The 138,551-nt window shown below is 32.8% G+C and overlaps 8 protein-coding genes and 3 long non-coding RNA genes across 16 annotated transcripts; 4 read left to right on the forward strand and 7 right to left on the reverse strand.

The window, feature by feature from the left end:
* Nucleotides 1-29,317: 29,317 nt before the first annotated feature.
* LOC112418580 (protein FAR1-RELATED SEQUENCE 5-like) lies at nucleotides 29,318-32,318 on the reverse strand. Its single transcript, XM_024774984.2, has 3 exons — nucleotides 32,031-32,318; nucleotides 29,607-31,919; nucleotides 29,318-29,518 (listed from the first exon to the last, which is right to left on the reverse strand). The coding sequence occupies exons 1-3, from the start codon at nucleotides 32,100-32,102 to the stop codon at nucleotides 29,510-29,512; spliced, it is 2,394 nt and encodes a 797-aa protein (XP_024630752.1). The 5' UTR covers nucleotides 32,103-32,318; the 3' UTR covers nucleotides 29,318-29,509.
* Nucleotides 32,319-38,011: 5,693 nt separating this feature from the next.
* On the reverse strand, nucleotides 38,012-38,823 carry LOC25483565 (dirigent protein 22). Its single transcript, XM_013612258.3, has one exon. It carries the CDS (start codon nucleotides 38,762-38,764, stop codon nucleotides 38,186-38,188), a length of 579 nt encoding a protein of 192 aa, XP_013467712.1. The 5' UTR covers nucleotides 38,765-38,823; the 3' UTR covers nucleotides 38,012-38,185.
* A 7,567-nt stretch (nucleotides 38,824-46,390) lies between these two features.
* On the forward strand, nucleotides 46,391-52,862 carry LOC25483567 (carbon catabolite repressor protein 4 homolog 2). 2 transcript variants are annotated; one of them, XM_024777090.2, is made up of 12 exons: nucleotides 46,391-46,899; nucleotides 47,913-48,639; nucleotides 49,130-49,216; nucleotides 49,302-49,379; nucleotides 49,464-49,550; nucleotides 49,640-49,726; nucleotides 50,306-50,359; nucleotides 50,441-50,532; nucleotides 50,624-50,738; nucleotides 50,878-51,022; nucleotides 51,108-51,265; nucleotides 52,283-52,862. In XM_024777090.2, the coding sequence occupies exons 1-11, from the start codon at nucleotides 46,742-46,744 to the stop codon at nucleotides 51,254-51,256; spliced, it is 1,779 nt and encodes a 592-aa protein (XP_024632858.2). In that variant the 5' UTR covers nucleotides 46,391-46,741; the 3' UTR covers nucleotides 51,257-51,265; nucleotides 52,283-52,862. The 2 variants fall into 2 exon arrangements, with proteins under 2 accessions (XP_024632858.2, XP_013467715.2); XM_013612261.3 differs by having other exon boundaries at nucleotides 46,392-46,899; nucleotides 52,278-52,862.
* A 7,515-nt stretch (nucleotides 52,863-60,377) lies between these two features.
* LOC25483568 (uncharacterized) lies at nucleotides 60,378-65,800 on the reverse strand. 3 transcript variants are annotated; one of them, XM_039826849.1, is made up of 10 exons: nucleotides 65,677-65,800; nucleotides 65,502-65,558; nucleotides 63,898-63,935; nucleotides 63,107-63,277; nucleotides 62,879-63,027; nucleotides 62,447-62,765; nucleotides 61,655-61,733; nucleotides 61,061-61,245; nucleotides 60,793-60,937; nucleotides 60,378-60,670 (listed from the first exon to the last, which is right to left on the reverse strand). In XM_039826849.1, exons 2-9 carry the CDS (start codon nucleotides 65,536-65,538, stop codon nucleotides 60,794-60,796), a joined length of 1,122 nt encoding a protein of 373 aa, XP_039682783.1. In that variant the 5' UTR covers nucleotides 65,539-65,558; nucleotides 65,677-65,800; the 3' UTR covers nucleotides 60,378-60,670; nucleotide 60,793. The 3 variants fall into 3 exon arrangements, with proteins under 3 accessions (XP_039682783.1, XP_039682777.1, XP_039682779.1); XM_039826843.1 differs by having other exon boundaries at nucleotides 60,793-60,940; XM_039826845.1 differs by having other exon boundaries at nucleotides 60,378-60,673; nucleotides 60,793-60,940.
* A 12,204-nt stretch (nucleotides 65,801-78,004) lies between these two features.
* LOC25483569 (carbon catabolite repressor protein 4 homolog 2) lies at nucleotides 78,005-84,729 on the forward strand. Its single transcript, XM_024777112.2, has 12 exons — nucleotides 78,005-78,284; nucleotides 79,170-79,574; nucleotides 79,675-80,840; nucleotides 81,316-81,402; nucleotides 81,488-81,565; nucleotides 81,657-81,743; nucleotides 82,233-82,286; nucleotides 82,368-82,459; nucleotides 82,551-82,665; nucleotides 82,805-82,949; nucleotides 83,032-83,189; nucleotides 84,150-84,729. Exons 2-11 carry the CDS (start codon nucleotides 79,172-79,174, stop codon nucleotides 83,178-83,180), a joined length of 2,376 nt encoding a protein of 791 aa, XP_024632880.2. The 5' UTR covers nucleotides 78,005-78,284; nucleotides 79,170-79,171; the 3' UTR covers nucleotides 83,181-83,189; nucleotides 84,150-84,729.
* A 6,601-nt stretch (nucleotides 84,730-91,330) lies between these two features.
* Nucleotides 91,331-91,777, reverse strand: LOC120575949 (uncharacterized). The gene is made up of 2 exons (XR_005642193.1): nucleotides 91,633-91,777; nucleotides 91,331-91,511 (listed from the first exon to the last, which is right to left on the reverse strand). It is a non-coding gene; the product is annotated as an uncharacterized lncRNA (long non-coding RNA).
* A 595-nt stretch (nucleotides 91,778-92,372) lies between these two features.
* Nucleotides 92,373-95,961, reverse strand: LOC25483570 (ankyrin repeat domain-containing protein 2A). Its single transcript, XM_024777133.2, has 6 exons — nucleotides 95,906-95,961; nucleotides 94,741-94,778; nucleotides 93,950-94,120; nucleotides 93,722-93,870; nucleotides 93,290-93,608; nucleotides 92,373-92,576 (listed from the first exon to the last, which is right to left on the reverse strand). Exons 1-6 carry the CDS (start codon nucleotides 95,940-95,942, stop codon nucleotides 92,388-92,390), a joined length of 903 nt encoding a protein of 300 aa, XP_024632901.2. The 5' UTR covers nucleotides 95,943-95,961; the 3' UTR covers nucleotides 92,373-92,387.
* Nucleotides 95,962-98,424: 2,463 nt separating this feature from the next.
* On the reverse strand, nucleotides 98,425-101,177 carry LOC112419456 (uncharacterized). Its single transcript, XR_003009555.2, has 2 exons — nucleotides 100,746-101,177; nucleotides 98,425-99,686 (listed from the first exon to the last, which is right to left on the reverse strand). It is a non-coding gene; the product is annotated as an uncharacterized lncRNA (long non-coding RNA).
* A 14,931-nt stretch (nucleotides 101,178-116,108) lies between these two features.
* Nucleotides 116,109-116,712, forward strand: LOC120575951 (uncharacterized). The gene is made up of 2 exons (XR_005642194.1): nucleotides 116,109-116,161; nucleotides 116,252-116,712. It is a non-coding gene; the product is annotated as an uncharacterized lncRNA (long non-coding RNA).
* A 1,940-nt stretch (nucleotides 116,713-118,652) lies between these two features.
* Nucleotides 118,653-121,749, reverse strand: LOC25483573 (uncharacterized). 3 transcript variants are annotated; one of them, XR_005642198.1, is made up of 5 exons: nucleotides 121,501-121,749; nucleotides 120,624-120,693; nucleotides 119,988-120,514; nucleotides 119,417-119,551; nucleotides 118,653-119,307 (listed from the first exon to the last, which is right to left on the reverse strand). XR_005642198.1 is itself a non-coding variant. In XM_024777148.2 (3 exons), the coding sequence occupies exons 2-3, from the start codon at nucleotides 119,477-119,479 to the stop codon at nucleotides 118,849-118,851; spliced, it is 522 nt and encodes a 173-aa protein (XP_024632916.1). In that variant the 5' UTR covers nucleotides 119,480-119,551; nucleotides 121,501-121,749; the 3' UTR covers nucleotides 118,653-118,848. The 3 variants fall into 3 exon arrangements, 1 of the variants encoding a protein (XP_024632916.1); XR_005642195.1 differs by lacking the exon at nucleotides 120,624-120,693; XM_024777148.2 differs by lacking the exons at nucleotides 119,988-120,514; nucleotides 120,624-120,693.
* A 2,479-nt stretch (nucleotides 121,750-124,228) lies between these two features.
* LOC25483574 (F-box/kelch-repeat protein At3g23880) lies at nucleotides 124,229-127,048 on the forward strand. The gene has a single exon (XM_024777116.2). The coding sequence runs from the start codon at nucleotides 124,283-124,285 to the stop codon at nucleotides 125,483-125,485; it is 1,203 nt and encodes a 400-aa protein (XP_024632884.1). The 5' UTR covers nucleotides 124,229-124,282; the 3' UTR covers nucleotides 125,486-127,048.
* Nucleotides 127,049-138,551: the final 11,503 nt, after the last annotated feature.

Raw genomic sequence — 138,551 nt, forward strand, 5'->3', positions numbered from 1 at the left:
CTCAAACATGGAGATTCGTTGTTCTTCAACATTGATAATCTTCAAAAACAAATTATTTGTATCAGTCATTAGGTGTGATAGTTAGGTTGTACGAATTATTATTATGTTGCCAATTTGGTTTGATATGTGAGCACCAATTTGATTGCAACTAAACCGATAACTACATTGTACCCAGTTTAAAAACCTTATAAAGCCACCAATTAATTGTTAAAGTCGCGACCACCGTAGTGGTGAAGTCAAGGGTACCACCGTAGTGGTGAAGTCAAGGCTGGAATATATCCAAACCGAAAATAAGTTTCAACATCCAAAAACATAATAAGGGCATTAGATGATTACATTTCATAAAACATAATAACTAATATCTAGCTTCTTACTCCTTCCTCATGCTCTTACTGGTGACGGATATGTCGAACATACATTTTTTTAGGCGGGTCCTCCAGTTGGAATAACAATTTGTCATTCACCTTTAAACCACGGTCAACAACAAATTGAAACCATCCACCACATAAACTCTTCTCATGGTTCTTTCTTGGGCTGTCCTAACCCAACATTGATAGGTCTTGCGTGTTTCCACATCCTCCATCAGCATTCTCAAATATCTTTTTTTCAACACCTTTCTTGATACTGAATTTGGAAAATGCTACATGTAAGAAGTAAACAAAAAATTAACTTATATCATCATAGGGTTCAACTACCGATGGTAGACAACAACAAAAGAAGATACTTAGGTATTTGTTTGTTTCACATTATGTAGTAGTTAGTATTCATGAAATGAGTAAACCATAAACCATGATTGGTAAAACAAATGAAGATAGAGAAATAACATGTAATTGAAAAAATATTATGAAGTTGACATACCAACACTTGAAGCTTTTTAATGGAAGCCAATGCTTTTGTGACAGTCTTCCCAAAGTGATAGAAATTAAGGTTTTCAGGTTCTTCTTCCTCATGTTCTGCCTCCTCTTCCTCTTCAGTTTCGTCTTCCTCTTCAGTTTCATCTTCGTCTTCTTCTTCCTCCATTTCGTTGTCAGATACAATCTGAATTGGCTCCTCTTTAACACGTGCCGGGAATACATTTGGAACTAGGATGTTTCCTAGTCGTGTCAATCTAAAGAAGTTCTTTGCACCGTCATAGTCTAGCCTAACTCTTGTTGGAACTTCGCAACCAAATACCTTAGCAACCCTAACTCCCGGAGTCATATACACACCTACGTCATCTTTTCCAAAATGTGTTGTAATGGTTATCTCTTCAGCATTTCTTAACATTCCAGGAGCTTTTAGATTGAATTCTTTCTTATTGTCCTTGTAGTACTGCTTTGGAATACGTATCCTCCCCTAAATAAAACAAATATTGTTAAGTGTAAATCCGTGAAAAATTAATGTATGTAAGGATTGAGGGTTTTTTTACCTGTTCAGGCCATATGATGGTCTCCAGAATGTCACCTCTTATACCTTCCTTCGACATCCATCTACAATACAACATATGCAGAAGAATTTAATTTCAAATTGTCACAAAAATAGTTCGTAATGGATAAAGTCGGAGTACAAATACAACAAATATATATACACTTAGAAAGATGAAATTGTCAGAAACAATGTTCAAAATAAATTAAAATTGAGGCAGTCCAAAAGTGAAAGTATGCAAGGAGACAATTTAAAATATAAAAACGAGAAAAACATCAGAAAAATATGCATTCGACTTAGATTTTTCACTATTTGAAGGGGTGTAAAAAGACAGATTGTAAGTTATGGGCTTGTTTAATAAAAGAAAAGAAACGGGTTGATTGTAGCCCAATAATTCTTCCTCTCTAACCTAGAGAGTGAAATGCACAGTAGAGAAAGAAAAAAACCAGAACTTCAAAAATGACCATTTTTTAAAACAGGCAAAATTGATAAATAACAGAGGGAGAATAATATGTTAGAGAACTGATGATGTGCAGTAATGAAGAAGAAATATGTTTATGTGTAGGAAATTGGTGTATAACTTATGGGTAATTTGGTAAATATAGATGTCACTGAAAAGTTGAAGCTACAACTGGCGTTTGCTTTGACGCAGAAGCTTGAACTTGTGGCTTCAATCAAACCCGCGTTTGGACACTTCATCACGTTCTGCACAATCACGTTTTCTTCTATCCAAACACCACAGAAAAAACAAGACTCACGTTTATAGAAGAAAACGCAGGTTTGGAGGTTGTAAACTCACAACCAAACAGGCACAACAACGTTCAGTTTCAAGCTAAATCGAATCGATCGATCGTTTTTATGTTTGTTTGATAAATCGGTTTTGATATTACAGAACTGGAGCGTTTTTTATGCAAATAAACTCTAATGCCATAATAACCATGATAGTTGTGGAATGGTTTACCTTGATGAGTCGCCTTCCATGATGATGGTGAAGTGGATGAAGTGGTCCCGAAAGGTTTGTCTGCTTCTGAGAAAGGGGTTTGGTGGTATGACAACTGTGAAAGTGATTGTTTGTGAGGATAAATGCAGAGTCCATAACATAACAGCCACATAATTGATTTCCATTTTCCTTTTAATTTTCCTCCAATAATTGACGTTACAACTCTCAATATTTGTGGCATTATTTATTTTTAAAAAAATATTGATTTCCTTCTGAAATTTTGAACTTCCAAACAAGAGAATATTAAAATGATGAAGTTTAAAAAAAAAAATAACTAAATAAATATTGAGTAAGAATTACAAAGTGATTGATTACATTGCAAACCAAAATAACAAACCCAGATAACAATTACAAATCAAATAAAAACAATTACAAACCAAATATTAAACTAATTTAATATTACAATAATATTACATTCCATATCTAAGCAACAAAGTGAATGAATGGTTTCAAACTTTGCAAAGTTGTCCATGCATCAGACGTTTCTTGTCTCATTTTACGGCTAACATCATACCTCTCTATTGCTTTATCCAACTTGCGCTGAAGGTCTAATTTGGTAGCATTCGTTTCGATCTGTTCCTCAGATTGCATCATTGAGTCCTTGAAAACATTAAATTGTTGTTCACAACGATTAAGTTCAAGTAGTGCTTCATCAACCACCAATAAAGTATTGTTATTGTAGAGCATGATAAAAAAAGTGTAGAGCAATATAGTATCCTAATTGAGCATGGTTAAGATAGGGCTGCATAGCACCAACTTGAGTGATCAATTTGTTCAATCGGTCGATGAGGGAAGTATGTGACGTTATGGAATCAAAAGTCATGGACAATAACTTTGTTATTTTGTGAAATAGTTCAATGATTTTAATGAAACTGGTGTCATTGTTGATAGAATTGACTGAATTTGTGGAGATGTTGAATTGATCCGCTTGATTCACTTCACCGCTCATGTTTATGGGTGTTATTGAAAATGAGATGATAGAATATGTTGAAACTGTGTAAGTTTTTATAGGTGTTTGGTGGGTGGTTGCAACCTAATTATGAAGGGACATGTTGATTCGTATTTTGAAATATAGATTTAAAAAATCTTTTTATAGACGATGCAACAGATAATATTTTGGTTTTTGAAATATCTATTGTTAAAAACCTGTTGATAAAACATTTAAATTTTTGTATGGAATTTAATAAAATTTTATTTATAAATTTCGAAAATAGTTGTTATAAAAATAAAAAAAAATTAGTGTTTGTCTTCGACGGTGTTGCTAAAAGTGGACAAATATGGTACTATTTCCCAAATATGGTTAACTTTGTGGGACAAAAAATAAAAAGCAAAAAGGATATTATCAGTTGTAATTGTCTGCAAGTACAGAAAGGGACAAAAACACCAACAGGGTACAAGTTAAGGACATTGGAAGCAAACCCTTTTGTAGTAAAACATGCATTGGAGTGAAAAATAATATTAAAACAGCATGCAGGTCCTACATCACATAAGAAAATATTAAAACATCAAAGTTTCATCACCAGTAAAAATAAATACAGTACACCCCAGATAACCAGAATAGTCCCCAAAAATAGGTAGACATCGAAACCAAGTTCCATCAGCATTAAAAGTACATCACAAATAGTTGGAGAAAGAGGTGGCCAACCAAACATTCAAAGTCCCCGACGCTTGTGACGGAGCACCATTACAATGACATGGTCCACGGGGTTCTCAACGCCTAGTGCAATCCGGTCAAGTTTAGTCAGATTCTTTGATCTGACAAACTCATACCAACCCATTGTGAGGTACTTCTCAACATATCCTGATGTTCTGGTTAAAGTCTTTAAGGTGCGGTTGGTTGTCTCGCCGGTTTCAGCATCCAAGACATCAATCTCAGTAATTTCATCATTACAATGCCATCCGAATTTGTCTACAACAAAAGTAGGAAAATGTTGTGTAAAACACATAACAAAAGGAGTTAGAGTGAGAACTGGTAAATTGAATACAAGTTAATTCAAATAACATTTGCAGACATTCATTTAAACTTACCATAACACTTTTTCCCTCAGCAACAGATTTAGTAACCTTAATGGTCCATATGTACTCTTCAGGTTTTCCATTACCAGCAGCAACATGTATTGGTTCATTACCAATTTCAAAAAACCCAGCAACAGCCTGATCTTCTTGAGCCTGCCTTATACGATCATTAAACAGGTCATAAGGAAGTGGCATAGAAGTCTCCCCCTCATTTTTACCAGGTTCCACAAGTGATTTAAATCCTATAGGGACAACAAAACTTGGATCAGCAAGCTTCATTGCATGATAGTTTGTTGGGTGATGGGCTCCAAACCAAGGAATGTCTTGACCTTCATCATCAACTATCCGCATATAGAATAGATTGTCCACAACCTGGTAGCATAGGATGACTTTATGAGGAGCATTGAATCCACAATGTAACGCTATGGCTTTCCCTCCTGGAATGACGTTTTCGTTCATAATCCGGGTTGTATCAACCCTTAGATAAGTATCTGCAGGGTCTTTGAACCAACCATATTTCTGATCATCCAGATTTAACTTCCATGTTTCAACAAATTGTGGTGGGATTTGAATGTTGTCCTGACCAAACATATAAAGGATTGAGTGCAACTTAATTTTTTTACCATTCCATAAGTTTATAAATTAGACATAAAAATTGTAGTGTGCCTTACGTTTTCAGGAGTAATGAATGTTTGGAAAGTCCTTTTACCTTCATCGCTTGTTCCAGCAACGTTGTTCCTAGCATTGAACATTTCCCACAGTTATTTAATGACATGCATGTATTGGTTTTGGATTTCAACATTGGAAACAAAACCAAAAACTAACAACACTATAAATAATGCAAAAAAAAAAAAAAAATGAAGCAAAGTGATAGCATCAAATAATTCAGATCGAAAAATCTAGAAAAGGAAAAATCTATTTTCAACTTACAAGTTAGGAGCTGCCATGAAGTGTGTTGGGGTAGCCGTGCAACGGTGAGCAGAAGAGAGAAACGCAAATACCGTCTAATGGAGTCGATAACGTCTTGGAGATGGAGAAGAAAAGTCTGGAGTACTATTTAATTTTTAATTAGTAAGGTGGGCCCCTTTGGAAAAAATCAATGTTTTAAATAACATTAGTTGGAACATTTTGTTTCAAAACATTCAGTATTCCAAAAATTAGTAAAGTTTATTATTTACGCAGCAGATTTAAAGAATTTTTTTTGTAATTATATACAAAAAAAAATAAAAGTACTTTTTATTTTTGTAACAATGAAAAAATTGATGATATCTGATATTTGATTAAGTTTCGAATATTATTGATTTGTTTGTAATAAGACCTTTATGAACTACCTTCCAGTTTTAAAAACTATGTTGAAGAACTTGATTAAGATTTCGTAGACGTGTTAAGCAAAAGATAGTAAAATATTAATTATTACATGAAATATAAAATTGATAATTAATATTTTCAAAACATAGTAATTGATTAAGATTAATTATATGGTAAGCAAAACATAGTAATTTATTAAGATTTGATAGAAATTGTGTGAAGCAAACAATTATAAAATTAATAATTAATATTTATAAAAAATGCGAAAATAGAAGCACAATACTCATTTGAAAAAAATATTAATCATTTAAGCACACATGGTATTAAAATAAAAAATAAAAAATTTGAGGGATTTATAATAAAATATAATAACCAAACTTAAATTAACATAATAAGAAGGTTGGGACTTCGGGGGAGGGTGGGGGTGGGGGGAGAGGTAATATGTGACATTGGGTAGTAAAAAAAACAATTCCATGCAAACAGCATTAGGGATAGAACAACAAAGTCTAAGAGCAACAACCCTAAGTTATAACAAAATGAGTAATTCCTTCATAGTTTGACCAACACCTCAAGTCAAGGAAGGTCTTCTGCTGGGACAACTTCAACATGCAATCTTGAAGGTGGTTCATCAAAATTAAACACCAACTTATCACCTTTTTTAAGACCACGATCTCTGACAAAATCAAACCATTCATGTCCAAGATACTTCTCATGCTTGCATCTTCTTGCAGTGCTGAGTTTACATGTATATGCCCGTAACTCTTGTATGTCAATGAGAGTGATTGTTGTAAGGGGTTCACTCAAAAATTTCTTCGACACCCGCGCAGGGAAATACTAAAACAGATTATATTAAATCATATTAGTTAACGTAGCTTATGTCTTATAATGTTAATTAAAAACATGTATGTATAATACAAAATTGAAATGGTAAAAAAAAAACATGTTTAATTAGTACCAGCAATTGCAGATTTTCCAAGTTACACATTGCTTCTGTAACAGTTATTTCAAAGTCATCCCCTATTTGCACTTCCTGCAGTGGCTGCACTTCATTGACGTCCTGCTCCTGCTGCACTTCTCCAATTCCAACTTGCGGCACTTCTTCTACTTGGTGGACTTCTTGTTGGAGTTGTTCAACTTGCTGCACTTCTTCAAGTTGCTGCACTTCATTCACTGGCTGTACTTGCTGAAGTTGTTTACCTTCTTGTCCAACCTTTGGGTCACCATATCCAAAGTTACCTTCACCCAAAAATGTGATCCTAAAAATATTTTCAGCTTTCTCATCAGCAAGAAGTTCAATCTTTGCCTTAGTTGGAACTTTCAAGCCAAATACATGTGCAACCTCCCTACCACTCAACATGTAAATCCCTTCTGCATCACGTCGCAAGCGAACAACACTGCCTCTACCATTTACATTACCAACAAATCCTAGTCTACCAAATCCAAGCACCTTTTCATTCCTTTTGAAAAAATCAAAAGAAATGTAGATATGTTCCTACAATGCAAAGTATAGACCAATTTATCTTTGACCAGGGACGACATGATTATATATCAAAATGGTAACTGACAATTAAAGTAGGTTATACAAACCTTACTAGGATGAACCTCAGTTTCAAAAAAATCGTATGGTTGGGTTGAACTTGAACCTGCATTGTTTCTACATTGCAGCCCGTGACATAGTTAGATCTATATTACCGGTTATGGGGAAAATATATATCTCCAACTGCCATGTACAACTAACATCTAAAAATTTGTTTGTATCTGTAAATTATCTACAATGTATAGTGCGTTATTATGAAAAAGGTCCACCAGAATGACAGTGTAAAATCTAAATACGTGTTTTCATCAAAATTTCAATTTAAACTGTGTTTTTAAATTTTTTTAACTAAACAATTCGGATATTGTACACGAACATTAATAGAAGCTAAGAATACCTGGATTGTTGGGTTTCCATGTTTGTGTTGTGGTCCCAAATCGGAAAACGCAAGGGTTCTGAGATAACCAGCAACCTGAAATGGTGGATGGATGAAAGAGGAAACATGTGGTTGTGAGACTTCCAGATAAACATAAATATGTGGGCTTGGGTATTGGGCCGGGTCTAAAACAAATTAAATCGAAGTTATTTTTTTACTGTACCACTATTAAAAAAATAATTATCTCTTAAAATACCATCCTTTTTGAATTATGTACACTATTACCACTCTTTTGTTGTGTTTTGTTTTATTTGATCATATTACCACTAGAATTTGGACACTTGGCACACCTTTTATATTTTTATATGCAGTACTAAATTTATTTATTTATTTTTTTTTTAGGAATGCACTACTATTTTTATGTATTGTTATATGCACACCTTTTGAAATATCATTAATTGAATAATTATTTGTTTAATTAAATTTGGAGCTTAATGATTTTGTTAATATTTAGTTTAATTAATTAATCATTAAATTAGAATTACATTTTTTAAAATAAGAGCTTTATTTCTATTTTTGAAGATGAAATAAATTAATAAAAAGAAACTTTGTTTTATTAATATTTTTTTTTCAGAAGCTAAATTTGCCCACCTAAACTGCCACCAGAGAGAATAGAACCTGAAACCTTTAGGAGGAGCACACTCCCAAGTCTCAAAATATAAATTACTTTATAGATTTGCTTATAAGTAGAAAATGGAATAAAGTAAAATTTGAATAATCATGACTTGAAGTGTTGAACATCCGAATATTAATAATGCATTAATGTTGTTTAAAAAACTTACGTAACATAATATTCAACATCGTAATCACATAATTAGATATACGCATATTATTACATGGTGGAGTACATTTAAAGCATAAAAACGTTACATGTATAACAATTATGTAATAAAAATTTAAATCTAATATAACGACCTGGAATAAAACGGTTTCTTTTACAAAATAATTTCCATCGATATCCTAATTGTATGATTTTTGTGTCAGCGTTGGTTGTAATTATATCAAACATTTGGTTATGTCTGTAATCTCCACATAAAATTATTTCATTGCACACATTGTAGCTGAGATAGTTTCCAAAATCTTCAGATAATTCCTGCATGAAAAAGGTAACAGAATAATTAATCATTAAGTTAAACTAAAAAAAAAAAAAAATTTAATCATTTAGTTAGTTGTTACGCGAAAAATTATAAAATTAATCTTAAGGAATAGCTAACCATATTTGATTTCTCTAAGTCAGATCCCATGAGTTGGATATCAAAATATTTGGTTTCGTTAGGTATTAAACTTCTACTATGAAACAAAGGTATTTTAGTAACACAACTGATGGAATTGTAACCTGCATATTTAAAAAAATTGAAACCAAAATATGCAAACACAACTTCAACATTATCTGGTATATTGTAGGTTCTCTGAAAATATTGCCAACCGTCAGTTATCATAGGATTGAAAATATTATTTTGTATGTTCAATCTCATATAAGATTGATCTCCTGTTAAAATATCCCAACAATGTTCAAACTGATTTCCAAATTTTTCCACAAATGCAGGATCTACTTCAACATTTTTCTGTAAATAAATAACATGATTTGTATCAGTTTAATGTTAGTTTTTAAAAAATAATGAAAATAAATAAAGTTTTTGAGCTTAAAAATATCAACTTATGCATAAATAAACCTGGTGAAATAAATTCACTGTAGAAACGTAAGCAATTGGACCACTTTGAGGCATATCTTCTGTGGATGTCATTGAAGTTTAATAGTAGCAAGCAGTACACAATTGATGTATTAGTAAATTGAAACTTATGTATCCAGTTTTGTTTTATTAGCGCACATATTACTCTTATATATAGGTAGCTCAATTTAATTAAATGATATGGTTGAGCAAGGAATTTTTTTTCCATTTATTTGAACGAATGACCAAATCAAGCTTCCAAACCAAGCTTCCATGCGTTTGATTGATTTGAGGTATGATAAGAGGTAACAGGCAATTGGCAGTGTGTATATCTAAAAGCAGATCCATGACATATGCTTCCAAAGCAAGCTTCCATGCGTTTAATTGATTTGAAGGGACAAGGACTTTGTATTTTATGTCTACGATGACTGCAAAACTAAAAGCAGATTCCTGACATATGCTGCTGAGACTTGACAATAATAATTTAATAAAAAAATATGAATTGCTTAATAAATTAAGTCTTTTAATGTTATATTAAATTGTGTTGTATAATATTTTGAGTTTTTGTTAATAGTAACAATTATTTCTTTAGTCTGTAGAGTGATAGCAAAAATTATTTTTGAGTCCCTTTAAGGATTGTGAAATACTAAAACTGTCGTAATTAATTGATACTGATTAAAAATGATTATGATAATATTTTACAATTTATTATATTTTCGTAGCATATATGTTTTGAACTAAAAAAAAGAAATTAGAATATGTGAACAGAATTGACCATTTTAATTAATGTAGAAGATATAAATTAGAAAGATTAGACAAATTTAATTGGATCATTGTTACAAACATAGATAATGATACTATTTAAGGAGGTACAGTTAAAAATAAAAATTAAAAACAAGATACAGTGATCCTATTGCACGAATTGAGATAGCAACAGCAGGTGAATTGAAATTACAAATGAGGCTGGTATCATCAGATTGATGGAGTTGAAGATGTAGCCGAAGGATTGATTTTGTAGACATGACATTTTGCGTTGTTTGAGAGTATCAATTTGAAGCGTATTGTTTGGCCAATCCTGAAATTGTTTGCAATGCAAAACTTATCTCATGTTGTACCAAAGTGTGTAGTTAATTTTTCATCATTGAGGAAGTAAACTTGAAATTTTCCTTCGTAGCCATTATCAGCACAAAGTTTGACTCCCTGGTATCCATACTGCTTGAGATATTGCGCAAATTCGCAGTCGACTTGCTGCATCAATTACACATAAAATTGGAAATCAAGTAAATTAAAAAAACAAATAAGAAATATAAATATAGGTAAAAAAAGTTAAAAACGAATAAAGGATTTAAAACCTTCATTGGATTGTGAAAGTCCTCTTCAGTAAGAAGAGAATCAAAAAAGGCGGTTTCATTGGCAATAATACACCGACTGTGCCATGCAGGAAGGTCGGTATGTTTATATATAGTTTTGAACATATAAACTGAAAACATGTTATATCCGTAGTAACCAAAGACTATCTCAACATTGTCAGGAAGATCATTAAAATCTTTGAATTCAGACCAACCGTGAGTCAAAAGAGGATTAACTAAACTTTTGTTGAATGTTAGAATATGGCCCCTGTTTTCGTTATTAAGAAGATGCCACGAACATGCAAGGTTAGCTAAATTATCGTTCACAAAAGATGGTTCCACCTCAGGATGCATCTAAACAAGGAAGAAACATAAAGTATAAAAATAATTAATTTATTAATTTACATGTTAACCAAGAATGAAAATATAATTAAGATGAGTATTACAAAAATAATGCATTGATTAAAACCTGCTCTGCAATCTTCACCACCGAGAAATAATGAGTGGGGTCTTTTTGAAGCAAAGTTTTGAAACCTTCCATGGTGATATTTTGGGAATAAATTACAATGTATTGGAAGTAGTTGAAGTATGTGTTGCAACAGAATAAATAGATGATAAATACTAATAGGTGATGTTTAAAAATTGTGTAATGTATTTTTGTCGTATAGAATGTTATCATATCCAGACTTTTTTTATTAATTATTGTTTGTTATCAATTAAAAGTAAAGCCTAACATTAAATAAAACGAAATAGGATCATTGAAATTTATATAACTTTGACTCAACATTTTTCATCATCTTAATTTAATATGAGTTACTAATATATTTTAATTGTTTACTTATCAAAAAATTAATTTTGTTAACTAATATTTTTTTTATAAACAACGAAGTGACTAAATTAAAAATTATATTTTCATATTACTTAATACTCCCTCCGTCCCTAAATAAATGACCTGTTTGACAATATATATTATTGACTTGACGTACTTTGACCATATTTTTCTACTAATTCACAAAGATAAATAATATCATGTAAGATGTTGTTGGATTCGTCTTGATGAATATTTTTAAAATATTAAATTTTCATAATTTTTTTTGGTAGAGAATTGAAGATATCAAAGATAAAACATATGCATTGGTACGTGTGTCGAAGTCAACTAGATCATTTATTGAGGGACGGAGGGAGTATTAAGTTTATAATATTAATATTATATAACGAAAAGTCGCTTTTGAAAAACAATAACCGAAATTATAACAGTTAATTAACATTAGTGGCAGCATTGTTTTCCGATTCATCCAACAATACACTTACAAATATAATACATATAAGACATTATATAAAACCTAAAGACACGATAACAACCTATGTCACATTACGAAAAACATAAGACATTATTCCTAAAACCTAGACACACTAACAAGCACCAGTGCAGTAACAAACAACCACCGTTATGGACCGAAATTTGTGACTTTGATCAAATTGTTCTCATAGAAGTTGGACATAAAGTACCCCATCTGGTAATGACCGTTTGCCATCTCGAATAGGAATTAACTTGTTTCAAAATTGAAGGGAAAATATGGAACTTGTGTGTGTGCCAAAGTGCTGGATGGGAATTAATTAATTGGAGATAAAGTGTCGTTTTGCATGGTCAAGTATTGCTGACCTTGAACAGAAAGTGGTCCCATTTGTTCCCAAATCCGACCCCACACGTGGCACCATCTAAATAAGGAAAGGTGATGGGGGTTGGTTTCATCAGAACGAAGACCATGTGGCAACACCCGCCAACACAAAACTGCAATGAAGGAATTCAGAAGTGACTTGGGTTGACGTTGGTCAGTTCAAATCAAATCATACTGACCAGATTCCTTGCATTGTGTTGTCTAATCAACAATGGAAGTTGTGCCGTTGTTAAATTGTATATGGACCTAATCGGTTCGTTTGTAAGGATGTACTAAGTTTTGGTTAGAGAATTAACAATAAATTGTGTTTCATTTAGAGCACCATTATCGGTTGTTTTGAGCAAGTCTCTTTACAATAACCAAGGCTAATGTGTCAGGTTCCATGGATAATTGACATAAAAGTTGGGTAGTATTGTTTGGCATAGTAGCAATGCATTACCACGGTGGCTTTAGTTGAGTTGCAATAAAATAATACTATATAGAATCAAAATATGATAAAGCAATACAATGTAATTAATTTATGGACCCGTTTAAAGTACATATTGTAAGATAAGTGGGACTCATTTTAGAGTTTTGGAGGAGTGGTATGGATATTTAAAAAATATAGTTGAGTTGTTTAAATAATGGAAAAATGTGAAGTAATATAATGTATTATGTGGGACCCATTTATACCACCCATATGGGTGGTATGGATGCGGGTGCTCTTAGGATCATCCATGCAGAGACACCCGACACGACATGGACATTGATTCGGCGCGGTTTTATATTTGAAAAAACAACATACTTTATTGAAACTATAAGTATGAGTGTATGGGTTTTGGACACAAATTAAAACACGGTCAATCCATGGACACGCATAAGACGAAGAAAGTTGTTTGGATAATTGAAATGGAAATGAGTAAATAAGATTAATTGGAGGTGAAGTTGTTGAATGTATGTAATACTAAATTTATAAAAATAATTTAATTTAATGTATATAATTTTTTTAACAAACAAATTAGTTTAGTATCAAATTTGGAGTACGAATATTCCAATAAACGATGAAGAACAAAAAACACTAGATGAAGTAGTACGGAGAAAAACAAATACGACATAAAAAGTGAGACAAACAAACCAAAACATAAAATACCAGATCTCCCTTCAAAAAAAGATTAAATGACCAGATCTATAAACGTGATAAAAAAAAAAAAAAATCTATGGATCTCACGTGTTGTTTGAAAAAGAAAAGTGTTGGAAACAGACGTAACACCACCAACCAAATCATAGTAACCTTTATTTTGTCTTGTCTATCTCCAATTTGCAAAGGCAAATGAGGGGCTTGTTGTATAAGGCATGAATAAATTATGTAAATAAAGATTATTGAACATAATGCTATATTATATAAATTTCTTGAATGACGTAAATGAAATGTTGTACATTTAAACCACACAAAATGAGCATAATGCTATATTATAAAACTTAACGATTTATAAATGATTTCATGATCATATATGAATAAAAGTTTGCAAGTCTGTCCATGCTTCAATCAAATTAGTCTTGATGTTGATAGCTTCTTCGTATTTAAGTTCGGCCTCATGATATTCGGATTGAATTTTTGATCTGTTGTTGTGACCGTCAGTGATCTTTTTCATAATGTGATTATAACATACATTTAATTCTTCAATCTCCCTTTGAAAACCTTCCTTTTTATTAAAAGCAATATGAAGATTATGCTGAAGATCTTCATTGTTGATAACATTGTTGAATCCAATTATGATCTTATGTTGTAGATTGTTGATTTGTGCATCTTGGAAAGTTTCATCAATTTTCAATTGACAAATTGAATCACTAATTTGTCTATGTTCCTCGTCAAGAACATTGAATTCATTTTCTGATAACTGAAACTGCTGATGAGTGGCATGAATTGCAATAATATCCCTGTTCATTATGTGCATTAAATATGGAAAAGACTTAACAAAAAATTGCATGGCTAGATAGAAACCAAATTCCACATGATTTAGGGAATTTTTGAAGATACGAACTTCGTTTAAAACTTCACTCAAGTTCATAATGATTGATCTATTAGTATAAATATGTTGAAAATCATGATTAAGGCAACGTCTGATATTTTTGAACAAATTTGTCAAAGCAATTCTATGTTCGCCATGATAGTTAGATGTATTCGAATTTTGGGACGATACTTCATGACGATTTGGGTGATGATTCATTTTGCATTGAACAACGAATAATCGATGTTGTGCTATGAAGCAATTCAATGATTATTATTTATATATGTATACTTGCGTGATGGAAGTAGTGCCCAAAAGGTGTTTATATATCAATATTTACGAAGGTTAAAAGTAATATGGAAGAGATGCAAATGTTTGTAATGATGTATGTAATGTATCATGGTACAAAGTCACAATGGTTTAAAATAATATGGAAAAAATACAATTTTTGAAATTGGGATACAATGCATGATATATATGCAAACTTTTGAAGAGATACAATGTATCATGGTCCAAAAAACGACGACGTTGCAGACAGAGACACATGTGGTGTACGGTGACTTGCCAAAATGAGGGTTACGTGTGAAAAGGGTTGGGTATTGGGTAGATTGAGGGACCCAAAAAAAAATCGAAAAAAGTGCAACGGGATGAAAAAGAAAACTTGTAAATATCAAATTTAAAATTTATTAGCTCATCTTATTCATCCTTCACTTTATTTCTTCTGCATCTCTCACCAACCACCCTTATAATTTTCTTGCGGAATTTTTCATATCACCCAATGTCTACTCATTCCATGACCAATTCATCTTCAACTGAAATGCCTATTTGTGGTTGCAACAAAACAATGAAGATGTTTATCTCAAATTCAACTGAGAATCCTAAAAGGAGATACTGGAAATGCCCAACATTTATGGTGAGTTATTTTGTATAATACTTTGATTGTTGGGTAATTTCGCACCCTTTAATGTAAAATAAAAATGTGGATGGTTTATTTTGTTTTTTAGGGTTCTAATAGTTGCAAGTTGTTCATATGGGATGATGAAATTGATGGACATCCTGCATATGTTCGTCCAGGAGGAGTAAGAAGAGCTGAAGCATCATCATCGGATGTAACAAAACTTCGATGTGATTGCAATTGTGAAGAGCTGCTGAAAGACATTACTGGAATAATCAACGAATTCGGAATCAACAAAAATGACAAGTTAAAGAAGAAACTCCAATACTCAAGAAAGAAGGCAAATTTGTTTATGTTTACATTGGTTGTATCTTGGGCAATGTTCATTACATATCTGACGATGTAGTGTGATCTCGGTTCAAATGTTAAATCAATGTTATGAATTTATTAACAATGGATTTCGATACTCAACGCGTTTGTTGTTTAACCCTTAAAATGCTCCACAAAGCCTCTGACGCGCCAACACCTTATAGATATATTTATAATTTTGATTATTTTTATTCAAGCATTACATAATTGTTGTTTAATTTTTCTTATATATATTTGGTCCAGCTTAATCCCATGAATGTTGTTTTCTGTTTAAATATTATTTAATTACTCTTTTTTAACAAATATAATTACATTATCCTATAAGATACATAATATTGACCAAAACATTTTAATAATTAAAAAAGTACCAAATCCTTATTGAAACATAAATAAATATTTAGTTGATATATTTAAAAGTAGGGAGAACAAACATGAAGCACGTACAGATGATAACTATAATTATACAATCGAACCTTCACTAAACAAAGGTCTTAAAACATGAATTTAATAAAACACAAAATACAAAATACATAGGATAGGTCACATAATTGTACGAATAATTGCATAAACACTAATTTGCAGAGCTTGTTGCACTAGTACAGATCTGGTAAACGTGGCAAACAGAACGTGAGTAGTCCTTGCTGAATTTGAATCGAAAAATTCCTGGCTGAAACTCATTATCTTGGCAGAAACTGTTCCAATCCAGTCCCAATTGAACAGTTAAATCTTTATCGTTCTTCAGAAGGACATCGAATATGTGGTAGGTACCTAGATCAGTGCAGCATGAAAGGAGGTGATAACGACATTGTTTCAGGAAGTCGCCAAATTTTTTGGGAAGCATCTAATAATCAAAAAGTTTGGACTTAGATTATGCATAAAATATAAAATAGATTAAAGAAATATGCAGATAGTAAGAATATTAGTTAAAAATAAACAATGCATATAGAGTTTGAGTGTGATAAATTTGCAAACCATTGTTGATTGATTCAAGTTGAAGTTGAGGACGGCCACATCAAAGTAGAAAGTTGAATTTGGATCAAGACATCTACTATGATATTTTGGAAAAGTCTTTACATCATCTAGTACCGTAAATGCGTCAATTGCAAAAATACTATACCCATAATATGATAAAATCACTTCAGAATTTGGTGGGATATCATTCTTCTTTAGTAGCTCATCCCAACCATCTGTTATTGTTGGGAAGATTAGGCTATTAGCGAACTTTAGATCATCTGCTTCATCGTCCTCGCCCAAAACATTCCACACCTCCGTAAGCTTGTCATGGTGTTTCTCAACAAATTCAGGATCAACTTGAGGGAGTCGCTGATTGTATAAAAAATTGAATTAACAAAATATTGAAAAATTATAGCGAAGAATATAAATTTTGGTCAGTAAATTCATTAATATATGGTTTTCAAATTATAAAATCTACGTAGTGAATGGTAAAAAAAATATCATTGACTTTACCTGAGTAGCTATTTTGGAAACCGAAATTAGAGCAATTGGTTCAGATTTCATGAGGGTGTTGTACAAAGACATTTTTGCAAACTAAAGCAAAATACAATAACTATAGCGGTTGACTCCAGTACATATTTATATTAGGGGGAATGCAAAATAGCTTTGTTATTAAGTACACCCTCCGGTCACTAATATAAGCAAAAAAACTACATTTTAGGTTCATTCATTTAATGATGTATGTGGTCTATAATAAAGATCATATGCATCATTAAATGAATGAACCTAAAATGTAATTTTTTACTTATATTAGTGACCGGAGGATGTACCTGTTATTACTCGCAGAGAAGTTGGTTGCACCAACTTCATATTATAATAATCAAATGTACATAACCTTGTAACAAGATGAATGGGTGTACTTAATTGCATTTCGAAGTGTGAGAATACATGTAGGTCGGATACCAAATACGATACAGATACAATACAACATTGATACAGAATTTTTTTTAAAATCAACATACGATACGCTGGGATACATAAATTAATTAAAAAATTTATATATAAATTTTTTTTAACGAATTAAAAATCGATGACTACTGAACTACATACACAATATATCGTACGATATAATTTGCAATATAAAAGAAAATGAATGCCTAAAAGAATTCAATTCACGGAAAAAAATTAGTTATGTTTATAATTTTTTTTTGTGTTACAGGACAAAAGGCAATAAGGCATGCATCATTAACGAAAATAATCTGAACAAGATAAATAAATAAAATATGTAGATTAAAAAGCTCAAGGTAATTTACAATCATTGCATTGAGATCAAATAGATTGTCAAATATTACAAGCAACAACTTCAAAATGGGATAACGAAAACATACTTTAACACTACAACCAAAATATAAACAAAAAAAAGAGTCGATGACATGAAATTGTAGTATCATAGGCGGAGCACTTGAACAAGTAGACCAATCACAGGGTTACCGACACCCAACACAAGTCGATCACCAACAGCCAAATTCCTAGATTGAATGAACTGGTACCAACCCGTAGTGAGATACTTATCAACATCTTCTGATACTCTGGTAACAGTCTCAAGCTTGCAAACAGCTACTTCCTCAGTCTCATGGTCGTAAACTTCAATTTCATTTGAAGTGGCGAATTCAAACTTGTCGATAACATATCTAGGAAAATGCTAAGTATAAAAAAAAAAATTAAAAAAAAAAATCATAAGAGTCAGTATACGATTTAGAATGGGTAAATTAAACAAGGGTTTTTCTATCATGTGCAAATTTGCACATGTTAAGAAATTTAAAATAGTAACTTTGCATTGAAACTTGAACATTTTGTATTAAATATATAACTTTTTGTTAAATAATTGTTGGTTTCAATAAAAACTTGTTACTTTTAGTTACCTTAACATGTGCAATATTGCAGATGTTAGACAAACCCAACAAACAATTAATCTAAGCGACCATGTTAATTTAAATAAGTTAGTAACCTTATAAACGAAAGTAATAACATTAAAATATTATATTGATGACCAGAAAAAATACCATTACATTTCCACCATCAACAATATCTTGGGTAACAATGATCGACCAGATATATTCTTCAGGTTCCACAAGAGATAAGAATTCAATTGGAGGGACATAGTTTGGATCAGCAACCTTCATTGAGTGATGGTTGGTTGGTTGGTTGGATCAACAATCCTCATGTTGAATTGATTTTCATCAACTTCATAAGAAAGGATAACTCTTTGGGGAACATTGAATCCGCAACGTATAAATAGCATTTTCCCTCCAGATATGATATTGTTTGACAAAATCATTTTAGCATCAATCCTTACATAACAACCAGCCGGATCTTTTATCCATCCATAATTATGTAGCTTCAAGTCAGTCATCCACCTTGAAACAAACTCAACAGGAATTTGAATATCATCCTGTTAATAAATTACGAAACGTAAGAAACCCAAGTACAACGGTACATAAAGATATAGATGGACAAAAAAAAAGGTATAAACTAGTGCATTACATTGTCCGGATTAATGATGGTCTGAAATGTTCTTTCCCAATTGCTGCTGTTTCCACAACCGTTCTTCCTATTAAAATAACAACATTTTAAGAATATGTAAAATTAATATGGAAATGGTATTCACTACAATATGAAATTCAATGTAATAGTATGATTGTAGTAAAAATAACTAAGTCGCCACACAAACAAAGCATAAAAGTAGTTTACGGAATTTATCAGATCTACTAACTTAAAAATTGTGGAAAAACCAAATATATGGAACTCACGTGTTGTTATTGGGAGCTACAGCCATTGTTAAACCGATGAAAAGGGGAAGGTTTGGAGTATGGCACGAAACAGACACAAAGCGAAAGTACAGTAAAGGTTTATCTCTTTGTTCTCTATTGCAATAATAATTAAATGGATAAGGGGAAAAAATTGTTAATACTAAATGTCTCATGGAGTAATATTTGACTAAGACTAATACATCAAATTCATCCTTCAATCCTGAAAAATCGGGCAATTTCGACCTTCAATTTTGCGAAATATCAAATTAGTCAATGAATTTGCAAAATGTCAACCAAATCAGTCCGTCCGTTAAATTGGCCTGTTAACGGAGGTGACGTGTCACGTTAACCTCTGACAAAGCTTACCACGTCAAGTCAGATCCCACGCAACCAGGGAAAAAGCTTATTGATTTGCACAAATTTTCGAAGGACGAAATTTATGGATTTACACAAAATTTTCAAGGACCAAATTGATGGATTTTCAGAAAATTGGCAACGCCTATTTCCCTTCTTTGTCAGTAACGGCTATTTCTCCACTTCCTCATTATGGGCTATTTAACCAAGTATTAAAATAATATGAAAAGTCAACATTCGGAGAACAATTGAATATGAAAATGTATACAATTCGTTTATATACAATACCATTTAATTATTATTTTTTGGTTTAGTAAAAGATTACATTTAAATACGTCATCTCATCTCAAATATGATCAACCTTGCACTTTTAATATTCATCATATACATGAAAATATTTAATGAAATAAATTAATGTGATCTTTATATAGACAACATTCATCATTTAATGAATGAATTTAAAAGGTGTATAGTTGTTTTATATCTGAGATCGGATGAAGTATTTAAATAACAATTTTAAACTTATATTAATATTAATACCATATTAATTTTATGATATACACATATAATAGTTACATACATATACGATTGTTTTCATTAATTTATTTATGAAAACAAAATTAAACAAGCAAAGTTTATCAAAGACATGATAAGAGGGTGCCGCAAAGTTCAGCCAGGCATTTGTAAAATAAAAATAAACAATAGGAGGTACCGGTAACTAGGCAGTGCTAATTCAATTTATTAATAAAATAGAAAACTACAAATATTTTTATGTTCCCTAAATTAATGGAGTGACAGTCTTCTGCAACATTGTCTTTCGCTTTGGGGAAAGGACTGTGAAGTCAAAAGTGGGCAGCGTGTGTTTTGGGCGACGGGTCTTGGTATTAACTGGATAAAACGGTGTAGAGTGGGGCAGCGGGTCATCCTAATAACTGGATAAAACAATGTAAACTGCAGTGTGCAGTTTGTGGTCTGCAGCAAACAATCAATCGAACAAGACATGGAAGATTGCAGAATCTCTATGGTAACTGGTAGTCTGCACCGTCTGCACCATGTTCTGCCAAATATTTACCTTTCTTCTTCTCAATCATACGAATATTCTTATTCTTTGTTGTATAGTTACAAGAGTTAAGGGCTAATCACACGATTCGGTTTACACTTTAAGTTTGATAATATATATTTTATTACAATTTTTGCTAATTATTTTGATTTTTGTTTCCGACAAAAAAAATATATTGTTTTACTTCAAATCCTTAATAACGTGACATTTGTGCATTTTATTTTATTTTTATTAGGTTATTTAAAAAAATAAAGCTACTGCTCCATAAAAATATTCCCTGTTTTGTTTTTTTAGTCTCTGCATAATAAAAACACACATTTTAATGTACGTCACATTTTAGTTACTAAATTTACGGTCCAAAAAAATTGATTGGAATTATTTCGTAGGACTAAAAATGTTGCTTAACAGTATAGATCGACTAAAAAGTGTCATTTTATTTGGTAAGGACTTAAACAAAATTATAAATATTTACTGCGACCTTTTATTTAATTACCATACTCTATTATAAAATTTATATTTTTAATTGTACTAATTTTGAATCAATCATGTCAGATGTTATTAAGTAATAAATTTGTTAATAAAATACTTCTTATAGAACAGTGCTGAATCAATTAGGTCAAATGTGAATTGATGAAGTTTAAGAACGACATACTATTTTTCATTTATGCATCAAGATGTGCCAAATTTTAGTTCATCCAGTATAACAACAACATAGTCTTGTTGATTGCTAATTCAATTAAGGCAAACGTGCCTTCATGAAGTTTAAGAACGGCTGATTGTTGGTCATTCCTGAAAATATTACGTAAAATGTCACTTTATGAATTTTAATAACGGCTTATTCTAGTACTTTGTTGAATCAATTAGGTCAAATGTCAATTTATGAGGTTTAACAACCACAAGGTGCTCTAATTGATGCATGAATAGGGCCAAATGTTAGTTGATATAGTATTAGGACGACTTAGTCAAGTACATTTGCGAATTAATTAGGTCAAATGTCAGTCGATGAAGTTCAAGAACGAATGAGTCTTGTTCATTGATGCATCAATAAGGGTAGATGTTAGTTGACAATGTATAAGAACGACTTCGTTTGTTGGAACAAAATGTGTTTCACAATGAACCTTTTTGAGTTTTGATGATAACAAGGTATTAAAAATTGTCAATTGGTTATTACTAATAATTGTTCAAGTGTACAGGACCAAAGGCTACTCAAGTTATTTCAATAGGTCTTGGAAGAACAATGGGAAGAAAAAGAAATTCTGAGCATCTGAAGAAAACTGCTTCTGAAGTGATGACGTCATCAGAAGCAGAAGGTCATCAGAAGCAAAGGTTTTCATCAGAAGCAATATCTTCACCAGAAGCTACGTTTGATCCTTTAATCAAACTGAAGATTCAAAGTAGCTGATTCTCAATTCAGTCTTATCCAAGAAGAACGAAGAATTGAAAGGGAGGTATCAACGGATATATGGATAGCACTGAGCACTTGTCTCTCGTTAATAGAGTTGACAAAGTACAAGTGTACAACCACTACCTCCACTACTCTGTTTTCTGTCTACGCTACAAGACAAGACAACAGCCATGCCTGCAGAATTTGTACCTTCAAGATGGGAATGAATTTGAAGCTTATTCTTCAAAGGACTACACCCAAATCAGGCAAAGGATTACTGGTGGATGATCAAAGGATTTCAAACGACTCTTTAGACGTGCTGATTATCTCAACGTCTCTTTCACGCCTCTATATAAAGGAGTGAAGACTTGAAGATAAGAGATAGAGATATACAAGTTCAAAAGCGCCAAAACTCTGTCAAATTGATTCTACAAAGCACACTGAATTTCTGCACTGATTTGATACATCTTAGAAATTCAAAGTCTAGAGTCTTTATTGTATTGTATTGTGAACACCACTGATTGTATATCAAGTGTTCAAGTCAAACTCAATTCTCTGTATTTTTGTTTGATCAGAAGTCTCTTGCTTAGTGCTTGAGCATTGGAAGACTCTTGCGTGTGTGCTTAAGCATTTTTGTGAAGTCTCATACTTAGAAAGTATTGAGCATTTGTAATCTTTGTGATTATAGTGAAATCTCCTTGGAAGTGCAAGGGGGACTGGACTACTTCCGTGTTGTGGAAGGAACCAGGATAACTGCTTGTGTCTTTGTCTTTCTTTTCTCTGCTCTGTTCTTTTCCGCTGCAATCTGATTCTGATCATTTCATCGGAAGCAATCAAACTGCTTCTGAAGTTTTATCAGAAGAAGTATTTTTTGAGAGAAAAAGAAAACACAATTCAACCCCCCCTTCTTGTGTTTTTCACCTTCATCGTTTTGTTCATTGTTGAATCAATTAGGTCAAATGACAAATGATGAAGTTTATGAATGACATAGTTTTGTTGATTGATGCATCTGTAAGGGCAAATATTAGTACATAAAGTACAAGAACAAATTATTCGAATACACCGGTTAAAGAATTAGGTCAAATGTCACTTGAAGTTTAATAACTACTGAGCCTTGTTCAATGATCCATCAATAAGGCCGAATCTCTGGATGACAAAGTATAAGAAATACTTGGTCTTATTCATTGCTACTTCTTGATCAATGAACTTTTGCTACTTCTTCATTGATGCATCAATTAGGTAAAATGTAACTTCATTAACTTTAAGACCGACTAAGTCTTGTTCATTGATGTCGGTTGATAAGGTTATATGTGAGTTTATAATGTATAATTGGAACTTCATGTTGTTCAATTATGCATCAATTAAGAAAAAAATGTCATTTGATAAAGTATAAGAACGACTTAGTCATGTTCATTTGAAGAATCAATTAGGTCAAATGTCACTTGATGAAGTTTAACAACGACTGAGTCTTGTTCATTGATGCATTAGTTACGCAAACTATCAGTTGATAAAGTATAAGAACAACTGATAAATGTCATTTGGTCAATCAATTACGTCATATGTGACTGTCTTAAGCAAAAGATGAGTTGAGTTATGTCAATTGGTGATTCACTTCGACCAAATGTAATTGGATCAAGTATCAGACTGACTGAGATATGTTAACTAGATTAGGTCTAACATTGGTTGAGTATTGTCAAATAATGAATCAATGATGTAAACTGAAACTACATTAAGTAAATAAATGCCTAAGTAGTGTTACTTGATGATTCAATTTGTGTCCAATGTGATTTTATTTCAGGTTCTAACATTGATTGACCAATGGTTTTTTTTGGAAAAAAATGGTTGACCAATGTTATTTCACTTTAATATCCTCACATTTTATAATGGGGGCTTCTACGGTACACCTCACAAATTGAGGTGTACCGATACTCTGCTTCCTAAATTTATAAATTAAAGACAATTTTATAAATTATGTTGTTATTTTTCATTATTTATATTTTATAAAACACGATCTCAAGAGAAAACAAATTCATTTCTTTGTTTATATGAATTATATTAAATTTTTAACATTTTATCATAAAAAATAATCAATACTCTTCATTATGACCAATAAAAATGCAACAAAAGTATATTTTATTTCATCAACTATTTTGCTAAATAAGATTAAATTATTATAGTTGTCAATGATATAAAATTATTATTTAATTTTTCAAAAAACAATCAACTTAATTATTAATTTAATATTTGGTGTATCGGTACACTCAAAAAACAATCAACTTAATTATTAATTTAATGTTTGGTAACATAGAATTTACCTTTTATAATATTAAAAAAATGCTATGTTATGTTTTCAATTAAAATCAACACATTTTAATTCCTTTTAATATATATATATATATATATATATTAACTCATAGTAGTGCAGTCCATTACAACGCTACAACTAATTCCAAAACATTGATACTTCTGAGAATATTTTCTTAATCTCATCCAACAATGTCCTCAAGCAATAGCAATCCACGAATACATTCACATGCTCGTTGGATCAGGTACTCTAACAAACGATGTTTTTGTAGACCAAAAGCAGCGATCGCCGTCTCAATGTCTGAAGAAAATCCAAATCGTTTATATTACACCTGTAGACGTGACGACATGAATCGATGCAATTTCTTCGAATGGTGCGAGCCGGATGAACCTATAATGTTTGTAAGAGTAGTTGAAAGGAGGTTAAACAAGTTGGAAGAAGAAGTCAACAGCATGGTCACCATTCATGCAGCTGAGATTGAAGGAGGTCGATTGGAAGTACAGATAGAACTAGCAAAAATAGAAAAAGAACTACGAGATCAGATTTCTAGCTTCAAAACGATTGTTGAAAACATCAACAAAGAGATTGAGGAAAATACAAGTAGGTTCAAGGCAGAACAGGATTTGATGGTTTCCAAAATGGACACAGAGATGAAGCAAACTGAAAAATCATTGGTCAATTTGAAGTATATGATAACATTCCTCATTCTGGTTGTGATTTTAACAATGTGGAAAAAGTGGTGAAGCTGCTGGGTTATGGGTGAACAAGAAGAAGGTTTGGTGGTTCGAAGGAAGAAGATGAAGGTTTGGTGAAAGATGTGTTTTCCTAATTAATTATTTAAATTACTATTGTAATTGTATTTCCTATTCCTATGTTTAAAAAAAAAAAAGTGTCATGTATCCTGGAAATTTTAATTATTAATTATGTTTTTCACATATTTAATTCGTGGATGGTTGTATTTATGTTTGAATTTTATTTTTATAACTTAATATCCAAATATAAATAAATATGTACTTGAACTTTGTTACAAATACCAAACAAATTGGTTTCCACTATTTTCTCCCCAAAAATGGTGAATCTCCTGTCTAATCAGTCTTCCAAGCGCCGAACTTTAAATTGGGAGAGGATAAAAATTCATCATTGCCAAACCCTACTCTACTAATATATTTGTATTTTTATTATAAAATTTATCTAAACATGTAATTTATTTGTTCATGCTGACATATTATGTAACTTTTTTTTTTTTGTAAACTATTTAATGTAATAATAATTTTTTGTACATTACGGTATTTTTTTTACCTCGGACGAAATAGAGTAAACAAAGTTTTTAAAACCATATCAGACAAGGATGAAGAAGTTGCAACATTCGAGGTGTGGTAACAATGAATCTTGTTGAACTATATTTTATTTTTTAATATTTATGTATAACGTATTAATATTATGGAATAATCTATTCATATATTAATCAATAATGAACAAATATATATTAATATATTGAAGCATCTTTTTAAATGTATTTGCGTCTTAAGTTAGAGGATTATGGAAAAATAAATGGATGTCATATAATTTAGTTATTATTTTATAATTACAAATTTTAATTATAAATTCTCATTTATTTTTTTAATTTCGGTGGATGTAATTATATAAAATAAATTACAAAGTATATGGTGCGTGTTTATTTAAATTATTCAATATTAATTTTGATTTTAAAAGTAAAAATGGGTAACCAAATGGGATTGGTTTCAATTAAAACATATTTAACAAGTTTGGAAAAAAATTAAGTTATAGTCAAATCACACAACTCTTGTCTATAACAATGATGAATTCTCAAAAACTCATTTTCCTTGTGTACTTCTTATTGCAAAAGAAAATTAAATTCTTGTTATCTATTTAGAATATAACCAAATGAGTTTCAGGATCGGTTTCAATTGAAACATATTACGTAATGTGATGGGATGGGATTGCCTGATTGACTCAAACTAGACTCAATAATTCATCAAGTACTTGTTGATTAATAAAGCCTATTCGTCATTTTTTTATTCATCATCTACTTGTTCTTGCAAAAATAAATTCATACATAATGTAATGTACTGAAAAACTTGTTACTGGAGCTAACCAAACCACATGTCAATTATCTTTTCCTGTTTACAATTAAACAACACTTTACCAATGTATTGTACCTCACAAAACTCTCTTAACCTTTAATGACCAACCATGAACTGAACTCACTCCAAACCATCAATGGACAAGAAATCACAACAAATGAAAATGAATGTTGATTCAGACACTAGCAACATGACAAACAGAGACATCTCTTCAAAACCAGTTGACGCTGATGAATCAAGTGCATCAACAACTGTTGTATTCACGATGCTGAGACAACTCATGGTTGCCGTCAACCAAAACAATATTTCTTTGATGGAGATGAAGGCTCATCAACAATCACTCAATGAAACTATAGCTGAAATGCGCAGCTCTCTGAAGTTACTTGAAGTGGCCGTGTGCACACAGGAACGAGAACTACCATCAAGAAATCATAAAACTTCAACACAGGTTGATATGGATGTGGGTGTTCATTCTGACAAAGGAAAGGGTGTAGCTGTTGACTGGGATGATGATGATACTAACGCCGAAATCATTTTTGATTTACCTGATGACCATAACGATGGTAATGCCATGAAAACCTATCATTACATACCAACCGCTGATATTGAAACAACTTTGGATACGGTCAACCCTGTAATGCCAGACATTTGGACAAAACCATACACTACAGACCGAAAGAACTCAACAAATGCTGACCATCAGATAGTCAAGAAGCTGTTTGGAAGTCCACCACCTACAGGGACCAATATCATGAACTATGGTGAAGGAAGTGCCAATGAAAGCGCGGAGACGCCAGGTCAACTACTACCGTTACAAAATATCAAAAAGAGATCAAGGACGCCCGACATTCCAAAGGCTGCCAGAACTCCTTCATCTTATTTGCCAAAGTTCTTTTCAACGAAACTGTTATTTAAGTGCACAGCTGAGATGTTCCTTGAACCAGCTGAGATACAAGCGTGTTCATATTTATTCTACAAATTTGGGAAAAAGGAGTAAGTTTTTGTATTCAACAACTATCTAAATAGTATATAAACCATTAACTTGTTGGTTACTAAAATGTCATATTTTTTTATTTCTAGTGATAAGTTTGTCAAGGCTAGACATTTCGAGGCAAACCGGGAGACTCTTCAATGTCTTGTACCAGGGAAACTTGTTAAACCTCAGGTAAAATTAGACAACCAATTAGTTAAATAATTATATATATATATATATTTTTTTTTTTTTTTGCAACTATGTAACAAAATATTTAAACGCTTTGAAGGTTATCACCCTTGTATGTGAAAGTGTTCGTTGGAAGCATGCAAATACCCCATTAAAAGCAGTTTGGTGTCTTCCACCTTCGTTTGCGGTAATAAACCAAATTCATTTCAAGTAATAACAATGTGTAATCTTCTTATAACATATTAATGTTAACTTATATGGAATGTTAGGTTGATGTGTTCAATGGTGAAACATGCCATGACTTGCTGCTTAAATACGCAACCCAATGGATGGAACCATTCAAAAGACTCAAATATGTAAGATAATAATAGACCAATATAGCTAAAGATCAACCAAATAAATTACCATTAATATGTTTATCATATTTTCCATGTTAGGTGTATGTTCCAATTCAAACAATGTATGACAGTGTCTACCCTCATTGGTTTTTGATGGTAATTGGCATACATGAGAAGATGGTTTACCAGCTAGATTCATATTTGTGTACAAGCAACATGGTGGAAAGGCGTAGAATGATTTATGCCGTCGTAAGTAGCATTATCTACATTTAATGTTCGATTAGATCACCTATTATTTCAAAATTCTAATATGATCATGGTTTCTGTTTGCAAGGCTACCACTTTGACAAACATTGTCAATTCCCCTGAATATGGAGCAGGATATGCAACTTGTGGATTCAATTTCAATGATTGGAAAGTAAAAAAAGTGGGAGGTATTCCTAACTGTGGATCTAGTGAAAATTCTGCTGTGTGGGTTTTGGATTGGCTGGAGCGTCACCAAAATTTCGCTTATGAGGTGGTTGGGAAGGTATAATCCAAAAATAAATCCATGATGTTACCAAATCATAAAACATTTTAGTGTCGACACTAAACTAATGCAATATTCATTTTACATGTAGCTTGAAGAGAACAGCATCTGTATGCGAACCGCTGCGACTTTGATACTTGGATCCCATAATGAGTTGAAAGAGGATGTCCAGATGAGGACTGCTGCATTTTTGGGGTCCTTTGCTAATTGATATCCCCTTTTTCTTGGAACTTTCGTTTGAGTTTACTAGGTTTGGGTTTGTAAACCCAATATTTTGTAATTTTGGTTATGCCTTGGGCCTAGTTAAACCTTGTGATTTGGCCCAAACGATTTTTTGTACTACTAATATGTAACTTGTAACCTACCTGTTTTTCTTGCATCAACGGTTAAGTCAAGGTGATGAATGAAAAAAAGCTAAACATATTTTATCCTATTATCTGCCTTTTTTCCCCTAATACTCTATGGCTTAATTCAATTCACACTGAATGAACATGTAGTTCACATATATATGTGTGTGTCAACTACTTGATATATCTGCGAAAAACACAATGCATTCCTTTAACTTCTCTTGAGTTTTTTCCCCATATTATTAAAAAACAATTACAGCTCATTAATTGCACAATTTATGTATTTTGCAAGACCTAAATCTGGAAAAAACAATTCGAATATTCAATTAATTGCACAATTCATGTATAATTAAATTATTTAACACAACACACCAACACGCCATTAAAAATTCCACCAAAATAAATTATGTTACTACAAGATTATCACATCACATAAATACTAAAAAATAAAAATACATAGACATCAATAATATCCAAGCCTTTTTCTCTCCATAACAACCTTCATGGTTCAACTCAGACATCCTGCAATATGACAAAACAAAAAAAAAATTAAATATGAGATTCAATTAATTTATCATCGACCACAAGAGTTAACATTAATATATATTACCGTATCTATGACATTAAGATCCTCGTCCATACTCATGTCTTCATACTCATCTTCAACTACCTGACTTGAACTTCGAATGTTACATGACTTTCTATTGTGCCCCTTTCTCCCACATGCACCGCAAACATACACTTTCCTTGGTGTTTTTAATTTGGTTTGGGAACACGATGGACCAGCACAACCTTTGCTTCTTGCTCTAACTGGATTCTTCACTGCACCCTCCATATAAGGATTCTTGTATGTCAACTCAGTTTCAGTCCCATTACATATAGACTCCAGCGAGGCAGTGTGTCTTGCAACCATGTCTACGGTTGTCCTTATATGTTCTTTTTTTCCACTTCGAACTGCAGCATTAGCCATCCTCTTACACGACTCGACAATCCACAAGAAAGCACTAACTGAAGCAGGATCACTACAACAATTATCATTTCCTTCAAAAGCAGGAATTGAATCCTTTGCGGATTTGGTCCATCTAGGCATGATGACACACCCTGGCATGTTAACAATTTCAAGTGACACAAACACACAAATCAAATGTTCACAAGGAATACCATATGACTCCATTCTTAGACATGAACACTTGAACTCGAGCTTTGCTTGACATAATGTAACATTCCAATTCACACCTTTCTTACCATACCTAACAACACAAAAGGTAAACAACGAACCACTCTGTTTTCTGGCGCTCACCCTACATGTACACGACCTATTAAATATTGGGACAAGCATATTTAATATCTCACGCGTGTACACTTTTGCAGCAGACTCTTCCAACTTAACCAATGGTGATTGCAACACATGATCCCCAAATGATGACGTAAAATCTGCCTCAACTTCTCTAAACCGCATGTAATTGATCCAACGCATAAATTGTTTCATAAAATCCAACAAATTAACCTTTAAATTTACATACTTACCGAATTCTGAGTGTAGTCCCTCGCATCGAGATGTTGTCCTAAATCCAGCAAAAAAATTACCCCTAATGTGGGCTGTTGCCCACATTTCCCGCTTTGAATACAATTCAGAAATCCATATGTTGTTTTCAAGTCCAAACTCCGCAACCATCTTATCCCACCTAAGCTCAAACTCAGTAACATCAAAGTCTCCTAGCATGCATTGCTTAAACTTTGTTACAAATTGCAGATTTTTCACATTAGCGTTAGCATTGCGTAACAAATGCCAGGCGCAAAGACGATGACGAGCACTTGGAAATACCTTTTTAACAGCATTGCGCATAGCATTATCACCATCCGTAATCACCGAAATTGGACTCTTGCCACCCATAGCCTCAAGAAAGCTTTCAAGCAACCAGGCATATGTTTCATTAGTCTCCTTTATAACAACAGCAGCAGCAAACACAATACTCTTATTATGGTGATTAACCCCAGAGAATACCACAACGGGACACAAATATTTATTTTTTTTATATGTGGCATCAAAGGCCAGCACATCCCCAAAAACAGACCAATCCTTCCGAGCAGTACCATCACACCAGAACAAGTGCTCTAGACCACCGTCTTTGTCTACAGTGTGCCTCCAATAAAAACCATCATCTTTCATTGAACACTCTTTTAGAAAATCCAGCGTCTTTTTTGCATCACATCCACTGTTCTGTCTTTGCCTTTGTTGCTCATTATACATGTCCACTTTACGATAACCTACTCTGTCGTAACCTCCTGCCTGATGAGCAAACAAACCAAATATATGTCTTGTCTTCACCCCCACATTTCTCATAATGCTCATTTGATACTTGTCATACTCACTCATTTTCCTATGTGCTGGAAGCATACCACTAAAAACTTTGTCAACAAATGAATGGTTGTGCACATCACATATAAAATTAATGTACCACCGTCCACAGTTGGAATCCACATGAACCTGACATCTCGCATCACAACCACACCTAGATTTAGGCTTTGCTTTCCTTTTACGAATATAATTCCTATCATTTTCCATTCTGTGACCTTGTCTATGGCACACAAAAGTCTGTTGTGTAATTTCTCCCCTACAATTTTTCACTACCCTATCCCTCCTACCAGCAAATCCTTTGGTGCTTGCATACCAGTTATAAAACATGAAAGCCACAGAAACATCCGGAAAGTGGAACAACATTAAATCTTCCACACTTACTTGCGTAAAATTAACTTTGGCAATATCTTCTGGACCATCAACTGCTGTTTCTTGACCAAATGTGCAGCCACCAGAACCGATATCATGTTCATCTTCATCACTATCACTATCAGTATCAGAATGTCCATTATTGCAGCTGCCTTCAGCCTCGGCCCCAGATTGTAGATCAACTTCATTACCCTGCTGCTCATAAAAAACGAATTCACACAATTAAGATTCATATAATCAAACAAACTTCGATCTTTGCGACAAAAATGCTTTATTTCGAAAGACAAATTAATAAACTAAATATACCTCTTCATTTACAAAATTTACGGAATGCACTTCTTCTTCTTCGCCGATAACTTCATTTTCGTTATTTTCCATTCCACCTTTTCTCAGATCTACGAACAAGATTGGAGGTTGGAGATAACTAATAATATTTGAGGTTAGAGAAGAAAAACAAAACAAGGATGTATGTGGTGTTTGATGAACTTGGTAGGTAGATCTTTGGATCCGAAACAAGATGAACTTTTTTTTTTTTGACGAATAAACAAGATGAACTTGGTAATTGTTTCTTCAGATCCAAATTATTTTGTAATATAATCGGCTTTCCTTCATTTATTATGCACACCTTTTTAATAAAAACCAATACAAAAACATTTATTATTTCGGGGGCCAAATGTGTAATTGTCGAAAATATTGTGGAGTGTCTGAAATAACATTTAACACAAAAATGGGGGTCAATGTCAAAAAGTATATAAAATCTGCAAAACCGGTTATCATATGTATTTCCAATTATTTTCATTTTTGTGCACCATACCAAAAAATATGCCCTTGGGCATGCTAGATGCCACCCGGAATACAAGGTAGGTAGTTGCTATAAATTAGGAAAAATTATTCAGTAAACCCTACTTGTGAAACCTTTGTTGGATGATTGTTCACTATAAACAACATTTCCGTTTACCTAAATATCAAAGGATTAACACTAATCATTTACCATTTGTTACTCTTTCAATTATTAACTCTATCCATATAAATAAATAAAGTAAATTCACTTAACTCGTCCAATATCATCGAGCTATAGCAAAAGGTGTAAGAGATCAAATTTGATTTTGAAGGAGTAAGTGACCAAAACATTAAAATAACTTAATGTAAGTATTACACACCATCACATAAATCCAAGAATAAACTTAAAAAATAACTTCATTTACTAACTAAAAGTGTTTAATCTGTCAAAAAAAAAAAAACTCAAGTGTTTAATTCATGTTTAACTTCAACAAAAACATAGACAGAGATGCACCAAGATTCTTAGAACATCTTTAATGGGGTTATTCTTATTTAACAAAGACCACTCCCTCTTAAAGATTCTTTATTGGATGTGGAAAAAAAGAGTACCTATTAAGTAACATACAATTATATAAAGATTCTTTCTCTCTTGAGCAACTAATGGGCCACACGTTTAATAGAAATAATAAAATATGTACAAATTGGTCTTATTTTCAAAAGAAGTAATATTTTATAAGGTAATTTATAATTTAATAAATAAAATACTTTTGGTCTCACGCTTAAGCATTTTTCATTAAAGTCCTTGTTAGTGTATTGTCATTAGAGCCATTAAATTTTTATCGAAACTTTTACTAAAAAATTATAAACAATTGAGGTTTACTGGGTTCCATTAAAGGAGTCTATAATATACTACTATTGTGGATGCTCTTATTACCCATCACACAGATTTTTTATTTTTTATAATAAGAGAGATATATTACGAGTTCAAATAAAAGAGATAGATTTACTACAACCGAAATAAACACATCTTTATTTACAGCAGTGTCTGTTGCTACTCCTTTCACTCAAATTTATAAACAACTTTTACTTTTTTATATTCATTAAATAACTGATGCATCTAAAAGATAATATAGTTCAAATACATCACTTATTTAATAAGGGTTTGTCTAACATGTGCAACATTGCACATGTTAAAGCAACTAAAATTAGTAAGTTTTTATTGAAAATCAATAATTATTTATTAAAAAGTTATATATTTAATACAAAATGTACAAGTTCCAATGCAAAGTTGTTATTTAAAATTTCTTAACATGTGCAAATTTGCACATGATAGAAAAACTCATTTAATAAATCTAAAAAGCAAAATTACTTATAAATACGACCAAAGAAAGTACTTCTCACCAAAATGAGCTTCGGTTGTCTTGCAATAGAGGGAGCGAGTGAGTGAGCATGCTGAAAATCCAATATTGTTTTATGTCATTGAACGAAGGTTCAAATCTAATTCATCAACTTGTTAAAAATTTACGATGTCCGTTTACAAAAAGAGCATTATTAAATTTACACATGTTAAACAAGAAGTTTTTATCCATAAGAGCTTAGTTCAGTTGGTAAAGACAATGTATAATATATATATAAGGTCCGAGGTTCGAACCCCGAACACCAAAAAAAATAAAACAAGAAGCCTTTAACATTGATAGAAAAAGTAACTTATATGAGACAAGTGTAAAACAATGGCTTGTTTTGTTTGAAAAGCAAAAGAAAGACATACCTAAAACCAAAATACAAAAAAGCGAAAGGTCCATTTATCAACTTGAACTTGTGGCTTTCGCCATTAATCAAAAGTTACCTACTCCGTCATTACCGTGTTATTTTATTATTAAATAAAAATTTAAAAACCTACAAGAATCGTCTTTTTTAATGATTTATAGGTACCAATTAGCATTAATATTCATTTTTCTTTTGGATCGGCATAAAACTCAATGCAAATATGTTCAACAAAAGAGATTCAATAAAGTCAAGACCCACATTTTTCTTAAGAAACACCATAAAGGTGTACGTGCGCGTCACCATACAGTGTAACGCCCTCTTTGAATTATTTGTTTTATTCGATTATTTTTAATGAGTTTAGAATATATTTAAATGATTATGTGATTTATTAAGTGGCTTATTTTAGTATTTAATAGAATAAGATTTGAAAATAAAATAAATATTGAGATGTGGAGCTGTTTTGGAATTTAGAGGAGTTTAGTGAAAATAGAGGAAATAAGAAAAATAAAATGAGGAGAGATATGAGAAGAAAACTATGTTTAGAAACTTTTTTTTACGTGAAACTGCTTTTTGGAGAAAACGGGAGAAAACAAGAGAAGAGGAGAACCAAGAGAGAGAGAAGCCGCCGATCATTCATTCTAAGGTAAGGGTGGGACTAACATTCAATAATCTTAAGTCATCGATTCTGGAAATTGGATTTAACATGTTGTAGGTTTTAGTTTTTGAGAATTTGGGAATTAGGGTTAAAAGTGGTTAATTGATGATTTTTTAAAATAATGTTTTTGGGTCAAGTTTTATATGGTTTTGAGTCTCTTTTGATGTATATAAATGTTTAGACAAACTTTGGGATCAAATTTGGGCATATGGAAGTCAAAATTGGGATTTTTGGGTGAAAAATTGGTTTTTCCCGAGAGCTGCACAGTGACAGCATCTTCTGTTCCATGTTCTCCGGTCTTTTTCACACGTTTCCGTTTTGAACTGGGTTTTGGTGTAAAAATGAAAGTCGTAGATAATTTAGTTAGCGTTCCAATGACTTTGGTTTGGAGTAAAAATGATTTTTGGTTTAGGAGTTATGATGAAATTACTCCAAGGAGGTCTTAGTGAATTTTCACGAATTTCAGCACAACTTTGTCCGAGTTTGAAATGAAAACTGGTATTGATTGGTACATAATTAGTCTTAGGTGTAAACAAGAAAGTTGTAGGTATGTATGTTAGCTTTCTAATGCCGTTGGTCTGACGTCAAAATAATTTATAAAACTTGCGTTATAGTTAAATTACTGAACGTAGGTCACAGTGAATAATTGATTATGATTGATGAATTAGTATATGTTTGTGAATACGATATTGTCCATGATTAATGAAGTGTTATATGTATATATGATGTTTTAAGATGTTGATTACCATTTGATGTTGTTTATATTGTGATATAATTATATATGCATTACTTGAATTATATGTGAATAATTGAGACGTTGTTGACTTGCATTTGATATTATTATGTCATGCTGTTTTTGTATACTGTTGTGTCGCTGTTGTTATTTAACTAAGCTGCATGAGTCGGTCCGAGTTGATTAAGATGATGAAGTCCAAATTATTGGATTATATAAGATTAAGAAGTCGAGTCCATGCATTAGCATTTCAGCGATAGGGGCTTGATGCTCCGGAAGTATAATAATACTCAAATAGCGATTGGGGCTTGATGCTCCGGAAGTATAATAATACTCAAATAGCGATTGGGGCTTGATGCTCTGGAAGTATAATAATACTCAAATAGCGATAGGGGCTTGATGCTCCGTATTGGTACCACATGCATATAAGAGGTCTAAGTTGCATAATCGAGTTGGAGTCACATTTGTCGAGTCAAGGATGTTTAAGTTGATAAGTTGTGAAGTTGTAATTGTTTATACAAACTATGATTGAAGTGCTAAATGATATAGTACTATCTATAATGAATATTAAGATGATTTGATGTTGATTAAATATAATTGTTGAATTATATGCTTAATATTATTGTTTTGTGAAATCTCACCCCTTCTGCTTGGAAATGTTGCTCTTCGTATGAGTAACTTGCAGGTGATCGAGTTTAAGTTGCTGTTGTGAGTGGATTAGCTCTCATGTGTGTCTTTAGGTGCTCTGATACGTAACGGGATGGGAACTTTGTTATTACTTTTATATTCCTTACGTATTGTTTTTGAAGATTCATGACTATGTTTTTAGATTGGATTTTTATGAGACATTTATAAAGAGACCTTAGTGGCAAAGATTGTTTTTAGTTATTGAAGAAATTCCGCTGCAAAGTATTTAAGATTTTGTTATTGAATTTTAAAGGATAAATAGTTATTTATTCAGTTTATGATTTTAAGAAAAGAATGTGATATCCCGTTTATGTTGTTTACTCTGATAAATGTTTAGAAATTTTCATATTGGGAAAACGGGGTGTTACATACAGGAGCGCACCAGGATCAATCCTAGCCGTCTAAACCATCTCTAACAACCTTTAAGATTCACGTCACAAAACTTGGAAACGGTTATCGTTCTCCTCAGCTATATAAATGTGATTCCGTGTCACACTCCATATACACTTTCATTTACCCTAATTTTCACATATAATACATTTTTTTCATATACTGACTTGAATGTCGAAGTGTTAACGTGTTTGATGACACCATTCTTCTCCGGCAACAAAATTGGCTATCCTCCACACCGAAGCATCGCAAACTATCGTTACAACAACCACAATTCATAGAGGACCGCCACTTCATATTTTTTATCTTCACCGAACTGATCAATTTTTTTTGTCATGCACAAAAGGTTCTTCAACACCACCCAATCAAAACTTTTTCCTTATCATTTGTCACGCTTAAATTGTTTGGCCCTTTATTACTCAAAGCAACCACACAATTGTCTACAAAAAGTGTCATGTGCTTAGGAGAAACACTTGCTTAGATACATATCTAAATTTAAAATTTTTGGACACATTCATACAAATGCTTTTGTTTTTAAAAAGAAATCATCCATACAAATGCTTTTGTTTTTAAAAAGAAATAGTTTGATAATGTTGAATGATGTATCTAATTTATTTATCTTTTATTTTTCTTCATTGTTATGTATGTACCTAAATAATTTTATTTGTATTTGTATCTACGCAACACTATCTACGTATTTAGACTTTGGAGAGAGGTAAGATGAGTCACTCTTTTCTAGGGATGTCTCACGACAAGGTTGATAATTAGTTTTGAAAAAGGTCTAAGGGACATGCATCATGAGAGTGAAATATATATAGATGATATGATGCTTACTAATAGTAAAAAACACATAATTATGGTGGATTATATAAAGAAAAAAATTTAGATAAAAGAAATTGGTAATCATGTTTTTTATTTTAAGGTTGGTAATCATTTTATTTTATTTTTGACACAAGGTTGGTAATCATGTTATTCATGATTAGTTTTTTCTTCAATATTTTATAATAGCATGTAATTTAAAATTTAATTAATTTCTAAAATATTTTCTTTATTTCATTTTTTCATAAATACTAAACATATAATATTTTATTAGTTAAGGAACTCCAGCAATCTTAACTCAAGTCTCCAACAATTTTTCAGAGTGAAGGTAACTTGGAGATCTTATCATAATCACAGCGGTTCATCAAGATTTTGATAAATTTACAGTGATACCATGTACTTAAATATAACATATTCTTACGTAGAAAAAAACATAGAACATATTCTTCTGCACGGTAGGGTCAAGGACTCATTAATTTCTTATGATTTCTTGCCAATAACTTTCTTGTCGACCCATTGTTACAAGGCTTACCATAACAATGAATAAAAAAAATAAAAAAAAACACGTGAATGATACAAAACTACATAAAAAATTAACAACTAAAATTGATTATGAATCTCATCTTAATCTTAATAATGAAAGACATAAACATTATACTCCACAATAGCTTCTAATGCATTTATAGAATGAGTAGAAGCCTGAGCATACCCCCTTGCAAATCTGAACAGCCCACTACCACCCACAACCGGCATCTCTCTCACGGCGGATTCGATCGTATTCCTTCCCAAAATACTGAGATTACTTCCATTATACTTCCCTTGTGTGAAAGCAAAGTTAAGCACCATGAGAAACCCAACTTCACTTTGTGAAGCTGAAGCATAGATTCCTTGTGCTCTTCCCACAACTTCGGAATTTGACTCCGGACGGGCTGTTAACGGGTCGTCCATCATAACCACTGAACCAAAACCCGTGGGGGATTTTTCAGTGGTTGGAGATGAGGCGACCCGGACAGCGGTTTGGTTTTTTCCGCCGATGATGTCGTGGAAGTAGAAGCGGATGTGGCTTAGTTTTTGAGGTTTGTGGAGTCCTAGGGTTGTTGGGGAGATGGTTTTTATGAAAGAATGGGGTTTTGCTGTGGTAATGGTGGTGATGAAGAGGAAGGAGATGAGGGATAAGAGAAAGGAGTTTGAGAAGAAAAGTTTGGCCATTGTGATTGAGGTGTGTGGCTTGAGGAGAGTCACATAGGTCCACTATATATTATGGACATTGACAGAATAGGGTTCGAAAATTGAAATATACTTTGCCAAATTGGTGTAGTCACTGCTCACTACTTTATTCCATTATTCATATTTAATATTACTTTTGTTCCATTTACTTTAGAAAAATGTTACATAGACATTTTTTATTCTCATACATCCTTGGACACCTCATGAACTAGGAATAGAGAATAGGAGAGAAAAGATAAAGTGTGTTTGTGCAAGGTCAACGTGGCCACGTGTCAGATTTTTATGTGGGTATCAAAGAGTGTATTGCCACCTAATGATGTCTATGTATCATTACTCTTTACTTTATAGGTGTCCCTTTAAATTATTTAACACTGGGTTTGATAATTTACAAAATTATTATTAATCGGTGGATATTAATCATTGTCACACAGCAAGACTTTTTGTTGACCTAAATTTTTTTTATAAATAGATATAATAAAGTTGTCTCAACCTTAGATCAGAATAATTCTTAGATAGATACAAGAATTTATACATTCTATTTAGTTACACACATAAAAAAAAAAAAAAAAAAGTATAAACACCGTAGCCATTTAAAAATTAATGATTATTTAATTAGTATTATTTTTTTTACTTTTTTCTTTTATGTTTATATAACCAAATGGATTGTCCAAATCCTTGTGTCCACTCAAAAATTGTTCTTTAGATTATATAGTTGAGGTTGGCAGCTATGTGAGGCCCTTATTATAGGAATTTTGTTCTTCTCCAAATAGTGTCATAGTTAAATATATTGAAAACAGAGAAATTTGTGGGCATTAGAGAATAGAGCGACTAAAGAAAATGGGTAAAATGTATGCCTTGAATTGTGTATTCATATGGTGTCACAACTCAATTGGAAAACAATGTGAAGATCTAAACCATTAATCTCTCCATTATCAAGGATTAACATCTACTATTATGCACTTTAGAGTGATCCAACAAATCTAATGCTCTAATATCAAAAGAACTAAAACTTTTACCCGTGCCACCGTCCGGCTCATAAACAATGGAGAAACTAATATATTGCAATATGAATCATTACATAGATAATAAAACATTTAGAAGCTAATATTTTTTAACGATTAGTCTTTTTCGTTTTATTTGTTTGGTTTTATTTATAAGAGGTAAATAATTACTTTTTTGTCAATTTATGAATCTTGTTATTAATACGTTTAATTTAGGCTAAATTATCTTTTTGGTCCTCTAACTATTTAATTGGTATCGAATTGGTCCTCTAACTAAAAATTGATTTATTTCAGTCCTCTAAATTTCTCACCGTTACTACATTTAGTCATTTTTGTTAGTTTTATATTCAAATAAACCCAAGGTGTTTTAAGGCTAGGTGTATATTTTGTGTTGGTTCAGGGAATAGCTTATTCAGTCGAAAGGGTTTATATGGTTCATTCAGTCTAAAGGGTTCAGATCCTGCTGGAGATGAGAAAACCCTTGACAACAATCAACCTCTTTTATTGTGAATACTATGTCTACTTTTGGTCAATATAATCAGGTTCCATGTTTTGGGTTTGGAGAGGGTAAATTTGTATTTTAAAACATGATGTTTTTTTTTATCATTATAACTTGATTATGTGTTTTTTAAAACCCTCTATATAACCCTTTTCAAGTGGAGTTTTGTTTTTTCTAGTTTGTTAAATTGATTGTTTATTCTGATGTCCATATTTGGCAGCATCTGCACATGATCAGGGTGTGTTTGCCTTATATTCGAAAGATATGTTCTGCAATGATTTTTTAAGAATTGGTGAAGATGTATTTTTGCCTTTGCTTATTGGTTCTATGTTGATTATAGCTGTTGGACTTATGGTTTTCCTGGCCCTTCATGAAATGCTGCAATTGGCTTTTGATCATGTCGGTTAGAATATTTCTTTGTGATATGTTAGCGTTAGTTATATATATAACGAATACATAAAAATTGTAAACTATTTGTCAGACACAATATCACTAATGAATTCAAATTTCCATATACTTGTTGTTGCTATTGACCCAACCACTGAAAGATCATACAAGTTACGGAGACCAGAAGGCTTGGATGTTCAGAAGGGAAGTGTTTTATCTAAGGTGCCTCTATTGCATCTACGCTCCAGAGACTTGGCACTCCCGAATATTGCGAATTTTCTTCATGTTTTTAGGAAGGAATTCAGAAGAACTTAACCCTTTAATTAGCCCGCAACATGATATTCTTCGTTTTGTCACAACAATGCTTAATCATATGAGAATTAGTTGGAATCTTATGTCATCATATTTAGTTTGATAAAAAAACTATTAACTTGTGGAGAAAGACATATATGTCAACTAATAGTGTTAGTTTTTAATTACATACTTTCATATGTCTAAATATTTATATAATATATGTACTTAATTTGAGACTAATATCATGCTCATTTGGATGCCTGAATATTGCCTCTTGCCTAGCGACTTTGTTCTTTGCCCTATGTACAAGATGGATTGAGTTCAATATGAATAATCAAAAGCCTTATACCATGTTACAGATTATTGGTGTAGGTAAGTCATAGGTTATGGATTGAGTTCAATATGAATAATCAAAAACCTTGGACCACGAAAGAAAAAGTTCAATGTTAAGAAAGTATTTGAAGATGGAGAAATTGTTAGTGGAAGAGGTTTGAATCAAGAAAGAAATATGAAAGGTGTTGCTCATACTCGTTGGAGTTCTCACTTTGGAGCTTTGGTGAATTTGATATTGATGTATAGTTCTGTAATTGATGTTCTTAATATGTTGAAAGATGATGTTACAGTCAAAGATGGAAGAGGTGAAGAAAATGGTCTTTTACTTTTAATGAATAATTTTGATTTTGCAATCACATTGCATTTGATGAAAAAAGTCTTGGGTATTTCAAATAATTTGTCACAAACATTGCAGATAAAAAATCAAGACATCGTCAATGCTATGAATTTGGTTAACATTACAAAAGAGTTGTTACAAACTCTAAGAGATGATGAATGAGAACCTTTATTGGATGAGGTAAATTTATTTTGCAATAAGCATGGCATTGGCATTCCAAACATGGGTGATATATACTTTCGTGGACAATCAAAACATGGAGGTAATGTTGAATCTATCACAATAGAGAATCATTACGGCATTGAATTATTTTATATTGTTATGGATATCCAGCTTCAAGAACTTAATAATCGTTTTAATGAGACAAATAGTTGATTGCTTATTTGCATGGAGTATTTGTGTCCAACCAACTTGTTCTTTAATTTTGACAAGGCAAAGTTGATTGAATTTGCCAAGTTTTATCCAAGTGAATTTTGTCCAACCTCATTGGTATTCCTTGATAGTCAATTGAGACTTACATCTCTGATATGTGTACGAGTGTAGAATTTGCATCTTTGAAAGGAATAAGTGATCTATTAAAAAAGTTGATTGCAACTAAAAAGCATATTGCTTATTCGTTAGTCTACCGACATTTGAAGTTAGCAATGATTTTGCTTGCCACGATCACTAGGATTCTGATTAAGAGGAAGTGAGAGGGGGGATCTCATATATAGGAAGAGTCTTAGATAGAAATTGCACAAATAGTGATTAAGTGAGAAGCTAGTGGACTAGAGATAGCTTTTATGCATGCTTCGAATTGATACTACTATAGTGAATTTTCTTCTTGCCTTGGTAGCCTCCAGATGTAGGTGAAGTTGCACCGAACTAGGTTAACAAACAACTTGTGTCGTTTTACGTCCCACTTTTTTTTATTTATGTTTGTTGTTTGTTATCTAGGTTATCACGATGTCTTGACATCTTTCTTAACATCTCGCTTGTCTTGACATCGTGTATAACATCTTTACTACGTGCCAAAATTTCAATTGGCATCCGAGCAGGCACCCTTGTAACTTTCTTATGGCTTTTTTTTAAGCTTGATTAAGCGAATTGGTGTAAATTGTAACACCCTAAACTCTAAAAGCGACAACACACATAAATGATACAATCATATAAAGAATTTAGATGTTACTTCTTCAATAAATCCTAAACATGCATACTAAATTTTTAAGAACATCGTAGCAGAATAATCATTTCAACAATTCATCAATAATAAAATAAGTCTCCAAGTAGTCATGTCATCATACTACATATATCATCATTAGTACATAGTCTAAAAAAATCCTTAGCATTCATTATAAATAGCTAGACACCGACAACTGACTCCTAATCATAGTCCTACAAACTACGACTCCAAAAGCAATAGACGAGGTAGCATCCATGATATCCTCAGGCAAACTCACCAAAGCAAAGCAACTGCTCCTGCACATCGTCTACCCATAAGAATAAGGCAGGCGGTCAACCAAACGACCACTATGAGTTAGATTCCACAAATAAAAGCATAATCAAATGAAAGTAAAACAACATGATTAATTTCACATGATATAACATTGCAACAAGTACACATTCATATAATCACATATTCGTCAAATTTCACTAAGTTCACCAAATGCACACAATTCACCGAACAGATAGCCAAACAAGACACATACATCAATCATCAATGTATGTTATGTTCCTAGACACGACTCTATATGCAAGTGGTACCAATCACCTTCGCTTGATACAACCATATCATAATCGTCGTCATTTGAATACAAATTATTCTAATCATCGTCGTTGGATATAAATATCCTAATCACCTTCGTTAGATACAAAATATCCTACTTATGAATGCATGAACATATGACTGAATAGTTCACACCATAATTCACCATCATTAACACCTTCATTTTTCATACATGCGATCATAATAAATATCATCGTCATTTTGCATGTAAGAATTCACCATATATATATATATATATATATATATATATATATATATATATATATTAGGATCAAATGACACCATGGTGTCAAAATTAGTTTGACACCAAATCTTATCCATTCATTTCATTTAATCTAAAGGCTTAAAACTATCACCAAATTAATTAACATACACCAAATACTCTCTATCACCTAATTAAGAAACATATCTATCATCATTAATTCATAATCAAACAATCCCTTCTTATTTTTGGTAGATTCAAACCCTTTTTATTTACCCCTAATTTTTTTTCTTTTGGCCATAAGCACAAACTCAAACTTTATAATTTTTATAAAATCATGATAAATCTTAATTCAATTAAATATGAGACACGATGAGTCCTCTAAAAAAATTAAACCTATGAGTGACAAAATAATCTAATTAGCATGAACAATTCAAGAATCATTAGTCGAGCTTGTTGGTTTTTTTTAATACAATTTAATTAATTATTAAAAAAATATGAGTATATATGAGATAAAGACAAAGAAATATCATTGATGGTGATGATACTCAAACAACCATAGGTATATGAGTTCTACCATTCATTTTATAAAAAAGTTTAGAAAAGAAGTTTGAGTATGATTATAGAAATATGGGAAAATTTATAAATTTGGGGAAATAAAAATGGAATGTTTGATTATAAATTAATGATAATAGAGAATATTTGGTGTATATTAATTAATTTGGTGATAGTTTTAAACCTTTGAATTAAATGAAATGAATGGATAAGATTTGGTGTCAAAAATTAGTTTGACACCATGGTGTCATTTGATCCTAACCCTATATATATATATATATATATATATATATATATATATATATATCATCAACACAAGAAAACCTAGCTTCCTGTGGTAAAACTAAAAGAAATCCACAAGAAAACCAACCTTCATGGGGTAAAACTAAATCTGCTTCGTTTTACCCCAAGAAGGCTGCTCACCAATCATTTTTTTACCCCAAGATTGACCTCTTTTTACACCTAAATAAAGACTAAAAAAAGAAGAAAAATACACCAAATTAAAGACTAAAAAAAGAAAGAAAAGAAAGAGATTCATAAGGTTGATAGTGAGGAGGAGAGTGAGAATATGAAATGGTGTGAGGAAATGGGGAAGTTTAGAGGGATATTTATAGGTGAGAATGGTAACATAGGTTATAACTACCATAAATCTAGTAAAAAAAAAAGTGTAAAAGTTGTAAAAAAACGTGTAGATTGAAAGTTGAAAAGATGACCAAATACCAAAAAACGTGTGTTCTTGAGCTCTGACTAACTGGCCAACCTGCGCGAGTTAACTCGCGCACAAGCTAGTTGTGCGTGACTTAAGTCACGCTGAGATATATTAGATGCACGAGTTAAGTCACGCAACGTGACTTAACTCACGCATGGGTATATCTAGAAATTCAACTGGGTGCGAGTATTTTGTTTGGGAGAAGAGCAAAATTCCAAATTTTTTAGTATTTTTGTCTGCAACATGTTCCCCCAGGAGAAGCCCAATACCATAAAATTAGACAAATTAGAATGATGTTTGCTTTTTTGACATTCAATAGTTCCTATAAACACATGTAAAAGACTAAAAAACCCAGCGGTAATTAACTGCTTCCGGTTTTTTAGTTATAAGCCAGTGGTAGTTAACTACCGCATGAGGTATTTTATCATTTTACTTGTGTTTTTAGGAAGATTTTCATGTTAAAACAACAATTGTCAATTAGAATAGGAAAATTGCTGTGTACACATGCTGTTTGGCTGAGAAACACATATAAAAGACGAAAATACCCCTCAGTAGTTAACTGCCGGGGAAAAATAAAACAGACTGCAGTTAACTATCGAGGAAAACCTTGGCAGTTAACTACTGAGGAAAACCTCGGCAGTTAACTACCAAGGAAAAGCAATTTAAAAAAAAATCTCCTTCGGCACTTAAGTACCGATGAGTTGTTTCTGCCCTTTTAATTACCGTTTGTCTCTCTCCTTGGTCTCCCTCTTTTTTTGTCTCCTCCCATTTATTCCAGATAATGAGAGGTTTATTCAATCTGATCATATTAAATATTGAGTTGAATCAGTGGTTGTAATAATTCACTTTATGTGTGACATGGATTGCTTTTTCTCACAAACAATATTTCCTTCATACTCCACCCACTTTGCATTTTGGAAAAATATCTTTCGCAAATATTTACATTAATTTATTTTGGGTTTCAATTCTCGTACTGTCAATAAGTTCTACATTTGCCATATTTGTGTGATATTTAGATTGCATATGTCCATGTAAATTTAATTAGCATTTAAAATTCTTAAACTTTAAGAATTCACCAAAAAATAGTTTAAACTTTAATGGAATAATTATTATGATTTTAATCTTTGTGCGCCTCACATGTTGCCTATGGAGATTAATAGTTGCTAACTTACCTATAACATGATAATAATAAATAAAAAAAACTGTAAGAAACAATAGTTGCTAACTTGCCCATCAGACTTGATTTTAAAAAGTCAGACACAACTCCTCAATACTTAAGTGCCGAATGAGTTTTTTTTTTTTAAAATTGCTTTTCCTCGGTAGTTAACTGCAACCGGTTTTATTTTTCCTCGGCAGTTAACTATTGAGGAGTATTTTCGTCTTTTACATGTGTTTTTGAGCCAAACAACATGTGTATAAAGCAATTTTCTTAGAATAGCCCACTCTCTAACCAAGGTCCACAAAAAAAAAAAAAAAAAAAAAGAGATTTTGATTTCCAATAATTGAGAAATATAAATATCTAAATCCAATCTTCAAAAGGGTCGAAGAAAGGGGGAAGAAAAAGAAGAGTGAAAACGAAAATCAAAACCAAAACCCAAATACTCAAAACCAGATTAGAGCGTATTCGTATCTCACACACAAACGAAAAAACAAAAAAAAAAAACGATTACTCCCTCTTCTTTTTTCTTCTTCTTCGTTTCAACTCAAGTGTTAAACAAAACCCTAATAATCTCATTCATCTCTTTCTAGAATCTTCGATCGATTCATTTTTAGATCCATCAACTCTGGCGGGTTATCGGGTGAAGTTAATGTCGGATCCGCCACAAGGGTTACAGTGCCGCCACCGTGAATCGCCGTCGCGAAATAATTACTGAAGCATGCTTACCGTGGTGCGTGTGCACCTTCCTTCTGATATTCCCATTGTTGGCTGTGAACTCACGCCGTATGTTCTTCTTCGTCGTTTTGATTCAACTCTTTCCACCGATGATGTTCTTGAATCTTCTCCTTTAGATGGCCATTTCTTGCGTTACAAATGGTGACTTCTTTTTTTTCTTTGCTTCAATTTTCTGTTTTTTTTTTTATTGTTATTGAAGTTCGTGTTTCTAGTGTTGCTATTAGGTTTTAAATTGTTATGTTCACTGTTACACTTCTGATGGAAGACGTGTCTGTTGTCTGACGCGACACTGATGGATGTGATTACATTCAATTTTGTTATTTTCTCAAATTACTATCGGTCTGGTGTCTGGGTCGGTGCTTCATAAGTGCTAGTATACTTGTTATTGGATTGATTTCGAATGTGATTGAAGTTAATTGCGAATTGGGCGAAGGATTTTAGAGTTAATAAAATGGGTCTGTGGTGTTTTATTGCTAGGAAGATTTTTTTTATTTCTGATTGTATTGTGTTATCGATTGTGATTTTAGGGATTAGGGCTTAATTAAATGTGGATGGATAATTAGGGATTTGGACTCCTTAAGCAATTGGTTAGGGTTTGATCCATAAGGGATTTGGACTCCTTAAGTAAGTGGTTAGGGTTTGATCCCTGACTCTTGAAAGCAAGTGGTTAGGGTTTGATCCCTGCCTCTCGAAAGCAAGTATAGAGGAAATTTATTCGGGAGGGGAGAATCCAACTTGTGTGCCCAATTCACAGACGGAAATTAGTTACCATTAAACGGCGGTGGAAACTTCGTAACTCAAAAAATATAATGATGATTAATACATGTGGTTTGTATAATTTGTTTCCTTTTATTATGTTTTTCTATTTTATTAATTATTTGATGATTGGTTTTAGGGATTGCGACACATAACTATAAATGTTAGCAATGTTTTGTTGGATCTGTATGTAATGAATGAATTTTAGTGATGTTTTGTCGTATCTGTTTGTTTGCTTGCTCGGAAATGGGATATGTTTTATGTGTGTCAGCTCATGGTTATAGTGAGTTAGTAAATTGATCTTAAATGTTCTGCAACTTTGTAATTTCTATTGATCTTATTTAAAAGCTGGACTTTTCTATTTTGACACTACATCCTTTGATCTTCATTTGTGGCAGGTATCGTGTACAAAGTGATAAAAATGTTGCTGTATGTAGCATACATCCATCTGAGCCGGCCACAATGCAGTGTGTAGGTTGTCTCAAGGCCAAAATACCTATTTCTAAAAGTTATCACTGCACCGCAAAGTGTTTTTCAGATGCATGGCAGCATCACCGTGCCTTACATGATCGTGCTGCAAATGCAGTTAATGAAAATGGAAATGAGGAGGACGAGGTATTTGGACGATATAATAGTTCGAATTCCAACTTATCTGGCTCTGCATCAAGTGCTAGTTTGACGAATGGGTATGCAGCTCCTATGTATCCAGCTGGTATCAGAAATGGCAATGAAACTTGGTTCGAAGTTGGACGATCCAAGACTTATACCCCAACTGCTGATGACATTGGTCATGTCCTTAAGTTTGAATGTTCTGTAGTTGATGCAGTGACAAAATCACCTGTGGGACAAGCTAGCACTTTACAAACTAATAGGGTCATTCCTGCTCCTTCACCAATTCCGCGCCGAATTATACGTGTTGATGGGATGGGGCATTTAGATCTAGATAGGCGTATGACATCTTCAGGAACTTTTACTGCTCTGTCATACAATGTCTTGTCTGAGACATGTGCCTCAAATGATCTCTATAGTTACTGCCCTCCGTGGGCACTTTCTTGGCCATATCGCAGGCAAAATTTGTTACGGGAAATTGTTGGTTATGCTGCAGACATAATTTGCCTTCAGGAGGTACATTAACGTGTTCTTGGTTATGGTTTTGGTGGTTGAAAAACTTGATTTAATATATTGTTTCTTCAAGTTTTTATGAGTTTGGTGTTGTATTAATATTTGAATTTATTTCACAATTCTTTACGCATTTTTAAAGTTCAAATCTTTTTCGTTTTTGACGAACGCTTGATTATGCAATTGGTTGCATCAAAATATCTGCTACGTGCAGCTTATTCTATTGTATTAAAACTTGGATTGCCACAGTTATAAATGATTAGGATACTCTTATGAATTTCATAAATAACAACAAACCATTTCTATAATTTCCAAGCATGTGAATCAGTGTTGTATTTTTTTTTGATGGGTTGGATGGGGTGTGGGAGTTTAATTTAGAATTTTTATTTTCTTTTGACTTATAAGTTCACAATACAATTCCTTGCAAACATATGAAAACATTAAGTAGAAAATAATTGCTTATGTAGAAGATAACACTTCACCTTTTTTCCTCCAGGTTCAAAATGACCATTATGACGAATTTTTTGCTCCTGAGTTGGACAAACATGGTTATCACAGTCTTTTCAAGAGAAAAACAACCGAGGTTATTGCAATACTCCGGTCCCTTGTGGTCCTAAATCTTCATATATTTTGTTTATAATGTTAACCTGATTATTGTGGGTTTACAGGTATCCAGTGGCAACACAATTGATGGTTGTGCGACATTTTTTCGCAGAGACAAATTTTCCCATGTGAAGAAATATGAGGTTGGGAATTGACTTTTTTTTTTGTTTACAGTCACTTGAGTTCTATTTCTACAGACATTAGAATCATGTGTGGCTTGCATGCAGGTTGAGTTCAATAAGGCTGCACAGTCTTTAACAGAAGCCATGATTCCAACCGCTCAGAAGAAAACTGCCTTGAATCGGCTGGTCAAGGTGGCTTATTTCCCTAAAGATTACATTTTAGTTCTGCTTTACTGGATAGTCCTCTGATTGTTGCTTACAAAATTTCATTGTATTCTTAGGATAATGTTGCACTAATAGTGGTTCTAGAAACGAAAGTTAACAATCAACTAGTTGACAATCTTGGGAAAAGACAACTTCTTTGTGTGGTAAGCTCTTTTATGTTACTTTAATTTACAGTCGTTTTTTTTTTCATGTCTTAATTGTCCATGACGTTTGTTACATAGAAGGCATTTTATTTTCATTGCTTTTATTTGTTGTTCCCCAGTACCAGATTGTAATTGCAATATTTGTTGAGTATTTGTCCCATAAGGATAATCTAGTGCCACACTTCATGGATATTGACTATTTATTAATCATCCATTTGTCAGTATGAGTCGTCATTGTCAAATATCTGATAAAGATGTATATGCTGAAAGATAGAGAGACCATCTTAGGTTGTAGTGGTGGTTTGGTGTCTTATTTTACTGATGGTTGTTAGTCATGTATAAAATCTTTATATAGTACTGGTCTTAAGTTGCTTTTCTTTCCCTTTTATTTGCTCTAAAATCTCATAAAAGGAACCATGTTAGATATCTGGTTTCAGAGACTCATTTTTTAACCACATTTTAATATTCCTTTAAGTAAGATATGTCATTTATCCCATCTTTCTGCCCTCCTTTACAGATTTAGGTTATTTTTTTCAAGTAATTCTACTACTAACTTGTATATTGCTTTTGTGAACTTAGGCAAATACACATGTTCATGTTCAGCAAGATTTGAAAGATGTCAAACTCTGGCAGGTAAGCTATTTTTTTGGTTTGTTTCATGCTTCACGGTTAGTTTTGAAAGTAGCAATTACTAATTTTCTCCTCTTTCTTTAGGTGCATACTCTATTAAAGGGGTTGGAAAAAATAGCTACAAGTGCGGACATTCCAATGTTGGTTTGTGGAGACTTTAATTCTGTTCCAGGAAGGTATGGTGAATTCTTTCTCAATTTTATTTTATTTAATTGTGCAAGGGTTATTTATTTGTTTATATAAAGGTTATTCTGAACTTTGTTGCAGTGCTCCTCATGCACTTCTTGCAATGGGGAAGGTAGACCCGTCGCATCCTGATTTAACAGTTGACCCACTTAATATTTTACGCCCTCATAGCAAGTTGGTTCACCAATTGCCACTGGTAATATATTCATCAAAGTGCATCTCTTAAAGATATGATTTATTTAAGATGCATTTTTACCCGTTTTAGTTCTATATACTCTTTCCAATCTTTTGCCTTATTTAATTTACTATTGGTCGTATGTGGCTTCAAATTTTAGGTCAGTGCATACTCGTCTTTTGCAAGAACAGCAGGTCTTGCATTCGAGCAGCATAAAAGGAGACTGGATGGCGGCACAAATGAACCTTTGTTCACAAGCGTTACTAGAGATTTTGTTGGCACTCTAGACTACATATTTTACACAGGTGAATGTCTTGCCATGTTGCATTTTTGTTATAAATTTGACTTGTTGGTCATATTTTTATGAAGTTATACGGGTTTTGGTTTCAGCTGATTCATTAGTTGTGGAGTCATTATTGGAGTTATTGGATGAAGAGAGTTTGAGGAAGGACACTGCACTTCCTTCACCTGGATGGTCCTCAGATCATATAGCACTCCTAGCCGAGTTCCGCTGCTGCAAAAATAAGTCTAGGCATTGATACTTTAAGGTAGGTACAATTCTTACCCTTCCCTTCCATATTTGTTTTTTTGCTCGATTTGTATTGATGTTGTTAAGGTCACTTGTTTAAGAATATTCTTTTGTTATACACATATTGATGGCTTAATGCTTAGATGCTGCTGGAATTTGTAGTTGGATATTCTCTCATGTTGAAGTTATCAGTTTCATATTCTTTGAACATTTTGTTTTGTAGTTGCTCGTATAATCTCTAAAAGGCTGGGTAACTAAGTGTTTATTATATGACAAAGGGTGAGCTTGATTAGGTTGTCACTTAGAGTGTGAGACTAGGATGTAATGGATGAAAATAATGACATGGTGGAATTGGAAGTACTTAAAGCCTGCCTTATAATTTTGATATACTACTAGCTTTGTATACGACATAAAAACTCAGTTCCAGCTATCTACATTGTGTAAGGCTGTAAGCTTCATAAAATTTTATATAACACGAAACTTTATAAACTAGTGTTAAACTTTATAATAATGACACAAACTTTATAAATTTTTTAAAATTGCGGCCCTTCTACCTGCTATCTCGCTAGTGTTTTCGGAGTCTAACACAGATTTATGGTAATAATTTTAAAGCAGTACTTAAAACAAAGTAAAACTGAAGTCCTGTAAATTTCTGACAATACTCGTGCCATTATAGTAAAATTACATGGATGCATCTGTTTCACCTGTGTAGAATAGTGGTGTATGTGATTTGTTGGAATACTGGACTTGCTGTTGTATTGATCTGCCTTTAAAAATTTCCCTTCCTTTTTTATGAATCTAATGAAATGAAGTAGGGCATACTATTTGGTATATCCCGTCTTTTCTGACATTATTCACTCGTGTGCTGGTTAAAACTTAACTATGTGAATCTTAATATGTTTATAAAAGAACGTTCAAGTTTATATTTCACCGACCTATAACTCCAATCCCACATCAGTTTCTTGTTCTGTGCCAGGATAGTTTAATTCGTTATTGTTATTGATAATAGTTGGTCAATCTTTGTTTTGCAGTTCAGATCCAGAGACACATAAAGAAAAAGGCTGAAAGAAGCATTTGGCCGGAAGTTATTGTAAGAATGGTGGATCGTGCATGTATTTTCCAGGTATCTCCATGCGGGATCCTTGCAGTGATCTGCTTTGTATCATGTTACCTTACTCATAGAAAAATTATGGTGATCATGCCTTATTACTTTCTTCTTTGTCCCTTTTCCCTCCCAACCTTCGCTTCAAATCTTTTTCCCTTTGTAAAGGCAAAAATTTCTTCAAAGATGCCTTACTGGCTCTAATACATCCTAGTGAACAAACCATGTTTTTCCAATTTAGTGGCGGCTGAGCCTATAGTTTTAATTCATAACAAAGTAGTAGAATTTGAGGGAAGTTGCTTAACATGGACATGAATTTTGAACTGTTGCTTCATTCGTAGCAACATAGGAAGAGATGTTTACTGTTAACAATTGAAAACAAGTTAGACACATTTTTCCGGCTCCCCCTAAACACAATGGTAGCAAATGATCACTCTCTATCCTTGTGTTGCAAGAAAAATTGGCATTTCCCTTGTGTATAATATGATAGAAGGCATATATTATGTTCCGTTAATCGTCATCTATGCTGATTACGCATTTTAATGTTCCTGTCGCCGTTTCTACCTAGAATAATTTTTTCCCTGCTATCGTTTTAGTTTTATTCAGGTTCTGTACTACTCACATTGATATTTTGATAGTAGTACTTTTAAATATGCTGGCTTTTACGATGTTTATATAGGTTAGGTAGAGTAATTTGATGTTATCTGACCTGCCGTAAATGTAATGTGTTTCTGGTTTCAAGATTTTCGGTGTAAACATAAGCCTTCAATCATGCCCATCATTAGCTTTCATTCCGTAGTAACATTTTTGCACAAGTTGCTTCCAAGTATTTTAGTCGGAACTTTCTCATGCTAGTTTTTCTTTTTCTAAAAGATGCTCGTCACTGAGAATGTGAAGTTTTTTTTTTTTTTTTGACAAAAGTAAGAATGTGAAGAATATATAATTGTTTTCGCTGATAAAAGTTGTAGGAAGCACATTATCTATTTTATTGAATTGGGCATTTGTTTTAGAAAAAAAATTCAAAAATTTGACAATAAATAAATAAATTGTTGTATTTGTGTGTGTGGAAGAAATAGTGAAACGAAAATTCTCAATCTAAACAAACAAAGGCAGAAAATCTGGGTTGGGATTGAGTTTGATACAAGATTTGGAAAACAATAATATGATATGCAGCTTAGTTTGTTTCTGAATGAAGCGCGAACATAAATCTAATAAATTTGCCATTAAAAGGAGATTCATTCTAAGGCATACAAAGTTGCCAACAGAAAAAAATCTTAAACCATCTTTTTGGAAAAACACAATTCTTCCTTTGTCTTACGATTTTCATATCCTTTTGATTTTCAAATTATTCTTCAACTTCGAATCAATTTCCTTCATATTTCGATCCTTTTCATCATTACCAACAATTTCATCTTCTTCAAACCAATCAAAGTTGTTACATCTTACACAATCACGACGCAGTACAAAACATTGACAAAAACTTCTTTAGTAACAGCAATAAGACAAATTGTAAAAAGAACTTGAAGAACACATAACTACATGAAAGTTCCTGCATACCATTTAGTAACTTAAAAATTTTCTCTTATAATTTGCAAGAGTCTTTATAGTTCAAAGAATACAATAATCAATATAGTGACAAGAAGAAATTTTCGAACACGGTCCATTTCTGCAGCCTAGACGGTGCTAATGGTTGTGAGTGACAAAATCATACAGTCACACTACTCATGGAAAACACCTTCATTGGTGACATTGATGCTTTAAAATCTGAAGTTTTAGAACCCTAAAGTTGAGAAATTCGGGGGAACACAATTTTGGCTGTTGACATTGATGCTTCACACGAGGTTAAGTCAGCACTTCACAAAAGTGGCCTATTAATCGTAACATCACTAACGCAAAAAACCGAATTTGCAACTTTTAAAGGTAGTTGAGCAAATTTAAACCTTAAAATCAACGTAAGAGACAATGTTAACTCAATATTTATTTAACAAAAGAGACCAACTAATTCCTAATCATACTGCTTGTGCGTTTATGGTGTTGTTAATACATTATGTTGTTTCAAAAACGTTCAACATAACAATCTCGACATTGTCAGTTTAGTTAGACCTAACGGATTTATGTTTGCTATATTTTACTATTAAAGGTTAATCTTACACCACCTTTGAGATGTCGGGTTTCTTTTGCAAAAACCTGTTTAATGTTTGAACCTGTTGTCATGTTTCTGATTTTCTAAGCATCAAGTGTCTGTATATTCTTCACAGCGCGAGTCCCACATGGTTCATATTACATGTGCAAGGGTCCTTGTAATCTTATAAATATAAGAGGTAGTTGTTACAATTCTCAAACAATCCAACGTTCCGAAATCTATGAGGTCGGATTGGGTAAGACCAATAACAACTCTTTTTGTCCATTGGTCCATTCCTAATTGATAAGGAGTTTAACTTTTTATATGTAAACTAATAAATTATGATTATGAATAATTATGATTTGTGCTAGTTTAATAGTAAATTGTTAGGCTTTATTTAATAATGATTTTAAATTTAGATTTAAATTGAACATATCTTGGATTTTGTTGGATGAAATAGGTTTTATATTGAAGCTTTTTCATAAAAAAAACTTTATAGTAGTAATAAATAAAGTTGGAAAAAAAATTAGATGATTTTTTTTTATATATATATATTTTTTTTATATATATATGATGTTATCCATGTAGTACCGACACATTTGATCAAAGGCGTGGTTTTGGCACTGGCAAGACACCAACACATGTGATTACATTGAATTATTTTATTTAAAAAAAATTGATGTTAGACTTGTTCGTGTCTTCTGTGTTGTGTGTCTTGTATCTGTGTCCGTGTTTTTGCTTCATAGCATGATATTAATTTAAAAAGTTCCATTTTACACAATTGAGAGGAGGAGTCGTCTGTTTATTATTGAGAGAGATAATTCTCTACAATAGTTATTGGATCTCTTGCGCGTCTTTTAAGGAGTTGCAACACTGCGCATTTGCTATAACACATCGCACTTACACACATATCACATACAATTAGATACAACTTTATTACTTTCACAAAATGAGATTAGAAAATATTCAAGTTGATCGTGGATTTACAAAATCAGATTAAGGGATACAAGATCCTTGCACTTCAACATACACTGAAGTCCTTGATTTGTAAGATTTTGCAAGGCAAACTTACTTCTCTTTCAGTTTTTAGTAGATAAAATTGTGTATACAATTCTTCATAAATCCAAGAGTTTACCTTGTCATCACAAATATAAAAAAAACATGAGATATATCAGAAGGTATACTTTCCTGTAAGCTTCATCTATAAAAGTAAACAAGATTGATATTGTGAATTAATCCCATCTAAGGGCTAAACAACTTTGAAATAAATATTTGAGTTGTAGTGTCTACCTAGACATTTCATAGAGATTCAAACTCTAAAGTGATTTCAACTCCACGTCAGTTAACTTGACGAACCTAGATGTGAAATTACAAAATATTTATATGTTAGGAATCCAAAATTGATAAAAAAGCACAACGTTATTGAAAGAATGAGAATATGATAGAAGAGTTTTGTCCAAGGGTTCCCTTCTACCCTACGACTCTATTCATTCAGTGTTTACATATCTAAACTTTAAGTGGTAAGAGCTTGATCTTGTAATCTCGAGCGATGAAGTTCAAATTCCCATGAAGATGATTGTAAAATGATTGATAGTGTCATTTTAATTAATAAAAGTACTATCTTAGAGAAAAAAAATAACTAGATGTTAATGTCTTGTAATTAATAACTCTATTCATTCAATGTTTACATATCTAAACTTTGTTAGTGTCTGTCCATCTCTAATTGTGTCCTATAAAATAAAGAGAGAGAAAAAAAACTAAGTAATGATATCTACAACCTCAGTTTGGTTATGAAAAGCTAAGGATTGATTTTCAACTTTAACTCAAACCAGGGGCGTAGCCCTTCATATGGGAGGGGTAGCCTTGGCTACCCCAAAAAAAGTATTATTCTTGAATTAATCGGTATATATTTATATCCGGCTACCCTAAATAATAAACATTGAGCTACCTCAAATAAGTTTAGTTGCAAAAATTAGCATAAATAATAAAGTAAAAAACTACTACAAGATTGATAGATTTATTTGTATTGGTTTGATATTTTCGGTCTCAATAACAACAATAAAGAAACCTTTTTCAACAACAAAAATTACCAAGACAATAGTCGTAGACAAATTAAACAGACAATGAGTTTCTTGCAAATAACATATTTATTTACATTTAAAAAGTCATTATTAATCTATTATTAAACAGACAATTATTGATGAAATTGGGTTCTTCAAATGCATTTTGCCCAATGTTTTAAAATAGCGAATTTTATGTTAAGTTTTTAAGATTTGTTAATTTTAGTCCTTAATTTTTTGTTAGAGATTAAATTCAAGACTAAAAACACTTTTTTTTTGTAAAATTTTAAAAAACTAAGACAAAAATTGAATAATTTTTTTAAGACTAAACCTAAAAAATTATAATTTATGGGACTAAAAATATATTTTATCCTTAAATTTAATATGTTTGTTTTCAAAAAAAAATTCTTCTTTATAGTTAGCCCCTGCATAAATTTTTTGCGAGCTTCGCCGCTGACTCAAACATTGCACATTACGAAAATGGCTTCAATTTCTGTATCCAATATTTGTTGACAGATGTTCTCCAAACTTTGAAGAGAATCAAAACGCTAAAAATGAATGTTTAAGGGAAAAGTACAAAATGCATGTCCCTTATAAACTGATACTTCTCACTTCAAACTGATACATAGTGGAATCGAACATTGCATCCCTTTTTCATATAAATTTTATTTATATTTGATATTTGATTTGTTTGAATCAACTTTGTGGTTCAAATTTACGAAAGGTAGTTTTGATTTTTTTTATCAAATTGTTGAACATTCTTCCATGTTTGATATTTTTTAATCATCAGAAATTGTGGAGAAATACTTGATTGGAGACAACCTCAAATAAAAAATATTTAGATACATTCACGTGAATGATAAAATTTAAAAGAAAATAATTTAGTCACTCACTTAATATCATTTATCTTTTAAATTTTATCAATCATGTGTGTCCAAATAAATTTTATTTGGGTTTGTGCCTATGGAAGACTTGCTCGATGTTGTGTTGTCTATTGTAACCTTCAACTTAAATTATACGTATTAGCGTAACAAAAAAATAGACAGACATAAAGTATTACTCTAAACGCTAATGTGTGTGTGTGCATATTTGTGAGGTTGAAGAAACGGAATAAATGGACTGGTTCAAAAAAAAAATGGAAGAAAAAAACAAATTGAAATATAATATTAAAAAATTAAAAAAAGGTTGTCAACATGAGTTGAAGAGAGATGCTTGTGAAATAAATTGCCGAGAAGTAATTTTTTGAAGTAGCATTCAACAACTTTTGGTCAAAGCTCATTCCATGCAATTTTATGCATTTTATTGATATTGTGTTTGGCCTAGATTCTTCTTAAAAATGTAGAGAAGCTGGAAAAAAGTCGGGTCAAACGGTACCCTAATATTTTATGTAACATAAATAACACAAATTCCTAAAAGTTAATTTTATTATATATGTGTTAATATTTTTACTAAATCCAATTAATTTTATCTGTATGTGCATCTATAAATTTACGAGTATTTATAATATGGTATATTTTATTATATTTGTGTGTATTTATTAAGATATTCATCCTATTCCAATCCGTGATAAATTTTATTTGCGGATATCATACATGTAATTTTTTTATCTTCTTGAATATGTCTAATCCAGGAAACGCCGGGTAAATACACTAGTATATATATATATAGTAAGGTTTTTTATGTTACGTGTCGTTTTATGTTTATTCTCAATATTTTATTTTTTAATTTTTAATTTTTTAAATCAGTTTTTAAATCTTGCATAAATATCTCAACAAACATTTTATCTTAGTTTTCAATCCTATCCATTAAATATTTCATTTAATTTTTTTATTTAATTTTTGGTTGAATTAATTGATGTCTAATTTAATTTTAACATAATGTATTTCAATAAATATAATAATTTTTTGTAAGCTTTTGAACTCTCAAATTTGTTAATATTTTTAAAATGATTTTATTATCTTTTAATTTTCAATTTTTTTTTATCAACATTCAATTTTTTTTTTGAATTTTAAATTTCATATTTATTGGTTTTAAAATATTATACCGTTTGATTCACATACTTTGAGAACAAACGAAAACATGATTTGGATCTTTTTAGTTCTCCATCTTTAGTAAAGACCATTTCAATTAAAGTCAGGATCCGTTGACATCAGGTGTGTAAGTCAAAAGATTTACACCAAATCTCATCAATTCAATTTGACGGATCTTATGGTTAAAACATTTCACAAATAAACAACACCTGATCTATTTTTAATGAATTCCACACGAGTGTTACCATTCTTTCATGAAAGTGTTGCCGCTATCACGCAATCAACAACACTCCCCCTTTCTCATATGAAGCACGACACTTTGGGAGAAGGATGAGAAATTGTCCATATTCCAAATTTACAAACTTATTGATAACTATATCACATGATTCTTTTCCGCTATAAAGGTTTTGATGAAGCAGCAGCGCCATCATCTCATGTCATTATTAGGTGCAATGTATCAATGATTACAATTGGGTTTACTGAGTGGTCAATTCTCCATGAGTGAGTTGCGATAATGATTTCAATGTGTTGCGATCATGATTCACAAAATTGCACCATGGTTTTTAATTAATTCTTGAAACATTTGAGGTTTAACCATAAATTGTTATAATTCACAAAAACATGAACCAATAATTACATGGTGGCATTGTAACAGAGACAGCTAGTTTGCCGAAGAATTGGATGCAATTACATATGTCAACGTCAGACACTTGACACATTTTTTATCAGATGTGTTGGTCTAGATAGGTTATTACACATTTTTTATCAGATGTGTTGGTCTTGATAGGTTATTACATTACATAAGTATCCTCCTTAAATATTTCAATCCTATCCTATCCATTAAATAGTTTCAATCCTATCCATTAAATATTTCATTTAATTTTTTAATTAATTTTTGGTTGAATTAATTAATGTCTAATTTAATTTTAACATAATGTATTTAAATAAATATAATAATTTTTTATAAGCTTTTGAACTCTCAAATTTGTTAATATTTTTAAAATGATTTTATTATCTTTTAATTTTCAATTTTTTTTTTATCAACATTCAATTTTTTTTTGAATTTTAAATTTCATATTTATTGATTTTACCGTTTGATTCACATACTTTGAGAACAAACGAAAACATGATTTGGATCTTTTTAATTCTCCATCTTTAGTAAAGACCATTTCAATTAGAGTCAGGATCCGTTGACACCAGGTGTGTAAGTCAAAAGATTTACACCAAATCTCATCAATTCAATTTGACGGATCTTATGGTTAAAACATTTCACAAATAAACAACACCTGATCTATTTTTAATAAATTCCACACGAGTGTTACCGTTCTTTCCTGAAAGTGCTGCCGCTATCACGCAATCAACAACACACTCCTCCTTTCTCATATGAAGCACAACACTTTGGGAGTAGGATGAGAAATTGTGCATATTCCAAATTTACAAACTTATTGATAACTATGTCACATGATTCTTTTCCACTATATAGGTTTTGATGAAGCAGCACCGCCATCATCTCATGTCATTATTAGGTGCAACGTATTAATGATTACAATTTGGTTTACTGAGTGGTCAATTCTCCATGAGTGAGTTGCAATAATGATTTCAATGTGTTGCGATCAAGATTCACAAAATTGCACCATGGTTTTAAATTAATTCTTGAAACATTTGAGGTTTAACCATAAATTGTTATAATTCACAATAACATGAACCAATAATTATTTTAAATTGAGACTAGTGACAGGAGAATGAACCAGGTCGAAATCGAAAAAAGAGAAAATAAAAAATAGCATGCTTTCTCTTATTGTTGACCACATGATCTATTTTTGCTGGGATATTTTCAGCCTTTGGATTAAATAGTTAGAACGGTTTAGATTTGGTGTAAGTCTGACTTACACCTGGTGTACTCATAAAGTATTTGTTGCAAATCAAAATTAACCAAGTCAGTCTTAAAATTAAGAAGTGCAATCATACATAAAAACATTATCAGTCAAAACTTGGCTAAAAAAAAAAAAAAACATTATCCATAGGCAAAAGGACCCATCGCTTGACTATTATGACATCCTTGCGTCTTCAAAATATTGATCACACAATTCCATTTCCATAGCTTTGCACCCTGCTGATATTAAAGAATTCAAATATGCATATAGAAACTAAAATTGAGAAACTTGAATCAAAAGCAATGTAAAGGCAACATAAACTTTGTTTAAGATTTTCAGAAGAAAAAAAAAAACTCACTCTATACTATCTTCAAACAATGCACGTTGCAAAGACAATGATACACATAGAGAGCTAGAATGAATTCCTGTGCGAATCGAACTGAAGGAGTCTCCTCCTCCATAACTCTAGTCAGGATAGTAAGCAACCCCTCTCTCCCAGCCCGCTGCTGTTTAGAAATTGATATTGAAGATTTAAAATATGCACAGAAACTATAATTGCGAAACTTGAATCAAAAGCATTGCTAAAGGCCTCATAAACTTTGGTAACATTTGCAAAAAAAACTTGCCTGAGTTTCTTGGTAAGGTAGGTTGTGGGTAGAAGTTAAAGATGGTCTAACCCTTGAAGTTTGAGCCCTCACATAGCCGTACCGATAATAAGGACCAGGCCCACGGGGATAACGTCTAAAGAGCAGGTCCAGTAGATTGAGTTTGAGCATGAATTCAACCAAAGAATGCTCTTCGTGTATGCTCTCTAGCAAACAAAAATAAGAAAGAATGAAATCATAAATCACTATAGGACGACATCAAGATGCTAAAATAATAATGAACAAAATGGGCTCTCCCAAGTCTAGAAACTATCCCAAACAAAAACATAATATCCTATGTGCATCAACACTATAGAGCTTGCATCTTAATAAAAACAATAAAGAAAACAAAATTGCATCTTCACATGGTTCTAAAGTCAAAATCTAAATCCTGAAAGATAGATGTAGTACATGGTTAACTTAAATTAATTCAACCAAGTGCAGAAAATACAGTGTATTAATAATTCAACATGGACAACGTTGAACAAACTTAGACAAAGACAACAAAGTAAGACAATCTAGAATAAAAAACATCCATACAATTGGTTGATATTAAAAAGTGATGATTCGAGTTACCTATTTGCATTTGAGATTTGATGAAGATTGGGGAGACACTCGGTTCCTGGCATCGTTCCTCCAATTTCCAACAGCACAACTAGTATGAAAGAACAAAAATATTTACAAATTAAAATTGATGATGCTGATCAGAATAATAACAACAAAAATAACCGGTTGTTTAATGATGTTAGAGAATCAACTAAAATCTCTCAAATACATGAACTATGAGGAAAGCTCACTGCATCCTCCAAAATAAAAAGAAAATCTGCAAGTTATTATCTACTCGGCAAGGAAATGGAATTAACAGAGATAAAGTGCTAATGTATCACATGGAATGAAGGGACAAGAGATACATTCTTAGATTTGTGCTATAGTGTCTAACAGTCAACACAAAGTCACCACATTGTATCTAGATCAAAAATCACACAGGAATTTAAATGATTACAAACGGATGAAGTTGGAGTTTACAAGATAAATCACCCTCAAGAGGGATGATTCGTTCTCAGCCTTTGAAAACAAAAGAAGCATGCACAAACACAACGACTATTCGAAACTTCAATCCCAACTTAACAATAGACGACAGACAATTAGTGTCTCGGGTTTAACTCCATCACAACACACTTAATGCCAATTCATTACACTCGAAGTCTGTTTTAATTTCTTCAAATTCAGCGCGAACTTAACCTTAACTTATGTGTTCTACATCTGTACCCTCTACAAGTTTCATGCTTGAGGACAACTACAAATTTTATCTTTTACTATTTTATTTGAATGGATTCAATGACAGAGTGAATAGCCATTATGACATACCTCAACACCGTCAACAACAGCAATATGATGAACAGTTGATTCAGTATGATGAACAGTTGATTCATCTTCATTTTCCATATCTTCTTCTGTCACATACCCTTCATCTTCACTTTCCATATCTTCTTCTGTCACATACCCTTCATCTTCACTTTCCATATCTTCTGTCAAATCTGACCCAGAATTTTTAGAATCTTCATTTCCCATATCTCCTGTCTCATCTGGCACATAATTTTCAAAAGAAGCAACTGCATCTCCAAAGTATGGACGAATGCCCATGACTAGTCCAAACATCTTCAAAACCTTCTCATCATTCCAGTATCTGCATGGAATGAATCGCTTCAGAAATTATTTACCAATTTACACCACAACAATTTATGGTGGAAATAGGAAATGCCAAAACAATAAAATAGAATTAAAAAATTGTGTTTGAACCTCATCATTACTTCAGGACCACCATTCTCTATCTCATCTAAAATAAGTTTCAAACATTGATCTTTGTTCAAGTGTGCCGTTCTACGTTTACGCTGGCCTTCAAGTGACGGATCGGTATAAATTTCCACCATGGAAGACATTGATGGGTCCTGTGATAGACAGCACATGCATTTTAATCTAACAACCAGCAGAAGTGTTACAAACATAACGAAGAAATTTTAAAAATACCTGCATCAAAGCCCAAATCAGGCGCCTGACCATGGTTTTAAAATCAAGATTCTTTCCGATCTGTAGCATGGTTGAAGCATACTTCGGATCACGAGAATTTGAGAGATCATCCTGTGGTGCTTCATGCAAAGTTTCCTGAAGCTGTTCAGCCAGTTTCCTGATATTTGGATCCTATGACACATTGACATTTTAAGACGCCGTGATGAAATACTAATATTATATACATTAGTAATTTAGAGTGTACATCCAATAAATGACATTCCCTAGTGAGTGAAAAATGAAAAGAGGAAGACTTGGGTCAACCATATGATGGTTCAAAAGTCATCAAATGCTTGCTTCACTTAACTTAAACTATCAATAAATCTCAGTTGTATACATGCCTTAAAAGATAGCAGCCATAAGCCCATAAGAACAATACTATCTGCAAAATCTTATCCAAGTTGGCAGGAACTACAAAAGGCTTACTCCACTATCATGGTATGTAAAGCTTTGAAGAAAACAGTATACAATCTTAATGAACACTTTTTGCCAACAGTGAAGACATTAGACATCTGAAAAACATTCAGAATTTGTCTTCATAAAACCTATTCCTAGAAGTATTGTCTGATCATTGGCTGCAAAATTGCAAATGAATCAAATCTGATGCCTGACCAGGACAAAAACAAAAGCACATACTCATGTAGTCCAAGCAAACAGGCTCAACAAAATTAACAATTCACACAGTTTGATTATCAATAAATACAGCACACACCACACATGCAAATAACACAAGAACGGAGAGAAGAGCTTACATTGAGCAGGGCTGAGAAATCAAAATGTCCAGGAGTAGCTGTCCAGGAGTATTATCCATGTAAGTAAAAATCACATAATGAGGATACTTATGTAATGTAAAAACCTATCTATACCAACACATCTGATGAAAGTTGTGTCAAGTGTCCGGCGTTGACTCATGTGATTACATTCAATTATGTCATTTTGTTTTTTTTTATGTTTAAATAATTATTGGTGTTGCTAAAAAAAAGGGTTAATATATGATTACCCCCTAGATTATTATTCGTGGTTTCTGGTTTACTTGCAAAAAAAAAAAAAAAATTAGATTCCAACATAGAAGATTTTGAGTTTGGACTTTCATGACATCAAATTTAAAGTACTTTCGCCCCTCGCCCCTCGGTAATTTGAGCGAATTTCGGTTTACCCCTAGCATACAATCGAATTGTACAGAGCCTAGACCAGAAACCGCTGGTATTATATTTTAACAAGTGTTATTTGAACAACCATTTGATTGACAACTTATGGTACAACCATAAGTTGAAAAATAATGTGAGTATGAGAGAAAGTTGTCACAAAATGGATGTTCAAACAATTTTGTCACCATGTAGCCTTTCCTCGTGGTGTGGTGCGACGAGATCTTTCTCTACACCACCGTAATATATGTTCAAACTTATTGGTGTTGCTCCAAAAAAAAAAGGTTAATATATGTTTATCCCCCTAGATTATCCGGGGTTTCTGGTTTACCCTTCCAAAAAAAAAAATATATATATATAGAGGTAGGATCCGTTGACACCAGGTGTAAGTATGAAGACTTACAACAAATCTAACGACTCATACTATTTCAATAATAAATGAAAAGAAAACACATTAAGAAGTTATGAGATATCCTTGATTTGTTATTAATTATTGTCTATCAAAATTTAAAGTACTTTCGCCCCTCGTGATTTGAGCGAATTTCGGTTTACCCCTAGCATAGGGCTAAACCAGAAACCGCTGATATTACAGGTAAACATGTATTAACCAAGAAAAAATCCAAACAATTTTGTCACCATGTAGCCTTCTATGAAGCACGGAAGAACACACCGACACAGCTAATAATTTGAAAAAATTATATACTTCAGTGTAACACGAAGAGTGTCCGTGCTTCATAGGTAGCCTTTCCTGGTGACGAGATCTTTCTCCACACCACCGTAACCGGATCTCCCGAGTTACCGTCTTCTAAACCCCTTTTGGGTCAAGTTACTGTCTTCCACCTTGTGTTGGGTGATTGTTGTGGTGATGGTTTGTTAAGCCTTACCCCTTTTCAGGCTCAATCTGGTAATTGTTCTGGTTGTTTAGATCAGACTACGAGTTTTTGAAGCATAGGTAATAAAAGCAAAACATCAAACTAGTCTAGTATGGATACAAACACAGACACGACACTAACACGCCGACACCACTAATAGTTTAAAAAAATCACATAACTCAGTGTAATTAAATGTGTCAGTATCCTGTCGGACGCTCTAACACGCCTAATCCGAGAAGTGTCGGTGCTTCATTAGATCAAACAGCGAACGCTGAAGCAATAGTAAAAAATTGATAACAAAAACAAAATAACGATATCATCGATTATAGAGATGCATACCAGCAGGAAGAAAATCGTTTTGCAAATTGGGAGCCATGATGGAAGAAATCTAGATAGCTGGGAAGAAAACACGAATAAAGAAATTCTAGGTTATACGATAAATTTACAGATTCAAATTAGATTGTAACGAAATTAAACGAAAGAGGAATTAAAACAAGAGTTAAGAAGTTGAAACCTGAATCTCAACAGAGCGATAATGAACAATTTTGTTGTGATTTTGGTTTATAGAGACGGTGAAAACAAAAACTTGTGAGGGTTGGAAAAAAAAGTCCCCACAGTCTTTTATAATGAAAATCAAAATATTAATACGTGGCCCCACTAATTCCCATCCCATCCACGTCTTCCTCGCTCTTTAGTTTTAAAACTCTAAGGCTCTGTTTGGTAAGGCCACACAGTTAGCTTATAGCTTATAAGCTTGTTCGACAAAAAAACTCTGTTTGGTAATGGTTTTTCACCACGAGCTTATAGCTTATTTTACGAGTTTATAAGCTATTTTTTAGATGCTATTCCAAGTAGCGTTTGAGCTTATAGCTTATAGCTTATTGTTTTTTCTTCCACTTTTGCCCTTACTGTTTTATCTAAAATCCCCTTTTACCCTTTATAATTTATTATAATATAACTAATAGACATAATTACCTTATAAACATCCATAGCCTTACCTTATAATTACTCGTTTTGATCTATTGCATTCTCTTATATTCTCGGTGCAACTGCAATATAGCTCCAGTGCAATATATATATTTTTTTTCATACATAAAATGACCATTGCCTTCGGTTTAAATAAATATTTTTTTATGAATTAAGTTTTTTTTTTTTTCATAAAAAGGACACATTTAATTTTTTTTGGTTACGTTTAACTTCTTTTTGTTAGGCTTAAATTGTTTTTATGAAGGGTGTTAGGCTTAAGCTATTTTTCATATATCATTTCACGTCTACATTTTTTTACGTCTAAATCATTTAAAACCCTAGTTAAAATAATCATATTTTAATACTTTTTCAAGGCTTAAATTCACTAAACTATTTATACTTTATTGACATGCTTATTTTATTTTTTAAAGAGATATACTTTTTTTTGTTTTGTCCAAATCTTTTACTCTTTATATTTTTTTTCTGAGTAGATACTTTTTATATTTTTCCAATGATAATGCATAAAAAATATATTAAATTAATAAATTATAAACACTTAAATATTAATTAATATAAATATTACTATGAAATAAGAATGTCCTTTTATGTCATTTTACATTTATAAGTTAGTTGAACCATTAATTTTACCAAACACTTCAACTAGCTTATCAGCTATAAGTCATCAGCTAGCTTATAAGCTATCCGCTATTTTTACCAAAAAGATTCTAAGGCTATGTTTGGTTTGGAGAAGAAAGTTAAAGGAAAGAAAGTGTAAGGATAGATAGTAGAAGGAAAGAAAGGTAGAAGAAAGTGAGATGATTTGTTTAGTTGTTTGGTATGAAAGACTTTGAATAGACTGTGAGAGGAAAGAAAGATATGTATATTTGCAAAATTACATTTATAACCTTAAAAGGTTTTAGCTGAATGTGTTAATTTCAAATTAATTATGCTATCTACACATTTAAATATATTTTATTAATATTTTTTAATTTACATAACATTTGTTAAAAATTTTGTTAATGACCTTTTTGTTCAAAACATCATGCCAAGAGAGAAAAAAAATTGGAGCATGATCCTAAAGCATAGCTTATCAGACCATTGCCTTGGTTCAACATAGTAGTAATATTTATAATACAGCAAGGGTATTTTTGACATTTTTCCAAAAAGTGAATGCTTCTTCAATGTTTCTGTCCAAAATAGGGAGGAAAGATTTTGAGCATGGGTCCCACCTCAAACTTTCTTTCCTCTACTTTTTGAAGTGCTTCCAAACTATGGAAAGCCAACCTTTCCACAAACTTTCTTTCCTTCTTCAATCTTTCCTTTATATTTCTCTGGATCCAAACGCAACCTAAAGACATTGGGTCACTCATAGACAGCATCCACAATGGGAGAGTCTTAAACATTTAAGACCTGATACCTAATAGGTACCTCCACCCCCATTGTGGGAAAAAATTGAGGGTTTGAAAAGATGGAAGGTCTAAATTATGACCTCATTCTTAAATTGGCCCACATCACTTTTTTATTAAAATAATAATTAAAAGTGTATTAAAATAGATACTCCCTCCGTCCCAAATTGTATGTCACTTTAAAAAAAAAAAAAATTGTTCCAAATTGTATGTCACTTTAGAATATCAATGAAACATTAATGTTACTTTTTCTATTATATCCTTAACTATTTATTACTCTTTTTTTTTTTCAATTCTTTCATTTATCTTTCCCATATCATTTATTAAGGATAATTTTGTAAAACAACTCATAATATATCTTTTCCACACAATATTAATTACATTTCTTAATATGTGTGAAATGCCCAAAACGTCATACAATTTGGGACGGAGGGAGTAGTTTATTAAATAAATAATATTGGTGGGATCCAATTAGACCTTTTGTTAGAGGGTCTCTATTGGAGTGGTTGAGTACCTGTTAAGTACTATTATTAAAATATTATTAAAAAAGTTATGTGTCAATGTGGGACCCATTTAAGACCTCAAAGATGAGAGTCTCCATTGTGGATGCTCTAAGGCGGTCGACCAACGAATCACCCACATCAGCATAACTGAATTGGACCATATTGGATGAATTGATTAGATAACTCGTTGTTTAGATTAAATTTGTATAGATATGTGATTATATTAAATCAGCGGCGATTCGATCACTCTAAAAACTAGAATAATGACACATATAGAATAAAAATGGATATCCAACAAATATAATTTCATAGACTAATTATTATGAAGTTTGAATAAAATATTTGTACTTTACATTAATACTATGTTAGAGACCCAGCATACGCCGGGTTAGATATATTAAATAAGGTTGTGTACACATTCAAATGATCTTAATCTTGAAATGAGGTCAAATTTTATAGCCATGATTTTTAAGGGAAAAAGACATGATCATGAAATTTGTGATTTGATTAGTAAAAATCAAAAGTGAATGAAGGTATTCTAAGTGTGTATTGATATGTGTTATATAAAAACAAAAACAATTAAAGTATCATTATACTTTGGTTGATACATGTTGTATAAAAATTAAAGTATATGTTAAAGAATAATTCAAAGAGTTAGGATCCGTTGACACCAGATGTATGTCAAAAGATTTACACTAAATCTAAACCGTTATAACTATTTAATCCAAAGGCTGAAAATATCCCAACAAAAATAGATCATGTGGTCAACAATAAGAGAAAGCAGACTATTTTTTATTTTCTCTTCTTTTTTCGATTTCTACCTGGTTCATTCTCTTGTTACTAGTCTCGTCTCTCAATTTGTCTTCCATTTAAAATAAGAGTTAGGATCCGTTGACACCAGGTGTAAGTCAAAACATTTACACCAAATCTCATCCATTCAATTTGACGGATCTTATTGTTAAAACATTTCATAAATAAATAACACCTGGTCTATTTTTAATGAATTCCACACCAGTGTTACCATTCTTTCCTGAAAGTGCTGCCGCTATCACGGAGAAATTAAGTGCGTTATGACGGAGTTAAACCCTAGACACTAATTGTTTGTCCTTTATTGTTAAGCTGGGTTTGAATTTTCCAATAGTTGTGTGTTTGTGCATGCTTCTTTTGTTTTCAAAGGCTGAGAGTCAATCATCCCTCTTGAAGATGATTTCTCTTGTAAACTGCAACTTTATTCGTTTGTAATCATTTAAATTCCTCTGTGTGAATTTTGATCTAAAATTCTAGATACAATGTGGCAACTTTGTGTTGACTGTTAGACATTATAGCATGAACCTAAGAATGTAACTCTTGTCCCTTCATTCCATGTGATACATTAGTACTTCCAGCTGACTGTGTATTTGAGAGATTTTAGTTGATTCTCTAACATCATTAAACAACCGGTTGTTGTTGTTGTTGTTGTTGTTGTTTTGATCATCATCATCATCGATTTTAATTTGTATAAACATTTTGTTCTTTCATACTAGTTGTGCTGTTGGAAATTGGAGGAACGGTGCCAGCAACCGAGTGTCTCCCCAATCATCATCAAATCTCAAATGCAAATAGGTAAATCAAATAATCTCATTTTAATATCAACCAATTATTAATACAATGTATTTTCTGCACTTGGTTGAATTAATTAAGTTAACCATGTACTACATCTATCTTTCACGATTTAGATTTTGACTTTAGAACCATGTGAAGATGCAATTTTGTTTTTTCTTTATTGTTTTTATTAACATGCAAGCTCTTGAGTAATGATGCACATAGGCTATTTTGTTTTGGTTGGGATTGTTTCTAGACTTGGGGCCCATTTTGTTCATTATTATTTTAGTATCTTGATGACATCCTATAGTGATTTGTGATTTCATTCTGTCTTTTTTTTTGTTTGCTAGAGAGCATACTCGAAGAGCATTCTTTGGTTGAATTCATGCTCAAACTCAATCAACTGGATCTTCTCTTTAGACGTTATTCTCGTGGGCCTGTTCCTTATTATTGGTACGACTATGTGAGGGCTCAAACTCCGAGGGTTAGATCATCTTTAACTTCTACCCACAACCTACCTTACCAAGAAACCCAGGCAAGTTTTTTCTGCAAATGTTACCAAAGTTTATGGGACCTTTAGCAATGCTTTTGATTCAAGCTTCACAATTATTGTTTCTTTCTGCATATTTTAAATCTTCGATATCAATTTCTAAACAGCAGCGGGGGCTGGGAGAGAGGGGTTGCTTACTATCCTGACTAGAGTTATGGAGGAGACTCCTTCAGTTCCATTCACACAGGAGTTCATTCTAGTTCTCTTTATGTATCATAGTCTTTGCAACGTGCATTATTCAAGGCCTATTTGAATTCTTTAATATCAGCAGTGTACGAAGCTACAGAAATGGAATTTTGGGATCAATATTTTGAAGAGACGCAATGTTTGGAGGCTGAGTGAGATCAAATGGTATGTGCTTTAGAGACTCTTCCAGACTGTTTATGCTTGGCAAATCAGATTAATTTTACTCGTCCACCACTGTTCTAGAAGTTGAAATCATAGGTTTACTAGAAGCTCTCAAAATTCAAAATGGCCATATCAAACGGATTGCAAAACTATATTTGATGCTCTTGCCGTCACCGACATTCCTCTCAATGAATTTGGTGATATTATATCTCATAGTATCGCAAGAGCTTCCCCAAATTTTTAACATTGTACCAGCTACTTTATACCCATTGATTTTGAATGAAATAGCTTAACTTTGCCTTTGTCCAAAAAAAAAAATATATATATATATATATAGTTATCAAAATGAGTTTTAATATGTGTGCTAAACTATATTTCTTTTGCATTCTAGATGATTATTTAAATTCTATTAAGTTAATAAATTTAATATAATCGTACAGTGTTTTTTATCTTTAGGCAAAAAAACAAGGATTCTAAGTTAACAAGAAAACTTGGTGTGTGGTTCTAAAGCGTGAATACAAGGATTTCAACTTTTTTTTTTTTTTTTAGTAAAAATAAAAGGCACGCATTTTGTAAAATGTATTCTACGGATCAGAAAATACCAACCACGTCATAGAAGTAATTCTCATTAACGCAAAAGCTACTCTTAGCGTGTGTTTGATTCCGCGGTGGTGATAATTGAGTTTGAGATAATTGATTTTGACTAAAAGTGAGTTGAATGTAATTGATTTATGTTTGGATACAATAACCTAAAATTGATTCTTATCAATTTATGTTGTTTGGGTGGTTTGAATCAAAATTACTTTTGAAAGTATAATTATCAAAATGGGTTTTAATTGTATTTAAAACTACATTGATATTTTATTTTAAACAATTATTTTATAAATATCATTTTTTCTTGTTCAAAAAAAAATTATAAAATTATTTAAATTTATTTTTTTTAGCAAATTATTATTTAAATTTATGTTATGTTATCAATTAAAATTCTGTATAGATTATATGAACTTGTAAAATAAAATACAAAACTTTTTTTGCCAGTTAAAATAAAATACATAGCATGATTGAACGAGTAAAAAAATTATAGAAGAATGATTGCATATAAAAAATAATTGGCCATAATACCAGGGACAAAAAATGCTTGCGTGTAAGAAGGAAAAGAAAATTAGGAGCATGATTTACATATAAGAAACAAGGGCATAACGGACAAACAGGGATATTATATCAAATCATTGTTTAGCAAAAGAGTAGAATTGAGTTGGTTCAACGCAGAAGCTTTAAATCCGAGCTTCAAACCAACTCACGTTTGGGCTCCATAATCAATTTACCTTTTTGAAAGCCAAACATAAATTTTATTATGAAATAGCTTTTCATTGCCGTAAACGTGAGTTTTGGTGCACTCACCGTGCAACCAAACAAGCACTTACTATCCTTAAGTTTAAAGTTATACGTGAGTTTGGAGCAAAATCGCATCAAAAAATAGTTAACCAAACATGTGAGTTTTGTTGTAAAACTGAACCAAACAAGAACTAATTCACAACACCACTCGTGTTCAACTTCATAAAAAATAATAAAAATAATATTAAAAACTTAAAACTGTCGTCTTCGGAACCAAAATGAAATACTTTAAAGTAACCTCTCTGCCGAAATTTCGTAAAATCAGTTTAAAAGACGAGTAAAAAGAGAAAAAATTGGATCAAAAATGGGATATGATGTCATATTGACTAACGGAAAAACTGACGAAAGGGACAAATTGTCTACGTTTAAAAATTTTAGGCGGAGGTTTTAACTTTTTTTCGAATTTGGAGGAATTTGCACAATTTTATAATTTCAAGAAATACAAGTGTGTCCTTAAGAAGCTTAACTATTAACTAAATTATTCCCTTAAAAAAACTAAATTATTATTTTTGGACAAAAACTAAATTTAGTTTACTTTACTAACATACTTTATCATCATTACCTAAAAATTAAAAATAAAATAATTTTGCAAGTAGTTTAGTTTATTTTACTAGAATATGTAAATTAATTTAAATATTAAAAGCAAAAATGCTAATACTAATAATTAAAAATAAAATAAATTAAATTCTCTATAAATTCACATGAATTTCTTTTTGTCTATTGATAAAAATTAATAAAAAATTATTCCCTAATTAAATTACTTTTATTTTTGGATTTCTAAATAATATATTAAATGAATCAATTTTCAAATATATCATTTTAGTGGCCTCGAGTTCATATTTCCCATTCAACAAGTAAAAATTTGGCTATTCGTGGCATTATCCATTTGGAAGCGTGTTTGTGTGTGGCTGGTTGTGTAACACCCCGATATCCCAAAGCAATTAAATAATAAATATAACAACAGAGTTTAACATCAAATCGGGCATGTCACACTACTTTTCAAAATTTCTTAAATAGAATATAAAACTATTTAATAAACATCTTTCGTAAAACATCAATAATTTGCAGCGGAATATTCTTCAAGCATTAAACATCAACATCCAACAATAAATCCTGGCACAAATGCCCCAACATAAATATTCATCATTAATTGTTTCAAATAACAATAAAAGGCTCCACAACAGGTTTCCAAAATTTGATACATAAGGAATGAAAATAAATAAGTAATCTCATCCCGTACGTATCAGAGCCCTAGACACTTGAGCCACCACCTACTACTCAGGATCACCTGCAAGTTACCCATAGGAAGGGCAACATTTCCAAGCAGAAGGGGTGAGATTCACAACAATAATAATAGATATAAAATTCATCAATTGAATCTAACACCCTAACATAATAATAATTATTCAATATACATATATATTTCATAATTAACAACATCAACAATAATGGTAATTACAACCAACAACAACGACTCATGCAACTACTCGACAACACCGCTGAGACTCTTCGACAATGCGACAATGCACATGCATGTGGTACCAATTTACAGGCAGAAGCCCTCACCAGATATTGAATGGTTAAAGCATTCATCAGGGCATAAGCCCTCACTGCTTTGAACAACAAGGTGTTCCAGGGCATGAGCCCTCCCGCTTTGAACAACAAGGTGTTCTAGGGCATGAGCCCTCATCGCTTTTATGTTTATGCAATGGACTCCACTTGTGTATATCTACATACAACTTAACAATGCATATATATAATATGACTTACAACTCCACAACTTAACAACATGTATGATTTAATTAAATAAAAGCATACATCACAGTCAACAATAAATCATCATAATCAATCCAACAATTCAGAAAAATGCACAATTAATCATAATCAAGCTCATACATCAAGTTCATCCATTTTCTATTCAATCAAAGAACAAACAACTCAGATACTGGGCAACTCACCTCGCGAGTGCATCTGCTCGCCATGGCGAGCTCAGGCAAAAGGTTACTCGTTGTGGCGAGTACAAAGCGAACAAGAAAATGGGTGCTCTCGGGAGTTTTGACATTTTTCTCACTAAATCTTCATTTTAAAGCTCCCTATTCATCTTTTTAATCTAAAAATTGTCTCAGTCCTCTCTAAAATCATTTAGGCACTCAAAACTAAACAATTAACACCTTATAACAACAATCTGAAAATCAAGGTTCTCACTCACTAACTCGCCATGGCGAGTGGTGTAACACCCCGATTTTTAATATTAGTTCATTAATATTATTTTTAGATAATATTAGTATTAATGTTATTATGAGTATTGGTTATTAGGTAGTATTAATTTAATATTCATATTTATTGGAAAATTATGCAAGGAGAAAGTAAATGGGTTGGTTAGCCAGTTAAAGAGTGAGAGAAAATAATGTTTAGGAAGAAAATAGAGTTTTCAGAGAGAATAAGAAAATAGATCGTGAACGGAGGTGAATTAGTAAAATTGGATAGAAAAGAGGTGTAGTTAATGAGATTAGCAGTGCTTTAATGATTTAAGTAGATGAGGAGTGTGAATAGCAAGACGGTGTAGTTACAGAAAGAATAGTAACAAATTCGGAAGGTGCATATTTTAAACTGAAAGATTAGTAACAAACTTAGCATTATAAATAGACGAGAACATTAGAAAACTAGGGTTACAACAAAGAGAAAAGATTAGAGAACAAAAGAAAACTAGGGTTGTTGAGAGAAGAGGCAAGAAGGCATACTAAGAGAAACGTAGAGAGAGATTTCACCGTAGGAACTCATCAAATTCGAAAAACTAGAGGTAAGGGGGGAGTTTCTATTTAGCATATGGGTTGCATGAACACGTGGGTGTGAAGGATCTTTGCTTGCTTTCATGATCTTTTGATGAATTTATTTGTGATGTCCATTAATTCTGAAAATTAAAACTATTATGATGTGTATTTTGAATATTGAGAAAACAAATTATTTTTGCATTTGGTTTTTTGGTTTGAATTTACTTTCCAACAATTCACTTCGGTTTCGTTTTTCTGATTTTAGTTTTAATATGAAATTCTGTCATTATGTGTGCATCATGTGTATGTATATATGCTGCGATTCATGAATTTGTTGTATGTGTTTCGATCCCAATTTTGTGATCATAATAAATTGCAATGGTTTTCAATGATATGGTTTTTGGTATAATTTCATATTATATTATGTTATGCATTCAACACCGTATTTTATAGCCTTCTGGTTTTTCGGTTCATAGATGCAAAGCTAATTTGTTTATGACTCTATGGGCACTTCTATATTCACTAGTTTTGGATTATTATTATTATTATAAATTTAATTTTGAGACAGTATAAGATGTTGCCTTCTAAATCTAAATTCAATTAGTCTTGTTTCAAAATGTTTACATATTAATTAGCATCTTTATCTTCCTCTTGTTAATTGACTCACGAATATCATACTATTATTTTGTGAAAGATTTCTAGTCCTAATTTTACCATATATTTTTCATAATCTTTTTTGATTGTTTATATAATTTATATGATTTATTTGACTAAGTGTAATTTGTGAATTATTTGATGATGTGAAAATGATGTGTTATATAAAAATGTGTATGTTATTTGAAGTTGTGTGATTTAAAGATGTGTTATACAAAGATGTGCTATTTGAAGATGTGTGATTTAAAGATGTGTTATATAAAGATGTAATATTTGATGACGATGCTATTTAAAGATGTGTTATATAAAGATTTGCTATTTAAAGATATGTTATATAAAGATGTGTTATTCGAAGATGTGTTATATAAAGATGTGTAGATGTCGAGTCATATAAAGATGTGCATTGTTGAGTCATTATTTGATGTTCATGAATTCATGGTCAGTCCGATTTAAAGATGTGATTTAAAGATGGGGGATAAATCAGTAACATAACTCTGATATCCAAAACCGGTACCACATGCATATAGAGTCGAGTTAGTGACATTGCATTCATTGTCAAGCATATTAAAAGATGTGGTGAATTTTATTATATATTTAAAGAAGTGTAATTTGTGTATTATTTGATGATGTGTAATTGATGTGCTATTTGAAGATGTGAAATTAATAGACATGTTATTTGAAAAAGTGTAACTATTTTAAGATGTGATATTTAATGATATGCTTCTATATGATTATGTGTGAATGATTTGTATTTTACTAAGTGGTTACTTGATATTCTTAAATGTTCTCGATGCTTATATGTTATTATAAGATGTTGGTTGATGCTTATTTGACTTTTATTAAATGAAACTTTATATTTAAATGTGAATGTTATCTGACTATGATGCATATATGTCTAAATGTAATTGTTGTGTTCTTTTATCTGAATCTATACATGTGTTTATGCATCTCTTATGTTGAATATATTATCACCCTCTAGTGGCGGGTTGGGCGCCTGCACCCTTGTGGCGTAGATTTGCAGGAAGAAGATCTTAGTAGCAGTGAGTCTTGGAGGATGGCGTTGGAGCCTTCTCCTTTTTGTGTATCGCTTTTGGGAGTCTTTATTGAATCGATGCTCTGATTTGTGACACCAGAGATTGGAGATTTATTTTATTTTAGACTAGGCTTTAAAAATCTTTTGAACTCAGTTTTGATTTGGAACTGTAAATGTGAAAAATCACTTTGATGTTAAGAGAACTTTTCCGCTGCGATGTTTCTAATTCAAATGAAATATTTTTATTGAAGAAGATGTGTGACACCCTTGCATGTTTAATTTTTTTTTAATGTATTTTTATTATAAAATAATATGTGGGTTTTTAGGGTGTTACAAGTGGTTCTGCTCGCGAGGCGAGCCATGAAGTTGCTCACTCGCGAGGCGAGACAGGGCTACTCGCGGGGCGAGCGATGAACATCAGTACGGGCAGAATGTAGGTTTTTCCCAAAAATCCCATTTTCCTCAATTTCAGTCCCCAAATTAGTTTACAGATGTAAAACTAAATGCACCTATTTCTAACATCAAACCAGTGATTCCTACACTCAATTCACCCAAAAACCAAAGGATTCAACATAAACCCAAAATCCCCAATTTCTACCATAAACCTGTTAAACCAAAATCAGAATTAAAAATCTATACTACCAAAGCAAACCTCACCCTTACCTTAATTTAGATGAACAAATGCACAAAAATCTGGTTCACTTGGCTCTACTTGGCTTTTGTCCCTTTTTCTCCCAAAACTTGTCTGTTGTACGTGAAACTGCTTTCTGACTATTTCTTTTCCTACTCCCAATACTTAACTCCCCTTTATTTCATTTAACTCTCCCTTAATTCTATTAATTTCTAATTAAATCCCCAACCTCCAAAATAATAATAATTCTCACATATTCTAATTAATATTAAAATAAACCATATAATAAAATATAATATACCACATAATCAACAATAATTATTTAAAATCATATAAAAGACTATAATAAATCATAAATAAATAAAATAACGACTAGGGCGTTACAGTTTGTGGGTATGTCGAGGACACTACCCATATGTTTATGTCATGTCCAACTTTCAATGCTATTTGGCCGTTGGTGTGGGCGTGGTTTGGATTTGATGGAGTAGACTCAAGTTATTTCAGATCATTTCTTGCAATTTATTAATTATGCAGGTAGTTTGAAATCGCGACGATCCCTTTTCATCTGATATGGCTCTTGTGCGTATGAGTCTTGTGGAATGAACGAAATAATGGGTTATTCAAGAACCAACAAACCACCATTCCACGTATGTTAGATAAAGTAAAATCATATTCTCTGTGGTGGTTGAAAGCGAGTAACACTACCTTTATTTTCAATACTCATTTGTGGTGGTCGAACCCACTTATGTGTTTGGGTATCATCTAGTTTTTATCTATTTTTGACAAACTTGTTGTACTTTTCGTAATTATTTTGGCACACTTTGTGCTTAAGCGATTGCATTTGTTAGTGTTAATATAATTTATTTTGGCTTATAAAAAATATATATAAAAAATTTTGGGGTAGGATTTTTACGGTCTATGTAATTAATTTGACAGTAAAAATATTTTTACATAGACCGTAAAAATATTTGATTATTTTATACGCAAAAATATTTTCCCGCTTTCTCAAGGCTTCAATCTCTGAAAATCTCAAACTTCAAAACCCCCAATTTCAACGCTCTCAATCTAAAACCTAATCGTCCAATTCACGAACGACAATCTCGCTCCTACTTCTCCGCCGTCCGCGCCGCCATGCCTCGACGGTGGGAACGGAAGAAACGCTTCATCTCAACCTGCTTCTCTCACGCTGTTCAAAAATTTCACGCCGTTCAAAAATTTCACGCCGTTCAAACATCTCACGCTTGCGTCAAAACTGCTTCGTCGTCACTTTGCAATTTTCTCTAGGTTTGTCGTGATTATATTCTGTTTCATTATCTAAATTTGGTTAATTCTAAATGTTGTTGTGCTTACACTCTTAGCGAATTATCACATTTGTCGTGATAGCACGAATCTTGCGCGCATATTTCCTATTTACTAAGCATGAACTCCGACACGAACACGACACTGACACGGTCACGTCCACAAATGTAAAAAGATAGACACCAATTTATTTAATTAAAAAGTACGGATACTCCTCGGATTAGGGTTGTTGTGTCTGACACCGACACATACAATTACACTGAATTATGTAATTTTCTCAAATTTTTGGCGGTTTCGGCGTGTCAATGTCCGTGTCGTGTGCGTATCTGTGCTTCATAACGGTGTGTAGAAGCATATGAAAAAAAAAATTAAGACATCTGTCTTAGTTGTCCGACACGCCTCTCTGTGTTACGTAAGTGTTGGACACCGGTTAAGGAGTGTCGAAGTAAAGTTTTTATTTTATTTTATTTTTTATTTAGCACACTTGTTTGAGTTGTCCGACACGTGTCTTACGAGTGTCATAGGAGTGTCGGACATGTCGGCAAGCCTAGTTCTAGAGGTGTCGCCTCATATTAATGCAAATCAAATATTTATTTAAATTTTTTGTTTTTCTTTATTGCTAGGATAAGTGATACTGTTGCGTGTTTTTAATGCTTCTCAGTTCTCACACTGATATAAGTGCCTCATGTGTAAATGCAATACAAATCTGAAAATTTAACTGTATTTAGGGAAATTCTAACATTTGTTTTCATTATATTTATTTATGTGTATGATTGAATGATGATATGTTTACTGTAACTATGTTCATGGGCTTAATATCTAACCGATTCTAGCATTGTTTTCGTTGTTTTTTTTTTTTGCGATTTCTAGGTATGCCGAAGAAATTTGCGTTGGTTATTGCGGTAGACTGTTGTAATAAAAGGGCGTTGCTTATCGCGCTAGAGTATAAAGATCATGAGATTGAGAACTCCCTTCCACATGCCATACACCAAATGTATAAAGTCAGGAAAATTTTAACCACCAGATATGGCTTTCATAAAAAGGATGTGGTGGTCATGACAGACAAGAAAGGTGAAAAGAATAATTCTCATTATCCACCGACAGCTGACAATATAAAAAAAAATCTTAAGAAGATGGGCTACGAGTCAAGACCTGGGGACAAGCTCTTTCTTTACTTCATCGGTCATGGGGGCCGGGAGGAGGCCCCCCAAGGTAGCCCTAATGATACAGGGTTTGTCGAGTTTATTTCAACGGCAAATTCTACTAGGATATGTGGTAAATTTGTTAATTACCTTAATCCATTTTATTTTAAAAAAATTACTTTTTTGATGATGAAAGATTGTTATTTAACTTTCATTCCTTTTTTTTCTTTCAGATTTTGAAATTAGGGAAATAGAAAAATCAATCCAAAAAGGGGTAAATTTTACATTTGTTTCTGAAAGTTGTTGTAGTTCAGGATTGATGGAGGGATCTCATGAGTGTATAGGAAGAAGTGTAATTACAGACGACAAAAAAAAAAGCAGCAAGAACGATAAAGGCAAGTGCACAAAAGAAAAAGGCAATAAAGAGAAACAAACCCCTTCTAGCATTTTCTTAGCATCTTGCCAAAGTGATGAAGATTGCTATTATGGTCACGTCAATGGTCACGATGTTTCGTATTTTACTCATACGTTGTTGGAGCTGCTATACCTATCGGAGGGTCAGATGTCTCTGATGGAGTTAGTGACTGAAATCAACAGAAAGTTATCCAGAATAACTGATGCAGTTGGTAACGTAATACAACAGCGAGCAGGATTGTACTGCAGTCCGGCTCAATCCGAGGAAAAGTTTTTAGGAGGTATGATAGGTAAACAAAAAGGGGGGAGAGTGGAAACTTATGGGGACCACGGTAAGGCTTCTACTTCTTCGACTCAGACGTTGTCTTCGATGGTGCTAAACAGCGATACACAAGAAGATGCGAAAAGTGGGGTGGAAAAGTTTCAGGTCAAGATATTGGGAGATAGTAGTGCTCAGATCACGGAGGATGTCCTATCTAGTTCAAATGTTGGGATAACCTATTCCAAGTTATCTGGCTCTGCATCAAGTGCTAGTTTGACGAATGGGCATGCAGCTCCTATGTATCCAGCTGGTATCAGAAATGGCAATGAAACTTGGTTCGAAGTTGGACGATCCAAGACTTATACCCCAACTGCTGATGACATTGGTCATGTCCTTAAGTTTGAATGTTCTGTAGTTGATGCAGTGACAAAATCACCTGTGGGACAAGCTAGCACTTTACAAACGAATAGGGTCATTCCTGCTCCTTCACCAATTCCTCGCCGAATTATACGTGTTGATGGGATGGGGCATTTAGATCTAGATAGGCGCATGACATCTTCAGGAACTTTTACTGCTCTGTCATACAATGTCTTGTCTGAGACATGTGCCTCAAATGATCTCTATAGCTACTGCCCTCCGTGGGCACTTTCTTGGCCATATCGCAGGCAAAATTTGTTACGGGAAATTATTGATTATGCTGCAGACATAATTTGCCTTCAGGAGGTACATTAACATGTTCTTCGTTATGGTTTTGGTGGTTGAAAAACTTGATTAATATATTGTTTCTTCAACTTTTTATGAGTTTGATGTTATATTAATATTTGAAAATTTATTTCACAATTGGTTATCCGTCTTTAAAGTGTTCAAATCTTGTTTGTTTTGATGCATGCTTGATTATGGAATTGGTTGTGTCAAAATACGTGCTACATGCAGCTTATTCTATTGTATTAAAACTTGGATTGCCACAGTTATAAATGATTAGGATACTCTTATGAATTTCATAAATAACAACGAACCATTTTTATAATTTCCATGTATGTAAATCTGTGTTGTCCGTTTTTTTTTATCGGTTTGGATGGGGTGTGGGAGTTTAATTTAGAATTTTTATTTTCTGATGACCTATAAGTTCACAATACAATCCCTTGGGAACATATGAAAATATTAAGTAGAAGATAACAGTTCACCTTTTTTCCTCCAGGTTCAAAATGACCATTATGACGAATTTTTTGCTCCTGAATTGGACAAACATGGCTATCACAGTCTTTTCAAGAGAAAAACAACTGAGGTTATTGCAATACTCTGGTCCCTTGTGGTCCTAAATCTTCATATGTTTTTTTTTTTATGTTAACCTGATAATTGTGGGTTTACAGGTATCCAGTGGCAACACAATTGATGGTTGTGCGACATTTTTTCGCAGAGACAAATTTTCCCATGTGAAGAAATATGAGGTTGGGAATTTTCCCCAAAGATTACATTTCAGTTCTGCTTTACTGGATAGTCCTCTGACTTTTGCTTACCAAAATTTCATTGTATTCTTAGGATAATGTTGCACTAATAGTGGTTCTAGAAACAAAAGTTAACAATCAACTAGTTGATAATCTTGGGAAAAGACAACTTCTTTGTGTGGTAAGCTCTTTTTTGTTGCTTTAATTTACAGTCGTTTTTGTTCGTCTTAATTGTCCATGATGTGTGTTACATAGATGGCATTTTATTTTCATTGTTTTTGTTTGTTGTTCCCCAGTACCAGATTGTAGTTGCAATATTTGTTGACTATTTGTCCCAAAAGGATAATCTAGTGCCACACTTCATGGATATTGACTATTTATTAATTATCCATTTGTCAGTAAGAGTCGTCATTGTCAAATATCTGATAAAGATGTATATATAGGGAGAGATAGAGAGACCATCTTTGGTTGTCGTGGTGGTCTGGTACTCTGGTGTCTTATTTTGCTAATGGTTGTTAGTCATGTATAAATTTTTTTAATTGTAGTGGCCTTAAGTTGCTTTTCTTTCCCATTTATTGGCTGTAAAGTCTCATAAAAGGGGCCATGTTAGATATTTGGTTTCAGAGATTCATTATAAAACCACATGTCAATATTGCTTTTGTGGACTTAGGCAAATACACATGTTCATGTTCAGCAAGATTTAAAAGATGTCAAACTCTGGCAGGTAAGCTATTTTTTTGGTTTGTTTCATGCTTTACGGTTAGTTTTGAAAGTAGCAGTTACTAATTTTCTCCGCTCTCTTTAGGTGCATACTCTCTTAAAGGGGTTGGAAAAAATAGCCACAAGTGCGGACATTCCAATGTTGGTTTGTGGAGACTTCAATTCTGTTCCAGGAAGGTATGGTGAATTCTTTCTCAATTTAATTTAATTTTATTGTGCAAGGGTATTTATTTGTTTACATAAAAGGTTATTCTGAACTTTGTTGCAGTGCTCCTCATGCACTTCTTGCAATGGGGAAGGTAGACCCGTCACATCCTGATTTAACAGTTGATCCGCTTAATATTTTACGCCCTCATAGCAAGTTGGTTCACCAATTGCCACTGGTAATATATTCATCAAAGTGCATCTCTTAAAGATATGGTTTATTGAAGATGCATTTTTACCCATTTTAGTTCTATATACTCTTTCCAATCTTTTGCCTTATTTAATTTATTATTGGTTGTATGTGACTTCAAATTTTAGGTCAGTGCATATTCGTCTTTTGCAAGAACAGCAGGTCTTGCATTCGAGCAGCATAAAAGGAGACTGGATGGCGGAACAAACGAACCTTTGTTCACAAGCGTTACTAGAGATTTTGTTGGCACTCTAGACTACATATTTTACACAGGTGAATGTCTTGCCATGTTGCATTTTTGTTATAAATTTGATTTTGTCATATTTTTATGAAGTTATACGGGTTTTGGTTTCAGCGGATTCATTAGTTGTGGAGTCATTATTGGAGTTATTGGATGAAGAGAGTTTGAGGAAGGACACTGCACTTCCTTCACCTGGATGGTCCTCGGATCATATAGCACTCCTAGCCGAGTTCCGCTGCTGCAAAAATAAGTCTAGGCATTGATACTTTAAGGTAGGTACAATTCTTACCCTTCCCTTCCATATTTGTATTTTTGCTTGATTTGTATTGATCTTGTTAAGATTTTTTGTTTAAGAATATTGTATTAATATTTAGAAAAATTATTGGCTGAAGCCATTTTATTTCTTTTGTTATGGACATATTGATGGCTTAATGCTTAGATGCTGCTGGAATTTGTAGTTGGAAATTCTCTCATGTTGAAGTTATCAGTTTCATATTCTTTGAACATTTTGTTTTGTAGTTGCTCGTATAAACTCTAAAAGGCTGGGTAACTAAGTGTTTATTATCTGACAAAGGGTGAGCTTGATTAGGTTGTCACTTAGAGTGTGAGATTAGGATGTAATGGATGAAAATAATGACATGGTGGAATTGGAAGTGCTCAAAGCCTGCCTTATAATTTTGATATACGTCTAGCTTTGTATAGACATAAAAACTCAGTACCAGCTATCTCCACTGTGTTAAGATTTTATAAAATTTTATTATAACACATGCCTGGTAATAATTTTAAACCAGTACCTAAACAATCTAAAAGTAAAACTGAAGTCCTGTAAATTTCTTACAATACTTGTACATTATAGTAAAATTACATGGTCCTAATTATATTTCAACCAATGCATCTGTTTCACCCATATAGAACTGTGGTTTATGTGATTTGTTGGAATACTGGATTTGCTGTTGTATTCGTCTGCCTTTGAAAAATTTCCCTTCCTTCTTTATGAATCTAATGAAATGAAGTAGGGCCTACTATTTGGTATATCCCGTCATTTCTGACATTATTCACTCGTGTGCTGGTTAAAACTTAACTATGTGAATCTTAATATGTTTATAAAAGAACGTTCAAGTTTATATTTCACCGACCTATAACTCCAATCCCACATCAGTTTCTTGTTCTGTGCCAGGATAGTTTAATTCGTTATTGTTATTGATAATAGTTGGTCAATCTTTGTTTTGCAGTTCAGATCCAGAGACACATAAAGAAAAAGGCTGAAAGAAGCATTTGGCCGGAAGTTATTGTAAGAATGGTGGATCGTGCATGTATTTTCCAGGTATCTCCATGCGGGATCCTTGCAGTGATCTGCTTTGTATCATGTTACCTTACTCATAGAAAAATTATGGTGATCATGCCTTATTACTTTCTTCTTTGTCCCTTTTCCCTCCCAACCTTTGCTTCAAATCTTTTTCCCTTTGTAAAAGCAAAAATTTCTTCAAAGATGCCTTACTGGCTCTAATACATCCTAGTGAACAAACCATGTTTTTCCAATTTAGTGGCGGGCGGAGCCTATAGTTTTAATTCATAACAAAGTAGTAGAATTTTAGGGAAGTTGCTTAACATGGACATGGATTTTGAACTGTTTCTTCATTCGTAGCAACATAGGAAGAGATGTTTACTGTTAACAATTGAAAACAAGTTAGACACATTTTTCCGGCTCCCCTTAAACACAATGGTAGCTAATGATCACTCTATCTCCTTGTGTTGCAAGAAAAACTGGCATTTCCCTTGAGTATAATATGATAGAATGCATATATTATGTTCCGTTAATCGTCATCTATGCTGATTATGCCTTTTAATTTTCCTGTTGCCGTTTCTAGCTAGAATAATTTTTTTCCCTGCCAACGTTTTATTTTTATTCAGGTTGTGTACTACTAACATTGATATTTTGATAGTAGTACTTTTAAATACGCTGGCTTTTACGATGTTTACATAGGTTAGGCAGTGTAATTTGATGTTATCTGACCTGCCGTAAATGTAATGTGTTTCTGGTTTCATGATTTTCGGTGTAAACGAAACATTAGCTTACATTCAGTAGTAACATTTTTGCACAAGTTGCTTCCAAGTATTTTTAGTCAGAAATTTTTCATGCTAGTTTTTCTTTTTCTAAAAGATGCTCGTCACGGAGAATGTGAAGTTTTTTTTTTTCTTTCTTTTTGACAAAAGTAAGAATGTGAAGAATATATATGGTTTTCGCCGATAAAAGTTGTAGGAAGCACAATTTTGCTTTTTATTGAATTGGGCATTTGTTTTAGAAGAAAATTAATAAATCTGATAATAAATAAATAAATTGTTGTATTTGTGTGTGTGTGAACACTATGGGATAAGACTTGGTTTTTGTTGTTGTATTTGTGTGTGTGGAAGAAATAGTTAAACAAAAATTCTCAATCTAAACAAACAAAACCAGAAAATCATTAAAAACAAAGTAGCATCCTATTTTAGGTTTCAACTTGGTTTCGTATGTTGTTTTAATTTGGTCCTTTGCAATAATAGCAAGGTCACAATTACTGGCCTTATCCGTTAAGTGTTGAATAAAACACGTGACATATGACATTAGCATAATAGCATTGCCGTAAAAACCTAATTTAATATTTGGTTGATTGTGTTTATTTAAGGTTTCAGTGTAGTTATTAATGTTAGTAAGTTGTTCTCTTCTGTGGAGTGTTGACTTAATGCCTCGTGAAATATGACATTAGCATAATAGCATTGCCGTAAAAATCATTAACCATAAAATTGCCATTAAAAAGAGATTCAATATAAAACATACAAAGTTGCCAACAGAAAAATCTTAAACCATCTTTTTAGAAAAACACAATTCTTCCTTTGTCTTGCAATTTTCATATCCTTTTCCTAGATTTTCAAATTATTCTTCAATTTCTTTAACCTTCGAATCAATTTCCTTCATATTTCGATCCTTTTCATCATCGCCAACAATTTCATTTCTTCAAACCAATCAAAGTTGTTACATCTTACACAATCACGATCTAGTACAAAATACTTTAGAAACCGCAATAAGACAAATTGTAAAAAATTGAAGAACACATTACTACATGAAAGTTCCTGCATACCATTTAGCATCTTAAAAATTTTCTCTTATAATTTGCATGAGTCTTTATAGTTCAAAGAATACAATAATCAATATAGTGACAAGAAAATTTCGAACACGGTCCATTTCTGCAGCCTAAACAGTGCTGATGTTGTGAGTGACAAAAGCATACAGTTACACTACTCTTGGAAAACACCTTCATTGGTGACATTGATGCTTCAAAATCTGAAGTTTTAGAACCCTTAAGTTGAGCAAATTAATCGTAACATCACTAACGCAAAGAACCGAATTGCAACTTTTAAAGGTAGTTGAGCAAATTTAAACCTTAAATCAACGTAAGCGACAATATGAAAATAATCCTTTATATTAAAAGGCACATTGAATTCCTCTTAGACACGTAATATGTTTTACACAATGTTAACTCGATATTTATTTAACAAAAGACCTACTAATTCCTAATCGTAGGGCTTGTGCGTTATGGTGTTTTTTTTTTTTTTGGTGGTCGATGTTTGAACCACAAACCTTCCATATATAATATATTATCTCGATATGTATTGTTTCGGCCAACTGAGCTAAACTCACGAGGACCGTGCGTTTATGGTGTTGTTAATACATTATGATGTTTCAAAAAGATAATAATTACTAACAACGAAGGAACTAGATTGAGTCTTTAAAATATAGGGACCAACTTAAAATCTAAGTTAAGATCTAAATAAACGTAAGAGACCAAATATAAAATAAAACCATTTTAATATAAAAGATTTGTATAAAACATTTTCTTCATTCTCTTGCCTAGGAGTCTCATTAATCTATTTATGGCATAGATAGATATCATCCCTTTGAAAGCAATTGTGCTTTCCCTAAGTTTGCTGTAAGGCTTGATTTTTTCAAATCCTCTTTCTCAATTCTCACATTCTAAAACTTAGTATCTAATTTGGTTTTAGGGCTTGCGATCCTTTTTACAATAATAAATATATATTTAATCTCTCATTTGTTATTTTATCTTTTGATAATATTCATTTTTTCTCTATAGACATAGTGACGTACATGATTTTGGGTTCGAACTTGAGTAACCACGAAAAACGTTCAACATAACAACCTCAACATTGTCGGTTTAGTTAGACCTTACATTTTTATTAGTAAGGCAATCACCTTACAAGGTAATTTCGTTAACGGATTTGTGTTTGCTATAGTTTACTATTGAAGGTTAATCTTACACCACCTTTAAGATGTCGGGTTTCTTTTGCAAAAACCTGTTTAATGTTTCTGATTTTCACAGCGCGAGTCCCACATCGTTCACATTACATGTGCAAGGGTCCTTGAAATCTTATAAATAAAAGAGGTAGTAGTTTCAATTCTCAAACAATCCAGCGTTCCGAAATCATCTCTGAGGTCGGATTGGGTAAGACCAATAATAACTCTTTTGGTCCATTGGTTCATTTCAAATCAAATAATTGATAAGGAGTTTAACTTTTTATTTGTAAACTAATAAAATTATGATTATGAATAATTATGATTTGTACTAGTTTACAAAAAATTGTTATACTTTATAATTATTTTAAATTTAGATTTAGATTTAAATTGAACATATATTGGTATTTGTTGTGTGAAATTGGTTTTTTTCATAACAAAAAACACTATATAATGAAGTTGGAACTATATTATGATTTCCATGTAGCACCACCACACATTTAATTGAAGGTGTGGTTTTGGTACCGACATGACATCAATGTGATTACATTGAATTATTTTATTTTAAAAAAAATAGTGTCAGACCTCTTCGTGTCTTCGGTGTTTGTGTTTTTACTTCATAATAGGATATTGACTTGAAAAATTCCATTTTACGCGAAGTTAAACTTTTTATAACAATTTTGCATTTTCAAAATGAGAAATGATATTTGGACAACCATTTTTTACAACTTTTTTGACAACTTTATCTCTCATACTCACATTATCTTTTTACTTTCTCTCTCTATTGTTTTGGTTTTTGTGCCACTACCTCATTTCCTTTGTAAAATTTTGGTTGTCACAAAAGTTGTTACATATATGTATGTTCAAATAACATAACTCTTTCAAAATTAAGAGGAAAATCCTCTACAATAGTTATTGGGTCTCTTGGGCGGCTTTTAAGGAGTTGCAACTCTGTGCATTTACTATAACACATCACACTTACACACCTATCACATACAATTAGATACAATTTTATTACTTTCACAAAATGAGATTGGCAAATATTCATGTCAGATTAAGGGATACAAGATCCTTGCACTTCAACATACACTGAAGTCCTTGATTTGTAAGATTTTGCAAGCCAAATTTACTTCTCTTATCAGTCTTTAGTAGATAAAATTGTGTATACAATTTTTCATAAATCCAAGAGTTTACCTTGTCATCACAAATATAAAAAAACATGAGACATTCAGAAGGTATACTTTCCTGTAAGCTTCATCTATGAAAGTAAACAAGAGTGATGCTGTGAATTAATCCGATCCAAGGGCCAAACAACTTTGAAATAAGTATTTATATGAAATTACAAACCTAGATGTGAAATTACAAAATATTTATATGTTAGGAATCCGAAATTGATAAAAAAGCACAACGTTATTGAAAGAATGAGAATATGATAGAAGAGTTTTGTCCAAGGGTTCCCTTCTACTACACGACTCTATTCATTCAGTGTTTACATATCTAAACTTTAAATGGTAAGAGCTTGATCTTGTAATCTCGACCGATGAAGTTCAAATTCCCATAAAGATGATTGTAAAATGATTGCTAGTGTCATTTTAATTAATAAAAGTACTATCTTAGAGAAAAAATAACTAGAAAAATAACTACATGTTAATGTTTTGTAATTAATAACTCTATTCATTCAGTGTTTACATATCTAAACTTTGTTAGTGTCTTTAAAAAATAGTACTGTCCATTTCTACTTGTGTCCTATATGAAACAATATGTCTGATCTACTCCTTTACGGTACGTATCAAAGGTAGAATGTCAATCAAAAAATAAAGAAAGTAATGATATCTACAACCTCAGTTTGGTTATGAAAAGCTAAGGATTGATTTTCAACTTTAACTCAAACATTGCACATTACGAATTTTTGTTTAAGCACCTGACATTCAAGTAGACGGAAATGGCTTCAATTTCTGTATCCAATATTTGTTGACAGATTGTGGAGAAATACTTGGTTGGACACAACTCCAAATCAAAAATATTTAGATACATTCATGTGAATGATAAAATTTAAATGAAAAATAATTTAGTCACTCACTTAATATCATTTATCTTTTAAATTTTATCAATCATGTGTGTGTCCAAATAAATTTTATTTGGGTTTGTGCCTATGGAAGACTTGCTCGATTTTGTGTTGTCTATTGTAACCTTCAACTTAAATTATACGCATTAGCGTAACAAAAAAATAGACAGACATAGAGTATTACTCTAAACGCTAATGTGTGTGTGCATATTTGTGAGGTTGAAGAAACGGAACAAATGGACTAGTTCAAAAAAAATAAAAATTAAATGGAAGAAAAAAACAAATTGAAATATAATATTAAAAAATAAAAAAAGGTTGTCAACATGAGTTGAAGAGAGATGCTTGTGAAATAAATTGCCGAGAAGTAATTTTTTGAAGTAGCATTCAACAACTTTTGGTCAAAGCTCATTTCATACAATTTTATGCATTCTAAAAAAGTACTTTTTTTAGAAAGTACTTTATTGATATTGTGTTTGGCCTAGATTCTTCTTAAAAATGTAGAGAAGCTGGAAAAAAGTCGGGCCAAACGGTACCCTAATATTTTATGTAACATAAATAACACAAATTCCTAAAAGTTAATTTTATTATATATGTGTTAATATTTTTACTAAATCCAATTAATTTTATCTGTATGTGCATCTATAAATTTACGAGTATTTATAATATGGTATATTTTATTATATTTTTGTGTATTTATTAAGATATTCATCCTATTCCATTCCGTGATAAATTTTATTTGCGGATATCATACATATAATTTGTTTATCTTCTTGAATATGTCTAATGCAGGAAACGCCGGGTAAATACACTAGTATATATATATAGTAAGGTTTTTTATGTTACGTCGTTTTATGTTTATTCTCAATATTTTATTTTATTTTATTTTATTTTTTATTTTTTAATTTTTTAAATCAGTTTTCAAATCTTGCATAAATATCTCAACAAACATTTTATCTTAGTTTTCAATCCTATCCATTAAATATTTCATTTAATTTTTTTAATTAATTTTTGGTTGAATTAATTGATGTCTAATTTAATTTTAACATAATGTATTTCAATAAATATAATAATTTTTTATAAGGTTTTGAACTCTCAAATTTGTTAATATTTTTAAAATGATTTTATTATCTTTTAATTTTCAATTTTTTTATCGACATTCAATTTTTTTTTTTTGAATTTTAAATTTCATATTTATTGATTTTAAATATTATACCGTTTGATTCACATACTTTAAGAACAAACGAAAACATGATTTGAATCTTTTTAGTTCTCCATCTTTAGTAAAGACCATTTCAATTAGAGTCAGGATCCGTTGACACCAGGTGTGTAAGTCAAAAGATTTACACCAAATCTCATCAATTCAATTTGACGGATCTTATGGTTAAAACATTTCACAAATAAACAACACCTGATCTATTTTTAATGAATTCCACAGGAGTGTTACCATTCTTTCCTGAAAGTGCTGCCGCTATCACGCAATCAACAACACACTCCTCCTTTCTCATATGAAGCACGACACTTTGGGAGAAGGATGATAAATGGTCCATATTCCAAATTTACAAACTTATTGATAACTATATCACATGTTTCTTTTCCGCTATATAAGTTTTGATGAAGCGGCACCGCCATCATCTCATGTCATTATTAGGTGCAACGTATCAATGATTACAATTGGGTTTACTGAGTGGTCAATTCTCCATGAGTGAGTTGCGATAATGATTTCAATGTGTTGCGATCAAGATTCACAAAATTGCACCATGGTTTTTAATTAATTCTTGAAACATTTGAGGTTTAACCATAAATTGTTATAATTCACAATAACATGAACCAATAATTATTTTAAATTGAGACTAGTGACAGGAGAATGAACCAGGTCGAAATCGAAAAAAGAGAAAATAAAAAATAGCATGCTTTCTCTTATTGTTGACCACATGATCTATTTTTGCTGGGATATTTTCAGCCTTTGGATTAAATAGTTATAACGGTTTAGATTTGGTATAAGTATTTTGACTTGTATTTTGACTTACACCTGGTGTACTCAAAGTATTTGTTGCAAATCAAAATTAACCAAGTCAGGCTTAAAATTAAGAAGTGCAATCATACATAAAAACATTATCAGTCAAAACTTAGCCCAAAAAAAAAAAAACATTATCCATTGGCAAAAGGACCCATCGATTGACTATTATGACATCCTTGCGTCTTTAAAATATTGATCACAGAATTCCATTTCCATAGCTTTGCACCCTGCTGATATTAAAGAATTCAAATATGCATATAGAAACTAAAATTGAGAAACTTGAATCAAAAGCAATGTAAAGGCAACATAAACTTTGTTTAAGATTTTCAGAAGAAAAAAAAAACTCACTCTATACTATCTTCAAACAATGCACGTTGCAAAGACAATGATACACATAGAGAGCTAGAATGAATTCCTGTGCGAATCGAACTGAAGGAGTCTCCTCCTCCATAACTCTAGTCAGGATAGTAAGCAACCCCTCTCTCCCAGCCCGCTGCTGTTTAGAAATTGATATTGAAGATTTAAAATATGCACAGAAACTATAATTGTGAAACTTGAATCAAAAGCATTGCTAAAGGCCTCATAAACTTTGGTAACATTTGCAAAAAAAACTTGCCTGAGTTTCTTGGTAAGGTAGGTTGTGGGTAGAAGTTAAAGATGATCTAACCCTCGAAGTTTGAGCCCTCACATAGCCGTACCGATAATAAGGACCAGGCCCACGGGGATAACGTCTAAAGAGAAGGTCCAGTAGATTGAATTTGAGCATGAATTCAACCAAAGAATTCTCTTCGTGTATGCTCTCTAGCAAACAAAAATAAGAAAGAATGAAATCATAAATCACTATAGGACGACATCAAGATGCTAAAATAATAATGAACAAAATGGGTTCGATATCCCAAGTCTAGAAACAATCCCAAACAAAAACATAATATCCTATGTGCATCAACACTATAGAGCTTGCATCTTAATAAAAACAATAAAGAAAACAAAATTGCATCTTCACATGGTTCTAAAGTCAAAATCTAAATCCTGAAAGATAGATGTAGTACATGGTTAACTTAAATTAATTCAACCAAGTGCAGAAAATACAGTGTAATAATAATTCAACTTGGACAACATTGAACAAACTTAGACAAAGACAACAAAGTAAGACAATCTAGAATAAAAACATCCATACAATTGGTTGATATTAAAAAGTAATGATTCGAGTTACCTATTTGCATTCGAGATTTGATGACGATTGAGGAGACACTCGGTTCCTGGCACCTTTCCTCCAATTTCCAACAGCACAACTAGTATGAAAGAACAAAAAAATTTACAAATTAAAATTGATGATGATGATCAGAATAATAAAAACAAAAACAACCGGTTGTTTAATGATGTTAGAGAATCAACTAAAATCTCTCAAATACATGAACTATGAGGAAAGCTCACTGCATCCTCCAAAATAAAAAGAAAATCTGCAAGTTATTATCTACTCGGCAAGGAAATGGAATTAACAGAGATAAAGTGCTAATGTATCACATGGAATGAAGGGACAAGAGATACATTCTTAGATTTGTGCTATAGTGTCTAACAGTCAACACAAAGTCACCACATTGTATCTAGATCAAAAATCACACAGGAATTTAAATGATTACAAACGGATGAAGTTGGAGTTTACAAGATAAATCACCCTCAAGAGGGATGATTCGTTCTCAGCCTTTGAAAACAAAAGAAGCATGCACAAACACAACGACTATTCGAAACTTCAATCCCAACTTAACAATAGACGACAGACAATTAGTGTCTCGGGTTTAACTCCATCACAACACACTTAATGCCAATTCATTACACTCGAAGTCTGTTTTAATTTCTTCAAATTCAGCGCGAACTTAACCTTAACTTATGTGTTCTACATCTGTACCCTCTACAAGTTTCATGCTTGAGGACAACTACAAATTTTATCTTTTACTATTTTATTTGAATGGATTCAATGACAGAGTGAATAGCCATTATGACATACCTCAACACCGTCAACAACAGCAATATGATGAACAGTTGATTCAGTATGATGAACAGTTGATTCATCTTCATTTTCCATATCTTCTTCTGTCACATACCCTTCATCTTCACTTTCCATATCTTCTTCTGTCACATACCCTTCATCTTCACTTTCCATATCTTCGGTCAAATCTGACCCAGAATTTTTAGAATCTTCATTTCCCATATCTCCTGTCTCATCTGGCACATAATTTTCAAAAGAAGCAACTGCATCTCCAAAGTATGGACGAATGCCCATGACTAGTCCAAACATCTTCAAAACCTTCTCATCATTCCAGTATCTGCATGGAATGAATCGCTTCAGAAATTATTTACCAATTTACACCACAACAATTTATGGTGGAAATAGGAAATGCCAAAACAATAAAATAGAATTAAAAAATTGTGTTTCAACCTCATCATTACTTCAGGACCACCATTCTCTATCTCATCTAAAATAAGTTTCAAACATTGATCTTTGTTCAAGTGTGCCGTTCTACGTTTACGCTGGCCTTCAAGTGACGGATCGGTATAAATTTCCACCATGGAAGACATTGATGGGTCCTGTGATAGACAGCACATGCATTTTAATCTAACAACCAGCAGAAGTGTTACAAACATAACGAAGAAATTTTAAAAATACCTGCATCAAAGCCCAAATCAGGCGCCTGACCATGGTTTTAAAATCAAGATTCTTTCCGATCTGTAGCATGGTTGAAGCATACTTCGGATCACGAGAATTTGAGAGATCATCCTGTGGTGCTTCATGCAAAGTTTCCTGAAGCTGTTCAGCCAGTTTCCTGATATTTGGATCCTATGACACATTGACATTTTAAGACGCCGTGATGAAATACTAATATTATATACATTAGTAATTTAGAGTGTACATCCAATAAATGACATTCCCTAGTGAGTGAAAAATGAAAAGAGGAAGACTTGGGTCAACCATATGATGGTTCAAAAGTCATCAAATGCTTGCTTCACTTAACTTAAACTATCAATAAATCTCAGTTGTATACATGCCTTAAAAGATAGCAGCCATAAGCCCATAAGAACAATACTATCTGCAAAATCTTATCCAAGTTGGCAGGAACTACAAAAGGCTTACTCCACTATCATGGTATGTAAAGCTTTGAAGAAAACAATATACAATCTTAATGAACACTTTTTGCCAACAGTGAAGACATTAGACATCTGAAAAACATTCAGAATTTGTCTTCATAAAACCTATTCCTAGAAGTATTGTCTGATCATTGGCTGCAAAATTGCAAATGAATCAAATCTGATGCCTGACCAGGACAAAAACAAAAGCACATACTCATGTAGTCCAAGCAAACAGGCTCAACAAAATTAACAATTCACACAGTTTGATTATCAATAAATACAGCACACACCACACATGCAAATAACACAAGAACGGAGAGAAGAGCTTACATTGAGCAGGGCTGAGAAATCAAAACGTCCAGGAGTAGCTGTCCAGGAGTATTATCCATGTAAGTAAAAATCACATAATGAGGATACTTATGTAATGTAAAAACCTATCTATACCAACACATCTGATGAAAGTTGTGTCAAGTGTCCGGCGTTGACTCATGTGATTACATTCAATTATGTCATTTTTTTTTTGTTTAAATAATTATTGGTGTTGCTAAAAAAAAGGGTTAATATATGATTACCCCCCTAGATTATTATTCGTGGTTTCTGGTTTACTTGCAAAAAAAAAAAATTAGATTCCAACATAGAAGATTCTTTGAGTTTGGACTTTCATGACATCAAATTTCAAAATTTAAAGTACTTTCGCCGTAATTTGAGCGAATTTCGATTTAGCCCTAGCATACAATCTAAGTGTTATTTGAACAACCATCTGATTGACAACTTATGGTACAACCATAAGTTGAAAAATAATGTGAGTATGAGAGAAAGTTGTCACAAAATGGATGTTAAAACGATTTTGTCACCATGTAGCCTTTCCTGGTGGTGTGGCGCAACGAGATCTTTCTCCACACCAACGTAATATATGTTCAAACCTATTGGTGTTGCTCCAAAAAAAACAAAGGTTAATATATGTTTATCCCCCTAGATTATCAGGGGTTTCTGGTAAACATGTATTAACCAAGAAAAAATCCAAACGATTTTGTCACCATGTAGCCTTCTATGAATCACGGAACGAACACACCGACAAAGCTAATAATTTGAAAAAATCACATACTTCAGTGTAACACGAAGAGTGCCCGTGCTTCATAGGTAGCCTTTCGTGGTGACGAGATCTTTCTCCACACCACCGTAACTGAATCTCCCGAGTTACCGTCTTCTAAACCCCTTTTGGGTCAAGTTACTGTCTTCCACCGTGTGTTGGGTGATTGTTGTGGTGATGGTTTGTTAAGCCTTACCCCTTTTCAGGCTCAATCAGGTAATTGTTCTGGTAGTTTATATCAGACTACGAATTTTAAAGCATAGGTAATAACTCAAGTAAAACATCAAACTCGTCTAGTAATTTATGAAGCACGGATACAGACACGGACACGACATGATGACACCGCAAATAATTTGAGAAAATCACATAATAATCATAGGTAATAACTCAAGTTTGGATACATACCAGCAGGAAGAAAATCGTTTTGCAAATTGGAAGCCATGAGCGAAGAAAGTTTAGATTTTAAACCCTTGATTTTAAAGAGCGATAATAATAAGAGTTTTGGTTTTAGAGAGAAAGCGAAAAGAAAAGGTGGCATCTAGCATGCCCAAGTGGATAAAGTTTGGTATTGTGGACAAATAGCAAAATCACCATTGATTTAATATTAAAAAATTAAACGGCCAAGATTGAAGAAGGGCCACTTGTATAGTCGGTTTTTTAATATAGTTTTGGTATTTTCAAAACAAGTCACACTTATAATGCAATTGCAAATTGTATTTATTTATTTTAATGGGAATTCAATTGTATTTATTATGTTATCAAAAACTTAAAAAAGTAATTTTAGATTTCTTTCCAACTATATCACGAGAGATACAAATATGAGAATATCTTCATCACCGTGAACCCTTTTTTTTTTTTCATCTTCTACAATGGTATCAGACAGAAGAAAGCCATAAATTCCTACATAAACTTCTCTGAATTCTTATTTTTTGATTTTGTCCACCTTACTGTCCAGATCGATGTTTTCGTCTTTGATTCCAACTTCATTCTTCAATTTTATTCTTCAGCCGAGATACCAATTTGTGTGTGTTCTTGTGATTGTTTTTATTGATGTGGATTTATTTGGACTTGGAAGATGAATTTTTTTCCAGATCTACTTTTTTCCTTTCTCAAACCCAGATATGCTTTAGTTGATCAAATTGAAAAGTTAACTCTGTCAATTGTGGAAACATCTATATATGGTGGTTCCAAATCCAAATAAATACTTTATTGTTGTTGCTGCTAATGTTGTGAAATGATGATGTGTTTACCTTCCAATCTCCGCCGCACCACCGCAGTCAGTAGGTTTCCGCCATAAAAAAACGTTGAGTTTTAAACCGGATTTCCAGAGTCTGAACCGGGTCAACTCGACCCGGCTGGAGGTTGAAGATGATGAATGATAGTTATTTTTTATTTTTAATCGTATTCGATCTTATAAATACAAATAAAAGATAATATTAACAATAGTTTCCTTGCGTCACAGTGGTTTAATTTGTTTTGATCTACTTTAAGGTCACGAGTTCGATCCCCCATATTTTTGTTATGCTTTTTATAAACAGCAATGATTAAAAAAACTAAAACATATACACAATCAACCTAACCATGGATCGAACACGAGTTCCTTGAGGAGACTGCAACGCCTTTTTACCATAACACCACAGTGAATTTCTATTTGTATATTTCTTAAGGCAATTATATATAATATAATTATGTTGAATGAAAATTTTATACACGTGCAAGCCTGCTTGCTTAGACACTCAATTTTGTTAATGTAAGGATTATTTTTCTTCATAATATAATTGTTTATTTACTTAAGTAAAAAATATATGCTTACACCACACCACACCATTAGTCAAAACGTGGCACATCTATCACTAAAAAATATTAGCCTATAGTACTGCAAGGTGTGTTGGCAAATGGATAAGAGGGTACTATATCAAATCACCTGCAGAAAAGCTACTTTATCTGCCAATTAGCTGCATAATAATGACTATAGGAGGACTTTGGAAGTTGGGTATGTGTAATGTGTACACATTAAAGACTAAAACAATACACCATTATTCATTCAAGCAAAATTACACTCTTCAACATCTGCAATAGAGACTCTATTTTTAGATATTTAAATAAAGGGAAATGTTAACTTGTGCCTTCAAAGCACAAATTATAAACATCATTTATTTATAATTTTTTAATAATAGTACTTAATAAACATTTATTGCGCTTACATGTCCATTTTTCCGCTCTTTTAATTGCGTTAACGTTTAAAAATTATAAACGGTATTTTTTTTATAAAATATATACACACAATGCGTATATTTTCTGCTCTTTTTATAAAGTTTAAAATTATAAACGGTATTTAAAAATACAATTTATAATTTCATTAAAAAAAATATCATTTAAAGTAATATTTTATATCTGACTGTCTGATTTTTTGTTACGCTAATACGTATAATTTTTTTTTTTAATGTTGCATAATGCGTATAATTTTTTTTATAAAATTTGGAGTATAATACCTAAAGAAGTTATACTTATATATATTTTGCAACTTTAATTTTTTTATGGTGGTCGTAATTCGAACCCCGAATCTTACATATTTATACATTGACCATAAACTCACAAGGACTTTCACCTTTAATTGGACCATAGACCAAATTTATTAAGAAAATCAAAATTTAATTTTTTATTTCATGATTAAATAAATATTCTAGACTTGCTTTTGACTGCAAAAGGGTTCAAACCAAAGTCTACAGCTGTATAGTCACCTCACTTCTTTTCCACTGCAACACAGCTTTTTTTCTGCATTGATTGACAATTTATTTTTAATTTTTTTAATTTTTTGTTCATTACCGCCAAACAAAGTGTTGGTCATGTTTTTTTTACAAATCATATTTTTTGTCACGTGTCCACCAACAAAGAGGCAAGATTGTCTCAATGAAAAATTGCAATTTTTAAAAAAAAAAATGGCATTTCTAAGGATTCGAACAAATGACAGTCAATGAATATGGATATACATAACCAACCGACTAACAGTATCAATAAATATAAAGGACATTCGTCATCTTCGCCCATCTCGTCATTACTATTATCACTCTCATCTAGGGGTGGACAACGGTCGGACTCGGACGGTTTCGGGCCAGAAATCGCGGTTTCAATCGGTTTCGCGGATGGAAAAACTAAGCCCATTCCCGTCCGCAAGTGTTTACGGTTACGTCGGTTTACGGTTAGATCGGATATCGGTTTTGATGGGTGGGTTTTTTCGGTTACTAAATCAATCAAAAATTAAAACTTTTGAAAGGAAGTAAAATTCAAATGGAAAGCTGAAATTTCAACAATTTCAGAAAACTACAACAACAACCTTCAACAGAACAACAACAACTACAACCTTTAAAACAGAATGGAAGAACAATTAAATGATGATGAATTTGTTGCAATTGAAATGTTGCTTTCTTCTTTCTTTATTTTGGAAAATGAATTTCTTTTTTCCATTGAAATACAAAGAGTTGGTGTTTTGTTTATGTGGTGAAGAAGAAGCCAGAAGAATTATGTGAGAGAGAAAAGAGAGATGAGGAAGGGGAAGTGTGTTGAAAACGTGAAAGTGGAGTGGGACCTGTCAATGGAAGAAGTAAATAAGTAATAATAATAAGTAATAATAAGAAAAGAAAGAGTATTAGCATGTGATGTGTCAGCATCGTGGGTCTCAAGGAAATGATGTGTCCAATTTTAATGGGTTAATGGAATGTGAGATTAGACATATTATTTTGAAAAATGAATTTCTTTACTATATATGTCATATATATAGTAGATTGTTGTAGAGTATTCAGTATATTTCGGACGGTATTGGGTTACCGTGGTTGGATTTCTGTCATCCGAGACCGACCGTACGTATCCATACAAGACCGAATCTGCAAGCCCGTTGAGACCGCCTGACCCGTTTAGACCGACCCGCACGTCAACGGGCCATTCGGACCGGACGGTTTGGACCGGATGGCTGGTTTTTGTCCAGCCCTACATCTATACTTTCATGTGAACCAAATAGAATCTCCTTAGCATCACCTGAAACTTGAAAGACACTATCATCATAACAAATGTGAAACCCCTCGTTCATTAAAAAGCATAACATCAAGGAAGAGATAACTCCATGCAAACCATAATCAACCATCAACGCTACTATTTTGGAGGTCCGGGAACAGTGCCATCAAAAGTTGTCCTGAAATAACCGACAAAAATTACCAAATCATAACATGTTAGTAAAAAAGAATTGAACTATTATGGTAGAGAGGGAGGACGCAAATATATCAAACATTCATGTCTCAAAATTGCTCTCAGTACCGTAAATGTGCCTATAAGCAATGTCACCATCCTCAATATTTATAAGTTACTATCATTTTCATTACACAATGAACAATTGAAAACAATACTCACAGTAATGCTTGAACATAGGCAAAAAGTACAACATGTGTATTGATAGAGATTTTAAAATTAAGATAAAGTACATCACTGCAAATAGCTAATGAACATTTACATTCGCGCAAAACATAAACAAAAGAGTTTTTTTTTTTTTGACCAAAACGTAAACAAAGAGTTAAAAAAGAAGATCATTTAACAAAATCAATTTCTTGAAAGGAGCAGCAGAACATGAATTAGAATGAAATGCTTCAAGTGAATCAAATATGCATACATTAATTATGAATTAATTTAGAAAACGCTATTTAAAATATGCAATTTAGAAAACGTCATTCATCCATATATTATGGTTTTCTTTAACAAAAGTCTCCACACATCTGAAATCAGAAATGTGATTCAAGAAACAACAAATTAGCTTCTTTCTAATGTTACACCTCACTGAGTAATATTCAACCACAAACGTATTAGACAGGTACAAACTAAAAATATGAATATAGATTTCAATAGTAATTAGTAAGCACAAACATATAATACAATACTGTAAGATTCAACTTTCTAACTAATTCATTTTTACTCTGCCTTTAGATATTGTGCTAACCTTTAACCTTTACATATTGTGATAAGTATGATTTGCTCTCTTCTTTGAACTGCATACTAGAGATAAAAATATATATATATATATAAAAAAAAAAAACACCAAAAGCAGAAGCAATTCAGAGATACAAAAACTCAACTTCAACAATAAAACACAATCTAAAAGCAACAGGGTTGCAACTGAACAAACACCATTAAACAGATAAAGACATAAGTTTTGAGCATAAAACCTGTTAGACACTAACCCAACACAGTAAAATTAAGTCACCTGTCAAAGGAACACATCAGCTCCCATAGTGAAATGTTATAAGAGAATAAGAGGGAGGATGGAGACGATGCGGTTTGAGAGATGGTGAGAGGCTGTCTTCAGTCTAAGCTTTCAGATCTGGAAACAGTAGGAAGTGTCTGGGGTGCTGGTGGTGATGCGGTTTGAGATTGGGAAGAGAAGTGGATAAGGCTTGAATTTGAGTCATGTCAACGAGTGGTGAGGGGGTTTGGTTTGAATTATGTGTAATAGTAAATTTCAAGGAAAAAAAGGGAAAACAAAATCAGGGGATCTGAGAGGGAAATGAAAAATGAAAATTGAAAAGTTAGCGCTCAAACACACCCTACCTTTCTCAGGTATAAATAAAGAGGGAGATGAAATTTGGTTATCTTGGAAGAAGGGGGAAAATGAAATTGAGTGAAAGTGATTCATGAAATTTGGTTATTTTGAAAGAAGAGGGAAAATGAAATTGAATGAAAATGATTCCGCCATAAAAAGTGGATAACGAAAATTAATTTTTTTTTTATTTTGTTTTAATGAAAACTAATACTTGTTTGCTATAGCTTTTTTTTAATAAAAAAATCATTTTTAAGAATATTGTATTCGTTTGTTACACTGTTTGAAGAAGAAAAAAAATTAGACACTCAAGAAAATCCAAAAACAGCTTCAAATGAGAAACTATTAAAAGTCAGTTTGTTGCAGATTTAAATAAAAGTGATTTTTACATTAAATAATCAGGAACTAGTTTACTCCATGGACCTAAATGTGGCTAGAATTTGAACGACAACAAGGAAAATCAATCAAATTGTTCAAAATGATATTCTTTGACCTAAAAGGATATAGAAATCATAATTTCTCAGATCGGGTTCCCGGAGGTAAGTGGATCGGACGAACTATCCCATCATAAACTAGTCAACTTATGAACTAGTTTACTCCGAGGACCTAAATATTGCTACAATCTGAACGACAACATCTACAACTAATCTGATCGTTCAAAATGACATTCTTATACCTAAAAGGATATAAAAATCGGAATTTTTCAGATCGGATTCCCGGAGGTAAATGGATCGGACGAACTATCCCCTCATAAACTAGTCAACTTAGGAAATAGTTTACTCCGGGGACCTAAAGGTGGCTACAATCTGAACGGCAACATCTACAACTAATCTGACCGTTCAAAATGACATTCTTATACATAAAAGGATATAGAAATCAGAATTTTTCAGATCGGGTTCCCGGAGGTAAATGGATCGGACGAACTATCCCCTCATAAACTGGTCAACTTAGGAACTAGTTTACTCTAGGGACCTAAACGTGGCTAAAATCTGAATGGCAACAAGTACAATCAATCCAACCGTTCAAAATGACATTCTTATACCTAAAAGGATATAGAAATCAGAATTTTTCAGAACGGGTTCCCGGAGGTAAATGGATCGGAGGAACTATTCCCTCATAAACTAGTCAACTTAGGAACTAGTTTACTCCGGGGACCTAAACGTAGCTAAAATTTGAATGGCAAAAAATACAACCAATTCAACCGTTCAAAATGACATTCTTATACCTAAAAGGATATAGAAATCGGAATTTTTCAGATCAAGTTCCCGGAGGTAAATGGATCGGACGAACTATCCCCTCATAAACTAGTCAACTTAGGAACTAGTTTACTCCAGGGACCTAAACGTTGCTAAAATCTGAATGGCAACAAGTACAATCAATCCAACCGTTCAAAATGACATTCTTATACTTAAAAGGATATAGAAATTGGAATTTTTCAGATCGGGTTCCTGGAGGTTAATGGATCGGACGAACTATCCCTTCATAAACTAGTCAACTTAGGAACTAGTTAACTCAGGGGACCTAAACGTGGCTAAAATCTGAATGGCAACAAGTACAACCAATCCGACCGTTCAAAATGACATTCTTAGACCTAAAAGGATATAGAAATCGGAATTTCTCATATTGGATTCTCAGAGGTAAGTGGATCGGACGAACTATCCCCTCAAGTTATAATAAAACAAACTAACCATGATTATCTATTTTAATGACATCAACAATGTAACAAACAAATATAATATAATTTTTTTAATGACACCAACAACAATTTTAATTATAAAAAAAGTTATTTAAAGGTATAATAGCACTAGAAGAAAATGGTCATTTTGGGACACTCTGAAAGTGTAAAAACTACTAATTTTTTTTGCACTAATTTTACGATGGGTTGCTTTAAGAAATTAATTAGTATATCAAGCACTTAATGGATCAATTAATTAAACCATTATAATCAATATTATAAAATGATTGTAATTATATATGTGATGTTAAGAATTTAATCGTGCAATTGTTTAAATTAAAATTAACTGTCTATTGTTTTGTACAATTATTTATTTTTTATAAGATATAATTGTACATATAACGAATCACAGAAAGACATCACTCCTACAACTAAAATAGACTTAACCGTCTAATGGTATCAAATATAATCAACCGGATCGTTGAATATGACCTTATTGGAATAAGAACGAAGTAGTAACTGGAATTTATGAATTCAAAATATTATGTGTAAGTTGATATGACGAACTCTCCCGTTAGAAACCTAGTCAATACGGAAAGACATTACTCCGACGATCAAAACGGATCCAACCGACTAACAATATCAAATATAACCAATCAGGCCATTGGAATATAATATGACCTTATCAGAATAAGAACGAAGCACAAAATGAAATTTTGAAAATCAAAATCTTCATTGTATCATTGTAAGTCGATATAACGAAGTATCCCATTAAAAACATAGTCAACATGAAAGGACATTACTCCGACAATCAAAAGAGACCCAACTGTCTAAATATATCTATACACAAAGGACAGTTTGGTAATATAAACATGTTTTTGACAATTTTATTATTTCATCAACTTTTGTTAAGAGTTGAAAAACAAAAGTGTAATCAAAGTATTCTTTGTAGTGTGTTGGTAAAAAGTTGTGTTGATTGCCTGAAAGGACCTGGTTCGATCCCTGATTTGCCGTCTTTATTTTAAATTAGTTCCTTTTTTTTTTAAGGTGGTAAAAAACAAAAACTACCTTGGAATCGAACTCACGACCCTCAATCAATTGAAAGAAAGACATACCGCTGCGAAGAGTCCGACCCAATTGTTACGATATTCCGCGATTAATATTTATAAGAACAATAATGATTAGAAATAAAAACAAGTCGTCACTCATCATCTTCAACCTCCAGCCGGGTCATGTTCACCCGGTTCAGACCCTCGAAACCCGCACAATCCCAACAGATTTAGACCATATCGACGTCAAAATTGATGATTTTAATCAAAAACTTTATACAAATCGTATCCAAACTCTTCATTCCCTTCTGCCAGATCTGATTGCCAAACTCTTTTTTTAATTTTAATTTGAGTTGAAGCCTCCAGGTATTTTAGGACAACCACCATGAAAGAGATGAAGAGCATAGTACAATTTTTTGAGATTGATTATTTAAAGTTAAAAAATTGTACAGTAGAAGAGATTAATTATGCATGGGGTAAATATGTAATAATCAAAATTATTGTGGTGTGTCTATAATAACATTAAACACAACATTAGGGGTCAATGTTAAAAACTATAAAAAACCGGAAAAACTGGTTATCATATGTATTTTGATTTATTTTCATTTTTGTGCACCATACCAAAGAATATGTCCTTTGGCAGGCTAGATGCCACCAAAAGAAAAACCTTCTTGATAATAAATAAAGAATGGGTTTTGGAAGGGTTTTACTTTTTTTTTTTTTTTTAAAACTCATAATTTATTTTTTCTCACGCCATTTTTTTTTTTGTTATTTTTTTTTTTTGAAGGGTTTATTTTTACTAAAAGAGTTGTGAAATCGTTGAAGAGTAAACAAGGAGGGAGGTTAGTTTCTCTAACCATTTCCTGCTTGTCTATTTCAAACCATAGATGACCAAAAAACCTATTTAACTTAAGTAACACAATTTTATTGAAAGAATGAGAAAATGAGAGAAGAGTTTTGTCTAATGGTTTCCCTTCGGCTCGCTGCTCTAATTCAATGTTTTCATATCTAAACTTTGAGTGGTAAGATCCTAGTCTTGTAACATCGAGAGACCTAGTATAAATATTTTTAAAGACAATTGTAAAATGATTGTTTCTGATGTCTACGTGTCAGTGTGGTGTTCATATCTATGTCACTGTTTTGTAGGCTATGCTTACTTCACTAACTAATATATTCTAATGTTGTATTGTAATAATGTACGGTTATAATTCACCCCAATGTTCTTTTTATCATCTTAATAATGTCTTTGGAATCTCGATATGAAATACATTATACATTTCATGAAAACAATTGCATCGATGCATAAAACTAGAAACAAAAGAAACTAGTTATCATATCAAAGCACTTAGTTCATAAGACAAGTTCCAAATCTTTTAAAATGTTATTATTTTCAAACAAGATGAGAGGATCCTTACTCCTCAACATACTTCACGGTCATGAACTTGATTTACAAAATTGATTAAAAGAATGTGCATATGTATGCAAGTGTATGCGTATAACAATGTATTATTTCATCATATCGTTTAAACCCTTTGTGCTGGAAAAGTCACACGTAAACATAATCCTTTCCAAGAAATCATTATGCAAACGTGGCCGCAATGACCTCTACTCACTTACGGGACGCGATGCTCTGTGTGGGTGTGGCCACCGCCACCCACAACGATGCAACGCTCTGCAGTAATAGCAGCGTTATTTCCTAGTCCTGCTACTGACAACATTATTTAAAACCAACTTTGGTAAGGTCTTTTGCATGGCCCTCCTGCTACATAAAAAATAGAAATACTCTGAGATTGATAGACATGTGATAGATAGCACTTGTGTAAACTTTTAAATGCTCTTTCTTGAAACAAAAAAATGAATCTTCAAGTTCCAACTTATTTCAAGTTCTAACTCATCACACGTACACACCTATCACGTAAAATTAGATGCAACTCCATTACTAACTCATCACATCGATTTACCATGTAGTGTCTGCATAAATATTGTCGTGCAGAAAATCTTCAAAACCCGAAGATTTTACCTGGGAGACGCAGTGATCCAAAAACATGAGACCAGTCAGAATGCAAATTTTCCGGTATGCTTCATCTGTGAAATTGAACAAGAGTAATGTTGTGTTTCAATGCTTACCCAGAGATTCAAACTCTGAAATGGTATGCATTTGTGCAAGAACTACTTCAGCCCCTTGTCGGTCAACTTGACGTTCCTAGGCGTCAAATTTATACGTACGTTAGGAACGCTAAAGAATTAGCAAATTGAAGGAAATTAGCAAATGGATTATAAAAAAACACTTTCCAACAGGCGTTTCTCTTCTGCTGACTGCTCTATTTACTCAACGTTTACATATACAAATGCCATCCTTCTACAATCGTGTTCTCCTATTTATTATATAATCTAACTACGATCTAACAAATGAACTAACTACCCTAACTGTCACTAACTAACATCTCCTCTATCTTCTATTCTAGCAATCGTAGTAATTTACTAAGGAAGATTGCACACCAAGTGAGACTTTCAAGTGCTAAAATCAAACAATGTACGCAGGGCCGTTCCTAGAGTTTTACGGGCCTTAGGCATAATATGAAAAAAGGTCCCCAACATAATACATCATAATTCTTTTTAGCTCATTGTTGTGCTTTTTTAGCTCTTCATTTCGTTTTTCTATTTCGCTTTCACTACCAAATAAATATTTTTTAGACAACATCTGAAAATAAATTAAATACTCTATGTACACCAAAACAAAATAAAATATCGTAGAAGTAGAAAAAAAATAGCACATGCGAAGTAGACTGAAATTTTCACACCCCATTTTCAACTAAAATAGAATTTGCTTTGTTATGAAAATTATCCCAATTTCTTGGATAATAAATATGGTCAACATTTTTAATATTAGTGAAACACATTATTAGGAACAAAGGGCCCAAAAAAATATCATCAATTTCTTATTTTCGAGCATATTATTAAGATCAACCAATTTTTTTTTTTATAGGAAGGTGTATATAGAAATATTTGTGCTGCATGGGATATATATAACAAATCTCTCTAAAAATGCCAAAAACATTAACAGATTTCAGCCCATTACTATATCATGTCAAAATCCTAAACCCTAAATTCCTAAACTTTTCAGAGAATTTTGTTATACATATCCCCCAAAATCCAAATATTTCTATATACACCCTCCAGCTTAATTTTTTTTTGGGCCCCTACCGACAAGGGCCCTAGGCCGTCGCACTCGTGGCGTATGCCCTAGGGCCGGCCCTGAATGTAGGTCAAGATTTTTTATGATATCCATGTAGATGGAAATGATTTTTCACTAAGGACAACGATTGATTATTACTTCAAATCTTGTATCAGATATTTTTTGGCAGCAGTTCAGATTTAAAGACTCAAAGCTTCGAAGAAAATGAAAACACTAGAAATGCTTAACATTATTTGGTCAGAATCACATTCAATCTATATTCTACATTTCTACATCATAAAATGTTTGTGGAAACATTGTCAACTATGGTTGCCCCCTTTATCTAATATTCTTGTAATGTCAGAACCATAAGTACTCAGCAAGCAATGAATGATAAACAGTTCCAGCTTCTGCATTTTTAGATATATGATAATAGATTACCACATAATAACTAAAGAAAATAATCTATATCAATCATTTATCAATAAACCAATGATTGATATTACATGGACATACATAAGAAATCACTGTTGTGTTGAAATATTAGCTATTGATTTTTTTCATTAATCACTTCACACTTTAGAGAAGTCATACCCTAACCACAAAAGTTAGATCAACTAACAAATTCGATCGAATAAGAAGAATATAAGACTAAGTGTATGTTTGGATTTACTTTTGGTAGATGCACTAACAAATTCGAAACAATTTGTCATCAGTTTTTAACGTTTCTTTGACGGAAGGCTATGTCAAAACAATTTATCAACTTAAAGACTGATATGTTATAACAATAGCTTAAAGGGTCATGTCAGTTAAGGAAGTCAAAAGAGAAAATTTTAAATAAAAAAAAAATACCTTTTTAGTTTTTAATGCACTCATTACACACCTCTCAATGCAAATGCTACTATATTTAATCCCCTTAAAGAGTGTCCGGGGACATTAGTTAACATTTCCCTAACTTAAATGACCAATTCGTTACAAACGTGAAACTTAAAGGACCCTTTGTGTAATTTGGCCTTTAATTTACTATTGAAGGTTAATCTTACACCACCTTTAAGATGTCGGGTTTCTTTTGCATTTAAGCCTTGCTAGCTTACAAATATTTAGATCTAGTAGAAACATTGTTTTAGATAAGAGCAATGTTATTTGAATATCAATTTGGTTGACAACCATATTTTTACAAAGAAAAGTATGTGTTGACACAAAAACCAAAGCAATTGAGAGAGAAAGTAAAAATATAACGTGAGTATGTGATACGGTATCTGTTGGTATGGGCCGTGACACAAGCACTGAGAAGCAAGATAAAAGGCCCAACAAGAAACCAGTGTGGATGACAGATTATACTACCTTCTTGAATTATCTTATTTGTCTGTTTCTTAATATGCCAATTTTGCAATAGTTGTAGCTTCCTAGAATTAAGGATCAAGACATCATAGATGAATGCCATCTGTAGTATGCCGTTAGGCAGCAGCCTAGAATCCTGCTATATGTATGAGACAAAAGCACAGAAATAAAAGGGAGAAAAAATAAAATTGTTCCAATCATTATCCTCTCTCTCTTAGGCTTTCCCAAATACTGGGAATTCAATTTCTTTTTTTTTATCTCTGTTCCTAACATTGGTGCTCTCGTGTTCTGTAACTCAACCTCACCGCCATCATGCCCCCTCGCCAAGAATGTCCCGAATCCTCCCTAATCCAAGAAGCCATCAACGCCCTTACCGCCGCCTTCCAAGACTTTCGCACTAACCAAGATGAACGCCACAATACCTACCTTCAAACCTTCAACCTAATCCAAACCCAGATCCAGGAATTACCCATTAACTCTGTTTCTGGAAATGCATCTTCTTCCACCAACCCACCACCGCCGCCACCACCCCTGCCTCCACCACCGTTTAAACCATCGAAACTCACACTCCCTGCCTTCGATGGCACAAACCCTCTTGATTGGCTATTCCAAGCTGAGCAATTTTTCAACCACTACAACATTCAACCAGCAACAAGACTTCAATACCTTTCAACCTATATGACCGGAGACGCGCTTGCGTGGTTCCAATGATCAAGTAACAATGGCATGATTACCACTTGGCCCTCTTTCATAAGAGACTTAGAAATCCGTTTTGGTCCTTCATCCTACACCAACCACCAACATGCCCTTTTCAAACTAACCCAACCAACAACAGTAGCTGACTACCAAAAAGAATTTGAAAGAATTTGCAATCGTGTTGTTGGTCTATCACCCACAACCATCTTAGATTGTTTTGTCTCTGGTCTGCGCTGGGACATCAAAAATGAAATAGCACTGCTTCAACCCACAACCATTTCTCAAGCTATTGGGCTTGCCAAGCTCATTGAGTCCAAATTGCTAGCCACTAGGCCCAATACTTCATCTTCCCATAACAAACCCTACTACCAGAAACCAGCACCTTCCCAAATTACTTATACACCGCAAACCACAAACAACCCATTATTACCAAACCCACCAACACGCCTAACCCTACCCGCACCACCAAACCCGAAATCAACTATGCCGGTTCGCCGCCTCTCACCAGATGAAATGCAAATCCGCCGCACAAAAGGGTTGTGTTTTAATTGCGACGAAAGATTTGTTCCGGGTCACAAATGCAAAACCCGTCCTTTCCTTCTTTTACTATCTGATGACCCAAACCCACCTCCATCTCCCACACACACAACTGAAGAAGATGTCTTCTTCCTCACTGAATCCACAACCACACCACCAAATGAACCAGTGGAAAACACTAACCCTGCTGAATCAGTACCCACAACACCTGAAAATTTCCATCTATCCTTGCACGCACTCACCACGCACACTACGTTTTGAAGCAACCATCAACGGACATTGTGTCTCAGTTCTAGTCGATACAGGTAGCTCACATAACATAATCCAACCCAGAATTGCTCAATTCCTACACCTCCCAAAACTCTCAATTGATTCATTTTCTATTATGGTCGGAAACGGCGAGCAAATCCATTGTTCTGGGTTTTGCCCCAGTGTTCCCTTGCTGATTCAACAAAACCTCTTTCATATTCCATTCTACTTGCTACCCATCCACGACGCTGATGTCGTCTTAGGCGCGCAATGGCTAGAAACACTAGGACCATTCTTATCTGATTTCACCATTCCCTCAATGCAATTCTACCACAACGGAAACCTCATCACCTTCCAAGGGTCAAACACACCCACCATATCACCCGCAACCTTTCACCAGCTGAATCGTTTAATCCAAACAGACTCAATTGATACCTTCCACACCATTTCCATGTTACCTATTCCTGATTCAGATACCAATATCAACCAAGAAACCCCAAACACTTTTTTCACCAAAGACGATTCCACCTTACTGGCTAACATTCACCCAGACCTCATCCCTCTCCTTCACAAATATTCCTACATCTTTACTATACCCACACAACTTCCCCCAAACTGTCCTCACGACCATCAGATTCACCTCATTCCAAATGCCAACCCAATCAACTTAAAACCCTATCGCTACCCCTACTATCAAAAGGAAGCCATGACCATCCTCATCTCAGAAATGCTATCTTCCGGCATTATCCGCCCTAGTACGAGCCCTTACTCCTCACCTGTTCTCTTGGTAAAAAAGAAGGATGGCACTTGGCGGTTTTGTGTCGATTACAGAGCACTAAATGCAATCACTGTTAAGGACAAATTTCCCATTCCCACTATAGATGAACTTATCGATGAATTACAAGGAGCGACTTATTTTTCCAAAATCGACTTACGATCAGGCTACCATCAGATTCGGTTGAGGGAAGCAGATATCCCAAAGACGGGGTTTCGCACTTTCAATGGACACTATGAGTTCTTGGTGATGCCGTTTGGTCTCTCAAACGCCCCATCAACCTTCCAGTCAGCCATGAACGACATGCTCCGGCCTCACTTACGCAAATTTGCGTTAGTTTTCTTTGATGATATCCTTATTTATAGTCCCTCTTGGACTGATCATTTGTTACATGTGGAACAGGTTTTAGCTCTGCTGCACTCCAATGAATTTTTTGCTAAGTTTTCCAAATGTAGCTTTGGCGTTTCATCGGTGGAATACTTGGGCCATATCATATCAGAATTAGGAGTTCAAGCAGACCCGGAGAAACTTCGTGCAATAGCAGAATGGCCAACACCAACATCATTAACAGCGTTGCGCGCGTTCCTGGGGATTACCGGATTCTACCGTCGTTTTGTCAAAGGTTACGCCACTATTGCTAACCCCTTGACAGATTTGCTACGGGGATCAGTTTTTAAATGGACACCAGATGCTGATTGTGCCTTCAAGGTACTCAAAGAAGCAATGTTGCAGCTGCCCATCCTTAGCCTACCCAATTTTGATCTTCCTTTTGAAGTCACAACAAATGCTTCCAACCTTGCAGTAGGTGCAGTGCTCTCTCAACAGCATCATCCAATTGCTTTTTTTAGTAAGAAGCTCACAACTAAGCTTGCCTCTGCTTCGACATATGTAAGGGAACTATATGCTTTGACAGAAGCCATAAAAAAATGGCGTCAATACTTGTTGGGACACACGTTCAAGATATACACCGATCACAAGAGCCTCAAGAGCTTGATGACACAAACAATTCAGACACCCGAACAACAGAAATGGTTAACTAAACTAATGGGGTACAACTATGAAATCTGCTACACACCGGGAAAGGAAAATGTCGTAGCAGATGCACTATCTCGCATTCAAATTCCCGAAGGAAACTATGCAGCTATCAGTTTCCCGAGTTCCGACATCATCAAACAGCTGCAAAAGTTTTTTGAACAGCACCCTAAAGGCCAGGAGTACCTCACCAAGCATCAACCAGATGTTGCTTCACTTACAAAATTCGCCAACAAGAAAGGGCTACTTTATTTCAACCACCGCCTTGTGATACCAAGTGAAACCAATCTCATTCCATTACTACTTGAGGAATTTCACTCCTCCCCAGTTGGCGGACATTCAGGCGTCAAGGCCACCTTGGCCAGACTTGCGACCAATTTCTATTGGCCGAATATGCACAAAGATGTCAAGGAGTATGTGGCCAAATGTGCTACCTGCAGCTATCACAAGTATTCCACTCAGAAACCCTATGGATTGCTCCAGCCACTTGACACGCCTCACCAAGTCTGGGAAGATATCTCCATGGATTTCATCACCAATCTTCCCCCTTCTGCGAACCGCACAGTCATTTGGGTAGTTGTGGATCGGCTCTCAAAGTTCGCGCACTTCATACCATTACCAACCAATTTCTCTGCCACTTCCCTAGCAACTGTATTCGTCAACGAAATCTACAGACTTCATGGTACCCCAAAATCCATTGTCAGTGACCGAGACAGAGTATTCATAAGCAGATTTTGGAAGGAATTGTTCGCATCATTAGGTACTACGCTGGCTCTAAGCAGTGCGTATCACCCTCAAACCGACGGGCAGACCGAGGTACTCAACCGTTGTTTAGAGACGTATCTACGTTGTTTTGTGAGTGATGCACCACAACAATGGACTCGCTTCATTCCCCTTGCGGAGTTTTGGTATAACACTTCTCACCACTCAGCCATTGGCATGTCTCCTTTTGAAGCCCTCTATGGCAGGCCCCCTCCATCATTAGGCTCTTACAGCACTGGTGATTCTTCACTCACTTCTGTTGATGAATTGCTGAGTAATCATAACAAGGTCCTTAAACTTGCGAAGGAGAATCTCACTAAAGCAAAACATCGCATGACTCAACAGGCTAATAAGAAACGCGTGGACAAGCAACTCCCTGAAGGCTCCTGGGTTTATTTAAAGTTACAGCCGTACCGTCAACTTTCATTGAAAACTAGAGGCTCCCCAAAACTGGCAAAGCGTTTTTATGGCCCTTTCCGCATCCTTCGCCGCATTGGTTCTGTAGCATATGAACTGGAGTTACCTCCCTATGCTCGTATGCATCCGGTGTTCCATATTTCCCTACTCAAACCTTGCTTAGGAACTCCAGATCAGCAGATAATTCCCTTACCAGCTATGGACAATGGTGCAACCTTGTCTCCTGCAAAGATTCTGAATTATCGTATCCGCCGCACCAACAATGGGCCCAAGGAGGAGCTGTTGGTACAATGGGAAGGCCAAAGCTCGATTGAGAACACCTGGGAACTTAAAGAAGCCTTTATGAAAAATTACCCCACTTTTAATCTTGAGGACAAGATTATTTTTGAGGAAGGGAGTAATGATACGGTATCTGTTGGTATGGGCCGTGACACAAGCACTGAGAAGCAAGATAAAAGGCCCAACAAGAAACCAGTGTGGATGACGGATTATACTACCTTCTAGAATTATCTTATTTGTCTGTTTCTTAATATGCCAATTTTGCAATAGCTGTAGCTTCCTAGAATTAAGGATCAAGACATCATAGATGAATGCCATCTATAGTATGCCGTTAGGCAGCAACCTAGAATCCTGCTATATGTATGAGACAAAAGCACAGAAATAAAAGGGAGAAAAAATAAAATTGTTCCAATCATTATCCTCTCTCTCTTAGGCTTTCCCAAATACTGGGAATTCAATTTCTTTTTTTTATCTCTGTTCCTAACAGTATGAGAGAGAAAATTGTCATAAAAGTTATTAGAAATTGATTGTATAAATATCATCTAAAACGTGTTTAATGTTTGAACCTGTTGCCATGTTTATGATTTTCTAAGCATCAAGCGTCTGTATCTTCACAGCGCAAGTCCCACATCGTTCACATTTCATGTGCAAGGGTCCTTTGAATCTTATAAATATAAGAGGTAGTAGTTTCAATTCTCAAACAATCCAATGTTCCGAAACCTCTGAGCTCGGATTGGGTAAGACCGATAGCAATTCTTTTTGTCCATTGTAAATCAATAATTTATTTATTGTTTCATTTTAAATCAATAATTTATAAGGAGTTTAACTTTTTTATTTGTAAATTATGATTATGAGAAAATCATGATTATGATTTATATTAGTTTAAGTGAATTAGATTTCATGTAATAATTATTTTAAATTTAGATTAAATTGAACATATATTTGTCTTTGTTTAATGAAATTGGTTTTATATTTAATTTTTTAATAAAAAAAACACTTAAGAATAAAGTTGGAATAAAAAATTGAGGATATTTTTTTGCATATTATGATATAGCACCACATGTGATTACATTGAATTATTTTATTTAAAAATATTTGTGTCAGACTTCTTTGTTTCTTCTGTGTTGTCTGTGTTTTTGCTTCATAATATGGTATTGACTTGAAAAATTCCATTTTACATGATGTTAAACTTTTTGCAACAATTTCGTATTTTCCGGGGAGAAGAATTTATTATTGAGAGGAAGAGTCGTCTGTTTATTATTGAGAGGAAGAGTCCTCTACAATAAAAAAAACACGAGACATATCAGAAGGCATAGTTTCCTGTAAGCTTCATCTATGAAAGTAAACAAGAGTGATGCTGTGAATTAATCCCATCCAAGGGCCATACAACTTTGAAATAAGTATTTGAGCTGTAGTGTCTACCTAGACATTGCATAGAGATTCAAACTCTAAAGGGATGGACATTTCTGCAACAACTACTTTAGCTCCACGTTAGTTAACTTGACGCATCTAGATGTGAAATTACAAAATATTTATATGTTAGGAATCCGAAATTGATAAAAAAAACACAACTTTATTAAAAGAATGAGAATATGAGAGAAAAGTTTTGTCCAAGGGTTTCCCTTCTACCCCAAGACTCTATTCATTCAGTGTTTACATATCTAAACATTAAGTGGTAAGATGCCGGTCTTGTAATCTCGAGCGATGAAGTTCAAATTCGCATAAAGAAGATTGTCAGTGTCATTTTAATAAAAGTAAGAAAAAAAAAAAAACTAGATGTTAATGTCTTGTAACTAACTAATAACTATTCATTCAGTTTTTACATATTTAAACTGTTAGTGTCTTTGAAAAATAGTACTATCCATCTCTACCTGTGTCCTATATGAAACAATATGACTGATGATCTACTCCATTAAAGTACGTATCAAAGGTAGAATGCCAATCAAACAATTTGAGTAATGACTACAACCTCAGAATGTAGGAAAAGTATACATAGACACACCAAATGTCACACACCCCTTCATACCACCAATGACATGGCTAAAATACTTTAAAAAATTGATCTTTGATGACATGGTAAATAATTCTTAAAACAAATAAGAAATAGATCTAGAAAATTAAAAAAGAAAAAAAATCAGTGTCTCACCTCTCTCTCTCTACGAGAGTGAATCCTGCTTTCTCCATCCCTCTCTCCGCCATTTCCTCTGAGGCCTCCATCTCTCCCTCAACCGCGACAGCTTAATTAGCTCTCTCCCAAACAATTTCCTCTGAGGCCTCCATCTCTCCCTCAACCGCGACAGCTTAATTAGCTCTCTTCCCAACAAATACGATCAAAAGCAACTGCGATCTCCTTCTGCGATTCAACAGTTGGCGTTTTGTCAAAGTTTCCGTCGCCGAATCTCTCCGTTGAAGGTTATGTTTTCTCGAATCTTGTATTTGATGAAGGTTAAAATTTATTTTGAAATCATTTGGGTATGATGAAGAAATTAATCATATTAGGATATGATACTGATTTAGTGATAATTTTGGGTTAAACAAAGCTTGATAGTATTTAGATGTTTAGTTCATAATTAAGTTAAAATCTCTGTTATTTGCTACTGTTTGATTGTTGCATTATGGGTTGTTGTCAATTAAGATGTTGCGTTGTTGCTACTATTTGATTTGTTGGTAATTGCAAATGGGTCTGGAATGAAAATTTATGTTGCTTAAATTAAGTCATTCTTTAGTTGGGTTGTGCCAAACATGTCCTATATTGTTAGTAAAAAATCTTAAGCTTTCCCCAATTTTTTTAGTTTGATTGTGGTTGTTCCTCTAAATGTTATCACATAGAGTTAGTGTCAAATTCTTAATCAAAAGAATTGTGGTCACACTTGTGTTAAAAAATGGTCAAAGTGTTGGAAATTTGAAAGAAAAAAATGTGGTTACGTCTATGTTAAAATATGGTTAAGTGCAGATAAATTTTTGTCGGTATGTCTATGATAGAAATTGGACATTTGTGTGTGTTTTAATTGTTGTTGATAGAAATTATTTTTGTATACAACATATAAGGTCAACATCATGAACGAAAACAAACGAAAAAGGGATGGTGGTGTTGGTGTAAGTACAATTTAATTAATGAGACGTTTAATGTGTATGTAACTGTTTATGTTTTATGCCATTAATGAATGAATAATGTTCATTTTTCAGCCACAGATAAAGACTCAAATGCCCCGTACCAATAAGTTGGTAGATATTAACCGAAAATTATCTGATGCGCAAAGGAGTAGAATTATGAAAACTCCATTCCGATATCTGGTGGAAATGAAGACCTATATAGGAATGAATGGTACTTTATTGAAGGAATTATTGCATAGGTGGGATGCAAGTAGCTTAGGATTTAGAGTAGGCGTTAGGACTGTGGCCTTTAAACATCTAGACCTTTATTAGTTGTTGATTAATTAATAATATGTAAATATTGATATATATCGAAATAAAAGCATTTACTTATCTACAGGAGGATATCCTTCGGATTCGCAGTGACATTGTTTGTCGTTTGGTGCTTCATGAAGAAAATAAGCAGAGAAGTTTTGTATTGGATAATGCTATGTTACCCGCGGACTTATTGATCGGTTAAACATACATTTTCTAACTTAATTGTGGTTGATTGATATTGATGTACATTTGACGAAGACATACTTTTTTTTGTTATCGATGGTCATCTATAAAAGATTATACTTGTTCAGAAGACTGATAAATTAATTCGTATTGAATTTATGTACATAACTATTCTCCCTATCATAATTTCCAGGAAAAAAAATCTGGTCACATTTCAGTTTTAATAACATGTTCTAGGATAGTTAGCCAAAAATATGCTCTGTGTGACAACATTTTTTTATTTACGTGACCACTATTTTTCCAGATATGAGAATTCGTCAGTCTTTAGGCGTGAAATACATGAAGCTTATAAAAGAAGTTGTTTATTGTTTGACATGTTTTTAGTGCAATAATAAAATATTGTATGACATGCTTTTAGTGCAGTGATTAAATGTGATTACAATGTTCCGGGTTTATATTTATAGCCGGTAAAGTAAAGTTAGCCAAAAATATGCTATGTCTGACCACATTTTTTCATTTATATGACCACTATTTTTCCAAATATTTGAATTTGTTCGTCGTTAGGTGTAAAATAATTGTAACGCGTAAAAAGAAGTTGTTGGTTATTGTTTGAGATGCTTTTAATGCAGTGATAAAATGTGATTACAATGTTCCGGATAATATGCTATGTTTGACCACATTTTTTTCATTTATACGACCACTATTTTTCTAAATATTTGAATTTGTTCGTCGTTAGGCGTAAAATAGTCCCAGCGCGTAAAAAGAAGTTGTTTATTGTTTGACATGCTTTTAATGCAGTGATAAAATGTGATTACAATATGAGCGTTTATCACGCCTAAGGATAGACAAGTTCTAATTTATGAAAAAATAGTGGTCACACATTTGTAACATTATGGTCATACATGGCATATATTTGGCTAGTTTATCATTCCCAGGTGTAACTAATCCTGTTTTACGCGAATCGAACACATAATCTCATTTGAACACTGCACTAAAAGTCTTTCCAACCAGAAATAATTAGTTTTACAATATGCGCGTTTATCACGCCTAAGGACGACAAGTTCTAATTTATGAAAAAATAGTGGTCACACATTTGTAAAATTATGGTCATACATGCCATATATTTGGCTAGTTTATCATTCTCAGTTGTAACTAATCCTGTTTTACGATAATCGAACACATAATCTCATTTGAACACTGCACTAAAAGCCTTTCCAACCAGAAATAATTAATTTTACAATATGCGTGTTTTTCACGCCTAAGGACGGATAAGTTCTAATTTATGAAAAAAATAGTGGTCACACATTTGTAAACTTATGGTCATACATGCCATATATTTGGCTAGTTTATCATTCCCAGCTGTAACTAATCATGTTTTACGAGAATCGAACACATAATCTCATTTGAACACTGCGCTAAAAGTCTTTCCAACCAGAAATAATTAATTTTACAATATGCGCGTTTATCACGCCTAAGGACGGACAAGTTCTAAAGTATGAAAAAATAGTGGTCACACATTTGTAAAATTATGGTCATACATGGCATATATTTGGCTAGTATATCATTCTCAGCTGTAACTAATCCAATTTTACGAGAATCGAACACATAATCTCATTTGAACACTGCACTAAAAGCCTTTCCAACCAGAAATAATTATTTTTACCATATGCGCATTTATTACGCCTAAGGACGGACAAGTTCTAAAGTATGAAAAAATAGTGGTCACACATATGTAAAATTATGGTCATACATTGCATATATTTGGCTAGTTTATCACTCTCAGCTGTAACTAATCCTGTTTTACGAGAATCGAACACATGATCTCATTTGAACAATGCACTAAAAGCCTTTTCAAACTTAAGTTTGGTAACATTTCACCAAATCTTGTCAAAGATGGGTATTAGTCGCCCTTTGACTCATGCAAAAGATATACATGCCAAGATTTTATCTGGCAATAAAGACACAAACATTTTTTATATCAAAGAATAAAACATAACAACAAACCTCCCAATAAAATTTATTACATAACAGGCACAGTGACTCATTAAACTGTAGGATAGTTCAACAATGTTAATAACTAACAACATACGGTGTTTCCATTAATATTATAGGTGCGACATTGTCCTACTAAATAAAAAATAGCATAAAAAAACATCTACATTGCAATCATATCAAAACACTACACTAATTTAAATCTTCTTCTTTATGCGTCCATCCTTCACCCATGGGGAAAGCAGAACCCCACTTTTTACACGGTTTCTTGGCTTGTCCTTAATTATAGTTAAGAGATTTGATGCATGATGTGCTACATCATATGATACATTTGCCACCTCCCTTTCAATAACTCTTTCAATCTCATCCATGGAGACGTCCTCGTGGACACCTTCATCATTGAAGACACCTTCGTCCACATAACTGGATTGTGCACTACCGTATAACTTCTTCATCTCTCTAGTTTCCGATTCAAGAAGAGATATCCTTGCGGAAAGTCCTTTGTTTGCTTCCCCCAACAGGCGATTGTTAACAATTAACTGACTGATAATAGGATCTGGTCTCCATTTAATATATCCACTTGGCGCTCGATCTAACGCCTCCCTCACAACTTCATTTGCAACCTCTTCTTTAGTTGCACTTAACTCTTCAATAACCTGTCAAGGTTGATACAATATAAATATTAATGAACTATTGACACCGCTTAAACCCTATATACAAAATTCATATAGATAAATATAAATAATAATATTTATTCAACCTTACCAAATAATTATCAAGCAAGTGTGATATATTTTTGCCAACCAAACTAACACCACGTGCCTTCATAAATCATGGAAACGTCAATGGAGAATCATGATAACTTCGTTCGTATCCTAGTACATGCTCTAGAGCCCATACCTATATATACATATATAATACGACTATTATAATTTAATAAAAATAAATAAATTAAATTAAATTGTTGCCATAAAATGGCATGAAGACAAAGAGTGGCCTACAAAACAAACATTATTTCATCTCCTATAAAACTTCATCCTATGTCATATAGAGTTATAAGTTGATATGCTCAAATTCAACGACAATCATCTGTATTTAAAAGTGCTTACAAATTATTACTACATTTTAATCTGAGTTACACTTGTTTCAGTCACAGTTACTAACAAGCTCTAAATATCAATGAATAAAAGATCAATTATAATCATGTCATAATATGACATGAAGACAGAAACTAAACATCAAATTAAAGTTAAACTTCACAATTTTTTATGTAACCCAACATAACTTGAAATCAATACTCAAGAAGTAAATAAAGTCGGCAAACATTTTTAGGCACCTAATGGAGTTCAAGTCCCAATTGTATCTCCCAATGGAGTTCAAGTCGTCTAACATTTTTAGGCACCAACCACTAACCTTAACACTTGAATTTGGAAAGTAGAACTCGGCAAAACCAAGAAGTAAATAAAGTCGGCAAAACTTCTCAACATCTTCGTCTCGTTCCATATTAATAATTTTAGCATAAATTGTTTTTACATTGATGACTTCATTATCGAACATTGCTTTCGTAGTGGATGTAGGGTCATTTTTGAAGTTCACCTTTTCACCTATTATACGAAGTCCTAATGCAAAACATACATCTAAAGGTGTAAACCGTATTATCCGACCTTGTATAGCAAACCCCCCACTCCTATCATCCCATCTTTCCACCAATTCTTCAAGCAAATTTTCGGATATTTTTAATTTCTTAGGCAAACTCAATAACCATTTAAAAGGTGTTTTCTGAATTTCAGACCTTTGAAGTTCGGTAAGCTTCTCGTTGACTTTAGTAATATACTTCGACTTACATTCATGCCTGAGACGTAACTGTAATAAACAAGAATTCCAAAGGCGACATATAAGGAAAGGCATTAATAAAAACACAAAACACTAATGAAATCAAACAAACTAATTGACATTCATCACATACACATACCATTTTGTTGGCTAGACAATGGTTGAATTACCACGGAAACAGATGTAATTGTTATTAGTGGTTGAGAAGACTACAACAGATGCAATTGTTATCGTTAATCAAGTGAATTGTTACTGTAAAAATAAAAAATTATAATATATATATATATATATATATATAAAGGCGTGTCATCTTCACAACTTAGATAATTTACTTTACCATCAAATGCAACTGTCAAATGTAATCTTGAATAATTTAGTTCACATCCACTACTATTATGTCTAGCTTTTATCCACTAATATTTTTGTCTATCAATATTAAGAATTGACTTATGAATATCAATGAATGACTTGCTTCAAATGTCTATGAAAATTGAATTGCTGAATTTGAGATTCATATTTTTTTTAAATTGGATTCAACCAGTTCGATATTTACTTAGTTTAGACATAATAGTAATTTGCCTAAGTATTATAATTTAGAACCTAGTAATTCACCTGTGATCTTGGTTCACTCTGTGAAAACGGTATCGGTGGCTGCCGTGACCGTTTTCTAACGGCGAAATCGCACTACAGGACCGTTTTTTAAAATCTTTTTTGTTAATAACTATGTCTGCTATAGGTTTATTATCTTTGAATAATTGAAATCGCACACAGTTTTCTTTAATAATTGAAATCTACGAATTTACCAAGAGACTAAACCAAGCTTCAAAGACTGTCAACAAACTTTATCACTCAATAAAACATTGAAAGAAATGCTTAAATTGTTTCAAAGAAATGCTTACATAAATTAGATCTCAGCCAGGACCAAAGAACATTAGATCACCCAAGATCTCAGTCAAGACCTTACATAAATCACAAAATCTAACAGCCAAGAGGAAGAGGAATATGAAAGAAAATACCTTAGTTGAAAAAGGAACACTGTGAAACAGATCGTCGGAGATGGAGCAGGTGACGGCGGCGCGCGCTAGGGTTGAATGGAAGATGGAGCAGGAGACGGCGGCGCGGCTAGGGTGTAACGGAAGATGGAGCATAAGACGGCGGCGCGGCTAGGGTTGAATGGAAGATGGATCAGGAGACGGCGGCTAGGGTTGAAGGAATGAATGGTGGTGGCTGAATGAATGGTGGCGGCGGAATGAACCAGGTGAAGAAAGAGAAATTTTCCAACAAAATGAATTGAAATGAGAGAGGGTAGTAGGGTACGGCACAAATTTTAATTAGTTTTTTCATCTTTGATTTTTCTTTTTTGACATGGAATTGATTTAATTTTTTTATTATTATTATTTGTGGTGCCACATAAGGGTGGTATAAGGTGTAGTGCCACCTATGGTGGTACACCTATCACTGCTCCAGAATGTATTAGATCTCACAAAATCTTCTATAAACCAATAGAGAGAGATACATTGTCAACTGAAATATGCTGCAATTATCATATCAAAGCAATATGTTTAGATGACACAAGTATCATATGTAAAGAAATGCTATTATTTTCTGAGAAATATTTGTCTTATTATTTTCTTATTTCATTTAAATTCCTTTCATTTGGCTTCAAACTAAAACCAGTGAACTAAATATGGTGTGGAGTTAGCAAACTTTATTTTAAATGAATTTGATTTTCGAAATTGATTTCAGTTGAAACTGAGTATGATGTGGAGTGAGTGATTCATGTTTGAAAACTTTTATTTAATTCATTTTTCACTATCAATGAAGGGATTCATCAACTAACTATAGACACTTATATTCAAAGCATCCTCCAAAGTATGATGTGTTTGGATTGCATTACCAGTTGCCCTGAAATAAGACACATATTTCAGTTTGGTTATGAAATGCTAAGGATTGATTTTCAACTCTAAATCAAACATTGCACATTATGAAAAAATTAATTCATTAGAATCACATTCAATCTTATATAATATATTTATGCATTGTAAAGTATTTGTGCGAACATATTGCTTTGCACTCTTTATCTAATATTCGTGTAATGTTGGAACCATAAATACTCAGTAAGCAATGGTAAACAGTTCTAGCTTCTGCATTTCTAGATATATGATAATAAATTAAGAAATAACTAAAGACATAATTTACCATATCTTCAATAAGTATATATGAGATATGTATTTTCTAGATCTCTTGCAAATCCTGAAGGATCTAAGGGAAAAGAAGAGCTAAGTATAGAGTGTAAAACAAGTAATATCTATCAATGAATGAGATTACTCAATTTACATAAGTTATAAGGCGATTGATTCCTGACATTATTCAACTCATAGAAATTGAAGGACTAATAATAATAATAATATGATTCCCTCAAAAAAATAATAATAATAAGATTAATTAATTGATATATAGGGAAGAAAAAAAAAAGCAAACAAGAGAAGTGAAGAGAGAGATGTGGATATGAATGACTCCAAGCTCTTGCAAGATGTGAGTCCCACATCGGGTAGCAAGGGAAGCCACAAAACGCATGTCCCTTATAAATTGATACTTCTCACTTCTAACTGAAGCATAGTGGAATTGTATATTGCATCATTTTGTAATAGCAATTCAATTTATATTTTATTTGAATCGCTTTGTGGTTCAATGATTTACGATAAGACAGTTTTGATTTTTTATATTAAATTTGACATTGTTATGGAAATTGTTGTTGAGCATTCTTCAATGTATTTTTTAATATATTAAATTTAATATAAAAAAATTAGAGTGTTATAGTTTAAATTAAATTTATTATTATTATAGATTTTGAATTCAATCTCAAAGTTTCGATTTCCTTTGTGTTGGTGTGATTTTGTGTTGTCTATTGTGACCTTCAGCTTAAATTAGTTGATTGTTGTATCCAAGAGAATAAAGATTACCAAACATTGAGTGGATAAATCATCCAAACTGTTGGTTTTGTTTGAATATGAATGAAGCATTTAAAAGTATTAAATAAAGATTACCAATCGATTAACTAGTCTAAGTAGTCCCTCCCTCTTTTCTTGCTCTTGATCAAATAGGGTTGCTAAAATACAGATTATATGATGGGAATGTGGGAGTGTAGGAAAGCTTTAGCACAACTAGGATTAAAAGTATCTCCAATTTGATTGTTCAAGTCAATCAAATTCGGAGATGGTTGTTCGTATTTTCAATAGTAGAAAAAATTGTGAGTTTCATGGGATGGACCTTCACGTCAAATATCAAATATTAGATTTCTCTAGATAAGTTTGCTTTACGCATATTTATAGGGAATCCAATAGATAAGTTGTGTGTTGGTCAACATGGATTGTGTGGTAGATGTGAACTATCTAGATTTCTATTCATCATCACTAGATTTTTAATTAACCTTAAAGAACAATTTTTTTTTGGTCAAGTAATCTAGTGGTTAGAGAAATTCACCATGAATAAATGGGGTGTTCGGGGTCCGAACTCCGACCCCTGCACAAATCGTATATTATCTCTTGACAAACGAGCTAAGCTCATGAGGACCTTAAAGAACAATTTTATTGAAAAATGCTATTATTTTCTAACAAGATGATTCCGAATTATTGTGCACACAACATAGTTTAGAGTCATGAACTTGATTTACAAAATTGATTAAAAGAATAAAAGAAGGGTCATAAACTAAAAAGAATAAAAGAAACAACTCTTGAGACTAACATAACTACACATATTCAAATAAACTAAAACAAGAGTCATATTCATTCTCAACAAATGGATGATGATACGAAAGTTGAGGAATGCACAATCACCGATCTTTCGTCTATTCATTCTCAAAACGACGTCGTTTGTACTGAACCACTGTCCGAAACCACCGTCAAGAACGAACAGCCTCTTCCTCCGACCGCCGGCGACGAAGCACCTGTTTTGCCGGAAGAAGTCAACTTCGATATCCTTCTGAGGCTTCCTGTGAGATCCCTTCTCCAATTAAAGTGCGTTTCCAAATCATGGAAAACCCTAATTTCCAATCCTCAATTCGCAAAGAGCCATCTTCTCAGCTCAACATCGTATCCACAATTATTCACTTCCGCAGTCAAAATCGGAGACCGTGAAATCCTATCTTACCCTATGAAGCCATTGTTGGAAAATCCATCAACCCCTGTTGAACCCGTTACTATAACCATGAGACACAAATACAATATTCTAGGTTCGTGCAATGGGTTGCTTTGTTTGTATGATTCTTCTCAATCTAATTTCAGATTGTGTAATCCTTCTATCAAATTGAAATCGAACGGATTTCCAATTGTTGCTTCGTTCGATAATAAGATTATCACACATCATGGTTTTGGGTATGATCAAGTGAATGATAAGTACAAGTTGTTAGTTGTTGTACTCAATAAGGATGATTTTAGTGAAAAAGTTACCAGAATTTATACTTTTGGTGAAAATTCTTGGACAACGGTTTCAAATTTCCCGTGTAATCCTGGTATGTGGTTAGGGAAGTTTGTGAGTGGCACTTTGAATTGGATCATTAATGAAGGTGGTGTTAATTCTAATCAACGGGTGATTCTTTCGGTTGATCTTGAGAAAGAGACTTATGGCGAAGTGTTGCTTCCTCAACATGATGGTAACAGATTTTGCAATCCTATGATGTATGTTTTGAGTAATTGCCTTTGTGTGTGTTGTGATCACTCAGAAACTCATTTGGCCGTGTGGATAATGAAAGAGTATGGAGTTGCTGAGTCATGGACTGTATTGACGATCATCCCTCGTGAGAAGTTAATCTGGAATTGTCCAAGGCAGCCTCATGTTGAGCCCTTGTTTGTTTCTAAAGATGGTGTTCTTCTATTGAGAACCATGCGTTCCAAACTTGTCCTGTGTAACTTAAATAATGCAGGGATTGATTATGCTAGGATTTTAGGCATACTTGGGAGGGATGTGCATATATACTATGAGAGTTTGGTATCACCATTTTAGCCATATTTGGACGGGAGATGCATATTTACCATGAGAGCTGGTATTGCTGCAATGGTAAATCACATTTCTGGAGTCTTCCAAATTTTAGTTGCATGATGACTTCTGATAAAAGCAACTATATCTTTTGCTTTAGAAATTGGTAACCAACCCAGCTATGCTTGGCGGAGCATGTTCAACATTAAAGATGTGATCGATCTAGGATCAAGATGGTCTATAAGTAATGGGCAGAATGTGAGAATCTGGAAGGATGATTGGCTTCCCAACCAAACTGGATTTAAAGTATGCAGCCCTATGGTAGATTTTGAGGAAGCAACTTGTATTAGTGAGTTAATTGACACCAATACCAAAAGCTCGAAAAGGGATCTTGTCAGGAATGTCTTCTCGGCCTTTGAAGCAAAACAGATCCTAAACATTCCCTTATCTTGGAGACTTTGGCCTGACAGAAGAATTTTGTATTGGGAGAGAGACGGAAACTACTCAGTCAGGTCAGCCCATCATCTCATCAAAGTGGCAACTAAGGATTACCCTGAAGTATCATCATCAAATGACCAATCTTTATGGAAGGCGCTCTGGTTGATTAAGGCACCTCATAGTGTAAAGAAGATCCGCTGGAGATTGGCCAAAGATATCCTTCCAACAAGGAGCACACTGGCGAGGAAAGGTATGAATCTTAATACAATTTGAACGCTTTGTTTTGAAGCAGACGAGACTTTAGAACACCGGTTTATGAGCAGTAGATGCGCCCAACAAACCTGATTCACTTCCACCTTAGGACTTCATGTTCCTTCTCATATGTGCTTGAAAGTCTGGATGTCTGATTGGTTGTCAAAAAAAGACCACTTAGCAGCTCAAATTTTTGGTATCACTTTGTGGAAGATTTGGCAAGATAGGAACCAAATGGTGTTCCAAAATCATCAATTTAATCCTATCCAAATAGCTACATCAGCTGTGGAGTTCACATTAGAATTCAACCAAGCAAACCACTCTGCAATTGCTTCTGCTTCAAGGAGAACTGATATTGAATTCTGATGCCCCCCTCCGCCGGGTGTGATGAAACTGAATGTGGATGCAGGTTGCTTCAAGGATGATACAGTGGCTTGGGGAATGGTAGTTAGAGACCATAGAGGAGTCGTAGAATTTGCTGTATCAAAACCAGAACGAAGGCAACTATCCTCTACTTTGACCGAAGCATTAGCTCTTCGGTGGTGTCTCTAATGGAATCCTCACAACAAATCAAGGTGGACAGTTCCTCATTGAAACTGATTTTGAAGTCACCGTGAAATGTATCCAAGGTCTCGTTCGGATGGCTGGGATAGAAAATATTATTCTAGACTGCATAGACATTTTATCCACTCTTTCCAATTGTACTGTTGCTTTTATTAAGAAAACTATGAATGGTGCTGCCCATAGCCTAGTGGGAGTAGCAAAACAGTTTGATTCTAACTCATGGGTGGGATATGTCCCTGAACTCGCGGCCTCTGCTCTTTGTACTAATATGCTTTCCATTAATGGAATGCATGTTTGATTGACATAAAAAAGGTTATATCTTTTGCTTTAGATCTTCTTTTGGCTTAACTCTAGTAACATGGAATATGCAGTGTGAGTTGTTTTGGTGCAGTCTCATCTTTGCCATCTCTTATATTGTTATCTATCAGTAATATTGTTGGTTGAATTAAAGTCACTAATTTGAAGGAATAAATTAATGTTTGTTGTGATCTGATTTTTATTTATTAAGAAAGTATTATTATGTTATGTCGTAAGAGACTTGAATGATATTACTTGCAAAAACAGAGGATTCACAATTTTAATCTACACTCGCAAGCTTTTAAAAATAAAATCTACACTTGCAAGAGTAATTTGTTTGTCTATGTATGCCTTTCACATTACAATTACATACAAATTATTAATGTAACAATCAATTTGTTAGAAAAATTGAGCCGTCTTTATGTGTTACCTCTTACCAGTAATCACAATGACAAAGGATTATTGGTTTGACAAAAGAATCACATAATTCTTTTCTTTTTTAATAGGTTGATATTATTTATTGGATCAATGGTATTTAGAATTAGATAAATAATGATATTTGGTATCTTACCCTAGGATAAAGTTTCATTGGTCTCAAATTGAATATGACTACATGAGCTCCCAGACAATGCTCATTGAAATTCTGAAAGAAATATCTACTATGATTAAAGTGATTCGCAACAATGTAGCTAAGTTAATAATGAGATGCTAGGAGGTAGATTTACTTTGATCCTGCCTGCAACTGAAGAACAAATTGGTTGTAGTGTTGGCTGCTGGTTTTTGTCTAATAAGCTGTTACATGATTACTTTCTGGTAGTAGGTTGTGGAAATTTGGTACTAAAGGAGTTGAGATGGTTTTTGTTGATTTAGGATAAGCTAAAAAGCTGCTAACACACACCAAACTTGGCTTTAGAGTTTTGTTGCTGTCAACATTATTAGTAGTTCATCATCTTGATCTGAAAGGTTATGCAAGCCACACATATTTCTGTTATCAGTCTGCATTAGATAGAGTTGTTCATAAAGATCTTCAGAAACCGAATAAGCTTCATCTGTGAAACTGAATAAGAGTAATGCTATATGAAACTGATAGATGGATATTCGAGTTGATCATCAATTTTACCAATTCAGATTGAGGGATACAAGGTTCTTGAATTTTGAAATATACTTAAGTCCTCAATCTGAAAGATTCTGCAAACCTGACTTATTTCTGAGGGCATATTTTCCTATAAGCTTCATTTGTGAAACTGAATAAGAGTAATGCTATATGATTAATTAATCAAATCTTAAAGCAAGAAAACTTGAACTTCAATATGTTGAGTTGCAGTGCCTACCTAGACACTACATAGAGATTCTGATTCGGAAGGGATAGACATTTGTGCAACAACTGCTTCAGACCCTCAATGATTAACTTGACACACCTATGCGTCAAATTATGAGCTGTGATGGGTTGAACGGTTTCTCATAGTAAACCCGTTAAAGAGGTCTCTACCTCTCGTGATTCTAACCAATCCATTATTCATACAAGGGTCATATACAAAAGACTCGACCCATGAACTTTGGAAGAGAATGTGATGCAGGCATGAGGCACCGGTAGCTAATACCTTAGCACCAAAGTGAGTATACTCTAGTGATTTTGAAGAAACTTTAGAAGAGTGAATAAATGAAACACATTTCATGACTCAGACAAGGGCTTTTCCCCTTCCTTTTTGCATAATATAATATGATATAGGGTCCCTCCATTGTAGCAAATAAAATAAACGTCACTAGCATGGACACTTTCTCACAAAATCACCAAGCTTTCCCAACATTTTTAGTTTAAAACCACTTCATCCAATTCAACTAATTCACAAAATTTATCAAATGATGCACACCATGTAAAAAGTGGGAGAAAAGCATAATGTGTTTAGGTTGAGATCTTAACTCTTTGATGGTGTTTTTGTTAGTTGACGCACGCCTCTAAAGTATTTGACTCACAAAGGATGAACTGCCACCGTGAGCTTAGAGGTCTTCCACTATAATTTTTGGAAACTTTAATGTGTTGGTTTTGGTATGCCATGATTTTGGTCCTTTCCAAACACTATACAATCTATAGGTCCGGGAGTAAACGCTCCATCGCCAAACAATTTCGCTAATGCAAACTGTTTTGTTTACTTCGCAACTACATAACTATTCATGTCAAAAAGATTATTTGAATACAAGTTTTATCAATGCCATGAAACACAGACAAATCTATTTATCTCGTAACTAATCAACTAACAGCGTTTAATGTAGCACCGACGTTTAGATTGAAGGTGTGTCCAATGTCCAATACGTGTCGATGTCTGAGACCAACAGCTAGTTACATTCTATCACTTCAATCTTAAATTGTTACCGGTGTCTATGTGTAGTGTCGCGCAGTGTCCATAACTCCATATCTACGTTACTGTTCATAGTCTACGCTAACTAAAATAACGTTTTCTTATCTTCTATCCTACAATGTACCCGAAGGAGGTATAATTCACCCCAATTTTCCTTTCAGCACGCCAAACAAACAAGTTCAAACAGCTAGTGAAAGGCTACTAAAAACCATACAATTCATCATTTAAGTAATGATATTTACAACCTCATAATGCATTAGATCTCACAGAATCTTCTGAAAATCAATGCAGATACCTTATCAAGTTTAGTAACTCTAGTTTTGGGTAATTGTCAGCAACTAATTGTACGCCTTGGTCTGAAATATTCTGCAATCATCATATCAAAGCACTTAGTTCAGAAGACACGAGCACCAATTTTTTTAATGATACTATTATTTTCTGACGATATGATTCAAAATTCTTGCGCACAAAACATACTTCACGATCACGTGCACGAACTTGATTTGTAAAACTTATTTCCATTAAAACTGAGTATGGAGTGGAATGGGAGATTCATTTTTTGAAAACTTATTTCAAATCAATTGTGTCTGCAGTTCCTCACTGTATGAAGTAGTCGATTATCAGTTATCCTGTAATAGGACTCATATTTCAGTATTGTTGCTAAGGATTAACTTTTAAATCCAAAGTGAGGTTTTCAACTGCAAAATCAAACATTGCACATTTAGAAAAAATTGAATGCACCTCACATTCCAGTAGATGGAACAGGTTTCTAGCTGAGGACAACAACTGGTTATTGCTTCAATTCTTAAGGAAGTTCTTGGATATATGTTACCTTATCTTTAATAAGTATGAGATATGTGTCTTCAACATCTCTTGCAAATTCCAGGTTAATCTCCTTTACATGGCTGGCTATAAGAATAAGTAGCAATCTCCTTTACATGTGTCTTCTTTCCTTTCCTTTCCTGCAAACGAAGAAAATGTAGTTTCCAATACCTTGCATAATAGTCCCACATCGGGTACCCGAAGGAACACACAACAAGCACGTCCTATATATAAATAACAAAGTATTTGATGAAGTGAAACGTGTACTGTGGATCATTAATAAATAAATGAGAAATCATATTTATATAAAAATTTCATTACAATTTTTTGATAATTTTCTCTCTCATATGCATATTTATATTGTGAAGAGAGAAATAAAAATTGTTATGAATGGTTGTACATATATCACTACTCGTTAAATTAAATAAAAGAGAGTTTAAAAGTTTGATGTTATTATTACTTTTAATATATGAAATAGAATTTATTAAATCAATAATAATATCAATTTTTTGACTCTTTTTAAAAAAAATTAATTTTTTGAATTCTTTTTCAAGAAAATCCATTTTTTGATTTCTTTATAAAAAAAGTAATTTGTTTGGATTTTTACAATATTAACAAGAAAAAAAAAATCAATATTGAAATAAAAAATTCAAGAATTGGTTATCTTATTAAATTTATGGAAAAAATATGTTAAGATTATCTTCTATGTTCAATAACTTTATTTCTCCTAAAAGAACGCATTCCTTTCTTTAGTTTGGCTCTTTCTCTATCACTATTGAACTTGTTTCAATTAATTTACTTTCTTTTCTTAATCTTGTCTAATGCTTTTCCAAATCAAGGAAGATGATGATATTCTACCATTTCTTCAATTGTTGTTGGGAGAGAACTGAAGAGACAAAGAGAGGCATGATAAATGTTGTATTTTCCCATGTTTAAGTTATTTATTTATTTAAATAAATAAGTGGTTATGAAACTGGAGGCTCAACTCTTAGAGTAAAAGAGGGCCCTTAATAAAAAAAATTACACAATTTTTTTAAAAGAATAATCTTCTATTTAAATTGAAAATAACACTCGTATAATAATTATTTGTCACTAAAATCAAAATTAACAATTATTTTTACTAAAACGTGTTTTTTAACTTAGACATAAAAATATGGAACATGATTTTTTTTTTACTTAGAATTTTTTTTTTTAACAAGTTTTTTACTTAGAAATTGAAACATGAAACATACTTATTTTTCTTTTCTGAATGGAGGTGGGGATATTGAGCAATCATTTTTTTTTCTTGAGTCCCATCATTTTGGGAGGCCCAGCTCGGTTGAACTCTTTGCACTCTGCACTCTCCAAAGAACGGCTCTGCCCACTAGGTGCATGTAGTGGTAGTTAATCAAAAAAAGGTCTTTATTCTTTCCCTTAAATTTAATAATTGTCCATAATGAATGAGTGGAAGAACCATTTTTTGTTTTGCACGTACCGTAACTTCTTAATGACAGAAGTTATATAAAGGTGTGCAATTCATTGTTTTTGGTTTCCTAAATCTAACATTGTAGAAGGTTTAGTAGAGCCAAAAACATTCTCAAGCAAGAGCAATGGCTGAACACAATCCATTTTCGTTTCCACCGTATAAATAGAATTTCATTTATGATTATATAAAAATTAGAAACTCTTAAATTGGATTATTTAGGAATGTACTATCATGTGAAGCACATATATTGGTAATATGTCAAGGCCAACAAAATATTTTTTAACTCAGAGTGCACCATCCAATACCAAATATCTCAGAGGTGCAACTCTTTGCAATGGCTATAACCCCTTCATCAGCCACGCATACACACCTACATGTAAAATTAGATACAAGTTGTATCATAAAATGTATTTCAAATATTCATGTTTACCAAGTTAGATTGAGTGATACAAGGTTCTTGCATTTTGAAATACATCGTGTTGAAATATAATTCTAAAAACAATCGTGGCGCGATGCTTCTCCATCGTGGCATGATTCTCTAGATTTTTGATTTTAAGTTAACTCTCACAGTTAGAGTCATGGAAGACTATAAATAAGCTACTCCATTGTACCATTCAATCATCTTTTATCAAATCTAACTCTTTTACTATGTTTTCATTTGGGCTTTTACCTCATGAATATAACTATGCTAGCTATCTTGCTTACATCTGTGATCTTTCTCCCTTCGATTCCACGATTCTTAACACTAGTCTTTCTTTTTCTAGAAGATGCTCTATTCCTTGTCATAAAAAATGCTCTTTTCGCCAAGAATATGAAGAATTGTTTTCACCGACAAAAGTTGTAGGGAGCACAGTTTTGGTTCAATTATTGCTTTATCTTTGAAGGTCTGAATCTTACACCATATTTGGTTTCTTGTATCATATTAGAAAAGCTTGTTTTCAATCATTGGTGTATTTTATTCACTAATGTTTGAGGTTAAAACAGATTCAAAACTTTTGCTTCTTGATGTTAATCTCAATCGAGAGGTTTGTGTGGGTTTGGAGTTATAGTTTCAGCTTTCAAATATTCGAAATGTTTGAGGTTAAGTTTTTTTTATTTTTTTGTGGATAAGCTAATTAATATGGTTTTCGATAGTCCTATTTATGGTGCTAGTCATCAAGTTTATGATTTGGTTCCTATTTGTATCTATCACTTTTAAATAAATGTTATTTTTTATTTTGGTAAAAAAAACAAAAAATGAAATTGAATTTGTTTTGGTAAAAAAAATTGAAATTAATTAATTATTAAAAGATGGAAAATAATTTACTCCCTTTGTTTTAAAATGAATCTCACTAACAATAAAATTTTGTTTTAAAATGAATGTCAGTTATACTTTTCAATTTTGATTTTTTTATTTTTTACTTTCAATATTACCATCTAATTAATCAAGTGTACACTACTTCCAAATTATTACACCAATAGTAAATAAAGTTAGTTTGATAAAATTGTCAAATTTTTTGACACCATCATTACATTTTTTAATATACATATAAAAACCTTAAACGACATCCATTTCAAAACGGATGGAGTATATTGAAATAAATGAACACATGTACATGTCATTAACTAAATAGGAAAACTGTTTTTTTATTTAGAAAACTATTTACAATGCCGGGTGTTGGACCATTTGACTAATTTTTATCTTTGCATTTTTTTTCTTTTTCCTTTCAAAATATAGTGATCACTTCTTTTTTGCCGGATCAATACATTCACTACTACGATTTTCTGGTGTAAACTATATATTTTTTTACGCACAATAACAGAGACTAATTTGAATCCAAAACCTCTATTTAAATTTGAAGATATCACTTATTATCTCATTCAAGTGTTCTTGGGTCGCTCACTACTCAGATTTTAGTTGTGTTGTGCGTTTTTTATTGGATGTGCTTGTGATAAAAATTTACTCCGTATACAATAATTAGATGTCTGTAAAGTTTTCACACACAATTTTTACTCTGTTTGCAATAATAAGATGTGTGTAAAGTTTTCACACAAAAAAGTGTAAAGAGTTACTTTAAAATATCCTTAACATATAAATTAATTCTAATGATCGAAAACAATAATCAAGCCTCCCCTTGTTAAGTTGAGACGGTCATTTGCGGTGAAATCTTGTCACTTGTAATTAGTATCTAAAGTTATAGTATTGTTCACTAAATCACTATTCAATGGTTTGTCCTATATTTTTTTGGTTCATTTCATATACTCCGTTGGTGTAAATTTGTTTACACTGTCAATGAATCTTAACCGTTAAATCTTTAAAAACATTTAATTTGTATTATAACCGCTTTTAAGTCGTACAAACTCATAACTTTATTTCTCCTAAAAAAACACATACCTTTATTTAGTTTGGCTCCATCTCTAACACTATTGAACTAGTTTCAGCTAATTTACTTTCTTTACTTAATCTTGTCTAATGCTTTTCCAAATCAAGGAAGATGATATTCTACTGTTTCTTCAATTGTTATAGGGAGAGAACAGATGAGATTGAGAGAGGTATGATAAGTTATTATTATTTTTTTGTGAAAAGGTATGATAAGTTATTATTATTTTTTTGTGAAAAGGTATGATAAGTTTTGAATAGGGCTTGGATGTTGTATTTTTCCCAAGTTATTTATTTATTTAAATAAATAAGTGATAATTACCCATTAGATGCACATAGGGGTAGTTACCTATTAATCAGAAAATGGTCTTTATTTTTTTCCTTAATTTAGTAACTATCCATATTAAGTGAGTGGAGGAGCAGTTTTTTGTTATGCTTACGGTGACTTCTTGTTGGCATAAGTTGATAAAAGAGTGCAGCTCATTGTTTTTGATTCTCTAAGCTTAACATTTCTATGAATAAAACTTACACCATCAAAGTGAGATTGTAGAAGATTTAGAAGAGGCAAAAACATTCTCAAGCAATAACAATGGTTGAAGGGTATGTATTTATTACAATTCATTTTTCGTTTCCACGGTATAAATAGAATTTCATTTATGATTATAATTAGAAATTCTTACATTAGATACATCTCACATGGTGTTATAACGAGTTTGAAGATATGCACAGGTATGCTGCCGCTTCTTCCTACATATGAAAAGAAAATGTAGTCTTGCATAATAGTCCCACATCGGATACTTGGGGAACCCACAAAATGCATGTTCCCTCCTATTAAGCAGTTGAAACTTTTTTTATTAAATTTGATTAAATTATAACTTTTGTTATCTTTTATTCAATTAAGTGAAAATGCTTCAGCTACATATAATAAAGTAATCAATTTTTTTCTTAAAAAAAATTAATCAAAAGTAATCATTTTATACATTTACATTGGGTGTGATAAGTTTTGAACAGGGCTTGGATGTGGTGATTACACCTTTTTTTTTATTTTTTTTATTTTGCTTAAATGCAGTATTTTCCTTTATGTTTTAAAATGTTACGATTTTGATACCTTAATATAAGATTTTATTCACTAAGTATATTGAGTAGAATTTTTATATCTGGTAATGTAGTATGATTATGTAACATGTCTACTTTTGGAGATGTTTTATTTTAGCTGATGATGAGATGTTATTATTATTCCGCCGCTGCGATGTTTTGAGAAAATAATCTATGCATGTTGTTGAACTTATAGAAAAAATAACATCTAAATCCTTTGCATGATTTATATTATTATTTACCTAATTTATCGCTTTAAAGGTTTATGGTATTACATTTCACACAAAATTAAGGATAATTTATAAATGAAGGAAAGAGAATAACAATTTTAATTAACTATTGGTTGATTCTTACCTTCTTATTATCATAAATACAAAATGGAAAATTAAGTTCATGTTCACATAATATATAGTATGATCACTATAAGATAAATTAAGTTCATGTTCACATTTGTGCCGGTAAGATCACTATAAGTTTTTAAATTATATTTGAATGTCATGAAAAAACAAGCTGCAATATACGATGGGAAGCACATATATCTGTAACATGACAAGGCCAATAAAATATTTTTCAAAGTCAAAAGAGTGCAACTCAAATATCAGTGTTATAAACTTCTCATATAATGATATATCTCAGAAATTCACCAGAGGTGCAACTCTTTGCAATGGCTATAACCCCTTCATCAGTCACGCACACCTATCACGTAAAATTAGATGCAACTCCATTACGTTCATCATAAAATGAGGTACACAGATATTGCGCGATACAAGGTTCTTGCATTTTGAAATACATCGTGTTGAAATATAATTCTAAACTCTTGTATATGTTTTGTTTTGTACTACGTTTAGTTGGTTAGTAACCACGTGATAAGACCTTCCTTGTGATTTAGGCAAGCTTGGTACAACTGAAAATGAAATGGTGGAAATTTTAGTGATGAAAATGCTGAAAAACTGTGTTCTGGTCTACAATTTTTGAACTATTTCAAAATAAATGCTGAATATTGTATTAAAACTGCATTTAGTTGTATAAACATATCTATAATTAAGAATAATATTTAAAGCACCTCAAATTCCAGTAGACAGAAAAGGTTTTCAGCTGAAGACAGCAACCAGTATTGCTTCAACTTAAATATGTTACCATATCTTTAATAATTATGAGATGCGTGTCTTCAACATCTCTAGCAAATTCGAGGTTAATCTCATTTACATGGCTATATCTAGGCTACAAGAGGAAATCAAATTCAACTTCAAGTCTAAAACACCATTAATCACAAGGATCTGACAACTATAAACTGAGCAACTCATAGTTGTGAAACATGTGAATGAACCAATGATTGACACACATACATATTTTAGAGATGTGGATGAAATCTCTTACTTATTTGAATGAGAGAAATAAGGATTTTAGTTTGTTTCCACCCAAAAGATACTTTAGAGTTGTGGATGAAATCTCTTAGTTACTTGAAGGAGAGAAATTAGGATTTTAGTTTGTTTCCACCCAAAAGATACTTTAGAGACGTGGATGAAATCTCTTAGTTACTTGAAGGAGAGAAATTAGGATTTTAGTTTGTTTCCACCCAAAACATATTTTAGAGATGTGGATGAAATCTCTTACTTATTTGAATGAAAGAAATTAGGATTTTAGTTTATTTCCACCCAAAAGATATTTTAGAGATGTGGATGTAATCTCTTAAATACTTGAATGAGAGAAATTAGGCTTCAGTTTATTATTGCCACAAAAAAAAGGAAGGGCACGTACCCGTTAAAGGAAGAAAAAAAAATCTGCCATTGGTGGAAAATGTTTGCAATACATTTTTAAGGGATTCTAATGTTGACTAAAAATTCCCATTTTAAGTTTAACATATTCCAAATAAGACAATTAATTATTTGAAAATATGCTCTTTCAGAAATGTTACTAAAATGAAATAATTGTCACCAAAAGGTAGTACTTGTTAGTAATAATGTTACTAAAAGTGTCACCAAAAGGTAGTAATTGTTGCTAATAATGTTACTAAAAGCCATGTTACTAAAATGCTTCAGTAACACAGCCATGCTACTAAATTGATTCAGCAACACAAAAACATACACACACATATAAGTTTCCCTTGTTAGCAAAATTCACGTTACTAAATTGTTTGAGCAGCACAGACACAAATATATAAATAAAAAAGCAAAGCAAGCAAGGCTAAATTATTTATGAAATTCAAGGGACATTTGCTAAATTCAAAGACAAAAAAATTAGATGCTTCCAAAACTCTAAGAAACTAAAAATTAAAATTCAAACTGGAAAAGTCTTGCACAATTTATCTAAACATGGACTAATTGTAAATAACATCAAGGTAAATGGTATCATGTGACCCAACCATCGGAGCACCCCCTCTGATCTTCACACCTTCACGGAGCCTGCGAGCTTCCACAAACCTTTTCCAACGCCTTCCTATCTTGAAGTGTTCCTAAGGAATAGTTGCAAAAGTTAGCTCACACACCCATATGTTACCGTAATCGTCGATAATATTCACAGTTGTTAAGAGTGTATCAAGCATCTGCGGAACATTGCCGATGTAAAGTAGAATCTGCAAAATTAGAAATCCATGTAACTTATATCAACTAAACGAAAAAGGAACAAAAAAAGTTAAGGTGGACACGAAAAGTGTATCATACCATGCAACCTTTAGTAACATCATACTCAATTAATTTTTTTTCGAAATCAAGAACCATGTCACTGATATTGTGACGATAAGCGAGAAGAGATGTTATTGGGGGGAGATAGTCATTGAAAGTTGCTTGCAAATTCATCTTGTCAAGAAGGAAATGCATGGGGGGATTAAAGTTTCAAGTTCCTCTATAACAATCAGGAACGATTACCAGTGAGGCAGTGGTATGACAGCAAAGTCTCAATGTTTCTGGAAGCCTTGATTATGAAATTTCGGTTTAAGAGAAAGGTATGGATTTTCTTCCTATTATACCCTCATAATTTTTTGCATGGCCTCCTCCTACTCTGATGAAAATGAGTATGGAGTGGTGTGAGTAATTCATGTTGAAAAACTGTTATTGAGTAAGCAATATATATTCAGTAATAAGCAATGATAAACTGTTCCATTTATGTGAAATTACTGATGATTTATGTTAAAGAAAAATCAAATAGGACTTCCAGTTATTGGAACAATTTGTGCTGAAAATTTACATAATCTTCTTTCCCTTTATAAATTACTCAACTTACAAATGAAGAAAAAGTCACAATGATACAATCACAATGATACAATCACATATTAGATGTTAGTTCGCCCGGCGAGCGTCACAGTTATTGGCTCGCCAAGCAAGTAGTCCTATGCAGTAAAGTATTTTCTAAAAAGTGCACTGTTCATACTCAGGGACCTAATTGCAATTTCAGGATGATTATTTTGTAAATTGAAAGTAACCAATGTAAAGTCAGTATAGGCATAAG

The sequence above is a fragment of the Medicago truncatula genome, chromosome 1 (genome assembly GCF_003473485.1).
Source record: "Medicago truncatula cultivar Jemalong A17 chromosome 1, MtrunA17r5.0-ANR, whole genome shotgun sequence".
Classification (NCBI taxonomy): Eukaryota; Viridiplantae; Streptophyta; class Magnoliopsida; order Fabales; family Fabaceae; genus Medicago; species Medicago truncatula.

Excerpts from the sequence above, each read along its gene's own strand:
- LOC112418580 (XM_024774984.2), bottom strand. The coding sequence starts at position 32,102 with ATGGAAAATAACGAAAATGAAGTTATCGGCGAAGAAGAAGAAGTGCAT. Across the intron at positions 31,920-32,030 it reads TAAATTTTGTAAATGAAGAG|CAGGGTAATGAAGTTGATCT; the intron begins GTATATTTAGTT and ends TTTTATGAGCAG.
- LOC25483565 (XM_013612258.3), bottom strand. The coding sequence starts at position 38,764 with ATGGCCAAACTTTTCTTCTCAAACTCCTTTCTCTTATCCCTCATCTCC.
- LOC25483567 (XM_024777090.2), top strand. The coding sequence starts at position 46,742 with ATGCTTACCGTGGTGCGTGTGCACCTTCCTTCTGATATTCCCATTGTT. Across the intron at positions 48,640-49,129 it reads ACATAATTTGCCTTCAGGAG|GTTCAAAATGACCATTATGA; the intron begins GTACATTAACGT and ends TTTTTCCTCCAG. Across the intron at positions 50,360-50,440 it reads AAGATGTCAAACTCTGGCAG|GTGCATACTCTATTAAAGGG; the intron begins GTAAGCTATTTT and ends CTCTTTCTTTAG.
- LOC25483568 (XM_039826843.1), bottom strand. The coding sequence starts at position 65,538 with ATGGCTCCCAATTTGCAAAACGATTTTCTTCCTGCTG. Across the intron at positions 62,766-62,878 it reads GGTCCTGAAGTAATGATGAG|ATACTGGAATGATGAGAAGG; the intron begins GTTCAAACACAA and ends CATTCCATGCAG. Across the intron at positions 61,246-61,654 it reads CAAATCTCAAATGCAAATAG|AGAGCATACACGAAGAGCAT; the intron begins GTAACTCGAATC and ends TTTGTTTGCTAG.
- LOC25483569 (XM_024777112.2), top strand. The coding sequence starts at position 79,172 with ATGCCGAAGAAATTTGCGTTGGTTATTGCGGTAGACTGTTGTAATAAA. Across the intron at positions 79,575-79,674 it reads AAATTCTACTAGGATATGTG|ATTTTGAAATTAGGGAAATA; the intron begins GTAAATTTGTTA and ends TTTTTCTTTCAG. Across the intron at positions 82,287-82,367 it reads AAGATGTCAAACTCTGGCAG|GTGCATACTCTCTTAAAGGG; the intron begins GTAAGCTATTTT and ends CGCTCTCTTTAG.
- LOC25483570 (XM_024777133.2), bottom strand. The coding sequence starts at position 95,942 with ATGGCTTCCAATTTGCAAAACGATTTTCTTCCTGCTG. Across the intron at positions 94,779-95,905 it reads AAACGATTTTCTTCCTGCTG|CTACTCCTGGACGTTTTGAT; the intron begins GTATGTATCCAA and ends ACTCCTGGACAG. Across the intron at positions 93,871-93,949 it reads TGATTTGGGCTTTGATGCAG|GACCCATCAATGTCTTCCAT; the intron begins GTATTTTTAAAA and ends TGTCTATCACAG.
- LOC25483573 (XM_024777148.2), bottom strand. The coding sequence starts at position 119,479 with ATGAAGGCACGTGGTGTTAGTTTGGTTGGCAAAAATATATCACACTTG. Across the intron at positions 119,308-119,416 it reads ACTTGCTTGATAATTATTTG|GTTATTGAAGAGTTAAGTGC; the intron begins GTAAGGTTGAAT and ends CAACCTTGACAG.
- LOC25483574 (XM_024777116.2), top strand. The coding sequence starts at position 124,283 with ATGGATGATGATACGAAAGTTGAGGAATGCACAATCACCGATCTTTCG.